The sequence below is a fragment of the Hetaerina americana genome, unplaced genomic scaffold (assembly GCF_022747635.1).
Source record: "Hetaerina americana unplaced genomic scaffold, ioHetAmer1.1.p SCAF_7, whole genome shotgun sequence".
Taxonomy (NCBI): Eukaryota; Metazoa; Arthropoda; class Insecta; order Odonata; family Calopterygidae; genus Hetaerina; species Hetaerina americana.
This window is the reverse complement of record NW_027287316.1, coordinates 72,050,998-72,195,176: the sequence shown is the minus strand read 5'-3', so window position 1 is coordinate 72,195,176 and position 144,179 is coordinate 72,050,998. Positions and strand designations below refer to the sequence as shown.

The window sequence follows — 144,179 nt, the reverse complement described above, 5'->3', positions numbered from 1 at the left end:
GGAGGTTTGGGTGTCTCATGCAAAGCCCATGTATAATAATAATTATACATTTTATTTGTCCAGCGATCAAGCAGTTACAACTGTTGCCCTTGATATAAGACACGTCAGGGGAAAGTGACGAAATACATCCGTGGATACAAGACATATCAGGCATAGTCAAGAAATTCAGCAATTGAATAAAACATTTTTAATTTTAAGAACCTAAGTAGATTGACTTTAAATGCAGCCACACTTTTATGGGCCTTAATATCAGCTGGGAGTTTTTTATAAAGTTGAAGGCCCATAAAATTTGGGCCAGCACCTGTACGTTTATATAAAATGTGCAGCTGCTCATTCTGCCTTGTAGAGTACTTGTGGATATCACAATTTTTCTCATACTCGGATAGATTTATTTTTGTATGTACTGCTACATGAAAAATATAAATACATGGCACTGGCAATGCATCCAATTTTTTTAAACAGGGGACAGCAAGAGGCATTGTGTTTTTCAAAACTCATGAGCTGAATGGCTCTCTTTTGGACCCTGAAAATGGCCAAGGCCTTGGATGATGAACCCCTGTAAAGGATACTATAGGCTTTGTGAGAATAAAATTCTCCTAAGTATAGTGCACAGAGAACAGCCACTGAAACTGTGGATCTAATGGACCTTATTAAGAAGCAGGCAGAGCTTAACTTACTGGTTAAAGTATGGGTGTGTTCATCCCAAGAGATTTGAGAATTGATGTGGAAACCCAAAAATTTGGTATTTTGTACCTGTGGCATCACCTTCCCATCAATTTCAATAGAAAGTACTTTGCTTGCTTTATTTTTATTTGCAAAATGTATTAGCTGAGACTTTTCTATATTCAAATTTAGGAAATTATTATGACACCAAGAGAGTAAGATGTGACTAACCTGTTTGCACTTAGCTATCAATTCATCAAAAGTAGGCGATACAAGAATAATGTTGGTGTCATCAGCATATAGCAATAGGCTAGCACCGTTTATATGTTGAAAATTATCAACAAGGTTATTTATATAGGAAAGAAACAAGACAGGCTCAAGAACAGCCTTGAGGAACACCTCGATTAAGGACCTTACTTGGGGAAACAAAAGATGTACCATTTTTAGATACAACCGCGTGTTGTATTTCTATCAAATAGGTAGGATTTAATCCAAGCATTAGGTATGCCACGAATACCCATCCTTTGGAGTTTCCCGAGAAGTAATTGGTGGTCAACACAATCGAAAGCTTTCGAGAAATCGAAAAACATTGCAGCAACTTCCATTTTTTTATCTAAAGCGTTTAAAGTCTGGGTTATTTGCTGATAGTTAGCAGAAGATGTAGATTTATGCTCCCTAAAACAATTCTGAGATGGCAAAAGCAGATTTGGAAGCCTCTAGGTAAGAAATTACCTAACATAGAATGCCTTCTCAAATATTTTGCTGAATTGGTTCAGCAGAGAAATTGGACAGTAGGAGTTAATGTCATGTCTATCGCCCTTGTTTTTATATTGTGGAATTGATGTATGAATCAGGCTATATGATTGGAATGGGCTAGGAGCGAAGGAGTAAGCTAGGGTTTTCCCACATTACCTCGGTTAACTATATACTCAGGGGGCATGGTAGCATAGACAGGAAGTGAAATGACCTAAGGTAGAAACACTCATTTGATAGTTATAAATGTCAAGCTTAAGCCAATCATATAAAGGATTGAATTAAATGAATGACAACAGTCATTGTTGAGGACATGAAAGAATGATATTGATAGGGTTGGGATGAGGATAAATTAAACTATTAATTGGGTTTTTCATATGGCGATTTCTGTGTGTTGCATGAATAATTACTGATTGAGGATTGCCATTAATTTCAATATTATTTTCTGTATTGTAGGAAGAAGAGAAAATTTACTTTCTACTTTTGTGTGTATTGGGTAGGCACAAAATAGAGGGCTAACCATTTTTTTTTGTTTAATTCTAGTAAAAAATGATGACAGTAACTCGAGCAATTAGGAAGCAGTCCATTTCATTGTTGCAGGATTAATAAGCACTAATGGATAATTTCTCTTTGAACGTAAATCTAATTTTCAATATTTAAAAAGTACATTTTAATTAATCGTAGCGGTAACATCACTGCTACTAAATGTGGCATAATTTGTGGAAATGAAACTTTAAAAAAATAATCATGTTGTGATTCTCCAGAGTGGCTTATTGGGTGCTGCACTTTACAATATTAAGGCATCCACATTAAGTGCATTACTCTTACGTGATGTCTAAAAATAATCGTGTACATGATGATGATTTAAGGTCATTGAAATGCATGGTAATGAGTAAATCACAAAAGTTTACTCCTTTGTCATTTTAGTGCCTCTTTGGTGAAATGATAATTTGATTTGCGGATATCAAACTGGTCATATTTTTATTTATTAGTAATCTACTGGTTATGGTAGGTTTTTGATGGACACAACTACCACATAAATATCTTGTTTCTCCTAACAAAATGCACCCCAAAATCCTGCTTTACAACTAGCCCCTCTTCATCTTAATATACTTCCTTCCTCCCTTCATTCCATCCTTCATCCCTATCCTATTCCTGCCCCTTCCTTGCTAGTCTGACATTCTCCAGTCTATCGCAGTCTTCAACATCCCACTACCAATCAATTTGCTTTTCATCCATCTTTCCTATCTCCTTATGATTTCTCCTGACAATCCTCTCCTCACCCCCATGATACCTAGCCCCTCATTTGTTTTCCTTTCTGTCCTCTTCACCTTCTCTATCATTCTCCATGCCCACATTTCAAAAACCTCCAATCTATGCCTATCATCCTGCTTCAATGACCATATTTTCAAGCTTTACATAACCACGCTCCATATCAAAGTTTTAACGAGCTATTTCTGAACATCCTTACTTAATGTCCCCCTCACAAGGAGGAGGGAATTGATGACAGGAGCATTAAGTAAGGATGTTCAAAAAAGGCTTTGTTAAAACTTCAAAATGGAAACTGATATAAAAATCAATATTAAAAAAATAGGTTGTAATGAATGTACTGTAGAAAAATTAATAATTCATACATTATTACATCACATTTTTACAATTGTAACCCCAATTTTTAAAAATCTGTTTTTAAGGAACTTTGAGACCAAATACACCCTGTGGAGAAACTCAGGAATCATGAATGGAAATGGAAAAGGAAGAAGAAAATTGCTGCCAAGTGATACCAGCATGGATGACAGTGTGCGAGAACATAAAAATTCCGAAAAATGGTGGGAAGTTCTTGATGAAGGCAGCTACCCATCATCCTGTGACCCAAGGTATGACCGCAGTGATTCAACTCCAAGGAACTTAGACCCAAAATGTTCAATACGAGGAAGTATGTCATTTATGAGCCAAAGGACATCAAGTAGTGGGTTTTCATGTAGTGATTTTAGTGTGGAGGCCAAGGATGTGTCGAGAATAATGCCTCAAAGAAAAAGAAAGACATTTTTTGTGTCCCCTAGACAGTACAATGTGGCAATACCAAATGAGACCGCTGTTACATTTGAGAGAACATTTCATAGGAGTTCAGATCCAGATGCCAGCTCTTTTAAGATAGACTCATCACTAGAAGATGGTTCCAGGAACGAGCATACAGAAAATATTAATCCTTTGCTTAACCGCAGACCAAACAGAAAAGTTGAGCATTGTGGAAACAACTTTTCTAGGGTGCTATCTGATATGACACAACTTGTGTCACACACTTCCGTTTCAGATACGATCTATGAGCAAGTTGAAAAAAATAATACCGGTGTCATCAGTGACGTTGCCACTTGTGACATTTTCAGAACTGACAACTATGAAGCCCCTGCCACTGCGACATATTGCAGGCAGACTGTAGAGAGAAATGGTGCCACAACGACTTATGTCACCATTTCTGAAGTTAAAGAAAGAGTACAGATACAGAACAGAAGCTGTCGTGTTCCAAGGAAAAATCAAAACTCTTCTTTTGAAATTTCCCAGGCGGTAACGGACTTAAGTTATGGCAGTGACTGTATGATTGTTGAGCACATTAGTTCTCCCAAAAATCGTTCCATTAGTCATTTTCATGGTGGTAGTGGGAAAAAGGAAGGAAAGTTGAAAGATTGCAATGGACTGGATATTCTAATAGAAACGCAGAACTCCATTGAAAGTTTCTCTGGTGCCGAAGTCGAAGATATTGGCGATGTTCTTAATCGTTCAGGACCAATAGAGAAAAGAAAATCTAGACATAAAAGAGAGAAGAGTGGAAGTAAGAGTTCATTAGATGTGTATACCAGAGAGTTCAAGGAAATATTAAGTGAAGAACCCTATTCTTGCAAAAAAACCACTCGCCTATCTCCAGACGAAATCAACCATGACATAAACCAAACAAGTTCTTTTTCTGCATCAGAAAGCTTTGAAAAGTCTGGGAAAAAAAAATCTGGCAGAAAGATAAGAAAGAGGCCTCAAGGCGAAGATTTTGCCAAAGAGCAAAGTGCAGGGACTTATGACAGGAGAGCGAGTGATTCTTTCAATGAAAATTATGAGGTTGATATCCCCGATTACCCATACTTTACAAATAAAAGAAAAAGAGGGCAAATGGAACCAAAAATGTCCATTAACTCTGCCGTATTTGCTGATGCATTTGATCCTGAGTCACACTCTGACAGTCATTGCTCAACTGGTAGAAATAGCAGTGCAAATAGTGGCTCAAGTTATACCACTGAGGCAAATTCAAGTAAGAGGAGTCGAAAAAATTTGAATTTCAACAAAATGAATCCTGGTTGTGGAGTCCAAGCCTCAGGAAGTGATTCAATGAAGTTGAGAGACAAATATTCTGGCCATAGAAGTACCTCTTTCAATAGTGACTCAATTGAAATTCCAGATTCACATGGCTCTCTAACTTTCCTGAGGAAGAGGAAATCGGTACTTCCAATTAGTTCCAATGCTTTTGCTGATGTACTTAAGTGTGAAGTCGTACCAGATCAACCTGGTTTTCATGATGCTGAAGATGCCCAAAACATTTTGGCACAGAGAGACGACTCGATTCAAAGTGAGGCACCTGATATTGTCCCCATTCAATGTCCAGTTAATGCAAAAGAAATGGAGTCCGCTGCTGGCAGGGAAGTTTCACCGAAGAGGGACAATTCACACAGTGCGAGGGAGGATAATAATCAATCTCTTGATGAGGTAGTCTCTCTGGGCGTAGATGAAATTAACAGGCTGACCTCTCGCCGAAAGAAAAAGGTTAAAAAATTTAGTCTCTCAGTTAATTCCAATGAATTTTCTGAGGTATTGGAAAGTGATATAATGTCCGATGCTTCCAATTCTCTTTCACTCAGCACCTCTCACCAGGAAGATGAAAAAGGTAGAAAGATGTCCCAATCAAAGGATAAAGTGCAAGTGAGGGTGAATAAAAAAAAACGAGTGACAATGGATGATGGCCAATCTCTGGATGAGATCAGTCTCCTGTCAGATATTGATACAAGCCACGCAAGTCCATTACTTGGCCTGAAAAGAAAAAAGAAGAGGCATTTGCACACTGATTTAAATATTTTAATAGATGGAGTTAGTGACCATAGTCAATCTATTCATTCAAGTGATGAAAGGTATTCCTCAGAGAAAAATTCATTGGTGTGTATTGGTGAAAATCTAAAACCTTCTGATTGGGATGGGCAAACTGAAACAATGAAGGAGGTTGGCAAAAATGCAGAGATAATGTTTGATGCTGCATATTCTCTTACACTTAGCACCTCCCATAGAGAAGATAACAAGGAAGGCAAAAAGATGGCAGGATCAATGGAAGATAAGATGCCATTGAGGAAGAGTAAAGAAAAACAAGTTAAACATGATGAAAGCCAATCTCTGGATGAGATCAGTATTGTGTCTGATATTGATACAACCAATGTAAGTCCATTACTGGGATTGAAAATTAAAAAGAAAAATCGTTTGGCAAGTTCCAAAGCCAGAATAAATGAAGAAGTGGGAAATAAAGAAAAGTTAGGTGAGGATGTGACCTCAGATTCAAAATCCATCAAATTCAGTTCATCCAAAAGTATTATGAATGTTGAGTCTGAGTCGGTTATTGAAGACAACAGCAGTGTTAAACAGAATGTACCCATTTTTAGAAGAAATAGGGGGAAGAAAACTGTGATACCTGAAAACACAAGTGTGTTTGCTGGTGCTTTAGGGTCTGATTTAGAATCTGACTGCAGCAGTTTAGTGAATTCTCATGAAGCTGTGGAAGGAATGAGAAAAGATTCCGCCTGTGAACTGGTAGAGAAATGCAATGGAACTGCCCCATTGGAAAATAAGTCACATGAAGAGGATATAGTTGCTGTAATTCATAAAGATGATATTAGAAAAAGTGTGGCAAGTCCAACTGTCAGAGATAATGATGCAGTTGGAAAGCAAGAAGAGCTTAGTGAAGATGCATCATCAGATTCTAAATCCATCAAATTGAGTTTTTCCAAGAGCACTGTGAATGTTGAGTCCGTGTCGGTCAGTGGAGACAACAGCAGTGGCCAGCAGAATGGACCCTTTTTGAGAAGGAATAGGGGGAAGAAGACTGTGATGCCCGTCAACACAAGTGTTTTTGCTGGTGCTTTAGGGTCTGATATAGAATCTGACTGCAGCAATGTAGTGAGTTCTCATGAAGCTGTAGAAGGAGTGAGGAAAGATTCGTCCTGTGAGTTGGTAGAGAAAAGCAATGGAACTGCTCCGATGCTGGATAGGATGGCAATGGAAAATGAGCCACTTGAAGGTCATTCAGGAACTCACAGTAATGAAGATGATGATGAAGTTAGAAAGCAAGAAAAGCTTGTTGAGGATTTGACATCAGATTCAAAATCCATGAAGATGAGTTATTCCAAGAGCACTGTGAATGTGGAGTCTCAGTCAGGTAGTGGAGACAACAGCAGTGACCAGCTGAATGCACCCTTTTTGAGAAGGAATAAGGGGAAGAAGTCTGTGATGCCTGTCAACACAAGTGTGTTTGCTGGTGCTTTAGGGTCTGATATAGAATCTGACTGCAGCAATGTAGTGAGTTCTCATGAAGCTGTAGAAGGAGTGAGGAAAGATTTGTCCTGCGAGTTGGTAGAGAAAAGCAATGGAACTGCTCCGATGCTGGATAGGATGGCAATGGAAAATGAGCCACATGAAAGTCGTACAGTATCTAATGTTAATAAAGATAATTGTAGAAAAGGTGGGGTAAGTCCAACTGTCGCAGAAAATGATGAAGTTGGAAAGCAAGGAAAGCTTAGAGAAGATGCATCATCAGATTCTAAATTTATCAAATTGAGTTTTTCCAAGAGCACTGTGAATATTCAGTCTGACTTAGTTAGTGGAGACAACAGCAGTGACCAGCAGAATGGACCGTTTTTCAGAAGGAATAGGGGGAAGAAGTCTGTGATGCCTGTCAACACAAGTGTGTTTGCTGGTGTTTTAGGGTCTGATATAGAATCTGACTGCAGCAATGTAGTGACTTCTCATGAAGCTGTAGGAGTGAGGAAAGATTCATCCCATGAACTGGTAGATAAATGCAATTTATCTAATAATGCTCCATTGCTGGATAGGATGGCAATGGAAAATGAGCCACATGATAGTCGTACACTAACTCACAGTGATAAAGATAATTGCAAAAAAGATGGCATAAGTCCGACTGTCAAAGAAAATGATGAAGTTGGAAAGCAGGAAAAGCTTGTTGAGGATGTGACATCAGATTCTAAATCCATCAAGTTGAGTTTTTCCAAGAGCACTGTGAATGTAGAGTCTGGGTCAGTCAGTGGAGATAACAGCAGTGGCCAGCAGAATGGACCCTTTTTGAGAAGGAATAGGGGGAAGAAGACTGTGATGCCCGTCAACACAAGTGTTTTTGCTGGTGCTTTAGGGTCTGATGTAGAATCTGACTGCAGCAATGTAATGAATTCTCATGAAACTATAGAAGGAGTGAGGAAAGATTCATCCCGTGAACTGGTAGATAAATGCAATGGAAATGCTCCATTGCAGGATAGGATGGCAACAGAAAATGAGCCACATGAAAGTCATACAGTAACTCACAGTAATAAAGACAATTGTAGAAAAGGTGGCGTAAGTCCAACTGTCATAGATAATGATGAAGGTGGAAAGCAAGAAAAGCTTGTTAAGGATTTGACATCAGATTCAAAATCCATCAAGTTGAGTAATTCCAAGAGCACTGTGAATGTGGAGTCTGAGTCAGTCAGTGGAGACAACAGTAGTGGCCAGCAGAATGCACCCTTTTTGAGAAGGAATAGGGGGAAGAAGACTGTGATGCCCGTCAACACAAGTGTTTTTGCTGGTGCTTTAGGGTCTGATGTAGAATCTGACTGCAGCAATGTAATGAATTCTCATGAAACTATAGGAGTGAGGAAAGATTCATCCCGTGAACTGGTAGATAAATGCAATGGAAATGCTCCATTGCAGGATAGGATGGCAACGGAAAATGAGCCACATGAAAGTCATACAGTAACTCACAGTAATAAAGACAATTGTAGAAAAGGTGGCGTAAGTCCAACTGTCATAGATAATGATGAAGGTGGAAAGCAAGAAAAGCTTGTTAAGGATTTGACATCAGATTCAAAATCCATCAAGTTGAGTAATTCCAAGAGCACTGTGAATGTGGAGTCTGAGTCAGTCAGTGGAGACAACAGTAGTGGCCAGCAGAATGCACCCTTTTTGAGAAGGAATAGGGGGAAGAAGACTGTGATGCCCGTCAACACAAGTGTTTTTGCTGGTGCCTTAGGGTCTGATGTAGAATCTGACTGCAGCAATGTAGTGAGTTCTCATGAAGCTGTAGAAGGAATGGGAAAGGATTCATCCCGTGAGCTGGTAGATAAATGCAATGGAAATGCTCCATTGCTGGATAGGATGGCAATGGAAAATGAGCCACATGAAAGTCATACAGTAACTCACAGTAATAAAGACAATTGTAGAAAAGGTGGTGTAAGTCCAACTGTCATAGATAATGATGAAGGTGGAAAGCAAGAAAAGCTTGTTGAGGATTTGACATCAGATTCAAAATCCATGAAGTTGAGTAATTCCAAGAGCACTGTGAATGTGGAGTCTCAGTCAGTCAGTGTAGACAACAGCAGTGGCCAGCAGAATGGACCGTTTTTGAGAAGGAATAGGGGGAAGAAGACTGTGATGCCCGTCAACACAAGTGTTTTTGCTGGTGCCTTAGGGTCTGATGTAGACTCTGACTGCAGCAATGTAGTGAGTTCTCATGAAGCTGTAGAAGGAGTGAGGAAAGATTTGTCCTGTGAGTTGGTAGAGATAAGCAATGGAACTGCTCCGATGCTGGATAGGATGGCAATGGAAAATGAGCCAAATGAACGTCTTACAGTATCTCACAGTAATAAAGATAATTTTAGAAAAGGTGGGGTAATTCCAACTGTTAAAGATAATGATGAAGTTGGAAAGCGAGAAAAACTTAGTGAAGATGCTTCATCAGATTCTAAATCTATCAAATTTAGTTTTTCCAAGAGCACTGTGAATGTTGAGTCCGAGTCAGTTGGTGGAGGCAACAGCAGTGACCAGCAGAATGGACCGTTTTTGAGAAGGAATAGGGGGAAGAAGCCCGTCAACACAAGTGTTTTTGCTGGTGTTTTAGGTTCTATTGTAGAAGCTCATAGCAGTATAAGCACTGATGCTTCTAAAGTTGCGTTGGGGAGTAGTCAGGATGTTGTAAAAAATATTTCCATTGTTCAAACTGCCTTAGAACTGGATGGAATAATGAAAAATGAAGTCTCATCCAAAAGTCATGTGGACAGAGTCAATAGTGCCTCGTTAAGTTGTGCCTTGGGTGGAGTAAAACCAATTCCTACAGAAGTGGAGAAAAATGTGATTTCGCTGCCTGGGGAAAACGGAGCAGCAATAGCTTTAGTGTCAAAAGAAAGAGTTGAAAAAAGTGAGTCCCTAATAGTTGGTGGTAATGATGAGAGCCCGCCAGTTGATGGGAAGGCCTGCACTGAAAATCCAAGTTTACCAATTTTTCAGAGAATTAGGAGAAAGAGATTTCCATTGCCTGCCAATTCTGATGTTTTTGCTGGGGTTTTGGGGACTGACCTGGAATCTGACAGCAGTATTGCAGCTTCTGCTTCAGAATCTGTGGTAGTTGAAAATGAGGATGACTCCTTATTGCCGGAGGGTGTCATTTGTAATTGGAAGTCAGATGATGGCTATTTTGAAAGTACACGAGGTTTTATTGTCACTGATACCAAATCGCCATTCTCAAGAATAAACAAAGACTTTGGGGATTTGAGTTGTATTTTGAAAGAAACTGCCTCTGAGAAAAAGTCTTTGGAAGTAGAAGATGTTGATGGAGGACCTAAGAAAGATAACCAAACCCCTCAGTCTTCACCAATACAATCGAAGGAAGCCAGCATTCTCATTAATAATGAACTACCAGTGGTATCATCTGTCCCAGGCTCTTCGGTCATTCCAGATTCAGTCCCATCTGCATTACTTGAGAAAAATAAGACTGTGGCAACTCCTGTCGTAAGTGTTTTACCAAGCACTCACAAGGAAATTCAATCATCTGAGCAATTGTCCACCTCCGAAGGTGTTAAGTGTGTGAGGGATCCTATTGCAACTTCCACCATTGCACATCTACAGCAGAAAGGTGCAAATTCCAAAGGTGAATTATTACTGCAGGCATCTGAAGTGGTTAATTTACAAAAGCAGGTATCAACTATAAAAAATGTGATGAGTAAGACTAATCAAGCCATTCAACCTACCCCTACCATGCCCAGTCCGCAAAACAAAGTATTGTCTTCAGCTGAACAGCCACCATTACCTCAGACATCTGAAGAAATTCAATCACCCAAGCAGACATTCAGTGAAAATAAAGTGAATATAGCCAGTGAAGCTGTTCAACCATCTTTCACTGTTGTGTCAACCGAAGAAAAGGTAGATTTATCTCCCATTGATGAGCCATTGCCTAAGCCAAATGAGGACATTAATTTACCCAAGTCAGCATCAACTATTGGCAATTCAAGGAGGGATAGTACTGATACTAAAGCTGTTCAACCTTCCCCTGTTGTATCAAGTCCAGAAAAGGAAGTTTTCCCTTGTGAGGAACTGTTACCTAAGCAACCTGAAGTTCATTTACCCAAGGATTCATCCAAAATTAGAAATTTGAGGAGAGGGGGCAAAACTTTTACAGCCATTCCAGTACCCATTGCTTCGAAGAGAGCCAGAAAAGGAAGAGTAATTACTGGTAATGAGATGCCATCCCAGCCTCATGCAAAAGGAACAAAATTGTCATCTGATTCATTATCTCCAGTTAAGATAAAATTATCTGATATTGATTCAAAGGCCAATATTGTTTCAAGTGTCAATCCTGTACTCCCTTCTGAAAGAGAACACCCTATCTCTTTGGAAAGTGACACTACTGTCAAGAAAACTTTGCCAACTTCAAAAAGCCCACCCCTTGTCCAAGGAACTTCTGTGGTTCATGGCTCCCCATCAATAGTATCTGATAATAAATTATCTCCAGATAATTGTGCTGAGGACCATCAATTGCTAGCAGCGCATGATGCGACATTTGTAAAAGCTTCCTCAGTATTTACCAAGGAAAAGAACTGTAGCAACGATGTAATATTTACAATACAAGACTGGGAAAGTGAACCTGAAGTTCCAATTCTGTCATCTGCATGCAGCATCAACAATTTAACATTTATCAAATCAAGTTCGGCATTTGATCACATCACATCAGCAATCTCAGCTTCTGGATGTGGTCCTGTGAACAAATCGGTAGTTCCTCTTGAGGAAATGAAGAGCATCATGTCATCATATGAAGCCATCGAAGATGAACTAGCAGCCTTGAGCTCAATATCTCAGGAAATAGTTGCTGTTCCACAAGTTTTTGACAAGAGTGAAATTACTGACATGGTCTCAGAAAAATTACCAAATGACGATAACTCTCAACCTATTATCTCATCACCTGGAATAGGAACTTCAGTGAAAGATCATTCACTTCTAATGGTTAGCTTAAATTCAATAAAATCAAATTCTTTAAATGAGCAGGTCACTCAAACTTCTCCTTCTCAGTTAAAGATGACATTCCAGGTAGTGTCTCCTGCTTGTCCAGTTTCACAGTCAAATGCACAAGATGTGCCTCCCCATCAAATTATTGACCAAATTCCAGGAGAGTCATTTGTTCAAATAGAAACTGAACAGCAATCAAAAATATCTCATCAAGCTATAGAAGTTTCACAAGTACAGGAGAAGCCAGATGACGTAATTTTTGTGGAAACATTCACAGAAGACAAAGCAGCATCACAAATCTCACAGAAAATGCTTGGGAAATCTATATTAATCATTAATGACATGCCTACAGCAAATGCTGCTGTTGCTGGAGTTCCAAAAGCACCAGACAATGCGTCTCAACCTGAAATAAAAATGTTAGAAGTTAGCCAATCAATAGAAGGTGATGGTGGGACTGATGTGGTATCTATTGCTGATGCTAAAGCTGAATGTTTGCATCCAGTTTTGCAAGAAGAGTCAAATAATTCTGGGTTGAAATGCTCTCCCTTGCAGCATGCTCCCAAAATAATTCAAGAGGCATCCATGCTTGGAAATAATACACTGAGTGAGCAAGAGGCAAAACCTATGGAATCAGAAAGAAATCAGTCAAATGTTGACACCGAAACCCCTGAATATGAGGTGACAAACAATGAGAAACCAGAAGTAATCTTGCCCACTGATAGTTTCCCTTCAGCTGTTACTTCTGCTCATCTAATATCACATCGGGAAATCACATTAAATACCCATTCCCTCGTCAATGATAATGTTGATCAATTGCCTCAAATTGAAATGAATTCGGGTGCTAACTCTCTCATGAAGTACAGCATTGAAAATAAGTCAGAGTATCTCTCCACGAGAATAAAAATAGTTGAAAATGTTTCCAGTGTTGTTGGCAGATTAACTTCAACGAATGATCCCGTTAGACCAAGAAGCTCTCCTTCCAGCAAAGCAAACTTCAAATATTCCAGCCAAACTCTTGATTCAGAGTTGTTAATGCTTAGTCCTCTGAATTTAAAACTCATCTCGTCTGAGTCATCTGGTGTGTTAACGTCCTCTTCAGCAATTATCAGTGGCCAGTTCACAGACACTGAATTTTCTGGGAATCCTGAAGTTCAGACAACCTCCAAATGTGAAGACTCAATGAACTTGCATCGTACCCAAGATTTGACTGCACCACAAAATTCTCTAAATTCAGGGCCAATATCTTGTTCGAAAAATTCAAAAGGATCACCTAGATGTGACAAATCAGCCACTGATTTAAACATTTCTACCAAGGATTTGACCCCTACACTAAATATTCAATCATCTGGGTTAGTTTTCAATGCAGAGTTATCTAGCAAGGACAGTACAGCCTCGCATATTGTGCCACAAGCATGTACATCCAGTATGCGGGAAGCTCTGATAGACTCCATGGAGGCAAACCAATTTTGGATCACTTCACATAGCGAAAAGTCAAGAATGGTGACATCTTGTGGAGAGGGGTCACTGACGCATCCATATGAAAAGCTTATTGCAAATAGCACAGGTTCAACACCTACTCCACAAGTATCAGGGCCAATTCCTAGTGTGGGAGCATCAGGAAAGCCTCGCAGCAGAGAAGAATCCATGCCAGCCACAAGAGGAAGTTCGTTGCTATATTCGGTTGAAAATATATCAGCAAAATCTCATAAAATAGAAAATTTGACTTTAGCTAGAGCAAGAACATTATGGTTCCCCTCTCATGATGAAAAATCAGATCAATCATGCAGTTATCGATCTAAAGAAGAAAGCACTGAGTCAACCCCGAAAGGTATGAGAGAAGCTGATAATTCGAATTCTTCTGCTGCAGAGGACGATGTTGTCAAGATTGTTGACAATGTTCTGAAAAAACTTGATGATGCTTGTGCCAGGCAGACACGGCGAGAATTGGAGCAGGCTGAGTCAACCTTTAAACGGTTTGCCGCTTTGGTAAGTCTTTTTCAATATCTTGAACTTAGAAATAATATTAATTATAATTTAACATCAGAGCAATAATGAGCATTATAATTAATTCAATAATTAGTTATAATGTTCATAATCAAAGGTTACTAGCTAGAGGATTGTTTTGCAGCAGATTTCCAAATTATCCTGTTATCTGCCAATCTCCTCATTCTTTCATAGCTTCTTGCTCTGAAGTCCTTTATTATTCTGGAGTGCCTTTTCCTAGTCTTAGCTGGAAAACAATTTGTCTACTTTTACTGCAAGGTTTTATCTTGTTATTTATCTTGATTAACTTGAGATTGTACTTTTACCTCACCTTATCCATATTGGGTAGTAGTATTGCCAAGTCTTCTCTCTTTGTTTGCAAATCACAGCATACTCAAACCTTGCACTGCATATTCATGCACAGAGAGAGAATAAATGTCTCTCACTTATTGGAGATATGTGTAGATGATTCTGATCAGAAGAAACTCATGTTTTATTGGTGTTTAATATTACAATTAATTGTAATGATTTTAAGTAACTTTCAGGATCTCCCTGATTATTCTGCAGTGAGGGATGATTGAGAACTTGTAATTTTTCATGTACTTACTCATTGGTTATACTTTTATTTGAATCATTGCTAATTGAAATGTTTACTTTAAACTCTGCTTTGATATCTGTATGTATTTTGGTCTTGTAATCAATTGTTTGAAAAATACAAAAGAAACAATTCAAGGTGAAATAAAAATTTGGATTCCACGAGAATGATTTCTTGCAATGCAATAAAATTTCATTTTTTCCCCGAATAGTTGACATCTTCCGGCACAAATTCTTTTTCAAGACGTGGTGGTATTTGGGTAGAACTTAGGCTAGGAAAGGCTAGGGGATCATGATGGTTATTGGGTGTGGGTTCTGGGGAGGAGAGGGTAGGGGAATCAGGGTTGATGGTAAGTGGGTGGGTGGAAGCAAGGAAACATTTTATGGTGGGCTTAGAAGGAGAGTTCAAATTCCTTCATTTGTACCCACAATCCACCCAGAAATCCCCACACAGCAACCCCCTTCAGGTTGCACCGTGCTCATATCCCTTATTTCCACACCTGCACACTTGTCTCCAACCTACCTCCCCTCCCTCTCCCAATCGCCCAACCCTTCCCTTGCCTGAGTTGCATCCCTTGTTCCGTGAAAACGGTATCTGACAGTGTCACTCATGAGATGAAACTGGTTGTATGTAAATGAATTATTTTCATGTAATCCATAACTTTGAGTCCTTGACTGTTGATGAAAGAAATGTATAAAGCAAAGTCACTTTTTATCTCAGCACATCTTGGTGAATGTACTTTGTATCACCAAACCACCTCCTGCATTTAGTATGTACATTGTACATAAGTATGTGTTTTCCAAAAGGATAGCTTTCAAACTTTACATTATGATTATTTATTTTTCATTGTTTCTTCCAACATGAAACTCATTTTTCAATCCATGCAAAACTAGTCTGACTAGTTAAAGTTGTCTCTGCAGTCTAGATGTATATCTAAATTACTTTACTTCAACAATGTACCTGGTAAAATTTTGACCCCTCTAAATTTTATCAATATTATTTTTAAAGTGCGCTTTTACCAATCCTAGCCAGTTCTCAATTGTACTCATTACATTTAATGATGGATTGACTTTAAAAACAAGCAGAATTTAATAGAAGTGCTTGTTCATTTTTCATTAGTATCAATATGGACATAAAAGTTGTAAGTTCCTTCACTTGGCAACTGGACCGGCTGATATACTTTTTGTCAGAGTTGTTGATTAAAACTTTGTTAGGTTATCTATGTTTCATATTGATTTCTTTCCTTTATAAAATTTCAAGATTATGTGGTTGTCGACTCTTCTCCATTCATATAAGAATTTCTCTGGAAATATAAACTGTCTTTGGCTTAACTTTATGCACATAAATAATTTATTAATTAATGAAATTATGAATTACACATAAAATACACGTTCACTCTTGAACTGATTTTAAATGGATACTTACCCCCCAATTCCAATCTTCTGTGCTATTTTCAAGGTGTTCCTAGAGTTTTCTGCAATCTCACATGCACAATAAAGAATAAAAGAAGGTAGGGGTTAGTTGGGAGGATTTGGGATGGAATTTGGGAAAAGGAGATAGGTAGTAGGGAGATGAGGCAGGATAAAAGGTACAATCTGGAGAAGAAAATGGCAAATGACTTCAAGAACTGTGGGGGAAGGAAAGGATTGTCGCCAATTTTTCCTCTCTCCATTCCTCTCATGTGGTAATCATCAACATTGCTACTGTTGGTTCAAGATTGTGTGAATCAATTTATTCTCACTGTAATTATGAATATACTGTGTATAGTCACCGTTCATGTTTATCATTGACAACCAGTCAGTTGAATTGTCCAACTGTAATTCCATCAGGGCACATGACCATCTAAAGGTGGTCTGATACTGATAGCCAATTCTTCTTACTATTATTATCAGTGTTGCCTATGCAATTCCAATTATTTTCAGCATTCTCCCTTGCCCTATAAATTTCATTAACGTATATAATTTTGCTGCCACATGGTAAACAATATTTGCTTGCTTATTGTTCCAGTTGCCTTCAGAAGTCAGCCCAGATAAGAGGAGAAAGCTGAAGAGTTGTGCTCGAGATCAGGTACCCACTTCACGCAAAAGACAAGTCCCTAAAGAGCCAGCAGAGAAACGACGACGGCTTCCAGCATGGTGTTCAAAAACACTGAAGAAGATGCTGGTTGAGGCCATGGAGGAGAGGGAAATGACTTACCTTGCTCAGGAAGAATTTCTCTTTGATTTTGCTGACATAGTGAAACAAGTAATGAAGAGTAAAGATCCTGAAGAGGTTAAAGACGGTGTGATAAGTGTACAGAAACTACTATTTGATTTAAAAATTGTTTGGAATCTATCTGATTTCTTTCAATTTGTTCGAAACTACTTGCCCCGTGAATTTCGTTGTCGCAGCATTCCTTGTTCAGGGTGGGATGATCCCCTCTATGCAACGTGGGTAGATGCTTCTGATTTGAATAAACCTTTGTTTTAGGAGTATTTATTGTTATAATTGGTATTGTCCAGTTTTGAGTACCTGTCAGGATTTCTTAGATTGTTTTGTATTGTGAGACATTTAAGAATTATTTTTTTACAAACCTGCACACTTAAGCTTTTTTGTTTATATCATTGCTGATTGAAATATTGTATTCAGCTTTTATATCTGCATAAGTTAAGGAATTTCAATCAAATAAATGTTTGAATATTATGAAAGAATTGTGTATATTATAAAGTAATGTTTTAAAAGTATTGTTTCAAACCTTTTGTTTCGCTCAAACATACATATTATGTTTGTATTCGATTTTTGTTTTAAAAGATAAAAATGTTCAGTTCTACTGTAATTTTAAGTACTTTTGTTGTTTTTCCTTCCTAGAACTAACTTTACATCTCATGTAAAATTGGTTTGAAGTTTGGAATTCTCTTTTTTCCATACTATTGCTTCTCAAAATTTATTTGCCTTGCCAAAACATTTTTCAAAAATTTGATCCCACTCAATTGTATCAATATTATTGTTAAGTGTGCCCTTTTACCTTTCCCAGCCAGTTTTGAATTGTCTCCAAACATTTAATGATCTGTTAGTTTTTAAAATACGCCTCTTTTAATGGAAGTACATGTGTGTGCTTTTTTTATTGGTACCTGTATGGCAATAGAGATACATTGCCTTGCTTAGCAGCAGGTTAATCTTGTATTTTTTGTCATTTTAGTTTATTAATTATGAATGTTTGTTGAGAGTTGACTTCAGTGTTTCATATTAATTTCTTTTGTAATTTTTGAGTGGATTTTAAGCTCCTCAATTTTCTTGTAATTTCCATGCATATCATATCATGTAACAACCTTGTAAATAAGCCTTCTTGAAGCCATAAATGTGGCCTTATTCTGTGAATATTGTATTGATTACATAAACTTTGTGATGCATTCTTATACATATGATTTTATTTCAGTTGATATCAGCCTAATATCTGCTGGATTACAAACCCTTCCCTAATCTCCAATTAACACATAGGCAATCTTAAAAGAACCATAATTGTGAAATAACTAATCTCTGCGATTAGTTTCCCGGAGAGCAGAGATTATTGAAGAGTTGCAAAACAAAATATAAAGGAGGATGTAAAAGTCACACGAGGTGGTAGTTCTGAATAGGAAAAATGCGGAGGAGAGTAATGAATATAGAGACTACAAGTGATAGCATCTCATTATTAGAGCTTATCAGCTCCCTTTCTCCTTCTCAACTGACTGCCTTCCCGCGACAAAGAACAATCTCCATGGTGCCAGTTGGGTTTACACCACTCGAACACAACACCCTTTCCCTCCCTGACCCTATCTTTCTTCCCAAGTTATTAAAAATACCTTATTCAAACAATGCCCGTCGAAAAAGCACCAGACCTTGAATTTTCCAGGGCACCATAGTGAAGCTAGTGTGGCACCACTGAGATCAGTGGAAGGGGATAGCATAACGTGGATGCTTGAATATTTTTTCCACCTTCAAGTGAGCCAGTCACCGCCTGCTGACCTACGGCATGCTGGAAAATTCAAGGTTGGTTCCATTTTTGACAGGCTTTGCATTTTTAACTTAACACATGATTATGTGGCTGAGTAGTTATGAGGATCATTTTACTGTCAAAAAGAAAAAGTGGAAAATAATGTCAGTCTTTACGAATTCTCTTGAACAATAATTCCATTAAACGAAGAGGGTGTCAACTGCAATGCGACAATTTCAGAGCGTAAAAATCCAGGTAAGGCAAATGATTTTTACACTGAAATTGTTGCATTGTAATGCACATTTAGCAGATGACTCTGTTATGTGTAATTATCATGGCATCTTCCACAGTTTCTTGGAAAAGGTGTTAACTATTGGCTATGAGTTTGTAAGATGACAATCCTATGGCCAATTTTAATTTTTTGTGGACCTCTATACCAAAATATCAGCATTGAGCTCCACAAATAATCAATATTGACTATAGGACTGCCACCTTACAAACTAACTCCATTGGTTTTATCATGATTACAAGATGGTAGTAGATATGAGGGTAATTTGAAAAGTTCTCGAAATGGAACAGAAATAAACTTCAGCGAAACTTTTTTTATTTTTCAATGTAGTCTCCGTATACACTAATGCAGTTGGTCCAGCGATGTTCCAATTTCTTGATCCCATCTGGAAAATTGGAGTCCTTCAGGCCTACAAAATACCCATCTACTTCGGCTGTTAGTCCTTTGTTTGAAGAGAATCTCTGTGCACCGTAGACAATTTTGAGCTTGGGGATGAGATGGAAATTTGATAGACTCAAATGAGGTGGGTGTGGTGACAATTAGTATCTTAGTTCACGTATTTTTGCCAATGCAAGGACACTAGTGTGTGGGCGTTCATGCATGTCTTGATGAAAGATCCTTCCTTACTAAATCTGGCCTTTTTTCGTCTATCTTTTGCTTTTGTTGGTCCAGGAGGTTAGTGTAGTATTTTCCAGTAAATGTTTGACCAGTGGGAAGATAATCTATCAGCAGAATCCCTTTTGCACCCAATAAAACTGAAGCCATCACCTTTCCAGTAGACCATATAGCCGTTGCTTTCTTTGGTGGTGGTGAATCAGCATGTTTCCTCTGTCTTGAACTGTTTTGTCTCAGGGGTAAAGCAGTGGACCCAAGTTCCATCTGTGGTCACAGACCAGTGCAGAAAATCTTGCTGGTTGCTCTTAAAATGGGTCTAACATTATTTGGAAATTTCCATTCTGATACGTTTGTGATCCTGCATTAAGAGTCATGGCACCCATCTAGCAGATAATTTCCTCATATCCGATTCCACTGTCCAAATGTGATATGCCTATTCAGGTGACACCAAAACAGCATTAGCGATTTCTTGCACTTTCATTCAGCAATTATACATAACCATTTTATGCACTTTTGCAATAACTTCTGGGGTAGTGGCACATTTTGGTCTACCAATACACGGATCATCATCTAAGCTGTCCCAACCAAACTTAAAACTCGTTTGTCCACCTGGAAACAGTTGAATATGAAGGAGCAGAGTCCCCTTGAGTATTCTGAAAGTCAGTATGTATTTCCTTTGCTTTTATAACTTTCTTTAAACCATAAACACAGTAGTCAACCCTAAGGTCAGTTTGGTAGGTCACACCCAGTATTAAGCCCAACAGCAAGTGAAATTCACACATTAGGGTAGGGAAGCCAGTTCCTTTCCCTGTACCGGCTAAGGTTTCCCAGGACGATCTGGTACCCGAAAAATCACAACACTTGGGTGTAGCCCGGGCCCGCCAGTAAGTAGTCCAACACTCTACCCCTGGACTACCACGACCCTAATAACTTTCTTCACAAAGTATTAAATCACTGCTCAATTCTTAATTTTTTCCATCTTCACAAATCACTGCACAGGAACAACATAGAGAGGCATCCGCACCACATCTCTGCCAAGAGCACTGACGCATTAAGTGTTTACTCATAAAGGATTTCCTATTATTTTGTGGGCAACTTGCATTAGTGCACACATTTGGTGGTGACTCCAAGAACATTTCAAACTACCCTCATATAAAAGCAGTTCTGCCAAATCTAGTAGCAGTGCAGTTGTACATACTATGAAGTAGTCATAGGAAGATTGAATCCATTAAATGAAGTACATAAGTAAATGCAAGTATTCCTGGAAGAAATTATTGATTAGGGATTGGAGTGCAGTAGCAGGTGAAGGGATAGATGAGAGTGGAGTGTTTTAATATCAGGTTTTGAAACAAGGAATGATAATGCGTAGAAAGGGGTATAACGTTTTGTTTTTATTTTGCCAACTTATTTCAAAAACTAAAAGGAGGAACTGTGGGGCATAACAGCTTACCGAAGACAATAGCAAAAGATAACTGAGAGGAAGGTCAAGGATGAACCATAAGAGTCAGGTACAAAGAGCTATGAGGGATTGCATATTGGCCTACCAATTAAAATAACTTTTTGATAGGCTTAGTGATCTACTTTACCCGTTTAATACTGCCAAACAAGAGACTAAATACCCTAAAACCACATATAGTACACCGATTTTTAATGCCATATACTTTAAACCTTCAGCCACTCCACCCTAATGGCTTGTGGCACAAAGCCCTCTGCAGTGCTTCCAATTGGTGGTCACCAGGGTAAAATACAGAAACCAATATTATGAAAGCAAGAATCAGAACTACCAGTTCAAAAGCGTTTAAAAGAAAATAAATTAATTTTCAACTAGGTAGGCACATTGTTAAGATACCACAAAGGTGTTGTTGATTTTTTTGAAAAGAGATTTTTATAGACAACCCAATACATAGTAAGGGATCAAAATCAAGAAAAATGCTCCTTATTCTGCCTTTTACTAGAAATAGGACACCTAAACAAGCAAGGGGTATTTCTTGGAATAAGACTGTAATTAATGACATACTAAATGAATTCCTCCAAAATTGACAATGATTACAAAAAATGGCCTGCTGGGATCTCATAAGCTGTCCAGAAAAAAATTATTTGGAGATAGTAGAAAATGAATATGGATCATGAAAACTTCTCCTAAGTTTTCCTTGGGGCATTTCAGCCAAATTTCCATTTTCCCCAAAAATGTTTTCTTTATTGTTTCATTTATTTATACAACATGCATCATTAGATTCCCTGATCTATGTACAGAGTGGCAGCTGAAACATCCAAATCACCCTAAACAAAAGGTGAAAACGTCTAAAGTTGTACATCACTTATCACCTAAGAAAGTTATCAACTGGCAGCAGTTAAGCTAGGATTTCCACCAAAGGCAACAGGGATATGATATGCATGATGCTAAAAATATTAAATTTATTACCTTTGATTTAATGCAGTCATTGGACAGTGTCATCCATCAAAATTTGCATTGATCAAGAAAAAAATTAATCGCATATTTATTTATTTAACGACTTTATCGGGGCAAAATTGAGACTCCTCAGTCCCTTCTTCCAACTAACCCCTGTACATTATATTTATGACAATCACAAACACCCAAGCCCTAGGTGAAGGAAAACTCACCTAGGTGGGAATCGAACCTGCGACCTGTAGGCTGGCAGGCGAGGACGTTACCCTGCCGCCACCACGGCCAAGAGGGGATTTCATCCCAATTGGCTGCATCCCCGAGAACAGTTGAAAATTTAAAAAAAGTTCACTAGGTCAACCACCTAATAACAGAAATGCTTACCTTTAATGCTGCAACTGTACTTTGTAGTTACAGAGAAATATTCATGCACTTCTTAACATCAGTTACTGAAAGTGCATTAATTAGATGAATGCCATCTTGGTAACCAGTAAACTTACCATTGAAATGCATCCATCTTCGCCCAGCAGTTTTCCAAACTCAATATTGCTTTAACACTCCATGCTACTTTTCCCAGCAAAATAATTTTTGGGTCTCACACCAAGAGGGGAAGTCATACCACAACTGACTTAAAAAATACATAAGCACACTGCCTGGAAGTAAATATGCATAGTCATGCACCTTATTTAATTTCTACCTGTGCCTAAATCAATTAACCAATGCTTTACAAATATGTAGGTGGGAATGGAAGGCAAAAGCAATCACTACCTATCAAACTTGAGTCATGATGATATCTAAAGTTGACACATTAAACTAATTGGTTTTCCCACCCTCAGTATTATCTTGTTTGATATTTGAGAGAAACAAAAATGTAAGAAAACTTCATTGATTGCAGCCAAGTTATTTGAGAATTTTGATAAATATTTTATGATGCCTGCCAAATTTGCAAACATTTCTTGATTTCCTAGGGCAAATGTTCTCTTATCTATGCTGTATGGTTTGAAAATGTATGTTAGTGCAGTAAAAATTTGTAAAAAAATTCATTAGAAAAAAATTTTACAGCCAAAATATTTCACCAAGTTTGTTCAACATGTTAATTTAAAACAAAGCGTTTAATTAAGAACTAAGTAAATCATGATTATTAATCACATAAATACCACTCGTTTGTACAATGAACACATTAATTACTCAACCTTTTCAAGTTTAATAAATTTCATGACCTCTAGAATTGGCAGACACTTAGAATCAACATTGTGGAACATCTGCATTGTCAGCCTTAAGATTCATAAAATATAATGGGAACCGTTGCACAAAAAATAAGATGAACTAAGATGGAAAAACATACTTCCCCGTCAGGCCTTCATGCCAGGTGAATGGGAAATATTCCACAAAACATGCATTATCAAAGAAGCATCATTAATCAAAGAAGATGATTGGCTTTTCCACATTTAATAGTTTTAATACCTAATAATATTTACTGTTTTAATACTTAATAGTTATAACAGTATTTAAACTATTTTATGAGGAAAAACCAAGTGCATTCTTTCATCATGAAGGATTTCCATGTTACCCCTGAAACTGTGCTATGGATTATTTTCATCCCAAAAACATTCCCCACTTTTGCATGTTGTCATTGCATATGCATGAACAAAACTGGAAGTTTTTTCCTATTGAATACCTGTACGGATGATATTTACCTCAAATATTAAAATCGTGTTGATCATATTCTTTCTCATGGATGGCAATATTTTAATGGTAAAAATAATAACTTCTTCAAGAATTACCAAGTGGATTACCATAATTTTATGCATAATGACATATCTTTTGTATCAAAAGCATTGCATTCTAGGAAAGATTCAGATATTTGATGGCTGAATAATTTTCTACTCAAAAAATACTGCATTTATTATGTACTTTGTTCTGAAAAAATACTTAAATTACTCTAATTGGGACAATTAATAATAACTGACAAGATTCTCTTGAATTACATTCCTTATGACTTAAAATATAAATCCAAACACTAAAATTAAAACTATGCTTCACCAAATTTGTGTTTGAAATAGAAATATTAACATGCAACGTGAGAATTCTCTGACGGGACCATGTACATGGATAAGTATTTATCTATATATTCTTTTCAAAGCTTTATCCCAAGGACACTATACTAAATCCTAAATATTACTTAGCCCCTGGCTCCAGATAAGAAACAAAACTCAAACATAAGGACGCGTAATAAAGAGACTTTTTAACCTGAGACTGAATTCCTGTTAAGCATATGCCATGGGAGATAAAATGGTTTTCCTGAGGTAGGATTTTTTTTAGTGCCTCATTTATGAAGGTAGAGCATCAGTTGATAAGAAGAGGAAGCTAGACTTCTGCAAATGTGTCTTACACTAAATTTATGAATTCATAAGTATTTTATAATTAACTTTTCCAGTGAGGCATTTTAAATATTTTTAATCCACCAAAAGTTATTTACATATGCACAACATGTAAACATTTGGATTAAGTGAATTTTACACAATAGCAACCGCTGAAAAATTAGCTCATATGGCACAACCAGCTCCAGTTGTATCACACATGTAGTCATTGTGTAAACTTCAAGTCTAATCCAAGTTTCAAGCAAATATTTTTCTGCAGCATTTTCTTCAGGCAGTAAAACTTCTTCACATACATAAGTAACATGGTTAATAATAGGAATACTTTCATCACTATCAAACTTAAGCATTTTTTCCTTAGCCTTCAATCGAAATAACATTAGCAGCTCAAAGATACCTGCAAAGCCAATATCATCAAAGATGAAATGAAAATTTTCTCCATTATCAAATTGTTACAAATGAGTGAAGGCACATGGGATGTGAGAAAATTCTCTGATGACGACACAGATAGCACATGTATCACAAAGTTGGAAGTAACTTGTAGAAAGAGGAAGGCTCTAAAAGCACATCCTATTGACTCCAGATGCTCATGAAGGAAATTACTTCGAAGTACGGACTCGAAATCATCAGGGTAAAAGTAAACATGGTTCAATAACAAAGTTATTTTGAACACCCTACATTAGAGCAAAACGATCAACAGATGAACAGTGATTCGCGATTTCAGTAGTGGGGAAAGTTCTTCAAACACTTAGCTGAACCAACAAGCACATGAAAACATAGCCTTAAACAACCATCAAAGGTTAGATATGACATTTCTCCATATATGCACAGAGTATAAAACAATTAACTCAGGAGATTACTTCTTAATTACTCCAGTTGAAAATATAAGCAGCTAAGTAATTTCATCCACTGCTATCATGTTAAACATTTATACATTTCATTACAGAAAGGTTGACACTAGATTTAACTACCACAAACAGAACCCTTTTTTTTCCAAGAGCATTTCCACCATCAGTATACTGAGTAAATAATGTGCTGGTATCAACTCTCTCTTCATTCGCATAATAATAATAGGATGTCTCAATATATATTTATTAAAAAGCAAAATGGTTTTCAATTCCAATTTATCATCATAATTTGAAACAAAAGAAACAACTTTCACATTTGCATACATTTCTGTAATCAGAATGACAAAATAAAGTACATTATGGTATTGTTAAAAAAAAAGGGCACCAACTAGTATGCACGAATTTGTTTGCAAATCAAACAAAGAGCACAAGAGTTCTACAAGAAATATGAAAAAATTAAATTTTCATTTCAATATACATCACACATGTTGGTACTCATACATGATTTAAAATATCACAATCAACGTACAAAATTTATCATTTTTACCACACACACTCACTCTTAATTCTTTCCTTTCGCTCCAGAATCCAATGGAGGGTTGAGCAGAAACCCTCTTATCTCCAGTACCATACACAATGAAAACAAGTATAAATCAAAATATTGGAAGCGACATGCATTTTGTCAAATAGGTATACATTCACAACCTTTGATACCTAACAAAAAGAACTAAACTTCATACGTTTTATTCCATAATAAGACCACTGCACCAATCTTGAAAAAAATCATCAACTGCTTATTTTTTTTGTGAAACAAAGACTCAAAATGTTGCACCTTTCCCATAAAAAGGAAGATGTTGACATGAATGTCAATTTATCCAGGAGAAGCACTCTGAAAATCATTTTTACAGGGCTTCCACCACTAAAAATAGGTTTTCCACACACAAACAATCGAGTGCTTGGAATCACTGAAAATGCAAGATAATCAAATCTCCCTTCAAACCGTCATACTGCACAAGGAACAGACAAATACTTGATTCTGGCCGAATGAGAATGGCCCAATTTCTTTCCTACCCTGACAATCAGTGCTGTGGGCACCGCTGGACTGCAGTGCACATTCCCAATCCCCTTGCTCCGCAAAATGACACCAAGGCCAAGTCAACGCCTATCCCGGTACCTCATCTCCCTTCCACGCTCCCTCCTCTCACTCGTCCTCCACAAGAACTCATCCACCGAGCGGTCGTAAGATCGTTTGTCGGAGGATCGCGAGGAGGAGTGGTATTCGGGCAGAGGAGGCAAGGTGTCGTAGTACCTCACTGGAGGCGGCGGTGGGGGCGGCATGGTGTCGTACGGAGGTGGTGGGGGCGGAGGTGGGGGCCCTCCCTGACCCACGTAAAGGTGCGGCATAGGAGGAGGGGGAGGGAGGTATGGTACTCCCCCAAGATGGTGATGGTGGTGGTGATGAGACCGAGAATGATGGTGGTGAAGACTGCGGACGTAGTCTGCCAAATAAGATGACCCACCTCCTCCACTGTTATAAGGGCGATCCCTGGAGGAACTGGGCGGGGAATTGCCGTCTTCGTACCAAGGAGAATACCTATCCCTACGATGTGGTCTCTTGAACACGCGTCCACGGGCTACAGAATAATGTTTCCCTGAGCGGCTGTCGCCATCGTCCCCACCACGCCAGCGGAAGCGCCAGCTATGATGTCTCTGATGGTGGCGCCCGGATGAAGGAGGGGGGTCGGCTCCATGGCGACGCCTAGGGGCACGGCTCACCTTTGATGCTTCCTTGGACCTCCTGAGAATGGGGGTCATCTCGATTCCGTCATCAGCTGGGAAAAGGCGACATAGCTCCTCCGCAACCCTGGGTTCTATCTCCTGCCCATCTCTCCCAATCTTTACTGGTTTACCCTCGTTCCAAGGGTTGTAGAGGTGTAGTGTGGTTGCAAAGGGTAACTCCTTCCTCGAGACCCAATCTACTCGAAAGACACCGCCAAGAGCTTTTGCAGATAGTCCCGGAGGGAGCACCCACGAAATGGGAGGTACATCCCTCCGAGACTCACTACCGAGTCTGGCAAACCCCGCGAATTTTCCACTCTCTTTGACTGAAAATACTAGCATAACATTACGGGATTCACGATATGCTTGATTTAGCTTAGCTTCGTTCTGTGGGGGTGTCGACCACACCCCCTTTGCTTTGGACAATGTGACATTTTCCGCATTGTTGCTCTTAATAACAAAGAATCGAGCGTCGCGGAAAAGATAGTTAAGCTTAGTCGCGTAATCATAGGACTTACTCTTCTCACGAGAAGACTCACTGCGTTTGGGCGGCGGGGGCGTTGGAGCTACCGGAGACGGAGGCGATGGACTTTTACGCACCTCACCTCTTACAGACCTTGTCCGCCTGTGCTTGACGTCTTCTCTGCTGTCCTTGTCGTCATCCGAAGAATCCGAACTGGCGGAACTAATGCTAGGTTGGCTGGACTCACTGTCAGATTTTGCGGATGAAGATGACGTTACCTCACTACATGTCTCATATTCAACCATGTCTTCAATCTTCAACTCGTCTCCAAGCTCATCTCCAAAACTGAGGTTCAAATTATCAGCTTCTGCACTTACTTCAACGTCCCCGTCTTCCATGTTGAATATTTTATCGCTTGCTTTAGGGATGTAATAGCTTACACCAAGCCTTGAACTGCACTTTTAAAAGAAAAAAATAAAAATGTAAGCAAATAAGTCTACTTCTACGACTCTCATAAGAGCTACAACTTTTTAGATTGACCAAAATATCGCCAACCAACACTAAAAACTAAAGCAAAAAAACATACTCTATTAGTTTCCCTTATCTTACGCGGAAGTCCATATAATAATAATTGAGTCATAACCTGACTTCCAATCGCTGCAAACGACAGTTACATTTTGTTTCACAATAAAAGCTCCACCGCTAACACAAGAACTAAAGACGATATTGCCTTTCGTTTATTGAGAAACTTACCGATTAAAAGTTTCTATCCCCTTTACTGAAAACCATCTTTGTGGTTATTTATATGAAGAATGATAGTTTTCAAGGTTTAATTCGGTAAAATAACTAAGAAACAATATTTCCTCGTCACAAACCAAAAACAATTCCTTGTAGCGTGACAGCATTCATCTGTTTAGTTCCAATTTCTACCCATTGAGCCCATATTAGCGTTGCTGTCGCAGATATGTGCATTTTTAATTCCCGCGAATTTCGACAATTTTATTTTGGAAGCTCACGAAGAAAATTATGCCGAAGCCTCGGAAGAAAATATCCATTGTTGCAACGAATTAAACAGTTATATTTTTTAACTCAAGATATTTTATCAGCAAAATATTTATTTCAAGAGATTTTGCCTACACATTGTGACCAACTTTTAATTCATTTGATGTAGTTAATTTTTATCTTGGACGCTTTTTTCTTTCTTGAATCTTTCTGAGGAATTAAAAAATTATTATGCGATTATAATATTTATAGATATGACATTTATATAGAAATTTTCAATAGGTTATTACCCCGATTTAAAAATGAAGTTTTATTTCAAATTTCTAGCTAAATGAGTGAAAAGTATGCTTTTTTAAATTTTAATCCACTGGGTGAACCGAATGATTTTAATCTTGATCAGCCCCTAGCGTGAATCCTTTATACAAAAAAATATTTTAATGTAATACACTTTTATTTTTTATTATTTTCTGGATCAAGAGCGACTGCGAACATTCTGGAACATTTTTAAATAGAGTAATTGGAATACGAAAATACGAAGCTTATGCTTGAAAAGTAATTCAACTCGAACATTCTAGGACATCAAGTGATAAAACTGCAATGAGGTGAACGTTCAACGGGAAATAAACAGGAACATTTTCACGTAGCATTGTAAGTTAATTACTCATAATATCCCTTTTTAACTCGATTTCAGGATTCAACTATGGCAAACGATTAGCGCACATTTAATCAGTAACTAAGCTATTTGTGCCAGTATGTAGCGATAAAAAATATTCTAATTTTTAGGAAGTTATTTGTGATATATTCTCATTTACATAAAAGTGAAATATATTTATTGTAGTGATGGAAATGCTTGTTTTGGGAAGTATTATTAGTTGGATGAAGTGAGTTCAGTACACCAAGATTTCGGACGCTTTGCCTGGACAAAAAATCCTTCAGAATGGTTGCGATAAGTTTATGTTTTAGCTCTCAATTTGATGCCAAATTACCGTTCTGCGATGAGTCGTTACTGAAGAGTCGAGTTAAACAAAGTGCTTCCATACTTTGAATCATGCAAATTTATCCCTTTAATCGCTACATTTATTAATTAGTAATGAAGCAAATAGCGTTAAAACATTTAATGGCGATACATTTCATTCAAGTTAATGGTTGCGCATGACCATTGTCATGTGGCTTCTTAGCGTAAAGTTAGTCACAATGTATCGTTCAACTCGATTGTTGCAATATTTCGAGTGCATATCCTATAACAGATATTTTAACTATTGATTTATAGGAGTAAGCTCTTTACAATAGGAAGCAATTTATGCTGGCCAACCAATGCCGAGTCCGTGTAATCAGGTTCGCTTCCCTCAAGAGGAGGTGATCGGTGAGGAGTGTGGCGAATGACTTCAGCTGATAATTTAATATGGACTGAAATCCTTCAGCTTTTTATGTCTAGTCTATCAAAGACGAGAATGATTCAATATCGGTTATTTTTTCTTTAAAGTGCATTCTTAGGCGGTTGGGCTAGTCAGGCAATGTGCTTGCCAGCTAACCCAATGGTTCTAGTCCTAACTTGAGAATGGGTGTTACGTCAGTTCTGATATTTCGCCCCTGGTAAACCTGATGACATGCCAAAGGCTTAACTCAAGTGGCGCATGGCTGCTAGAGGCGTCCGTATTGCAAAATAAATTGGCTTCCTACCCTATTTTCCCTTCACCCCAAGCCGATCAACTGCGTAATTCACCTTTTATTGATATAAATTCTACTCGTCTATAAAACTAGACCAACTGAAGTTTAACCGCTTATGCGTTGAGATTTAACCGTCCTAACGACTTTGTGGGAGGGACCGAATGGAGCTATGCCTCTTTGCCCCTCGGTTCTATTGGACGGCCTGGTACGAAGCAACTCTGACAGTTACAAAACATAGTGAAATAAAATCATGGCTGAATATGGCAGCATTTAATGTAATTTAGACTGAAATCCTTGACTAGCTGGCACTTAGTTCATCAAAAGGAGAGGGGTTCAACCTCGGTAAATTTTTATTTCTTTAAAGTGTAAATATATTTTCTACGTCTGCTCAATACTTGACTAGCTGACACTTCGTTTATCAAAAGGAGAAGGGTTCAACCTCAGTTAATTTTTATTTCTTCAAAGTGTGCATGTATTTCCTACGTCTGCACATTGCTACTTCAATGTTGTTCCAAGTCATAGTTGAAAAATGAGTGAAATTTTTGCAACGAAGTCATGTCGCCTCCAGCGCTGCACCTACGCAAAATTTTAGTATTGATTTTCTGGGAATATCAAATCTCAAGGAGCAGCTACAATTCTCCGATGTTACCTAGGAAATATCATGAACCACGCCGAAAGGAGCAAGAAAACTTTTTGATTCGCGAGCATTTAAAAAAAGCAGGCTTTTGCGCAGTGCAGGCTCTAGATTTATTGAAAAAGCAATTCGGAAGTGGCGATGCTTACATGAGTGACCGTCGAAGATAGGAAACAAGGCGGAAGAGCTTCCTTATCACGACCCCGACTAACACCCACTCTTCCGACGAAGCTTACTATCTCATTTGTTACTAAGTTCCATCGCCGATCTGCTAGTTCGAAAGACATTTCACAGCATGCCTCCTCCAGGGGAAGCTTTCTCTAAGAGACTAAATAGGATTCTAGGAATCTACAATGAAACATATCAGGCTTACTACCAAATATCTTTCTCTATTATTCCTAGTACTCATATTATTAGGAACAGCTTTGTTTCCGATTGGCCTCGAAGGGGGTTACTTTTCTCTCATGTATCATTCCACTTCGGACCTTAATGCCGGTGATGATCCCGGCTTTTATTACTCAGCTGCTTCTCTTTCATACAATTCCATATTCACAGAACCAGTAACCCCTGTGACTATTCACTTTGGGTGTCAACAGACTCCTTTAAGGGAGGAAAGTGTTTACGATCATCTCAGAGTGAAGGTAAGTAAAGTTTAATTTCAATGGCGTACGCGCGGAATTCGTAAATAGCGCAGCGCAGCGGTTGCCTATTTTCAAACCTACATCCCTCAATCGCCATAATGGACGGCCCCCGGACCATACAATATGGTAACCCGATCCTTCCGCTACGAATAATTTGCAAACTATCCTTGCCTCAAGTTTGATGTTTGGAATCCTCTCGATCCCCCTTAGCATAAGATAAGCATGGAAGAATAAAACATAAATTTTACAAAAGCCTCGCAGAATACTGTTCTTTTTACAAAGCAAAGTCAATTCCAGGGACAGTTAATAGGATGGGAGAGCCAGTGATATATGTCGTATTATCTTGCCTACCGTGATTTCACGCTGGGTCAATCTCTTCCACTCCCTTCTCCCCCACAAATGCGTGGAATCATTCATGTTTAGCGCTCTGTATCATCGTTTGCAGGCTGCGTCTTTCTGTGCCCGTGTCTCATGAGAGACCCCATGAATGTTTATTGATAGCTTGGAGCAGGATTGGCACATGCTAACGATACTTCTTTGAAATAAATAACCATATTATTTTGTAAGATAACTTTAAGTCCATTACAAGAATCAATGTCGGCTAGGTTTGACAATTTTCTTTATGGATCTATTCAATGTGTTTCTAAGTATAATTTCAGTGCCCTACTCCCTTCAGATCATCCGCAATTCTAGAATTTTTATTTCAAACCATTTTAATCCTTTTATCTTACCCTCACTCCATTTTCCCTTCTCTTCCAAACACATTACAGAAAGTGTGGTCATGGCTTAATATCATGGGGTATGCACAATTGAACACACTATCTTGAGTATGTCTCAGGATCATTCAATTATATGAAGGTTCCATTGTAAAAACTGATTAAGCCACGTTTTGTTTCCTTTAGTCCTTTTATGAGGATTTGCAAAGGGAAATTAATGCCCACCGGTAGATAAATTTGTTACAAAAACAGAAAAAAATTTTTTTAAATCCATATGCTATAGTACATTTCACCTATCAAAAACTGCCTAACTTGATTTCTCTTACCTCTTCTTGGGAACTATTCGTCACTAATGCCATTGCCTTCCTTTATAATGACAGATGTTAGTTGTCACAACATGGAAGGCTTTCTCTCTCAATTATATTTAATGCACAATGGTCACCAAACAGGAAGGGAAATGGATCACTGCCTTTTAGGGTCGAACAGACCCTAAAAATAAAAGTGAACCACCATATAAACAAAAGTGAAAAAAGTTTGAGTTTGATGAAATGGTCCTTCAGACATAGGACTGGAGTACAGGGTGTACAATGCTCTTGAGAATTGTCAATTCCAATTTTTCCAAGTTGAATATAAAGATTAAAAAATAAAGATTCAAAGTTTAAAAACAAAACTAATTTTGCCAAATAAACCCATTTTTCCATACATAAGGAAGAACAATTGAGACGGAGGAAGCATCTCAGAGAGGTCTGTACCTCAGAGCCTGGGAGCTCAAGAATTGTGGAAATAAACAGAAAACACTTCCTCGTTGATCGCAACAGACACATCCTCTACTGTTGGATTCACAAGGTGGCATCCACGTCTTGGATCTCATTCTTTGCTCAATTGAGAGGACTGAGAGTGAGGACTAAGCGGATATACCGAGAGATTGGTCGCCTGTCAGCTTCTTCTCAGGATGAGGTAAAATCAGCGGGAGTGGACTACCGTATTCGCTTCCTCGTGGTTAGGCACCCCTTCCGTAGGCTGATCTCTGCATACAGGGACCGAATCTGGGCAGCCAAGCACAAGTATTCAGCCCAGGCTTTGAGTCATGTGCCCCGTATCTTCAGACTCACAAGACCCAATTTGTTCCAGTAAGTAACCTGTAGTTCATGTCATTTAAAAACTGATCAATAACTGAATAACACCTGGGGGTATGATTAGATCGATGAACTGGAGAAGCACCTACCTTAAATGTTTATAGTGACTACATAATCATGCTGCAGAAGTGTAGCTGACAAATATGTTGAAAATTAATATATATTTTTTTAACACACAACTAATAACTACTAAACCGAAGCTACTTGGTTTCAAACACATGCACCGTCTCATGAATTAACCATTTATTCCTTTAAGTAACCCAACTTATGAAATTGGTGCAGTATTCATGTGGGTATAATAATTAACTAGTGACCAGAGGGTCCCAAACTCCTATGTTTATGGATATCCCAAATCCCACAGCTTAAAAAAAAAATAATTCAGGTTGCATAAAAAAAGGGTCACCCAAGCATGACTGGGTGAACTTCACATCTTCTAAGACTAAGTAACAGGTAAGCTCTACCCACATCTATCTAATCCACCTTCACATTGAAGACTAGTTAAGTGGTTCATTTATGAATAAATCAAAATCTTTACGAATTCCACATAAATTTTTTCCTGTTCATTGATGATTTATTTTCAACAACGGAACAAGTAATTGTCTGTAAATAATGCTTTCTCGAGATCATGCCCAGCAATAAATTAAATGATGAGGGGAAATTAGTTTTTTAATTAATTGTGCTCACATTCCAAATTTGAAACACAATGTTGACCACATATTTCCTATTTAGAAAAATTGTGCATGCAATGACAGGTAGTAGTGTTATTTCGAACTAGGTAATTAGAAATTTAAAGGGTTTAACATTATTGTACTAACATTAAAAGTAACTTTTCATCGAGCTTAGTGGAATAATTTGAGTTAATTATTAGCCTCATATAAATACAACAGATGTGATAAAATAAATTGAATATTTACACTCCATTAACAACAGCAGCACTCCTTCAAACACCCTCTCTTCACATTTGTAACATGTTTAATTTTCCATAAACAGGCTGAAGTCATCATTATCCATTATTCATAACAACAGCAGAATACTGGCCATGGTTCCAACTTTTGAAGAATTCGTGCGGTACCTCCTGGCAGCTGCTGATGCAAACTACAGCAATGTAATGATTCATTTTATAGGAATTTTTGCCTATTATATCGAGTTCTCATGTAATACCTATAATTGAATAGATAAACCAAAATTTTAAGTCATTTTTGTATTGCTAAGTCCAATAGCACAACGTTTCTCTCAAAATGGATTAACACTAATGACTCTTGTACGTAACAGGTGCCTCAGGTAAACAGTTAACTCTATTCTTCTACTAAAGTAAACAACAGCTCCCTGCAAACATTAGCCTATAACTGTAGAGTAATGAACTAAAATAAACAATACAATAAAAGATTATACATGAACAGGTAGGTGAATTCTTAGTTGCTAAAATAGGACAATATTACTTAAAGGTTTTTCATGAATATGGAGAAATTAATTTTTTACACTTTTGGATTAGAATTTATTTTTTTTTAAATTAACTCATTATGAAGTTAAAAGAAACTTTCATGAACATACTAAGTTAAAAGTCACCCAAAAAATAAGTTGTCAAGTCTCTGTGTAAGTTGTTAGTCATGATGAGTACACTATGCCATAAGATTATTGGTTTCATCGAATGCTGGATACTTCCTATTTAAGTGGGCTATTCATTTTCAGGAATTTTATCACAACATATCAAGTAAAACAGCTTTCGATGTACACTGGGCACCTTATCACCAACACTGCAGTGTTTGCAGTATTCCATTCAACATAATTATTAAACTGGAGACAATTGAGGATGACAAAAACTACCTGATGGAGGAGATTGGACTTGCACCACACAAAATGACAGATACTCAAAGCATGATGGATACAAACATGGAATTTTCAAAAAAAAATGAAAGAAGAAAGGCAGCAACGTCGAAAAACGATGTAAATATAAATATCCCTTTCAGTAATTTAAGTTTAAAGGAAAGTGATAAAATAACAGAATTATATCAAGCTACTCCACATATGACAATGAACAAGTTAAAATTCAAATATAAATCTAAAAATAAAATTTCAGTGACAGAGGAATCACAAGCAATGAGCACCAACTTAGATCACCTGCAAGTGAGCAGCATAGGCCCATCTTGCCCATGCTATTACTTCTCTCAGCTCACAATTGAACAAATACATGGTCTAACAAAAATATATGAAAGGGATTTAAAGATTTTTGGCTATGACACTGAAGAGTATTACAGTTGTTTAACTCATTAAATTTGAATGTTTTAATGCAATTTTAAATAAATATAAATTATTATGACCAAATGTTGCTCCTTTTCCCAATGATACCAGCAAACAGCTAAATAGTATGGAATTTTTGAATAAGTGAGATTTGAGTAGTAATTACAGCAACTTTTTAAAATAGTACCCTTTGTTTGAACATGATATGAAACTAGTACAATATAACTGAAAGCCAAAAAAAAAAATGAAAGCACATAATTTAGCAATGTATATTTACACAAAATGAATAACCTTATTAACTCTTTTTACATATTAGCTACATTTTTATCTTTTCCTTCAGTTTATTAATGCAAGTAATACCTATGTTTACTGCTTGATTCAAATTTAAAGACAGTGGTGTCTTGAAAATTAACTATTTTATATTGGCTCAAGGTGCATAAGGCAATCCTTTTTATGACACGAATGTTTGCTTCTATAAATGGTACTTCCTTAAATTAGACATTAGGATATGTTCATAATCACAATTTTTCCCATTGAAAGGATAATAATTGTTTTAGAGCATTTATTAATAATGCTGATACAATAAAATAAAACAGAATATTACAATAGATATTAATTTAAGCATAATTTACAATAAAACTGAAATTAAGCTTTAGTAATTTTAGTTATTTCAACATTTGTTCCCAAATGAGCTGCTAAAAAGTCTCACAATATGCAGATTTCTATTATGTTCAGCTATGAAATGCAAACCGAAGAGAAAGTCTAGTGCAAAGACTATGTTTATTATGTGCATGGAAATAGATGAATTCAAATGTGAAACACTATTAAGCCTTTTAGAAAGTATACAGGGTGTAACATAAGTAATTAGCCATTTGGATAAGTATTAAACTAGACCTATATCTTTTAGAATCATATCTACTGATATTTAAATTCAATGGTAGAACAATTCATGCATAATGTACAGAAGACTTTGAAAGAAATTTAGTGAGAATTCAAGCAATTTCGCTGTGCTTCATTGCAGATACAAGCCAAAAGAATTCAACGATTGTGCACATTTGTTCTTTCCTCGATTTTTGCATTTTAACTGATATCCTGGAATGGCTAAAAGTACTTGCCACATCCTATATAACCATCAAATTGTTAAGTGTTGTACAACTAAACAAAAATACATTGTGTGAAATTTCTCTTTTAAAAATAAAGAGTCTTTTACAATTTTCAGAACAGAAAATAGACTTGGATTCAGTCACAAATAATCATCAGTGATAAATATTAAGGAAGACTGGAAGTAGGTTTAGAGATAGTTCCATGACATCATTATCATCACAGAACAAAAAATAATAGCGATGGAACCAGTTAAAATAAAGAACCATTTCATTATAATTTGTTATTTTTATCTTCCATTACATTAAAATTCTATAAATTTCTTAGTATAATAGTAACTAATGGTTGAAAACCAAAATCTCCCAACATACTCTTAGTCTGTCTCATTATTATTATTATATTAATTTCTAAAGCTCAATTCAGTCAACAAAAATTAAATAACAACTACTATTTCACTTTTCTCTTACATGACATTGAAAATATTTCATTTTGAGCAAGTCGGCTTTCTGAGTTATAAAAAGAAGATAGCAGGCAGAGCCAAAGAAAGTTGTAAAAATTGAACAAAAAAAACAAAGGAAAACAGACATACAAAATTTTCATAAGCTATAAAAAATTTCCCCCTATATTTTTCATAAATTTTCACATAGAAGAGGAAGATAGGAATGTAATCAAGACCAATTGCCACGTGGTAAAAAAATCACATCTTTTTTTTTATATGATTGCTTATGTTGGAAGAGCTATGATCCTTTTGTTTTCTTATTATTATGTTCCTTGTCACTTTTCTTTTAAGAAAACTGAAGAACAGGCTTTATTTGCTGCAACGTACAGAACTTGTGATGAATCAGCAGGATCTGGGAACAAACCCCTCTAAGGCAACTTTGTTATTCCATGTATGTAACTAGGATAGTTTTTCTTTTTAATGAGAGAAACATTGATGGGAGAGCAGCAATGAAATTGTGATCAGAAAAAAAGGGAGTGGTAGTATTAGTGGGGTGCAATGTCTTGGGGTAGGTAGGAAGACCTGCATGTTGGAACGCTTGACCCAATATTATTGCATCACCAAAAAAGTGTGATTACATGAATACTTCTTCGCAGGATAAGGGTGCAACAGAATCAATGAAAATTGCCCAATGGAGAAAAAAGGGGTGCAACAACTTCCCAACAATAGTGTTAATGATTTTATCTACAATAAGAATGAAAATAATAATATTCGAACATTAATTTGTAGTACTTAAAATAGTATTAAATGACAAAATAACCAAAATAAATTGTGCATAAATATTTTTATATATAATACCTCAATAAACATTATTTGATTGAAATAATTCAACCATTTTCCGTGAAAAGTAGTTATCTTTTTGGCTTCATGGCAATTACCTCAAGGGATAACTTCAAAATCTTATATAATGCCCTATATGGCTGTTTCTATTAAAATAAATTATGAAAAACTATTTTATTAAAACGATATAAATGTATTCACACAGTATTAACTTGCTGTATCTATACTGTCTATATAAATATTTCCTTTTTTAAGGGGATAACCCTTTGAAACTACATATTTTATCACTCCACTATTCAATTATTCCCATTGCTTAATAAAACAATATCTTATCCCATCGCACGGCACATAAAAAAACTCATGCAAGTAGAAGGAATGATATTTTGCAGAGGAGAAATCATATCAATTCTCCTACTTTCCATAAGATTTTCTCCACTTCACAGTTTAATTCAGAAAAGTCACCACCCTGTTTCCACATTACTGACAAGGCAGAACGAAGATATTTGCCCTGCACGATGTAATCTGCGAATGTATATTCTCTTTGCACAAACGGTACATCACAATGCCCTTGTAGTGCTCAATACACTCATTGGCCAAGGCTATTATCATTATCCGGCATATAAAACTTCAACAAACAGAAACATTGGTAAGCCAAAAAAGATTTTCCTGTGTAGGATACAACTGTTGTGAAGTTATGATGAGATTAAGACAAGTCATAAAAAATAAAAAATGCCAAAAAAATGAAGTCAAAACTAAAAATAATCGGTCGTGATCTCTGCATGATGGATACAAAAGAAAAATGATAAAACATGCAGGCCTTCAGGTGCGCAGTGTTAAGGTGAGTGAACTGTGGGGAGAGGGCAGGAGGGGAAGAACTTGTGTGGCATGAATTGGAGGTGGGGGGAAATTGGCTGGGAAACAGATCATGAAGACTAGGCACATTTTGCCGTGAAGGCACATGATAACTCACTCCAATCGGCAATCCTCACCTTTCTCACGAAACAGATCATCATTCATACAAAGTTCGCATCCAAACCCCAAAAAACTGTCTAGGGTGGATGAGCAGAACAGAGGGAAGAAATCAAGAAAGAGGAAAATTCACAAAAAAAAGCTTATCAAGCTTTCTCAAAGTAATTAATTAAAATGCCAAAATATAAATCAATATAAAGGTTCACTTTCTTCTCTCAAGAGGGAATGATAAACAATAATTTCAAGATAAGGTGATTTGAGCAGCATTATATAGGACTGAATCAGTGCAGACCATTTCACCAAAATAGGCAACAAGAAATATCTGCTAAAAGCTGATTCCTTCTTCTTCTGAAGCCTAAAAATTTTTTCTCATTTAACATTGGGTGAGTTGAGTTAGTTTAAAAACTGTTTCATAAACCACTTTCATTGAAACTATTTTCTTTCTTTATCATCATCAGGCAGTGTGTATATGTGTGTGTGACACAAACTCTACACTTTTGAAGTGTCTCAGCTTTTTTCCGTATCAAATTTCACTTTCATTAAATATAATTGAGTAGCACCGAATACACTACCCACTTACAACCTACCACATAAACACTTCTTCTTGAATGAGTCAATTACGCACTTCCATTTAAAAACAACATCCAAGAGCCTCTTTTAAATATCACTTTTTTAAGTTTTGACAATATACATAATTAAAGATTTTTTTCCTGGCCTACTGCTTATTTCTTCCGATAAAATTTCTACTTCAATCAATATTTCCTTGTGCCCTCTTGGCCAAATCGACACATTTCATAAATAACACGCTATCGCCTCAGTCAAATAATTTACCAGTGGTTAATGGAACATTTCAATAATACTAGGAAAGGTGCCACAGTTAAGGCCAGTTTTGGGAATGAATTTCCATGAATAAGAATCAACGTTTAAAAATGCCAACAAGGCGACAATACTCTTACAACGGAAAAAAGTCTCCTCCGATTCTCCTTCTTAACATTTTTTTTCATATCCTTATTTTATTTCCTTCTCCGAACACACACACCAAAACTGATGCGACAGCTCTGTTCACATCATTAAACTTTCTCAAATTATTCACCCTGCATTCCAATAATCAGTGCATGCACAGATGCTCCTGAGTCCTGAGACATGAAATTAAATTATCTACATTGGTGTTTCCGAAGGAGAGAGAGGAAGATGGGAAGAGGGGGGAAGGGAGACTGACACACACACGCAATCAGTTTGCAATGGTGCATTATCCTTTGGATCCACTTCCTTCCGTGTGTCCATCACGAGTTAAGCCATTTGGTCATTCATTCGCGCATTCACTCAGAGAAGGGGAAGAGATTAGAGCGAGAGAGACAGAGAGATGACTTGGTGCAGTTTAAGGGACATCCTCTGGTCAGGTTGCTGCTTTTACTTGAGGCCTTCCACCTTCTGGGTTGAGAGTTATGTTCTCCACGCTGAATATTGATATCTCTGTAAAAACATAAAACACTTAAAATGAACATTTTCCACTCTACTTAAAGATATTCAGAGAGGTCTACATCTATTTTCAATCAGCGACAACAATTTACAAAAACAAAACCAAAGTTGTGAATTATTTGTTGTCTCAGGCGTAACGTTGTGGAATTCGCATAACATATTGAAATGTAATGAAATAATTGACTTTGTAATTCCACACACTTTATTTAAAAACACTTGATCTTGCCAACGAAATTTTGTATCCCTCCCACTCCCCGACCTACCACTCTTCTAAATCAAAAATGTAATTCTCTTTTCTTCCCAGCTACATTGTAACCTTTTTACCCCTCCAACCTCCCTCTCTGACCAACCCCCCCCTCCTATGATCAGAAGGTATATATAGCCAGCGTGCTTCTATGAGGACCACCTGATGATGACGTTCAACGTCGAAACCTGGGTCGTGTTTTTAAATAAAGTGTGTGGAATTACAAAGTCAATTATTGTGAATTATGTTCACAAAAAGTGGATTCTTAGGAATGCAAACAAATAAAGAAGAAAATTAGAATGCTTGGACACGAAATTATTATGAACATTGATAGTGTATGAGATAAGTCGGAGCATTTCATGTCCATTCCCCCTTGTAGTCAGTTTCTGAGTAGCCAGGGTTAAAATGAACAATGTATAACAATTTATCTGAGGGACCAGGCACTTCATGCATGGAAACTGTGCTTTTCTTGCTGATCCAGTTCCTTGAATACCTTCCCTTCCTTTCAGTAGTGCATGTGACACTTTCTATTTCCTCAAATGTAACACCTCAGAATGGCAAAGAAAAGATTTTCAAGCATAGAGGAAAAACATCATTGCTAGGTGGGGGAAAAAGGAATCCTAGATCTATTACAGAGGACTGGGAAACTTCTGAAATGTCACTCAATTCATTAGGACGAATCAGAATTACGTTTTGAAAAAAATTAAGGGCTTGTGCCAATGATGAAAAAGACAGAACATGTAATATTATAATAAGAAACTAAGGTTTTATGCCAGGCTGCATTTTTCATCATAATGACTGCGAATGAATATTTTGCTGGAGGAAATTGACAAGGCCTCGATGAATTTCAACATATATTATGGACTTATCAACTTTTAAGGTAAGGAAACTATAATATCACTCAATGTTTGATGCAGTGTATGATTTTCACTGAAACTGAGTGACCCTATTAAGTCCTAATATGAGTTAATTGTTCACTAACAAGTCACTGTGTAACTCTTATTATGAGCATCAACCTCGTAACATTTATTTTAATATTGAAGACACGCAAATGATTGCCAAAAAGATAAATTACATATGATAGGCTAGTAAAAGAAAAACTACAATTTCTTTTAACTTATTAAAAATGCCAGATATCCCTGTTATATTTAATATAATTTTAAAGGCTACCACCAATGGTAATCATTATGGATTAATTATAGTTTTTAATCAGTATATCGAGAATACACATCATTACTACTCGATGACAACTGTTATGAATACATTTACAATATTCAATGATTATTTATCCACATTAGCAAACAGTGACAAAATTATCAGTCTATAATCTTTTTGAATAAAAATGAAACTTAGGTCTGCCAAGATAAGCATAAATGCCATTAGTGTGATGGCTACAGAATATTTATTGCAAAACCAGTAGAAATTGAGTGAAAAATTGGAAGAACAGATAATGGAAAAGTATTAAAGAAGGGTTTTACAGTTATGTTCGTTGCTGCGCAATGGTTCCAGCTGAGAGAATGGATGGCAGTCAAACCAACATTATGATATGTAACAGTAAATGGCTAAAGAGGATGAGGTAGACCAAGAGAGCCATGGGGGTAGAAATGCTAAAGATTCTTGAAATTACATAAAATGAGACTTTTATTGACTACCTAATCTGAAAGGGAATGCATGCATGTAATATTACATGTTAAAATATGCCATTTTACAATGGCTGTGGATAAATGCTCAAAAATACATACATTTTCTTGGCAATTTACATTACGATCATACAAAACATAACTTCCTTTTCAAGCCAGGACTTAAAAATAACTTGTTTTTAGAAAATTATATTGGTACTAATGTTAAATAGCTAACTTTTACAATTTTAGAACAAAATTAAAATTTTTAGGAAAAAAATCATGTTTTTTTTCTATATCACAAATTTGTAAAGCTGAATTTGACACATCTTTTCGGAAATGCCTAGGCTGGGGAGGTTACAAATATTTCTGGTTCTTCATGCCCATGTTGGGACAAATTCCAACCTATAGAGAAACATGTTGGCAGAGTACTTGGTGGCACTGATGAGTCCCCTGCTTAAACCTTGACTCAATTTTGAAAAGTATCACTAAGGAATGTTTCTTTTTGTTTTTCTAGTGGAACAGAAAGTTCATATTCCAGAATATGTCCCCTAAAATTTAGTTTTGACTACTTGAATGTTTTCCTAAATGGCATAAATTCCCTACTCAAAGATGCAAGTTATAATGAACTCATTGAGTGGTGAGGTTAGAATTTGAAATGTTTGTTTAACAAAGCTACCTAATAGGAAACCTGGAAACTTTGTTCTTGGGTTTATATTAAAGTGTCCTATTTGTGTAAATAATAATCTGCGAGCATTCTATTTTTGAAAAATAATATCTCAAATCTGCACTGCCACATAAGATGCATGATTAATTTAAAAATTTGATATTTTCTCCAGGGTAATATTAGAAAGACTTGGGTGGATGTCATTTGACGAATACTAACAACTTATTATTTGTAATGTTGCTTAACAACATGGTACTTATGGGTTTATAAATAACGAATAACAAACCATCAGGCAGTTCATACAGCTTCTTTGGAAGGCAGGAGAAGTAGCGATGCTTAAGTGCAGCCTCAGCTCCAATTCTGTCATTAGGATTTAACTGTAAAAGAATAAGTTGTGCATTATAATATACTTCTAATATTGACCCTGGGATTATGAAAAATTATTAACATTTAAAAAAATAACTGGGGCCATTTATTTGGCATGTTGCCTTCATTACTAATTATTATTATTCCTTTTTATTTGCCATTACTTTGAGTTCATAATACAAAAATACCAGGTGGGTGGTGTATGTACATGATATAAGATACTTCAAAAAGGAGTAAAGACACAGGCTCAATTAAAACATAAAAAAATGGTGCTTACAGTTACAAAATATTTTTTACAAACCCATGAACATTGACTGTAACAGGCACATGAAATAACAATTTAGAAAAATCATTGATCATTAATATGAACCAGGCTATGACCATTGTTATAAACTAAGAGTATAGCATATTACGTTGTACTATACATTGTACTATACGTTGTATTATCTTTTCAATTTATGCCTGAATGCAATAGTTCCCATATTATCCTTTTTACTTTTGGTTTTTTATATAATCTGATGCCCAGTTCATTGGGTCCTAATTTCAATGCTTTTGTTTTTACGCTCCCATAATGGATGTTGTGCCTTCCTCTGGTGTAATGATGATGATAGTCAGAGTCAAGAGAAGAGTTGCCAATTTCATTTTTTATATATAGAATTAAAAACATAATGTAGATGCATGGGAGTGGTACCAAATTTAATTCTTGGAAAATAGGCCTTGATGGAGCTTGTGTTGAATGCGTATCCCAAGAAATATTTGCACACAGAGAAATACCTAGAAATTTAAATTCCGTCACATGCTCAATTGATTGGTCATTAATTTTTACCAGCAGATCATCTCACATGTTCTTATTGCGTGTAAAGTATACTATTTTACTTTTATTTACATTTAAGTCTAGAAGATTGTCTGTACACCTTTTGTTAATTGCAAGTGTGAGACTTTGATTTTTCCACAAGGCTGGGATATGTTTGTGTTGATATTATTACATTAGTGTCGTCAGCATACAACACTGGTATTATTTCTTCATAATTCTTTAAGCAGTTAGGTAGGCCATTGATATATATCAGAAAAAGGAGTGGCCCAAGGGTTGAGCCTTGTGGAACGCCTTTGTTAACTTGGTATACTTCAGATGAATACTTTAACCCATCTACTGAACGACATCATTTTCCAAGTGCGATTGAGAACATAGGACTTCATTAAATAAAGAGGAATTCATCTTATTCCTATTCTGTTGTGCTTAATTAGTAGTATATTGTGGCATAAATTATCAAAAGCCTTGGAGAAGACAAAAAATATTCCAAGAATTATGCATTTAGCATCTAATGAATTAAGTATGCTGTTAATTGCCAGACATATGGCAGTTGTGGTAGACCTTTCAGATATAAATCCACGCTGAGAATTGGAAAGTAGGAAATTTTTTTTGAGATAAGACGCTATTTGCATATACATGGCTTTTTCAAATATTTTAGTTAATGTATTTTGGATGCTATTGGCCTGTAGTTGTTTAAATCATTAACAGAGCCACGGTTTTTACATATGGGCACCACTTTCGATTCTTTTGATTGGGATGGGAAAATCCCTTGCATCAAAGATTCATTGATTGAAAATAAAACGGCTGCTTTTATGGCTTCGAAACAATGATAAATAACACTACCAGGAATTTCATCAGGGCCATTACTGGATTTGTTTCTCATTGTGGAGACAATAGAGACCATTCTCCTTCACAGTTTTTTCGGGAGGTTGCAATCTCTCACTTTCCACTGCAATATTGATTGATGTTTTAACGTCACCCAGTATTTCTCTTGATTTCTCATGCGTTTTCAGTGGGCGCGTTTTCAGCATGGCAATTTTCTTAAACTGGTTATTTATTAAATTCAGACAATCCATTAGCTTGACCTGTAGATGTCACTTATCTGAAGAACTTAGTCTTGTTTAAACTCAATTTTTTTAATTGCATCACATGGGACAAACAAACACTTTTCACATCTCTATAGTAATTGTGAGCTGCTAGCAATGTAATTCGCCACTGATTCTGTTAAGCCAACATATCCATAATGGTAAAATGGCTCACAGCCAAATCCACATTCCAAAAATAGCTGTTTTTCAGGAATATTCTTGGAGCAAATATCACAAGTATTACTGGGAGTCGACATCTTCATAATGTTTACACCCATTATTTATCAATTAGTTTACAGAGGACACATTAAAAATAACATCACATGGTTTAATTTAAAAAAAAATCATAAACTTGAGGTATCAAGTTTGCAGCTTTTTATCTCACTCACTAGCAAAGCATCTGATTAAGTTCACCAATGAAATTCCCTCATTTGTTGAAGAGTACCCAGATACAAAAAAGCATTAGGAGGGAGTGAGTGAGAACATCAGGGGAAAAAATGAATGGATGTGGGCAAATGAATACCAGATGGTATGTAAAAGATCAAAAAATGATGGCAGAAGCAAAAGAGTGATTACTCTAGATGCATAAACTGAGCATAGTAAAATAAGCTTGAATGGTGTACCTGCAGAAGCATAGATGCCAAGCTCTCTCCATCTGCAATGTCATAAAGCCTTGGGAAGGACATTCCCAGTTTCTGACACTTGTAGAAGCATAATTTGTGAGGTGTGTAGCCAGGTAGCCTGCTGACTCCTCGCCATGTTTCCTCAGTAGGAGTTCCAAGGATCTACATTTGAAGGGAAAAAATCAGCAATAGTCCACAAGTTAAATTTGGAGGCATTAGTTATTTATGAGGCTAAATATATACGAGTTTGTAACTGGTACCTAAAGAGATGTCTTTTTCACAGTCCTAACTCTGTAATGTATCAAAGTCTACAATATCTACTGAATGCCACCAACCAAAAATTATGGCAAGACAACTGTTAAAAACAAAACATGTAGGCTGCAAAAATTACATTTACTCCGAATTAATATACTAAATGTGATAGGGTGGAAAATGTAATGGTATGGTAATAAGTGAAAATATGCAGAGAATTACGTGGAACAGATAAAACATAATATTCAGAGCAATTAATGATGTTATACCAGTAATTCTCAAATATAATCACCGTACAGAAACTTAACAAATGAAATGCATAATGACTGAGTTACCACCCTAAAATTACAAAGCATAATTAATAAATTTTCTAGATACTACTAACATCTTGGTCTTACAATGTTAAAAATACAGGAGGGGAGCAAGAAAATAAAAGACTTCTGGAAATCTATAAAACCTAACAAATATTTCACTTTAAACTAAGCCAAAGAAGTATCATCTATAATAAAGTCTGTTATAATCAAGAGGAGTTGGCATATGCACCCAAGATAAAATACATGCTAATAACCACATTTAAACACAAAGGAAGAATTTGGAAATATATAAATATTTTTTGAGATTTAAATGCTAATGAATACAAGTGACCACAAGTTTTACCTGAAAAAGTGCATGACCAAGGAAACACATGACATCACTTTCACATCATGACAAAATACATTCTAGTATTTGGGATCAGAGCAGACTCTTTTCAGGTATTCATGACTAATAAAACAGATTCACAATCAAATCTTTAAAACAAAATGAAATAAAAGAGAACATACCTTGAAAATTTTGTCTAACTGGTCATATGTGTTACGGACACCAGGGAATGTGGGCAAGCCGGTTACCATTTCAACAAATATGCATCCCACACCCCACATATCCAAAGAAGTGGAATACTCAGTCGATCCAAGGAGTACATCTGGAGGTCGATACCACAATGTTACTACCTCATGTGAATATGTGTGACTTGGAACTGACTTAGCTCGGGCTAAACCTGTAAACAGACAACATTACCATTTAAGTACATTTGAAGTGGTTTCTTTATTTAAGTTAATCAAAATCAAAAGTAAGAAGTACATTGAATTAATATCATTATTTACAATTAAGTGATCACATGGTAAAAATGTCTAGGAAAACAATCACTCCCGCCAACTATGACATGAGGATATTGGAAAACATTTTTAAATTATAAGTTTTACTTAAATGCTCTGCTCTACTGGACTAATGTGAAGGTCAATCTCATTGCTCATAATGATAGGTGCATCATGAATGCAATTTCTGTTTTCTTAAAATTTTTTCACACAGCAGTCTCAAAAATCACTCTTTCTTAAGACTATTTTTTCCATTAATGGACTTCTGAGTCAGTCAAATAAGGTTACAGCAAGTGCTCAGATGTGACCTGAACTGATATATTTTTTTCTTATTTTCTAGTTAGGTTAACATAGATGAAGCTTTTTTTTCCCTCCCACTATGCACTTATCTCTGCATGCAAATAATAAAAACCATTTGATAACACTGGATGCAAAATTGAGAGCTTTCAAACTTTCTCGGGCCATTAGAAATGTCTGTCATCATAAATCTTTCCATAGTGGCCTTCAGAGCAGCTAGGGGAGTTACACATCTATTACATCGCTCATTCTGAAATAGTTTTAAATGGATTGCGGCATATTGAGATGAGTTAATATAGGAACCATGTGTATAATGGGAACTTTGGGGAAGAAGGGCTGGAAAATGTTGATGGAAGAGTACATAAAGCAGTAATGAACAAAATGGCAACAACGTAAGTTAAAGGGTGGAGTACCTATGTGAAAACTGATGTCGGTGGAGATCTTGACAATGGATATGTCTTGTAGGATTTTGATAAGCCATTGTTAATAATGACACATTATAAATCAAAATATTGTGTAATTGGAATTTCCATTTATTTTCAATTAGGAAAATGGAGTGGAAATATTTTAAAAATATCTTCATTTGAGTTTCCATCTACTGCATTGTACATAGTGGTATCTTAATGAAAAATAATGCAAATTCTAAGTGCAAAACAATTATAGAAATGAAAAAGCATTTCTCTATTAGAACTGAATAATTTTTTTCAGAATATTTTTTGGTCTAAATTAAAGAATAAAGATGTTTCCCATGTATGAAAACTAGCCAAGCCATCTCATCAATGTATTTTGACAAGCAAAGTTAACTTGAATGTATATGAGCATCATGCACACTCTTTTACTACTTCATGAATGAAAGCAGATAACTTATTACTTAAAGAAAAAAAATAAGCAAAACTCAGATTATTTGCATAATGCTGTTCATAGGAAGAGTTACTAAGCATGAAAGAAGAATCAGAAAACCTAATTAAATTATAGATATAGGTGAACGAAGTAAAGAAATAGACCATGAACCACATAATGTGGTACCCTAGGGCAATGCCGTTGGACTCTGTAGGACTCATCTTAACATGATAGAGATGACAACATGGAGCATACCAAAGGAAAACAATAAATGATGCAAGAAGGAGAAAAATTTAGTACTGTGGAGCACTCCACTTCAGTAATCCTGATTCACTCCACAAGGGCTGCCAACTTATTGACTGAGGAAGGTTATGTGAATAATGTACAGTAGAGTAAGGTAAGATTACTAATTCATAGAGTAAGATTTACAAACAGCTGCTGCAGGGAACAATTACAAAATTGCAAATGAAATCTAAAGAAAAGCAATACAAAAGTAGAGAAATGGAGAAATTAGGGCTGAATACCATCCTATCCTGGTATTTACTCAAGGAAACCTGCCATCTTGTGTGCTGGAGATGGTTACTATGAATAAATACTAAGAAACATTATCCAGGGGCCAGCATAGAGCCAAAAAAAATCTGGAAAAATCCTCAGGAAAACAACACCGGAAGTAGAAAGAGGTAAATTTTAGACTGTGCACCATTCCTGTTTCATTAAACATGGCCCACAATCTTGCTCGCAAGGGAGTATAGTGTGCATGCAAGATGAAAAGCTCAAGAGGAGAGACCGGCTGAAAGCATATGGAAACAAGGAAAAAAAGGCTGAAATATAGTTGAAAATGGCAACATATGGATGATAATATTTATTATAAGAACACATACCAGAGAACAATTTATGCTATAACATTTCCATAAATATATCCTTCAGTAGTTCTGGGAAAATAATCACCAATATACTATTGATTACAACAAAGACGAAAACTGTCCCGTTGTCATCCAAGCATTTACCCAAGGTTCAACCATGAGGAAATTTTTTTTATACATTCCTGCAATACAGGGTGCAGCGCTTAAATCCAGACAAATTTCATTTTGAATTACCCACCATATTATAGTTCCACTGGAGGTCGCAATATGATATTGTGGCTAAGTATAATACTTCCGAGAAGTCTGGGGAAGGTTTCTCTAAACCAGCGAGGAAATTTCATTCAAGGAAATGCATGCTTGTCCGGATTTAAGCACCACACCCTGCAGATATTGTAAATTTTAAAAAACTTATGAAATAAAAATTTTAATATGAGAGGCATGTACCAAAATCTGCCAACTTCAGCTCCCCAATTTCACTGATGAGGAGGTTCTGTGGTTTCACATCCCTGTGCAAAACCCTCCTTCTATGACAATAGGCCAAACCCCTCAGAAGCTGAAATAGGAAGAGGCGGACATTTGCGTGTTCCAAACCCCCACCACCACCTCCTCCATGCTTTTCCATGTACTGCGAGAGATCAGTATGCTATAAAGAAATGAACAACAACATACAAGATTTAGGTTAAAAAATTCCATACGAGGGAAACATGAACCACCCATACTTTGCCTTAAATAAGGATTTTTTTCATGATGATGAAAATTCTTTTTTACTAAAACTAAAAAAATTCAGTCTCATTGACAAATAAAGGCTCATCAATCAGAATGGAACAAGGACAACCAAATTATAAAATTGCTTATTTGCACTAACTGTATTAATGTGGTGAATATTAATGCATATAAAAATTTGCATAACACAGACAAGGCAGCCACATTCATCTATTAGGGCACAATTTCTATAGATGTGGACTATAGTCCCGCCTACTAGCGGTGCTAGTCACCTGAGACCCAATGAGCCATCTACGCTGGGCAGATTGTCGAGCTGTGCGTATGGGACCAGTTATGTTAGTTTCCGTTGTCCTTGTTGTTACTGTTAGTCGAAAATGGAAATTGAAAAAATTAAGGAGCAAAGAATCAACATTAAGCTTTTTGGTGAAGTGTGGTATAACTTTTCAAGAAATTACTGAAATGTTGACAGCTGTTTACGGTGATAATGCTCACAAGAAAACATCCGTTTTCAAGTTCGTAGAGTATTTTAAAGATGGCCGACAAGATGCCATTGAAGATTCAAGGCCGGGACGACCTTCAACCACCTGTGTTAACGACAACATTGACCTTGTGAGGTCCCTTCTCCTTACCATACATGCTGGGTTCTACCTTACAGTTCTCAAGCATTGGAGAGATTGCATTTGTTGCATGCGACCAAATTTGACTCAAGGCAATTGATGGATCCTTCACCATGACAATGCACCTGCACATTCAGCATTGATTGTTCGCCAGTTTCTGGCAAACAATTCAATCACCATTCATGATCATACTCCTTATTTGCCAGATCTCAACCCCTGCGACTTTTTCCCACTCCCAAAGTGCAAAAATGTGATGAGGGGACATCACTGGGAAGATGTGGACACAATAAAGCAAGAAACGACAAGAAAACTAAAATGCCTGACTGCCGAGGACTTCCAAGGGTGCTTTATACAGTGGAAAAGAAGATGGAATACGTGCATAGCAACGAACTACTTAGTACGAACGAAGTACTTTGAAGGGGACAAAACTTGCAAAATAAAGTTTTCATGGCCTCAGTTCGCGTATTTATTAGACAGACCTTGGACATTGGAATTTATCATTATCAAACCATAAGGATAGATACGTGAGGTGAGAACTCTAAAATGTCAATTTCTTCGTTATTACATGCAGTAGTCTCATGGTACCCATAAAGTACTAGTAATAAAACAAAGGCTGTGTGTTTAGATCAGTGATACCTTGGACTAAGCGGAAGGATTCTGAAGATAATAGAAATCACAAACACACACAGACCTTTCAGTGACTTATAGAACCCATAGAAAAGAACACTTCAAGCCTATAACCTTGGCAATTTTATGTCTTGTAATTATCCAGGTCCCAATTTTCAAAATTTTTTTAGCTTGAAAGTTAGTTTTTATTTTCACTATCCAGAAATAAAACAAAATACCACCAATTATATGCATTACAGTTTTGTCAATGATTTATATAACTTACCACGAACTCAAAAACAAAGGTAAGAGTTTCTCTTGTGTGAATGATGTCATGAAGAGTCACGATGTTTGCATGCTTCAGTTCTTTAAGAAGGGAGGCCTCTCGAATTGCCGTGAACGGTGCCCCCTCCTCCTCTTGAAGCCTTATCTCTTTCAAGGCCACTACTTGCTTCGTCAAACTGAAATGTAGGGTACATTATTAAGTATATTATAATTCACTGTACTTCTTCAAGGGTATAATTATGCAATGGTGACCACAAAAAACCCCATAGGCTGGAAAGATCAACTTGGAAATGAAATAATGGAGGCAAGGTTATCAAGCATAATAAAGGTGTAGGTAAATGTTTAAAAAATAAATTAATTAATAAGACTGAGGATGAAAACACTGAATTAACCATTCAGTAAAATAATTTTTTAACGTTCAGGGAGAGAGATTTTGTTCAAATTAAGTTCAAAGTATATTAAAAAACATTAATTAAACAACTTATTTATATTAAAACTACAGTATTTCACCATCGATAACACACCTTATAAATAACACGCACCCAGAACTTTTTAGTTATCATGAATTTGTATAGATACCGCATGCCCAGGGCTTCTTCGTTATCTTGAACATGTATAGATGCCGCGCATCTGTATTTACATATATATATATATGTGCATAATAATTATACATAGTGTGTGTAACAATACGTCTGTATCAGATGTGTGTCTGTAAAAATACGTCTATGTTTTGATTTTTTTAATTTTCATTACATAACGCTCATCATCATTTTTTCGATCATCTGAACAATTTTGACAACTTGCCATGCATGTCAAATTTGAGTAGTTTCAGCCAACCTCCAATATTTACTATTACTTAACATTTTTTTAAGTAATACATTTTGAAATGCTCGTGTTACAAGTGATTCCCAGTATTTTCATGGCCAGAAATGAACATTTTTCGCAAACCATTTTGCCTAACAGCAGCAACTTCCTTATGCCACTACTGAACATTTTCCCTACTTCATTCACCTTGCCCCTAAGAGCATGAGTTTAACATGTTTTTCCTTTGGCTTTCAAATATAATATCATTTTTCTCATACTTGGAAAATACTCGACATTTTACAATTTCATCACACTAAATTTGCATACTTTTTCCATATTTTGTATCGAAGATTTACCAGTCTTGTAGTTATCATGCAAGTCACAGAGTTCTTCAATGTCATTTTCATGCAACCATTAAATAAAGTAAAAGATTAAACACCTGAAACGTCAGTTATTGGAGCAACCATAATGGTTAATGACAAAACTATGACCAGAGGGTGCCCATTATGTAGTTATTTATTTACTCCTTTGAATCCATTACTTACACTTACTCCACAATGACAAGAAAAATCTGATTGAAATTGCATCACCCATTTTCATCTGGTGGCAGTTTGAAGTAGCTACCTATAATTATCACCTCTCAACCCAGCTGATGGTAATGCCTGCATTAGGAAGGAGAGATTTTTCTAAAACTTGTATGATTCCTGCTGAGTTTCATCTTTGATGAGAACAGAGGGAATTAAAGAGAAATGGATGCTTAAATGATTTAAAAATTAGCTATACTTTACTTTCGTTTTCTGGGGTAATTCAAATATTAAGACATGGGGAGCTGACTTCTTTTATCATGACCAGATCACTATATAATTCCTTGATTTCTTCCTGGTAGCTGAATGGAGTCACAAGTAATTCTCATTGAATACCCACGAGGTTACAACAAGATTTCAGATGAAAATAATAATAAATAATCCAAAATATTTGCTAATTCAGTTTAAACATACGGTTCAACAAAAACACAACTTACTTGCTATACCCTTTGTACACAGTTGCATAGGATCCTTCGCCAAGTTGTTCCAGCTTCACATAAGACTCAGATTTACCAAATGGTGAGTCACCCTGAAATCAAATCAACATTATTATCAATTGGTGCATAAATTGGCTTAACATTTGAAGATATTTCTCCATAAAATGGCATTAGGATCCCACTAAAAAAAATTCACAAAATAATTTATTACTGATTTACTTCATGATTGAAAACTTGTACAAGATTGCACCCATCCTTTGAAAGCCCTCATACCGCAAGACTGGAATTCTATAGCTACCAGCTATTCAATATTGATTTCTGTTAACAATAATTTTTGAATAATATTGACTTCTGTACTGCTTCTCCTCATGTAATTTGTGTATATTAATATCTATATTGTCATAGGGTTATTCTTAGGTTCCTATGGCATATAGTAACTTGACAGCACAAAAACCACAGCAGACAGGATGATAACAGTCCTTGGAGAATCTCTCCAAGAAGTTTTTATGTGTAACACATGATCTGTTGTATTTGAAGATTTAGTTGGCAAGAGTGATTGAATTGAAAGACTGCATTTACATGAGAAAAGAGAGCTTTCAAATTCACTTGTTGGTTGTTATCAGAGGAATAAATATTCCAGAACAAACACCAAACAGAAACCTACAGACCAAATAATTCTAGTAGACTGGTTGTATGTGCACTTAAAACAAGCAGGCCACCCAGAAGCATTAGAGCACCCAGCTTACCAAAGATACATTTTCCAGGAGCCCAAAGAAGTTAAAAAATCATCCAAGCCAGGGGCTTAACATTCACAGTCACTGGTGTATTCTAGAGAAAGGTATCCAAGTCAAACCTTTCCAGGAGCAGCTGCTGTTGGCACTGTGTCCCTATGACAACAAACTTTGCTTCCAGTTCTGAGAGAATTTCCAAAAGCAGCTCGAGAAATATGAGGTTGCTGAGAATTTTTTTATGAGTGTGATAGGTCATGAAAGATGCATTTGGGGCAAAGAGAATCCTCATGTGACCACATTCGTGATTTCCCTGAAGTGAAAGAGTTTTGCACAGTCCTCGACCAATAATGACAAGTCATTCTTCTTTGTGGGATGAACTCTAACATTACCATGACACTAGATATACTGTATCATTAGCTAATGTCAAGAGCATACGAAGATATCAAGGTCTATACTTTGGACCAAGATGAAACTCCATCACACTTTCATTAAGACAGTTGTAACCACCTAATTTCTTACTGGTAATGAAAGTAAATAAGCTCATGATTATTATCATTTAAAGTGGCCAGCAGATCCACCAGACCTAACCCATGAGATTTTTTCTTATACAATTACATCAAAGATCAGGGGTTTATGGCTCCTATGCCATGATTTAGCGCAACTGCAACAAAAACTCATAGAGTCGCCATCATCAGCCATGAGAATTTGGAATGGTCCTGATTGGTACTTGGAAACAGGACTTCTGTTTTCTACATCATCAGTGGTGGGCAAATGGAGCACCTGTAGGGTAAGACAAAATCTGACCACCACTAGTCACAGATACTGGCCTTTAAGCTGTTTCCTGATTTTTGCACTATCAATCTATAGTAATACAGAGAGACATAAATGACCTTGTATTAAGCACTAAGATATTTATTAATCAGCACCCGAGGCCTGCATCTTAAAGCTATAATTGAAATGTGAAATTTCAATGCCTCCAGAAATAGTGGCAAATGTAAAACATGTTTCTAAATCACATACTGTGTTATAGAGCCTGGATATTAGCAATGAAACAAATTTATTTCCATTAAAAATCATCATCATTTTAAATGCTTTATTTATACTTCCCCAGAGAATGAGGACATTGAGGTGTTTTCAAGATGTTTTCAAGTTGTGCTCAAATATTCCTTACATGCCGGTGATATGAAGTATCTGGGGCAGTTAATGCCACAACATGCTTATGCCTATATTGAGATGGATGGTATTTAGAAAACTTTTTCAAAACAAACAACGCATGATGATAAATATAGCATACAAATAAATGTTTCAAATCAATACAGGTATCTTGTCAGCAATATGTATCTTAGTTTATTTGCTTTTAATGGGGAGTCTTTAATGCCAATTTTTGCCTAAAATATTGCCAAAATGATTTATTTTACCTAACCTTATTTATGCTCTCCTAGTTTGAAGTCTAAAATAACCTTCATATTTCTTGAGAATCTAATTACCCACATTTTCTAAAAATTTTTCTTTATCGAATGACACCTATGATGTTGTGGTATATACAGTAATAGCTGGAAAAAATATCAATAATTTCACTATGGGCAATGTTAAATCCAATTAAATAAATATTTCTGTCTGGAGTTATGGGTCATTAGGCATTTTGGTGATACAAACCAAAGTCTGGATGTTTGTGGGTAAACTCTTAGCTTGAACTTGGCAACAAAAAACAATAACTGTGAAATTCACGACTGCAACAGTAAGTCAAAAACTATGCCTGAATGAACATATCTCATTTCCTGCCTCATTTAAAAACCACTGGAGAAATTTTCACGAGCGAGAATGAACACCAACTGACCCCAAATGCTGAGTATCGCTTTGTCCTTCGAGCTCCATGCCTGTGGTGTCGGTGGTGGTGGCCAGCCATGCAGTTTCTTGCGCCACCCCCAGCGCACGCTTCACCTCCCTCTGCTTCCCCCTCACCCTCCTCCTCAGCACCGCTACCTCCCCTGTCCAGCAGGAAAGCTTCTGATTTGGGTCGCGGGGGTTTCCGTGGCCTCATCACTACCCTAGCTGTCTCCTCTCGAACCTCGTCATCCAGTAACTTGGAGTCACTGGACACCGAAAGCTGCCGCTGAACAATACGCTCCATACCACCGGCATCCTGATGCTGATGGAACTGATGACTAGACACCCATTCTGAAAGGAAGGACGCTTATAATGCCAATACAAGAATGAGAAGACAAGGACAGTCACTGATGAATAGACTCAATTTATTTGTACAACTCCTACGTGGCCACAAAAAAAGCACATTAAAATGGAAAAAATTAACAGCTGCTCCCCTCCCCTGGCTTTGCATCTGTGAACAATTTGACAGCATTCCAAAAGGGTCACGCTGAGGTTATTGACTGCCATCCTAGGGAGGCTCCATGTTTGTATTGGGCTCAGCTTAACTGTATCGCACACTCAACTCTCCAAAAAGGACATTACCTTGCAGTTTACCCTCAGCTGAGACCATTTGCATCATTAGGATTAGGTGGGTAATTTGGCAAATGTTGATTTCAGCAAATGAGGGAAAGTTGGAAAAAACCCAGCATCGGAATCAGCCTACTCTTAACAAGACACTAGAGGTCGCAATATTTAATGTCCACTTTGAGAGATGGTGTACTTCACTTGAAATGCTCTCCACGTAGTACCCAAAGAATGGATCTAGATACCACTGAAGAATCCAACCAACACCACTGGGAATCAAACCCGGGTCCTCAGAGTGAAAAGCCAATGCACTAGCCACTATACCAATTGGATCTCCAGGCCTTGTTTGCGCCAAATGTTATCATTATACATTGCAATTCTGATACATTCAGCTTTGAAATGTTCAGTCTTATGAAGATTTTATATTGGACAGGTTTCACTACACGTGGACAGAGATAGATCATCATGACCAGCATTACACTAGAACAATGAATCCTTTGAATCTAAGCAATATGCAAATTGAACAAAGGAGATAAAATTCCTTTGTCATTTTAATTAGAATAATACTAATACGTCAAGCATCCAGGCACTTAATACATATTATTTCTCTTATTTTGAAGGATTGGAGTCCTTAGTTTAAATTTTAAAAATTCCATGAATTTTTTTTTCAATCTTACACAGTCAAATGTCCTGACAATCAACATTACTGGGCATCTTATTTCTTCAACAGGCCATTGCACCCTTAGATTGACTTTAAGTCAAACAAATAAAATTTCAGATTGACCTTGTATTTCCATGATAATAGCCTTAAGTGGAACAAGATCACTGCCATTATGTGGAATACTTTTGTTTTGTAAATCACACCCTAAGAACTGACACTTACTTAAGAAAAAGGTTGTTAAAGGCACAAACACTGATATTTAGTAATTTTATAGTATTGGTTACATAAACTAGTGAACTATCCACACTTTGAACCATGAATCAAAAAAAGCCTTTGAACTGAAAGAAATGAGGCAATATAGAGCAGGTTAACCTACCTCTACCGCATTCTCCATAACGTATATCCTTGTCAACAGGAATGTTGCCATTTGGCTCCAGACGGTCAAGAAACTCGTCTGAATACCCATTGTATGGCACTTTATAGACACGGGTGGCTGAGGTCTCATCACTCTCTTCCTTGGAAATGGCTGAGAAAGAAATGACATAACTTGGATAAAGGAGCACATAAATGTTTTCATTAGTCTTCCCTTCAACTTTGTTCAAGTGAACTGTTAATAAACTATAACTATTAAATAACTACTAAATTAATAAAGAAGATGCCAAGAAACAATTGATGATAATCATAGAATACAAATGGACTGGTAATACTGTCATATCAAATTACTTTCCAAACATCTTTCATTAAATAATTCGGCAATTACTATATATTGGAAAGGATTAACTTAATATAAATGCTAAAGACATCATAAATTCCTCTCGGAGGAATTTATGATGTCTTTAGCATGACCAAGAGGAATTGACCAAGAGGAATTGACCAAGAGGAATTGACCCAAGAGGAATTTACGCAGCTGATACGCCAGGAAAACACCAAATCTTTTAAAGACATCATGCTTATATTATTATTTCATTTTAGAATTTAAATAATGACTACATTTCATGGTTAATTTATGCAAAAAGATTTTAGAACATATGGATATAATTAGTCTCATAGCATTTGGAAAACTTACCCAATCGTCCAAAACTATGACTCAGTCTTTTCTTGAGCTTTTGCACACGGCTTAGTGCACCCCCTTTCTTCTCTCGCATTGCAACAACACCTAAAGATAATAACAAAATTAGAAAATTACATGCACATTAAAGTTGCATAAATATTAAGATGATGCAAGCACATGATGATTTAAGGATTAACAATTGATGGTAAGGATTAACTAATGACACCTATGTACCCTATGGCATCATTCGTCCTTGTAAGAAGATGTAGGGTATTACATATGACCACCTTATAACGAAAAGTTTATAAGTTCTCACTTTATGATAGCTATCTAAATGAAACCAAGGTTTCCGACTATTCATTTCTCTCTCAAGAGTACATTCACGATAAGTATGTACCTTAAGAAGACCATAGTCAGCTGTGTCATTAGATAAATTGGTTCAATTTGTCACCTGAGTTTCCTCAAACACAATTGTTATAGTTCTATGTTCAAAAAGGATGAATTGCACAGCTTTGTAAAACTTTCATAACAGGGTTTTTAATATTTATAGACAAATCGTGATGTTTTTATAATAAAAATATACATGAAATTTTTTTCTGACTGTGACTTATCACCCCTCCCTGGCAGTTGATTTATTTTAATTAGCAGAGACAAAAGGCCAGAAAAGAACTCAAAATATCCCAGCTCCCAAGTTATGAGAGTCCAATATGAAGAGAGCAACTCAATTTCTGTGCCTACAAAACTAACTGAGAGTATGTTGAAATGATGGCTGCCCTCATAAAAAGAATAAAACAATGATGAATCTGATGATGAGCCTATTGCTTCTAACAAATCAAATGACTGCCAGTAAACACAGGATTTCTGACTAAAAGACAATCTTATTATGGTTTTCAAGGAACTTGACTGATAATGTAACATTTAGTACATGAATAGAACATTTCAGCTAGTCGTATTCATGAGAACATTACGCTATGGAACAAGCAAGCCATAGCAATACTGCAGTCCATGTATTTACATAGTGTTTAATTAACATGGCAATTATTTTTCCAGTTCATAGAGCTATGAAATTTGTTGTCTCCAGCGTAAGTTTATAGAATTGACATAACTTATTTCATTTCAATATCATAGAGCTATATTTCACGAATGCTGAAAACACATAACCTTACTACATATTTTGAATTAGGTACACGGTTAAGCATTAAAGAACCCCACAATTTATACTTCCTCCTAATCAGAACACCAGAATTATTGTGAATTGAAAATTAAATATAATTAAGGTTATGATGGATGGGCTTTTTATTTTTGATAATTTTAAGGGCTATTGATTTTTGATAATTTTAAGCAAGGAATACTTTAATGCGTGAAATATTAGGGAATTACTAATGGGGTAATAACTTCATTCATGGACACTCTACTACAAAAGGTATGTTTTGATTAGCCCCTAACAGCTATTACACATTTATGCAATGTCTACTTCCTCTAGTTTTCCCAAGATTATCTCCTTTCCTTCAACCTGATCTTTGTCTAGGTAGATGTTCAAACCACTGAACTTACGGCCTCAAGATGTATGAAGTTCTCAAGTAATGGGATTCTCAAGAAGAAGGAGGGTTCTGCTAACGTTTAAAACATGAAGAAAAAACTATAGAAGTTCATGTACTTGAATAGTATATTGGATGGGAAGGGGCAGAGTAATATGGATATCAGAAGAAGTATATCATTTGTCAGATGAAGAGAATTAATGACCATCACACTAAGAAAAGCCATGACGAAAATAAGAGTAAAGACTTTAACAAGTAGCATATACCTGTACAGATCTGTCTACGAGGCAAGAGGATGAGCATAAATTAGAAGTTTTTGAGATATGTATAGGAGTGAAATCGACGAAGTAAGTTGGACAGAGAGAACGCCTAGCAACAAATTTTAAAGGTCGGGGAGAACCGGGTAAGTTACTGGTTGATATCTGTAGATAGCTAAAAAAGTAGGAGGAGGAATATTGAGAGGTGGTGAGATGAAGGCTTTGATAAGAGGGTAGAATGTTAGGTATTAGGAGTAGGGAAAGGAAGAGAGGCTTCCATAAGGCATGAAGGCAGGTAGAATGTCTGAAGCATTGAAGGATATAACATAAGGCAATCAAGAGCAAGTCTAATAATTATACTGAAGTGTAGTCTCCCAGTGAAAGTAATGGTGTTTGATGGATTCACTTCCAAAGCTCTCTAACATTTCTAAGGCCCACCTAACATGACACTAAATAAATACTCTAACAATAAACCACTCCTAAACTCCACATACTTCCTGTCTCTCTTCATTCTGTTCAACATGCCTATTCTCTTTCTGTCTCTTCCTCATTTACCTTACTGTCTCTGTCTCTCCTCTACCAGACTTCATTATTTCACTGTCAATTAAATGTTATGAATACATTTTTCCTGCCTTCTTTGAATGACTCCCAAAAACAATCTCTCCTTCCCTACCAAGGCTTGTACTTCTCAGTTTGTTTTTCTCTCCACCCAATTCCCTTTTTACATCCACCAAAGCTGCATCTCAAATGCCTCTAATCAATGTTTCTCATCTCATCTACCAAGCTAGACAATAATATGCTCCAAAGTAAAATGTTCACCAGCATTTTCTTTATAATAATACAAATGCATAACAACAGTAGTAAGGAACAATCCAAAACCAATCTTGAGTACGTACATTACATTTCAATGAATATCACTGTGATCCTCCAATTCCATCACTTTTTGTGATGGGATGACAATATACCGAATGATGTCTTCTGTCCAAACCCTTCCTCATAAATTCCACATTAAGTCCATAAAATTTCTTCCTTCCATTTTACTTTAGTCTTCACTAATTCTGCGAGTATATCATTTATCCCTAATGCCGTTTTCTCCTTCATTTCTCAGAGTACTTTTTATACCTTACGTCTATTTTATCTTTACCACATTCCATTCCCTTTCCACTGCTACCTCACCTAATCTCTCTGACGAATGTTCTTCTACAGACTCGTTACACCTTTGAATTTCCTCTGATTAACCACTTTCCTCCATTAACAACTTTTATTAAACTGTGTTTTTTCTTTGCACTATCCTTACAATTCTTTAAAGAGTAACATCTTATACAGCATTTCTACTCTTCTGTACCTCTGTATTGTCTTCATATTCTCACACTACTTCCTCTGAATACATTATTTTAAAAAACATCTTACTACAACAAAATGGGAATGAAACCTCAAATCTCATTTAAAATAAGCATTGCTGAAACAAGGGCTAAGTAAGTTCACACTGTGATTCTTTCTCCGCATTCCCACTTATTTTTCAAGATGAAAGGGAACTTGGGAGCTAGATACAAATTGCAATGGAATAATTAAACAAGAAGCTCTCCTGTACATGTGTGCACAAGGCACTGAAGGAGTTCCACCACAACTGTGTGCTCAGGGCACTTTTGGTGATACGCAGAGGAAGATAAGATAAGGCAAGATAAAAGAAGGCCTTCACATGAGCATTTCTCTTTAGTGACTGCCACAGTCTGAAATGAAAAACTATGCATGTATGACAACATCATTCATAAGTGGCTACAGGCATTACTTCAGAGGGGAGAGCCTAACAAAATGATGGGACGATGACTCGTGCAGAAATCGGCCATACTAACTGAATTATTGCAAAAAATATTACTTATTTTTTATATATATGTGTGTGTGTATATATACGTATATATACTCACACACATTTAAACATGAAAACCCGTCATATGGCAAACAAATATTCATTCACACATGAAGGATAAACATAAGAGAAGTGGGGAAGGGGCAATTGAGCAGATCACAAGTGTAAAAATATTTCCTTGACCAGGACTTGAACCAAGGATCTTTCGACTTGCCAGGCCGATGCTCTCTCTCAATAAAGATAGAGGTATACTTCAGGACTATATTTGATACACATAACTAACAAAAACCTATAGGTTTGGAAGGGTAGAAAATTGCTTCTGTATAATTTGCTAAAGGTTATTGGCTCCTAACTTTCTTACATCTAACATTAAATAATTTTACTTTTTCTTTACTACATAAATCATACATTTTGAACTGAAACTTTGCCTCAGATATTTGATCATAAAAGTTCTGCTATCTTCCTTGCCTAATAAATAAATAGCACTTTCATAATACATAGATAGCATCTCAAAAAAATATGCACTGACAAGGATGATATAGCAGATATATAGATGGAGCTTTGAGATATATGGCATGTTCGACTGGGATGTGTTCCAAGAGACTAAGACTAAGCAAATAAAAATGCTAGAATTTGAGGGAAGAAATTGTGGGGGGACTGCGAAAATCATAGGAAATTGATTCTTGCATATGTATCTTGAAATTCCGTGTTAAGGTGAGACGACATATCATTGGGAAGAGAATAAAGACATACAGCACTGGATGAGTAGGAAGCATTACAATATGAAGTCCCTACTGGAGATTTCACAAAATATCAACTTAATCATAAAAAATTCAGAATATATATGAACACCAAAACCAACATTGCTGATTCAAAACCTTCAGCAACCCTAAATTTGGCTTCATAGGACTGTCAGTTTAAGTTTAAAGAACAGAAAAAGTGATGAAGATGAGCTTGAAGTTGGAAAAACCATTAGAAACAGGTGACTCCATAAAGGTACAAGACGATAATTTGAAAAACTCCAGCATTAAGAGATCAGTTGGAGAAGGTTGAAAAATTAGATATTGAAACACTTAAACAGCAACAGAGAAAGCCAGGAAAGAAGAAAACACATGAATGATTAACCAAAGAAGAGCATTAGAGAATAAGAGATTGAGGAATACAATGTCATAAATCAGTAAAATATAAGGAAGAATGTCCGAGAGGCTATGAGGGGACAATAACCACTCATACAGAATAGTTGAATCATCCTAAAGAGCTATAGGAAGTCACTTCAAAAGTCCAACTCTTGAGGAATATAAAAGACAGAAATTCTCAAAGACAAAACTGTGAAGAAAGGGAAAGAAAGAACCTACAGAAACTTGACAATGGGAAAAAATTAAACAGTTATTATACTGGAGGATGAAGATATTCAATTTAGATATCAGAATTTGAAAGACTTAACAGGACGGAAAATACCCAGAATTGATTAAATACTCTGCATGATGAGGGTAAAAAGAAATTAACACTTCCACAACAAAGATTTATTATTTCACGACCTTGGTTTCGATGCTGAGCATCATCATCAAGTAACTTACATCAAACATGGTCATGAAATATTAAATCTTTATTGTGAGAAGTGTTAAGTTTCTTTTTACCCTCATAATGAAGGAATTCCACGAAGTTAAACCTGAAACTGTTATGTTTATCAAATACTCTGTAACCTCATTGAGACAAACATGGAAGAAAGAAGAGGTGACAAAAATTACATAGGAAATCTCCAATGGAATACTTCAACCAAATAATACAATATGATATTGTCAGAAATTATGTAAGAATCGAAAGGCTGGCTAAGAAATGAGGAAGGGGTGGAGAGCTTCAGTAAACCAATCATGGTTTATGACTGCTGATGATGATGTCACTTCGCATACTATAATAGCAGAGATGCACTAGACATTAATTCTGCAAACATTTTAAAAATAACAAAAATAATATTCTTGGAGTCGTAATTACCAAAATACATTAGGATCACATGTGTAGAATTCTTCCTCAAATTCACAAATAAAGTCACTGCAATGACTACCATTTTAACTTGACAAACTGACAAAAATGGTTACACACATCTTCCAAATAGTGAAGCCTGTGACCATCAAGTTTAGTGGCAGAGGGATTATTGCTAACACAAGGAAACTACAAAAAGTACCAGTGCTGAGCAGACTATTAACTGCTATGGTTTCAATTTTCTTTAACAACAAATGCATATTTAAAACATTAGTCAGGATCAAACACCAACAAGAACATTTAAAAATCTGCTAATAATCCTACACTTATAACATATTTAAACATCTCTGAACCCCAACAATCCATTCATCCAACAATGATTCCTCTTTGCTTCACAATTTTGTTCTATTTCATTAATTAACATAGCATAATTATACCAATGCAAGCAACATGTATACATCTAATGTCAGCAATGTATGTGATTGGTTTTATAATTTGCAAAAATATATCATGCCAAAGTTAAACCAAAACTCTTTTCCCTTGATGCCTTGCAAACAGGCATGGAAAAATGTCTTTTAAAGTACAACAGAAACCCAAAGAGATATAAAATAAAGCTAGATGGCAGAAAGCTACTTGTTAACACTGTTATACCAACTGAACTAATAAAATTTTTCTGGGTCAATAAAGATCCCCTACACTTAAAAATTTCCCATGGGTGGATAAATAAATTAGTGAATACAGGTATTTTTTCCCCTGTACTTTTACAGGGGAAATGGAGTCATCCCTATAAATCCATGCAATTACTGCACAAAAATGCACAGAGTCCAAGTTAGGAAATGTCTGGGGACCAACGAAGCAATATTCACAATAAAAATCAATTGAGCCTGCAATTCCACACAACTAAAAATAGATATATACCATGAAAGTATACAATAAGTATTATCACCTTTTGCAATGCTATGCTGCACTGTTCACTGGTTATGAGGCATCTAAATTCATTAGATTGAAATATTTTATGATTTCATCATGAATTCACGCAATTTTCATTATCTTTATTCAAACCTAGCAAAAACAACACATTTCTAGTCCATGTTACAGCCAGGTTTTACCATTTTTTTCAAAAACAATCCTGCCTTTTTTAGCTTTAATATGACAAATTACACAGCATGCTCCTGCTGGATAAGGTATGCACACATAGAGGTATACATGTGTGTATTTACAGTCACATCAATTTATAGATTAAATGTAATTTTTTGAATACATTTAAAAAATCTCCCTAAACCAGTCTCCATAGGTCAACCTTTGTATGGACTGTGCCTCTTTTCCCCTGCAAACTAATATTTCCTCTTCATACGACCTCCTCATACAATTCTGTCTCCCTGTGTGGTACTTTTTTTTGGCTATTCAAGACTCAATCTTCAATATTCCTTACCAGTCACCTTCAGGTACAAATCATCTTGGTGCATGAGTCTTTATATCACACTACACTGAAACCATGTCAAATTCGTTTTTATTTTAAACATGACCTCTACACTTCTATCAAAATTGACTCAACATTTCTCTTTCCTAAATTATAATTTTGTTTTGATACATTATTCATTACATATTATTTTTCAACCTTGAAAAACAAAACTCAGAACCTTAAACATTAAAGTTCACTGGAAAATCCGTAAAAAGATTTCTACATATAAACATTTTCACTGGAGACCTAATTCTTTCGACGAGTGTGTTTCTAATGTGAAGCAATGCTTAATATAGATCTGAACCATTGAGTTGACTTTTTTTGCATGTTAACTGTCATAATGACATAATCGGTCGTCTATTTGATTATGTGTAGTTGGGGCTGGATGCTAAGTGCATTAACTCAAACTTCTTACTAAAATCTTTAAATAACCCTGAATGCAAATACAATGAGCCTTTTATTCATTTTAGGTCTTTACTGGGCAGAGATTGCGACTATTTACTCCCTTCTTCCACCTAACCTCTAAGAATAACATTTTGGACAGTTACAACAATCCAGATAGGCGGGAAACGAACCCTGGATCTCTGGGTTGGCAGACAAGAACGTAACTCCGCCACCTACGGCAATCAGTACTTCCTGATGGATGGAGAACTTAATGTAACGTAATTAATGATAAACAATACAATTTTTTAAGTGGCAGTGGTAAATTGATGGCAAGTAAAACACATTGAACTGTTGAATGTCATAATTGATACCTTTGATGGGAAACACTTGTTCGAATTGCTATTAACATTATGACGTAATAATCTTTGTCACATATAACTGCGATGTGATTACTCTTGGTTTATCTAAACTAGAGCATACTGACACACGGTAAAACCCGGTGCATTAATGAATTTGCGCAAGTGTCAGGGCAATATTCAATCGCGGAAAATATATGTACAGCGTAACCGCTGCACCCTTCGTAAAATGTCATCCCAGACATAAGTAAAATCATTCAATAACGTACTTCAGATGGTGGAGTTAACATTTCGAACCGTCCAACTGAACGCATACATGCCACCGTCATTGGTCATCCGACTGTTAAACAGATACAGTAACCACTAGCCACTTTATTCTATGCAAGTGTGTGGATACACAAACTAATTTTCACATAACCATGGAGAGAAGCAACATTATACAAAATTCTCCCAAACTCCGGCAATAAGTTCACAAGGTTTGCACAAATAGCACAAGTACATGACCCCATGAATGAGAATTTGGAAAATATTTCTCTAGCAATTTTACTTATGAACAGTAATAGAGATGCATGACAAAATTATGAAAGCACCTCCATGCATATAGAAAATGAAGAAATTGCTTCAAGATCTACTAAAATAACACGATTAACGATTACTGACTCATGGATATACTTCAGGATGATTTAATTTACTTTGTCAAATCAATCGTTTAAGTCGGACGTTAACCTAAAACAATGACGATTGACAAAATAAACAAAACAATAAGTTATATTTAAGGTTTTGAATTTGAAACTTCTGAAAATTAAAATGAAAAAAGTGCCCTAGTTCTCAGTACTTTTTTAGTTAATTGGTTTCGCTCGCTACTATATTGACGTATGATATTAATTGAGAAGGATCCTACAACTCGAAGCATATTCGCATCAGAAGGTTATAAATATGAGTAAACATAAAAACACGCACCGCGTATATGTTAAAGAAGGGCAACAAATAAACGGAAAACTAAGTTCTCATCAAGCAGTGAAAAACGTGACATGCGAGCATAAGCATTATCAAGTTTCTCTGCTAATAACACAACGGGAAATTGATTTTGTGAACATTATACGAATGTACGAAAGGATGTCACAGTCGTAAATAATCTCACAGGACTGTAATGATCAAATAACAAAAATATTTTCGAAAATTTTGTCTACGGTGCTTACGTTAGTGAAATTGTCACGATACAAATATAAAGTATGCTATAGGGCGAAAAATTAAAACACGAAAAAGGTGAAATTTTATTGTAACTAGCTATTTCAAAAAATACCATTTTCCTTTCACGATAACTTTTTAATTACTTTTAAACCGTGGGAATAAAGCTGTCAAATATAATGAAGACAAATATTTTTCCACTAAGCGGAATACACGAAGGCCATTTGAGACAAAGCACACTTCATATCTCAGATCTACTGATTATTTATTTAAAAGGAACCGAAAAATATTGTAATGCAAACTCAAAAAAGAAGGTATACCCATTCGCGAACCAGAAACTGTTTCTTGTGATCAAACGTTAGAGCTACTGTTGTTAATGCTAATATTGTTCTAAACACGTTACAAAAAAATGACAAGTGGTGATGAATACGAATGCGAGTGAATAACTCGATGAAAACTTTAAATGCCTACATTTTCAAGGTTAACTTATAATAGTAGAGTCCATTAGCCATTTCTGATAACCATTACGCATTAAACAGAGCGAAAATTAAAACCGCGATGTATTAATGTTTGGTATGTCAAAGAAAACAAACACAAGACCCAGGGTGGAACAGGTAAACCATAGGGCCGAAGTTAAAAATACAAAAATAAATTGTTTTAATGCATAAAATTGTTCAAGACACAACGTATTTTAGGCTATGAAAATCAAAATAAATCATATAATCAATGGAATCACCTACCGTCTTTACCTTTCGAAGTAGAATTGCTGGAATTCTTGTCGACTTGAAAGTACATAATTCACAGAATCTACCTAATAATAAAGGAATATATCACCTTCACTCTTATAAAGAATCATAGTATCACAATTAAAAAAACACCTAGGAAAACCTCAACATTTCGATATGTCCACACACTACACAATTAACATAAAAATTACGAAAGCTTACAGAATTGGCTACTAGAGTGCGTCACTATATCAAGAGGTGGTCAGGAAACAGTAAAAGCATGAAAAACAATATTCGTAACGTTGAAGGGAGTAAATAGTAGATATTCTGTCAAAAATTGTAATGTCTTGGCACAACAGCCAAACGCGAATCGGTGTGAAAATTCCTGTATGTTTTCGCGACCTGCCATCGTAAAGAAATAGCCCCGGAAGTAGTTGATACTTATCGATCTTGTTATATAAATAATTCTAATACATTTCGCTCGCAAAGTGACTTTTTAAGTTACTGCAGTGCTGGTTAAAACTCACAAATTTTACAAAGAAATTACAAAAATCTTGCAAAAAATTCAATTTTTTCTGGTAAATACACGAATATTGTATGTTTTACTAGCCTTAGTTTCAAATCTCCTGGACTAGTCAGTGCAAAGGATAGGGTGCGCAGGATCCTTTTCGTCCTCCCGTATAATTGCCATGGAACCATATATGTTCTCATTGACCAGTGTGAACCCTTTATTATTTTTTTGATCCGATTTTTTTCCATTAACCATCTTTAGGCTGTCAGATAGAGCGTATACCCAGAATTATGAAGAAGGTCGTATCATGAGATATATAATAACTGAGGCGAGGTAATTGCAAAGCAAAATAACTGTTGGAAGGTTCAGTTTGAGTATATGGAGAGTTTAGAAAGAAAGAGAGAAATGGCTGCGGAATACAGGAAGACGAAAGCAATATCAGGAAGAAAGAAGGGAAAAACCTTGCCCATTATTTGAAATACAGCAGGAAAATTATAAATCGAACCAAGAGAGATGGAAAGAACACACCGAGGATCTGTACGGTTAAGATGTTAGGCCAGCAAGTTTAGATATAGAAAGAGAACATTACATAGATTAGGATAGATCAAATCTTGACATACTTGAATGCAAAATAGGAGCATAAAGGGAATTAGAATCAAATAAGGCCATGGGGATAGATGACATCCCTGCATAATTGATAAGGGTTTAGAATAAAGTGGAAGGAAGAGTTTTTATGAGCTATTTTGTAGCAATAATACAATCGACATGAATTTGTTTGCGTAATAACTCTGACAAGGCATTTAAATTGGGTAGAATTAATGTAGAAGTAGATAGGAGACATCTGGAACCTGTTAGGAAGGGATTAAGACGGGGATACCCATTGTTGCTTGTGCTGTTCAATGTGTGTGTGGAGGGAATGTTAAAAGAAGCATGAGGACGACCTAGATGTATGAATATAAGTCAGTGAGGAATTGAATAAAATCATTTAGGTTTGCAGATAATAAAGCTATAGGTAGCTAGTCAGCCAAGGGGTTAACGTCATTGATGTGCACATTGTGTTATAGGTTAGGAATGAAGATCACTGTAAACAAGAGAAAATGTTATGAGGTTCCCTCTGGAAGAATTTACCAGTCTTTGAAGTATTTAGGACCAATATGGTCCAAGAAATAGAGACATCGGAAGAAGAATTGCAGCATGTGCTTTGCAAAATATAATTGCATCATGAAGCTTTTACAATGAGGGAATTGATGACAGGCACATTGAGTAAGGATGTTAAGTAAATATTAGTGAAAACTTACATATGAAGCGTAGTTTTGTATGGAGCAGAATCATGGTCATTGAAGCAGGATGATAGGTGTAAATTGTAGAATTTTGAAATTGGGTGTGGAGAAGGTGAAGTGGACTGAAAGGAAGCGAGGGGCTGTGTATAATGAAGCAATATAGTTGTCGAAGAAAGATGATACAGTTACAAGGGAGGCTTTTGAGTGGAAAATGAATGGAAAGGAGAACAAATGAAGTACTATGCATTTTGGGGAAGGAGAGAGGATTTTTAGAAGAAATCCAAAGGAGGCAGGAAAGGTGAATGCAGAGCATTTTGATAGGTGATGGTATGTTGAAGAGTGGTAGGTGAAGTGGATAATATGAAGCAAAAGGACAGTCACTTTGGATGGAATAATGGGAGGTAGAATGTACCATACAGAATTGATGAGCTATTTGAGCAGTAGTTTGAGATTCAAGGTTGTCTTGTTAGACAAGGCTAGGAGTAGTAACTGTTCAGTCTGTGCCCATCCATAAAACCTACCTTAAATGGCAAACTATAAAATAATTCTATGGTTAACTTCATGTTAATCGGAAAACTAAAAATGACATCCATATGCAATGGCACCACATTCGAAAGAGTTAACGCCATTAAAGGCCTTGGGGTTCCTTAGCATCCTACTCAACAAATACTATATTCTTTGTCTAGATAATTTCAAGTGCTGGGATACATGCAGAGAACTTGCATAAATATTTCTCCCTTGCTATTTAAGGCTATGCTAGTGATCCCAATGTTACATTACTAGTGTGTGACATGGAATCCCTGGAACAAAGAAAACATGCTTCAAGAAATGTAATTATGAAAAATTTCATGAACGGGTTCTACCAAAAAAATGGTTCCCCATTTGCCTCTGTCAGTTATCAAATATCTCCCATTAGCTGTCTCTCTTTCCCTACTATGTGTAGATCTTATTTTCTGGTTATAAATTCCTCCCATTTAATTTCCTCTATTTGTCTCCACGCACATCTTGAAATCCTTCCAGCTATGCTTATCCTCTTTTCTCAATGACCCAATATCAATTACTCATAAAATACTACACTCCATATTAAAGTTTTCACATGCCTTATCTTTGTATATTTACTTGTGTGGCTATCATCAAATCTAACCTCTATATAAATGCTTCTTTAGCTAACATTCTACTTTTTATGCCCTTTCTCTTTTTTCCACCCTCCTCCGAGCACTTCCTATGTAGGCAAAATGTTCAATGTATTTTAGTTTATGTCTTTAAACTTCAGTCATGATTTTAGCCTTTCTGTATCTTCAGAATATCATTACCTTCATTTTCTGATTAATATTTATTCCATACCTATCATACTTATTCTTCAGTGCTAAGTAATTACTGTTACTATTTAGCTGACTGGATAATTAATGCGTGAGCATCAGCAAATCTAACTGATCTGAAGTTGCTCACCTAATGTCAGTGCAGCCCTTTCCATGCCTCGGCTACCGTTTCCTCCTCATTTATCATGACTACAACATTTTGGGCGACTTGACTGCAAGCAACATGGACAATCACAATGACATTGTTTCTACAGCATTCATTCCTTAAAAGCTCTAGGAAATTCCAGGGTAGGAGGATGCTTTATTAGATTATCAACCAGCCTTAGCACTCTGCCAGAAATTGAGGGATCTGGGTTTGAACCCCAGTTGTAGTGTATTATTTTTACATTGAAATGCTTGTATTTCAACAGACATTTGTTTTATTGACTGGAAATGACACTTGATCCAAGAGGACTGGAGTACACTGCTTAAGGTTTTGAAGTACATAGGTATAGAAAGATAGGCAGATGCACACAGCTGGCGACTGCAGCCAATGCTGCAGCTGAAAGCAGGATAGAGTGTGGAAGAGGATGGAACAGAATAGATGAGCATTAGGAAGATGGGTGCATGTGATTTTAAATGTATGTTACATTGAAAAGGTGACTAAGGAGGCTCTGTGGGAAGGCAAGAAACATTCAATTGGTGGAAAATGATTGAAACCATCAACCGTACTAATAATCAGACAAAGAGTATGTAAAGTCAGAAGAACTAAGGTTATGACCAATAGTGTTACAGAAACTGGGGAAGAATTTGGAATGAAGGTAAACACTAGCAAGACAGATGTGAGGGAAGCTGAAAAGGAAGATGACTCTCATAAAATATTGCTGGAGCAAAAAAGCTGAATCAATTGAGGTCATTAATATATTTGGCAAGTCTGGTAACTAGGAACTGCGATTAAGAAATAAAGAAAAGTAGGATATCAAAGGAAAAGGGAAGTTTTGGAAGGATGAAGAATATGTAAATAGAGTTCTGAAGACAGGTGCATCTATGGATTAAAAATTGGAGTTGGAATTTCCTATACCAAGATTGTGTAGGAAATTCAGATCTGGCTAGAGCCTTCAATCAATGTTTCCTCGGGATGTTTAAAAATTGGCAGAAAGTAATATCTTTAAAAAAATACTAAAAAATGTAATAATTCTACCTGATTACTAAAAACTGATGTTTTTTATTGTTTATTGGAATAGTAAGTCTCTGCCAATTCTTAAGCACACCCAAAAGAAGCACTCTGGCCAAATTTGAATCTCCTGCAGTGTTAAGTTAAAAACTTATTTAGTACTCATAGCAAAGCCGAAAAATTGTTCAAAAAACCTTAAGAAACATTCCCGAGTGGAAAAGGACAGTTACTTTGTATTCTTAATTTCATTAAACATTCCTGAGGTTCGTTTGTCCAGATAAACACCAAATTGCTGAGTATCAGATAGAAATTTCTTAATTACAGGAAAAAGCTCATCTTTTTGAGGCACCCTACTCTAACGTTATTGACATAGCTACTGGCTCCCACCATCTCTGTGATTTTTCATTCTCCAGAATTATTCAAAATAACCTTTTGCAATATTAAAATTATACAAAAAAAACCTAGTCAAGCCAATTTTCTCTGGAATTTATTCAGGATTATCACTGGAGAAAAAAGCAGGACTGATTGCTGGAACCATTTACCTGATGAAGTCGCTGACCTCAAACCCTTGAATCTTTTAGGAGTAAATGTGTAACATTCCTTAGACAGATGAAATTAATTTTTCTAGTGCCTCATCCATGTATGACATTAAAATTTATTTCATTAATGGGTACTATTTCATTTTTTTGCCTACCAATGATCTTTTTTCTTGTCATTGCCACCCAGCTTTTGCCAAATCGCACTGTAAATTGTCAAATAAATAAGCCAAGGTGATATAGAGATGTTACTTTATTCTGGTAATCTATAACCAACTATAACTCTTGTACTCTTTTCTTATCCTGAATAACTATCCTTTGACACTTCTCCTCCATGAACACTTTCTAAAAATAACTAATAATATAAGTAAAGGTAATTGCAGATTTGTAGTTTATGTAATGTCTAAGGATAACACTGCTGGTTATGCACATTGAAATAAGCATTTTTCAATGACTTACTGATACCAATCAAGTCTCAAAGAGTTTATTATATTCTTACATAGTAATCAATATGTTTCTTCAGTTCATACCTAAGGGGATAGCATAAATTTTACGGAATAATGGTCATAAGTTTCTTGAGACAAAATGATTGATACAAAAAATATGTCTTGTACCTAATTCTGACCACTCCAGACTGAGGTCTCCTTGGAATTCATTATCTGATAATGACAAAATTATCTCAAGGAAAACACAAGTGTGTCAACATTTATTTCCAAATTTTACATACCATGCCATCAGTTTACAGCAATTAAGTTTTATACACAATTTTTATACAGTCCAAGATCCAAGGGAACTCAAACTGTTTAACAAATGTTCACTAACATTTATTCATTTGATATGAACAGGAAATTACAAGTGAAAGCATAACTTAAATATACAAAATTCAAATAATTCAATCCTTCAAAAAATGTCAGCCCCAGAAGAAAACAACAATTTAAATACAGCAACAAGTTGCTCAGTCTTATGTTATACAATACCTATTGATATTACTTAGGAAAAACACTATCATTCCTAATAACCTTTGCGTAATCAATCTACCAAATCGGCTGACTTTTTATAAGAAAATAAAACTGTCTATATTTATCTTGTAAATATTTTAAAAAATAAAAATGTCATCAAAAATTAAAAATCTGCAATTTGTATGGAACTTTTAGCCTTTCAATACAGTAAAATATCACACAAGGTAGTAGATGTGTTTACTTATAAATACTGCCATCATTTCATCTGCCCACGATGTCCTACTGTGCTAATCAGTTACAGGTTAACTAACCAGAAAACAAACCTGCATAGCTGGTGGGTTCGAAGATCTCCCTTCCATACATACAAATATTCAGTGTCCAGTATGAATGGTAAAGAATGGCCACAAAACATCACCATAAGTAAGAGCCTATGATATTTTCAAACAACATGCAACAGGACCCACTTTGAGTGTTGACCGCAACTAGCATAACTTCATTGAGGAATAAATCTGTTTATGAATTTAATTATGAATTATTAAGGTCTCCTCAAAAACTGTACAAATATTTTCCTCTGTTAAACAAAATAACAATCTCCTTTAGATCAATATTCATTTGGTTGCATCATATTCCAGGAATATGACATATTTAGAAGTATGCAAGTTGTTTTATATTTTGAAGACATGTCAAAATAATTAAAAAATTGAGTTTCCAGTACTCCAAATGCCATCAGTGTGTTCTTAAGCATTAAAATATAGACAAATCAGTCACAAGTTATAAAAATGGTTGCGATTTATAAAGTTCTCGTTCCATGAGTAATAATCTTTCAAGATTCACTCAAAGGAGTCAAGTCTGTGGGTACAATAATAATCTCCATAACCGCATACATGTACAATTTACATGGATGATTCTTTTTATCCAGTCACAGTAATATCTGTAGCAGTAAATGAGATAATCCTTCCAGGGTAATCATTGTTTTCTCATCAATTATTGTTAACATATTAATAAATCCTTAAACCAATATTGCATGACTTTCAGCTACACACAGTGGAATCCTCACGTTCCATTCTTGCCTGTGGTGCTTCCCGTCTTCAGTGATGCTACAAAATCATTTTAATTAAGATCAAGTTGAATCTCTTGCCCAAAATAATCAATCTTATTCTAAAAATATACCGAATAGTAAAATTGGATGCAACCAAATCACTAGGCAATCCATCCTAATACAATTACATCTTATGCAAAAACATATGCATGAATTCTGCTTCCATGAATGCCATCAAAAGCAACATTAAATTAAAAAATAACCTCAATAACAATTTTCAGAATTTATTTTGCAGTTTGAGAATTTATTGTCCAGTGGTCCTGCATTTTTCAAACACTTGGTAGCAAAATGATGTAGACTTAATCTCCTATGACAATACACCTAGGATATCATACAGTTGACACAATTTTCAGGTGAATTGCATTTGAAATTAGGATTATAGATATCACTAAATATAGATGGCGCAAATATTAATGATTTACACCACTTTCAATATGAGAAAATAATCACTTCTAAGGAATGAAAATCACAGGCTGACTAACTTTTTACATATATTCTCTATCTCTGGCTAAAAAATTGCAAGAACAAATTAGAAAAAGATATATCCATAATGATGCACTGAAATACAAATTTTTATTTATGTTTCAACACAATAGAAAAAATTTACATCAGAATTGATGAAAACAATTTTTTATGCTAGGGAGAAGAAACTACATACACATTTAAGAAGAAAGCGACTAATATGCTTGAAGTGAAAAATTCTTGTACACGGTATTTTTGAGGTAACCAGGTGAAGCACTTGTTATTACCTTCACCAAGATTTTAAGGCAATCACAAGAATATGGTTATAACTGTTCCATGCATCAATCACAAAAACACATTTTTGTGGATTGATCTAATTGTTAACATTATGTATCGTATGCCATTAGTTTATGATTTATGATTAAGTTGTGGCCAAAGTTATTTGTATCATCCTGCCAACATTAGCATCAAACAAGAGAGTCATACATATACTAATTTAACCATTAACAGATGACAACCTTACAAGTTGTCAATCAAATGCCAACCATAGTATGCAATTCATACCATGTCAATATGAAGCCATCTTTATCAATATTTCATTAGAGGCTAACATATATCTCTTCATTCACTAAGTAAGCATGAATATATGATATATGCTTCCTCTGAATGTTAAGAATTAAAAGAGAATTTATGGCAAATATGAATCAAGCTAGATAGCAGTGGATTACATTTTCAACTGAGTAACTGGATGCATTGCTTCTAATTTAAAGGGTATTATATAAGTTTGTAATCACGTTAATGTTTGGATACACACTTAAAGCTGCCACAATTTTGCCCCATGTGTCACTTCATCAACTGAACCAAACCAAAGGCTGTATGAAATGATGCAAGTATCAAGTGCTTCAAAGTGAACATGAAGAAAAAATGGCAACTTCAAGTCATTGGGACTTAATGCTAGCTCCAATTGTACAAGTAATCACAGGGTCAGCATTATACCAAATATTTTGGTTGTGAATAAAGACTTGCATAAATGCTCTAAAACTAGAACAGCATATTGGATTTCGCATATTAAGTACTTCACGTCTTAACCCTTTTACTTTAAAAAAAATTCAACATGGTCGATGAACTTACATACTTTATAGTCAAATAATAATTAAAGAACTCTACAACAATACCACATTATTTTCAAGCTGTCACTTGATTCAAGTGCCTTGAAAGTTCACCTTACATTCACACATAAATAGAAGTTCATCAAGAAACAATCGGATAGTGTTTATGATAGGTTTTTACAATAAATTACAACTTTTTGAAAGCCAATCAATCACTTCAGAAACAATTGATATTTCTATCTACAGTTTTAGACTGATGTTACAAAATTTAAAAAAATTGAACAGAAACAATGTGACTGGCTGCATGTTTCAAGCACAGGACATTTAAAAGTGAAAGAATTCAAGTTCAATCTCTGGATAATCTAATTATTTGTATTATATACAGAAAAATATTCACAACATCAATATAAATATTCAGGGCTGCAAATATATACTCCTCAGGTGAAAGGGAATACTTATACTTACCTCCCATCATCAGCTGTGTATCATAGACCAAATAAAATGAGAACAGAATGACACCAATGGAGGCATACACCAACAGGATAATTTTTCCTGGCACAAATATACAAATGAAACCAAAGAGAGTAAACACAACCAGGCATACCATGAGAGTACCAGAGAGAAGCGTGAAATCCCACTTGGTTTGGAAAGCAAACACACTTAATGCAAAACAAACAGCCGTTGTTAATCCAATGGCCATAAGTACTACATCAGTGTCATATGTGGCGGCAGTGGTTCCAGTCATGTAACTCATTGCCAAAGTGACAATTAGTAAACAGATATAATTTAAGGGAGACTTGCGGCGGACATGTTCACAGCATGCCATTGCCACAAGAATCCCAAATGAAAAGCCTATAGCTAATATGAACAGGGCGGGGTGCTGCATAACGAACATCTTTGACGGCATGTGAAAAGTGAACAACATGACGAATCCCATAGTTATCATCAGCTGACACATGAGGATGCCGTAAACTTTCCTGCAATAAAATATATTGGCCATTAAAATTTATTCTAAAAATTGAATCTGTATTAAATCTATTTTAGAACTTATACAAACCCAATGAGGATTTGTCAGTAGTATAATAGATTACCAATGGAGCATTTCATTACAAATTTTATTGCCATTGAAATTCATATTACATAACAACACATATCTTAACTCATCCTGGATCATCATATGTATTTCACCTAAAAGAATTTATCTGGAGAAAATAGGTCGTGTTATCGAAGCTTTTCTAGTGACATTGTCTGCTATGTCCATGAATCAATGAATAAAACGTAAAGATGGTCCATGAAACATTATTACTCATGTTGTGTCCTTATGATTCATTTCTCTATCCATTGTAAAACTTAGTGTCAATATGAGAGGACGACAGAAAAAATGATGGAAAATTTTTCATCAATGCTGAAAGCATACATCACGGATTTGGATAGATGTTAAATAGTTAAGTTTGGTGGGCATAAGAAAAGAAATGTCAACTGCAGCATTCCAATATGAAGAATAGATTAGGTTTTATACAATGGTGCTAATTATTGATCATTACAATAGTTTATTAATGTTCAAAGTTATTTTATAATTAATTTTATTTACAAGAAAGACAAACATTTTACAAAATAAATCAATAAATGTTAAAAATAAAACAGTAGAGAGCAAAAAGAACACAAATTGGGACAAAAAACATTCAGGAAAATAAGGCTGAATACAGAAAAAAAGACAACATTGAGTACAAAAAGGTCACACAAAGATCTTTTGAAGGAGTCAAGGTAGACCTCTTGGAATAATGCAGATAATAGGAAAATGTAAAAGGAAACAAACAAGTATAATAGTATACAGACCATAGTAAAGAGTGCAAATAAATTAAGAGGAAAATGGGCTTGGGGCAACTATAGAGATACCGAGGAAATTATATCTAAGTCCTGATCCCTACTTGAGGTGCTTTGTGGAAAGCACACTGCAAAAGCTCACTCCCTCACCTGAAGGATATTCATAAGGAGAAAAAACCTTAGAGAAAGAAAATTGTAGGAGTAATAATTCGTGAAGAGGAATTTGCATTGGGATGGAACGGATTGTATAAGGAAGAAGTATATACCTAAGAATTGTGTGCAGGAATTGTATAGAGGACAAATATGAAATGATATCCCGGAAAAAGAGCAGACAGTTCCAGATAAAGAAATTAGACAAATCATAAGCATAACAGAATTTGATCAAGCACTTGGAGAGTAAACTTAAAGGACCAGGGCCAGATCTAAAACAGATTGGACCTAAGAGGCGTTTCATATCAAAAGCAACTGTCAACATGTGAAGGAATCAACAAAGGCACAAAACAGTTTAAGTAAACCTGTTCATAGATTGCGGAAATATACGGGGTGGAAAGCTGGGCCCATCCTAAGAAAAGACAAAGCGAAAATTTGCACGTTTCTTTTGTGCTTGGGCCTATGTTGACAATACTCTGAACAAACAAGCATTGACGAAGTTCTGGACAGAGTGAGACAAAAGTACCCATTGACAGAAGCAACAAAAAACAGAATAAACAGGCCAGTAGGGCACCCGATAAGACATTTAATTTGAAAAATTTCACATAAGTCTACATGCTAATTGTAGTATTGTACATATAGGGTTTAAGGCTCGGCCATCCTCCAAAAAGAAAGGAAATTTGAATGCTCTTAATTATGGTTATGATACTCTGGATGAACAAGCAATAAAGAATTTCTAACCAGAGGGAGGGAAAAGTACAAGTTGACTAAAGTAGAAGCAACCGACTAGAAGGACATCTGATAAGGCATTGAGTTTGCATGTAAATCTTATTGGGAAAGATTAGAAGCACTAAAGAAAAAAGAAAGACCTTGAATGGAATTTATGTATGGCAAAAACAAATAGAGTTGTGCTTAAATGTGAAAGAAATGAACTCCTTACAAAAAGATCATGCACTCCACCCACAAACTCTACTGGCCAATAAAAAAGTCCAGTTGAGTATATACTGTGAGTCTTAACGTGGTAGTAATTTCTGCCTTCATCATAGGGACTGATATATTTAAATGTTAAACTCAACTTAGGCAAGGCTTTCACATTTTCCATCTTCAATATTTTGAACTTATTTCTATGGTAACTTTCCATAACTAAGTCATAATACATAAAGTTAAAGGAGATGTTTTCATGTACAGTATATGTTCTTTAATCATATTCATTTGAGTCTTCAGCTCATTTAACATCATCATCATGTTTTGTGAGAATGCACATTTTATTTTATGTGAGCCTGTTTTCCTAGTTGTTTCCCAAATCAGTATACAAGTGAAACAAAATAATATCCATAACATTTACCCATATCAAATTATTTACTTTGTATATCTAATAGCACACTTTATGTAACCTGTAACAAAGCTTATCAAAACAATGCTTGGTATTTCATATAAAGAGAATTGCCCTTGGTTTATATTACATAAGGTAGTACCTAGGAAAATGAATATTAATAAATCGGTGAACACAAGGGCTTCGATAGGTTTGTACAGTAATTGCCTCCATGAGATCACAATAAACCTCTTTTTCATTTTCAACAAGATACTATAACACCATTTTCTTGAATTTCTTTGCTAATTAATTCAAATATTTGATGATTTAAAAGAATGTTAAAGCAATAGATTAGGCACAACAGAACAGTGTTACAAAGAATAATTAATGAGGGTATCCTACAAAGTTAAGCCTGAAACTTTTATGTTTTAAAGAATAATTACCTAAGAAATCGCATATCGGAACACGTAAGTATCTCACAAATTCTACATTGCCATATTTAATACAGAAAAACGGATGCTATCTATTCATAATAGCATAAACATGAAAATATAATAATTAGAAAAGCTCTGGATAGTCAATTAAGTTCGACAAAGACTGTCAAAAGAATAGATGAGATTTGGCAACTCATGATTGTGTGCACACGAGTAATTACCTAACAAAGCACATACAGGAACACAATGTTTCACAAATTCATTACTTATTTCAAATTGGTTACTTACATCCTGCATTAATAAGTATGTCCTTTAGTGGATTCATTCTAAACATAAAAATTTTGTTTCATGCATCACTTCACTAATTTTGCTCAAACGACGAATGCAAATGAAAGTTAGGTATTCACAATAAAAAATCAAAGAGCTCAGCGTTGAAATAAACTAATCATATGCCGCTTATAACATTGGTATTGCCAAGCAAAATAAATAATTACATTTTGTTGAAAAAAAGAGATGGAGAAGTTCAGTGTTGTTCTTACGAGATACTTTTTTGAAGAACCAATATTGCTAATTTCACTTCACTTATTTTTACTCTACGATTTTGGTTTTTTTCAATGCAAAATAATAGTGTTTAACTTACTCCTATGCTCAAATTTAGAGATCTTAACAAGCCAGGGGAAGATCATGGGTGTAAACAAACTGCTGCCATATTGAAAATATTACAAGGTGGAGTTTCAAAGGCAAGGTACCCGGCGGGGGTGTGTAACTTCAACCCTGGTGGTATCACTCCGTCCAAAACTCTTTCATTTTTGACAGTGAGACTCACTTCCGGCAGGGTAACACCAGCCAGCAGAGTCACTCTGCCTTTTGGAGTGTATTCCATCTGGGTGAAACCCTCCGGGCGGTGCGACTCATTTACAACGGTTATGTGGCTCGTAATAGCCCTCCCAGAGTATTTGCCAGTTTTTTCTCAACTTTCCCCAATGACTGCTTCACATTACTCATGTATCCATTATCAATGAAAATATACTTTAAATATTCAATTAGGTTTCCTCAGGAAATCTGCACACAAAGTTGCAAAATCTGTAAAAATAATTCCCACATCCTCTCTATTAATATAGGTTACGTGGGATAGTACTGGCCAATTATTCCATACAGTCATTCCACAACATACAATCTCATATAGATGATTCAACCTACAACTCATGGCAGTGTAATCACTAATATCCTACATGACATTAGACAGGAAGGTAGTTTAAAAGTCCATACAAAGTCTCACGGAGAGTACAACTAGAGCTTATTGAAATTATTTTCATTCAATAACAGAAGGAAAAAGTAGGGAGAGGATGTTTCACCAAGACAATAGGTTATATGATCAGCATGGTTGAGGCTACCAGTTCCCCTCTCCTTTCTTTGATGAAGAAGCCCTCTATTAAGTGCTAGAGATAAGGAAGGAAGACTGATGGGATTATAATCAAAGAATACGTAAACACTAATAAAAGATAGAGTAATATTAGGTTAAGGCATCCATTTGTATTATATTAAATATTATTATACAGGTATTTTGACCCTGTGGGTGGGATGCCAGTACATTAGCCACCGCCAAATCTTGATCTCCCCCCCCCAAATTTTTAAACTATATCTTTAACTTTGCATAACAATCAATCCTGGGCCCTCCAGTCAGTAGCCCAATGCTCCACCCTCTACACTACCAAGCCTGGCAGTTTTCTTACACAGAATATAACATACTTCTTAGTTTCCAGTAAAAATTTGATATTAATCATGCCTTTTCTTATTTTTAAGTGCATTAATAAGGCATTGAACGTTTTTTTACTATTTATTTTGTCCTTGATTTCAAGCAAATGGTTCTCACACTTATTTTTAATTTTAATATTTTTGATTTTCTTCAGAAATGGCCTTGATAATCAAGATATAGTGGAATGGTACATAGTTTATACACAAGTAGCTTCAGACATTATATATGGAAGGGAATTGGGGGCAATTTTGAATTGCTTTAAATGTAAAAGAAACAAAAAATGCTAACGCTAGAGAGGCTTACTCCTGGTAAGTGGATTTTGGTCAAATTGTTATCAATTCATTCTAGGGACAAACTCTGAGAGATTTCCCGTAGTTCATTCAAAGTTCCTTTGGTTTCACTTGGTTGATAACACTAGGCCAAAAACTAGAAGAGATAAATGATGGCTTTTACTTTTGGGATGACGCTTAGACTCATAAGTACAGAAAAAACATCATCTACAATCGTTACTGTAAATCTTATTTTTGAAATACCTTGCATATTTCATGTAGCATGGCACCTTGAATTAAATGTCTTCAGTTGGAGCTTCAATGGCATCCATGCACAACTGCAAACCTAACTTTGAAATAACATCTCTACTTGACAACACTCTGCCCACCTACCTTTGGTGCATTAGCTTTTTAATCAATGCATTGACGTATATACATTGACAAACCGACTTCAGAGCACACACAAAAAATGGGTGATGGTGTTAGGATGGCAGAGAGAGAGAGGTACATACATGAAACCTTTGGCAAAAATAATAACATATTAACAACCTAAGTATTTTATACCAACCTGATAAATGCATGTCGAATAGTTTGAGAGTTGAATCCAAAATTATCCCCACCTATCAGAGTGTCTTCATTATACGAGGTGCCATATGTGGATGAGGGGTGCATTGATGGTGCCATCCCATAGGTAGGCTGTCCGGGAATCATTATCCCACCTGGACCAGATTCTCCATAATTAGGTTGAGGTATGTAGCCACCAGGTTGTGTCGGGGGGCCAGGTTGTGCCACGTAGCCAGGTTGTGCCGGATAACCAGGTTGTGCTGGGTAACCAGTTTGTGGAGGGTAATCCGGTTGTGAAGTATAGTATCCCTGGTCACCTTTAAAAAAAAAGAATAAAGGTGGATCAGGTGCGGCAAAAGATAGCTCCAGTCACTATTTTTCCACTCGCTAACAATTTCCTTAGAATGTGTTGGCCATATCATTTTTCCTCCATACAAACTCTAAATTGAGGGCTTCCTTTGCTATCTAGGGTGCATAGGAATAGGAGATGGGAGGCTAATGAGTATTTTTGGTGGGCGACAGTGTGTAAGTGTAAGTAAATCTCTATACATATTTTAAAATTTTGGCAAGTTTAATGTCCAGGTTTGAAAAAGCATATGTATTGGTTGGCATAGAAAATAGGTAGTACTTGGAAGTTGGAGAGATCAATTACAACTAACATCCAAGAATGGTATGTTTTCGTATAGTAAGCATATACCATCAGAATTTCAGAAAGTAGTATGAATGCAGATATTTTATTGGCTATCATCCAAAAGTGAAACATTTTTTACAGGTGGAGATCTTATAATGCTTGTAGTGCATATATTTAGATGGGTTTCAATCATTAAGCTGAGAATATGAATTCCATTAGATCATGATGTCAACAGCTATCAGTATGATGAATTATTCCTACAGCAAGAAAAGCTGATCCTATGCTAATTTCAGGTAGGCAAGTTTGTATCATCATCAACCTGTGTTTACATTGATGAATGGAAAATGAATTGAAATATCCATGTCAACAAAATATAAGTAAGTCATAGGTTAAGAAAAAGTCAGATTTTTATAGCACAGTTATATAACTGAGAAAATGAGTATGGTATAAATAACTGAGAAAGACCACCAAATATTTCGGCGGGAAAGATTGAGTTGCTCCACTAAGTATTTCACTGGTGCTTATTACTATTAATTGCTGAGAGCAATTGAAAAATATTTGCAACTTAAAAAAAGCTTTGTTGTGTAAATAGGTGCAACTGCAATCGGGAGCCACATTTGGCTCGGTGGTGAATTGACCATGGTTTCACACATCAGTTTGGATTTCATTGCAATCTGTTAATGCATACACTCTTAAGTAACTTGATCACATGATGAATCCATAACTTTCACTGAATAAATAAACTTCAAATTTTTCCACAAAAACTTGATTACAAAACTACCGGTTCCGACGCACATGCGACAGTATGTAAGTCACCTATGCGCCGCAACTGGATGTAGTGTAAGAAAGTTGTCCTGAAACATTACAAAAGTTTACTTCTTCATTGAACATGAATTGTCAATAAGTGGAGGCTAAAACCATCGCATGAACTTTGATTATGTTCGGATGATGGCTGACGAAATCTTTAGATTGCCCGAGATCTTTAGATCTCGGACAATTTAAAGACTTCGTATTAGTCTAGTATTTAAAAACTTCGAAATAAATAACAACGTTGTCCAGGTCAAAAATTTTAATTTTTGGCTTTGAAAACCTTTGTTTTGAAGATGCTTTGTTTCCCTTCCAAGAGACTTAAAGTTCTTTTCCTCATACTCTTTCCATTCCAAGTTGAATATTTCATGGTACACACATCTTACATAATATGACTGATCATCTTCGCAGAAATTTTCGCCCCATATTTTCTTGGCTGCTGCATTATTTCGAAAGACCATTTCCGGCCACAGACCTAAAAGTAGTATATGGTGGGGCCCTAATGAGCTAACGATATTTTTCACAACACATTCACCTGGGCCCTTTACTTACAACCGCCACTTCCTGAATATGAAAATATTTTAACATGTTTATTATATAACAACGATCATAGGTGAAGGTATAACCACATGTCACTAAAATTACCTTGAGGATGATATCCAGCGGGCGGTTGCTGCCTAGTTCCCATTGTGCTGCCAAGTTACCGCAAACTAGAGAAAAAGGATAAATAAAAGATTCATTAGGCTACAAGCCGATACTAATGTTACACACATTTGGCTTCATAACAGTCTACCACATTGCAACCAATCTTCTTATTACCTAGAACCGACCAATTAACGTCAAGTATTTCCAGAAAAATCATCCCTAAATATATGAGTAATATTTGACGTCCGGTCACTCATTTTCTGCTGGTCCAAAGTTTGGAATTCTAACAAGTATGTACCTTTTAATGCGTATTCATGGCTTTAACTAAATTTGTATAACCAACAAAAAGTTAGAAAAATTTCACATGTAATTTGAGCGTTTAACAATTTTGTGTAATTTACTCACCTTTTTTCAAACACAACTCACTATCACGGGACTACAGTCAGTAAACGCAGAATACTCAATGACGTAAAAACGATTGGCGACACCAATGCCAAACCTACCGAACTAATGTTAAAACAGTGCAGTGAATTTATACTGGTATTCTGCATATCTTACAGGATAATAGGAGGAACTTGCGAGAAACAGAAATTTCTATTTATAACTTGGATAAACAAATCGGCATAGTGATCTGAGGAGTTACTTCTAAGTATTAGAACATATTTAGCAGGAAATAAGAGTTATCATCAAAAGGTATGTTCTTGTTTATGGCTGAATTCTTGATAAAAACAAAGGAACGGGAAAATCGAAAATGTGACAATGCAATGTGTGGGAAAAGTATTTTACATAAATTATCATTTAAGATTTTTTTATTTAAAGAAGAAATGGCATATTCATAGCGCCATTCTATTTTGATTAGGGTTCTTGGGTTTGACCATAGCCGACTGAGGACCAAAAAATATTTAATTCATGTCAACTGTATGTCACATTGGAACTGCTGCCGTTACTTTAAATGCCATTTAATCTTTCTACCGCCTCTATTTAATGATTTACCAGGTGAATCGAAAAGTATTACTCGAAAATGCAGTACGCGGAATCCACTGAAAATCAAATATTAATTGACGAAGGTTTGATAAGTATTGTAAGTGATTAAAGTAATGGTGTCAAAGAATTAAATTTATTAATATTAAAAGTATGACTATAGTGCTATTTTCGGCAGTTTGCCTTGTTTGTGATTACCTCTTGACGAATGCATGCAAATTTATTTTGGCTATGGATAAAATAAGCTACCACTACGCACTAACCAGGGTCGCAAGTTAAATCAAAAAAGTAAAACGCAGGAATCGACCAATAAATCTATCCTGTGTAACAACTTCAGAGTGTAAAAATCATTCGCCTTGACTGGGATCCCATTCAAGGCGAATGATTTTTACACTCTGAAGTTGTTGCATTGAATTGCACATAAGCGGATGACTCCGTTAAAAGTTACTGTTGCGGCATCCCCCGCAGTTTCTTTGGAATCTATCCTGTGTGTTAAGCTACAAGTTTTGAAACTGTTTCACGTGACACCCACTTTGGGGCCATCTTCACGAACTTCTAATCTTCATACGCGTGAAATACGTCATTAGTTTTTGTGTTATCGTATATTCAAGGTGCTCTGCATTCCAATTGTCCAAGGTATTTGGGAAAATAATTGAGTTTAACACGTAATCAGGTTTTCGAAACATTTTTCGTTTACTGTAACCTTAATTTGGTAATGTTTCCATTCCCAATACTAGTACTGTCGCTCGTTGCATTGCATTTGAAGTGTTATCACAACTTGTCACGCGAGAAATATATGCATATGTCACTTTTTCTGAGTAACTGATGGGATTGTAAATTAATATTTTTTACTTGCATGTTGAACTGGAAATTGGTTAACAACTTGGAATTTAATTTTGCGTTAAATCATTCTTCCTTCTGCAACTTTCGATGTTATAAATGGCTGCTCATTTCTGTTACATTTCTGGTTTATGGTGTTGAACCTTATCAGTGATATTAACATGATGTTCAGCAGTATATCTATGAATGTTAACCTAAATGTGATTTTCTTCTAGATCCCAATAACACAATAAAATGACGACTTGGCAGCAGCAACCGCCAACCATGGGATTTTACCCACCTCCACAAGGTAAATACTTAATTTCATTAGGGCAAAGGAGGCAGTAATCAGTACCATATGCAGTATTAAATTGGACACGTCGTTGGGAATCGTAGAATTTGTTATTGCAGAAAAATGATGTTATTAAGAAATGATCAAACTTTATACCTGAGCGATCTTTACCCATAAAAAAGCATTTTATTTTACTCGCAGTTTATCATGTTATTGCATGTAATGTAAATATTAGTAGTATTAGTTTAATCCAATAGAATTTTAAATATTGCCAATTCGTCAATGAAAACGAGCAGCAAAGCGCAAACTACATATACAAATAACAAAAACTATAAGTACAAGATATATAAATGATAATCGTTTTTTTTCATTGTGCACACTTTATAAAACTACATAATAATTAAATTAAGTGAATTAATTCTAGCATTAATGCTATTATCCATCCAAAATATGTATCTACATTTGGCAATATCTACAACTAGGTAAGCTTGAGGTCTCCAAATTTGAATTTAGGAACATAAATCATATTTGGGACTAGCACTTCCTGTAAAGTGGGAGTTCCGAACCCAAATAACGGGGGTTTGCAGATTTTTAATAGCTGGGAGTTAACGACCGATACCTTAACAAGTATCTAATTCATTTAGCGTTGGATATACCTGCCCATTAGTGATTGCGGGTTTATCATAATCGGATATGCTCATGAAATAGGTCGAATTCTTCAACTGCATTGTTTTAATAGATTCCTCGGAAATATGTATTTACCAATGAATTGACTATCTCATTAACATCCTTACACCATATGTTAACCAAATGCATTACATTAGAGAAGCTAGTATCCTTCCTAAAAGTATCTACGTAATTTCAAAATGATTTTATTTTAACGCACTTAGCATGTTCAGTATTTTGTATGTACAATTAATAGCACTAATGAAGACGTTCTTTTTACTTAGTAAAAAAACTCTCATCTGTGCTCTCATGTTCTGGAAAAGGAGAAGTAATCATAATGTAATCCACTGACTTCATACCTGTTTAGGTACTCACGTTCTGGTGTAAACCACTTGGGATGTGTATCAGAATAATAATTAGGGACATAGGTGTCTTTTTCATGATTGTTAACATCCAAGAAGTGTTGAAGTGTAAAATCTAACATGCCTTCTGAATTATCTCTCAATCTATGTCTGATAATCTGATATAACTTAACGTATAATTCCCCTTCTTATAATTGTAAAAGTAAAGGGAAGGAACAGGATAGGGATGTTGGACAGGATGAAGGGAGGAAGAAAGTACTCGAAGATGAAGAGGGATCTGATGTAGAGTAGGATGCTGGATTTAGTGTTTTGTTAGGAGTTACAATATATTTATTTAGTAGCTGTGTCCATCCAAAAACCTATCTTAAACGGTAGATTACCTAATAATAATAATTTAAAATATACCCATTTGGTACTCCATCCATGAAAACGTTTTGATCGATATAACCATCAAACTGTTTTACAGGATAACAGGCAGGGTAGGAATCACATCTGACATCTTACGAAGGAATTGCCGGCCTTATAAGTCACTCTCCTATTGCTACTAAAATCTAGGTCAAGAATGTTTTCAATCATAACACACATAAAATTCAATTGAATTATATAATAAATATCAATCATAATCCAAAGAAACTGCGGGAGATGCCGCAACACAAACTTTTAACGGAGTCATCCGCTAATGTGCATTTCAATGCAACAATTTCAGAGTGTAAAAATCATTTGCCTTGACCAAGGTGAATGATTTTTACACTCTGAAATTGTTGTATTGATCATTCATATTCTTTCCATTGTTGGGTTAGTGCGATGGTGGAGTGGCTAGTGTACTGGCTTCCCACCCAGAGGGTCTGGGCTTGAATCCTGGAGTTGACAGGATTTTCAGTGGTATCCTGATCCCTACTTGGGGTGCTATGTAACTTGTATGCAAATTTCAATGGGCATGCAGAATATCTGTTGTGGCATAATACAATTTTGATGAACAATTATTTTATTAGTAACCTCTAGCAGTCATAAAGAATTAGTGAATGTCGTTATTTTTGGATGGCTTTGGACCCCAGATTTCAATTTTTAAGAATTCTCCATGATTTAGAAAATCAGCTTCCCTTCATAATGACACAATATTTTCTGTGTATGTGTATAGGCAGTTACCATTCACTAACGTTCATCACTAAGCAGACCAAATTTTGGCTGCTTGAATATGGTTAATAAAATAAGAATTTTTGTGCCATTTACGTGTATATGTATGCATGGTATGGTGTCAGTCGAATTGGTGCTCTAGCATACAAATGCTGCAGTTCTTAAAATTTACAATTTGTTGCAAGTATTATTATTATTCATATTTCCATAATGTGAAATAATCTTCAGATAAAACTCTCAGAATATCTTTTCTGTGTAAAATCTTATTTGATGTACAAAGAATTTGTGACGGACCTCTATCTTGTCCTGTGTCTGTTAATTGACTTCAGCACAACAGAAAAAAAGGTAGAAATGTTTTGTGCTTCCATTAACATGACTTTCATACCAGGTTGAAGACTAGCCAATATTGGACATTGCTTCTATATCAGGGATTTTACTTTCTGCCCTGTATTGCTTTTTTTAATACCCAATATGCAATAGCAATATGCAAATAAAATGCTCCAATTTCAAAGTGTAAAAATCTGTTTGACAAGGATTCTCAAATAGGCAAATGATTTTTACACTTTGAAATTGGTGCATTTTTTTTGCATATGGAAAATGGGGTGACATGGAAATATTCATCTAATGGGCAGCAATTCAAAATTCTTTTCCTGTTTTCAAATGTATTTTCCTAGGGAGATGGAAAATTAACAAAATTCTGGGTCAAGAACCATTTGTTAACATCCAAATGCACAAAAAATACTAACTGCACAGACATTAGTTCACCCTAACCTTTTTTGTAACAATTGGATATGAGGAAAGAAAAAAATTTAAAGCAGAGGAACTGTTTGTGTGCCACTTTGTAAAAAACCACTTACACCAGTAAAGTGACATCAGAACCATTTCATAGCTCCAATATAGCTCAAATTTTTTACTGAGGAAAGGCAGAAAAATTAAGTGGTAAGGGATTCTATAATAGCAAATTTTGTTATGAAATATGGTGAAGTATAGTCGTAACTTAATTTGTGTAAGTGAATATACTGATCATCATAAGTGCCATAAAGTGTTACCAGTATTAGTTCAGTTACTTGATAAAATTCTGGCATTCAAATTAAGTTACGTTGTTTTAAAAAATTCAATATTGAAATCACCCAAGTGTACTGTTTTCATAAGTTATTTATTAAGTAATAAAAGAGGCTATATTATTTACAGCAAATTCTTTGTAGAGCAAAATTGTTTCATGATCCCAAATAGTGTTTTATACGAAGGTTTGACTGTATTTCTAGATATTGTTGCAACCCAATTAACAATGAAAATATTTTGCCACAACTTAGGTTGATTTGGAATACACTTTTTTAGGACATGGTTGAGGAAATGGAAATTATAAATAATTAGAAACGTAACATTATAAAAGGAGTAGTAGTAGTGTTTAGGGTAGGTGACCGACAGCTGAGGTCATTTGTGCCATTAGGGATGGACAGGAAAGGATGAAGGGTGGAGGGAAACCCTGTGTCGGCATTGGCCTGCTCATTACGAAAGGTGCCAAGGGGTCCGCAGCTTAATGTCCCATCCGACGGACGGCGTACTCGCTCAAAATGCCCACCACAAAGCACCTCAAGTAGGGATCAAGATACCGCTGAAAAATATTCAAGATCACCAGGATATGAACCCTCCACTATACTATATAAAAAAGGATACCCCCTGGGTAGAAAGCCAGTACGATAGCCACCTCACCATCTCGATGAGTTGGAGAGAGGAAATGTAGATATGTTAGGATTGTGAAGTGGGGTGAAAGGATAGCAGGGATTGTTGGAGTGACAATAATAATGTGCAACAGAGGGGAAGATGCCTAACAAGGGGTGGCAGTAGTATTGAACAAAAGGCAGGAAGAAGCATTGTAAACATTGAGCTGGTGAGTGGTGGAATATTATTATTAGGGGTAAAAGCTAGACCAACAAATTTAGCCATTGTTGAGATCTACATGAAAGCAAGTAAGACTGGAGGGAGGTAGTATAAAAAGGGAATATGATGTTCATAGAGATAGGGTATGGACCAGAAATACTTGACTGTAGGGTAGGAAAGGCATTAAAGGAAATGAAATCAAAAAAGGCTATGGGAATAAAAAACATATTTGTGGAACTAGTCAATAATTTCGAAAAATGAATACAGAGTATTTGTTGACCCTTTCATAACATTTATGAGAATGGAAGGTGGCCTGAAGACCTTAGATCAGTTTTGATACCCATATTAAAAAAGGGAAGCGCAGCAGAATGCAAGGACTCTTGTTGTATGAGTTTTGACTTCACATGCAGCAGGGGTATAACTTCGGATCATCAGCAAGAGGATGAAGAAGAGAACATATGATTTCTTGGGTGAAGATAATTTTGAGTTTTGAAAGGGGTGGGGTACACAAGATGCCATAGCAGTAATGAGGTAGCTGGTATAGGGTGCGGCAACATAACTTCCTTTTTGAAAGAATTTCGCTTTTGAAAAAAGTAGGTTATGTTTCTGCCCCTGTAGAAATAAACATACTGTATAATTTGTTGATATTTAGAAGGCATTCAGCAGGGTAAACAGAGCACAATCAGTGAATATTTTTGAGAAGATAGGAGTGCACTGGAGTAATAGACAACTTTTCTGTAACATTTACTTGTCTCAGACTGCAAAGGTGCAGATAGCGATCATCGGAGCGTTGGGGTGGGTAGTGCAAGGCAGGGTTGGGGATGTCCATCATCACCTTTTCTTTTAATTGTACAGAAGAGTAGTTGTAGGGGAGGCGACCAATAGCTTAGGTCATTTGTGCCATATGGCTGGATGGGAAAGGAGGAAGGGTGGAGAGAAACCCAACTCTCGGTCGGTATTGCCATACTCTTAACGAAAGGCAACAAAGGGCCCGCAGGTTAACGTCCCATCCAACGGGCAGTATACTCACTTAAAGTGCTCTCCACGAAGCACCTCAAGTAGGGATCAGGATACCATTGAAAAATATCTGCCATCTCCAGGATTCAAACCCAGGCCCTCTTGGTGGGAAGCCAGTATATTAGCTACCGCACTATCCTGATCCCCTTTTCATACATATATTGAAAGAAAGCAGTTAGTGAGCCATAGGAAGGATTGGAGGCTGAGGTGAAAATAGGCAGGGAACTCTTCAAATCAGTTTGATTTCCAAATAGTCATGGGTTAGCCAGTCAGCCAAAGGGTTACAATGATTACATAATGCATTGCAGAATAAGTGTGATGGGTATAAGATGAGATTTCATAAAAAATGAAGGCAATGAGATTTTCAAAAAATAGGAAGGCCAAGATAAAGGTTGAAGTTGGGAGACATACATGACAGATAATAAATGACACAGTTTCAGGCGTAACATGGTGGAAATTCTTCATGATGAAAGAAGACACTTTGCTTTTCCACATTGAATTTTTTTATTACAACCTAGGTTTCGTTTCGGGGTAACATCTTCAGGTAAATTGGAAATTTCTGAACTCACATATGCATATATATACCGAAATGCTGTGAAAGAGGGGAGGAGGAGAGAACAACCAAAGTATAATTGGAGGAGAGGGAGGGGAGGGAAGGAAAAGGTTAAGGAGCGAAGGGAGGAAGGCTCAAAGAATGTCATAGGATGGTCTAACAGTTAATGGCATGGTGATCAGAGGGTGGACTATGGCCATTAATGGCCTGATTTAGGGTGGATTGGTGATGGACTGGTTGGCCGATGGGTGGAGGGGTGGGGTTTCAAGGACTGGTCATTGGGAAATTTAACCAAGGGGAGCAAGAGGGACATAAAAATTCGTTGGCTAAAATATCTTTTCCGAAATTTGCATGGTGTAGGTTCTCTAGCTGTTCCAGAGCATCCAGGAGGCATCTCTTCCTCTCTGCATGTAGAATGACTGGACAATTTTCTCCTATGAAGTCTGTCAATTAAACCTTCGCTATAGCCTTTATAACTGTCAATCAGTGTTATAGTGCTTAGTTCCTTCAATTTGTTATCTTCAGACATTGGGATGGAAATTAGCATATGCAGCATAGAGAGAAAGGCTGATAGCTTTTGGGAGAGCTTTTTTGTCTTGAGCTATTGGGAATTACCAAGTCTGAGTAGCACTTTTCTTGAACATAGAAAAATGAAACTTATCCTTCACTACCGAGATGATTAAATCTAAAAAATTAAGTGATCTACTTGATTCTATTTCTCTAATAAATTTGAAATGCTTATCCCAGGAATTTAGAACTTTAAGAAAACTGTCCAACTGCCTGGCTGTTCCCATCCAAACACAGAAAACATCAATTGTTCCCGGCTCAACTTTGAGGAAGTTCATGTCCATTAAATGAAGAACACAATGTATATTTCCGCTGGTTTTTATTTACGCACATCTAGTTTCAACGCATAGGCATCATCATCAGGTACTGATGTACTAGTTGTACATAAATAAAGAACAGTGGAAGCATAAATTTTGTTCTCCATTTAATGAACAGAAAACATCGTTTACATATCTGTGCCATGGAGAATATTCTGTGCGAGGGGTGGTTAGAAACAAAAATGAGATGTTCAAAATTGTCCATATAAATATCTGCCAGTAGCGGAGAAAGTGGGCAGCCCATGGCTAAGCCATCTTGTTGGTGGTATATAATATCTTTGAAAACAAACTTGTTTTGTTCCAAACATGCCTTTAAGGAGGAGAACATTTCTCTTATAACTGAGGCTGGAACTTCAGCTTTTAACTTCGGTAATTTGGGCTAAATTTAAAGCTTCTGATGTGGGGATACTGGAAAATAAATTAGTGACATCAAATGATTGGGGGTGGTAACATTATGCACTTGGGGGTGGTAACACTTTTCCTGAGAGTATCTTCACTAGTTCTTATGAGTTTTTTATTCCATACTTCGGGGAAAACTTCGAATTCTGTCTGAATAAGGTGTTAAACTTTCTAACCCGATGGTGGTTAGGGGCTGAAATATTAGATACCACTGCCTAATTGGAACACTTTCTTTTTGGATTTTAAGACCCAACTTTGAGTTTCAGAAAAAGTTTAAATCCTCCATCAATTCACGTGCAGTGTTAATAGATCCCTGGGAAGGTAGAACTTTGCTAGTAATACATATTTTTAATTTCATTTGTGAAAGCAATCGTTATTATGCAGAAAGTTGTTCGTTTTGATTAGCCATTTAAATAAAAGTCAAATGTTCATATTTTCAAAATCATGTCTAATGTTAAAAAATATGAAATATTTTGCAATGGAGTCTTAAATGAATCTTTTATTCAAGGAAATTATTTCTCTTGGATATTCAATAGGAAACCAAGGATACTACCCTCCAAATGCTGGTGGGTATCCTCCAAATGCCGGTGGATATCCTCCAAATGCCAGCGGATATCCCCAAAATGCTGGTGGGTATCCCCAGCCAGGGATTTATCCGGGCCAGTCGTACCCTGGTGGTGTACCTGCTGGAATGATGGGACCTGGTCAGGCACCATATGCTGCTCCAATGCCTGCGCATCCAGCTCCTGAATATGATGAGGATTACAAAAATGAGACACCCCTGGGAAATAGTGATTTCCAGTTCAGTTCAAAAACAATTCGTCATGCATTCATCAGGTTGGTAGCTGTCAAATCTTGAAACTATTGGGCCATCTAGTTTTTTATATTTCAAAATGTGTTTGTCAAAAAAGTGCTTGTACCACCCTAGAAAATTTTGAGACCAGTATTGTTTTCAGCAAACTTCTTCATTCTTTTCCTCCTGCTATGAATAGGATTAAGAATTAAATGTAAATGACATTCACAAATATTAAAATTTAAAAAAGCTAACTTAAGCATAAAAATGGAAAATGGTCTTAAAACAGTGTTGCACTGAAAAGCAATTTCATGGTTAGCATATGTATATTTCTGCTATAAATATGCAGTATTATTAAGACCTCATGTGATCTGATATTCATTGAAAGCTCCAGCAGTTAATATTTTTACTTCATTTATGTATATAACTAATGATATAAGTTGGGTTAATGAATGGTCAATTTTGGGTGTGTTCCAATTTGAATTCATGGTCAGTTGGGAGAAATCTCAAAGAAAACATAGAACAATTCAACATCTTGCAAAACTCAGATAAACATTTGAGTTTTTGGAAACATTCTATAGTATGAGATTCAAATTAGGAACTATGATAAACATAATGCTCATTTTAGTCATGAGACCAGGTTGTTTTTGGTGTAGGCCATCATGCTTGAAGATCATGACAAAAACCAAGGTAATAAGAGGGCCAACTTCAGTATTAACAGTGGCATGCAGAATATTGATTCATTTCTGTATATATTATTTATATACATATACAAAAATACATATTTCTATATATATATATATGTATATATATATATATATATATATATATATATATATATATATATATATACATGGGTCGCAGTAGTCCAGGGGGTAGTTTTGGACTGCTGCCCGAAGGGGCCCGGGTTCGATTCCCAGGCAAAGCACTCTGGGCACCTGAAGCTCCACCCAAGCAATGGGTATTTTAAATTTTTGGGTATGGTGAGAAGAATGTGTGCAACAGTCGCAAAGTCTCCAACATTGTACAATTTTATTACATCCTTTTATTGTAAAATTTTGCGGTGTCTATTGGCAGTAAGTCAATGTTGTTCATTTCTCTTGTTTAAATAACGTGATGAAGTTCATTTCACACAAATAAATATTTAAACTAAATTTCACCCATACCGCCATGTTAGAGGGATGTATGTAAACGTGTAGAAACCATGCCGGGGAGAATAGGAAACTAGATAGCAGGATCACAGCCAACTAAAATGGCCACGAGAGCAAGCCTGATCACCTATTCCTCCCTTGATAGCTGTACTTTCATCAAGTGACGTGTTACTGACAGGAGACAGACACCACCCACTGCCCCATATGCTTAAACGCCTTGAGTGATGCAAAGAAACAACATTAAGTTACAATGTTTATTCAGTCATCCTCAAGGAGGGAAAATCTCTTTAAAAATTATTTCTGTCAGGCTAACCATTCTGTTCTGTTAGGATTCATTCTGTTCTAAGGATGCATTTTGCATTTTGATTAGAGAAGTTGGAGCTCACCTAATACTTAAACACTGAAGGATATTACTGGAATAGGAATGAAAATTACTTTTCTAAGTAGGGAGCCTAGTTCATTTGTCTGTCCCACTTTCAGTTGGCCATAAATTACATTTTAAAAAATAAATAACCTAATTTGGATTTCAACTGTCATTAGGGTAGTATAAAGTATAACTCAGATCTCCATGTCTGTGAATATCAGAGAGATTAAAACATAATTGGAATATTTTTTTATGTATTTTAGGAAAGTTTATTGCATCCTTATGTGCCAGCTACTGGTGACAGTTGGGTTCATTCTGCTGTTTATGTTTCACATGCCCACCAAGATGTATGTGCGACAGCATCCGTCCATGATGTATGTAGCCTATGGTGTATTTTTGGTTGTTCTAATTGCCCTGAGCTGCTGCGAAAGTGTTCGCCGCAAGTACCCTACAAATTTCATATGTTTGGTAATCTTAACATTCGCAATGAGTTACATGATGGGAACAATGGCTGCTTTCTATGACACACAGGCAGTGCTGATGGCTGCTGGCATAACAGCCATTGTCTGCTTTTCACTAAGCGTATTTGCTTTCCAGACCAAGTGGGATTTCACAATTATGTCTGGAGCATTGCTAGCGGCCATGGTGGTGTTCTTAATTTTTGGAATCATTTGCATATTTATTCCTGGGAAAGCTATGCTCTTGGTCTACTGCTCCATTGGAGTCCTTCTCATGTCAGTCTACCTTGTTTATGACACTCAGCTCATGATGGGAGGGAATCACAAGTTTTCAATTTCACCAGAGGATTACATATTTGCAGCAGTCAGCCTTTATCTTGACATTGTTTACATTTTCATGTACATTCTGCAAATCATTGGGTTATCAAGGGATTGAAGCATTTTCCTTTGCTTTTTAAAAAGGCTTGCGTTTACTGCATGAATTGAACGAAGATTGATGTATTAATTGTTAATACTGAATTAATAGGCATATGCTTAAGGGAAGTGAATGAATGTGGAATTTCCTGCAATTTTACATTTCCAGTTTCAAATTATAGCTAATACTATCCCATTGCAAGATAAATCTTTTGGATTTTTCATTATTTTAAAAACTCATCAAATATTAATTATTCCTTGAATTTGAAATTGGCATATGCATATTGGAATCTATTACAAGTTCCTCTTACTTGTCTGTAGGCGTATTATTCAATCTTGTCACTGCATTCATGTTTTCACGGAAGAGCCATCTAGTAGATACCTGTAATTGTTGGCATTTTTAATTCACAATCTGAATGGTTTCGGAATTGATGTAATCATTCAAATTGTATAGCTGAATCTGCACTTGTTTATAGTTTTGTGACAACTCCTGTACAGGATAAAGTACATCTTAATATAAGGTTGGAAAAAGTGCATCTTAATATAATGTGTCTACATTACCGAAAGATTTCATTAATTTTGAAGGCTAATAAGTCTGTAAAGACTGTGGTATATACTCCTTCCAAGTGCTTTTTGTCTAGCTAAATAATACAGTATTTACTTGAATTACTAATTTTGTGTTGTGAAATATTTTTTTTTCATCTTATCTGTGAATGTATTCCAAATTTTATTCGGTGCGGAAGTTACCGTCATGAAATAGGTACGTATTGCTATAAAAAATTTGTAAGATGAAATTTATAAAGTGGAATTATATATTGAGATGCTAAAATGTTCATACTTAAATGTTTTATTTGTAAAAAAATTGTATATTTATGGATCTATTTTTAATGATGAAGTATAGTTAAGGCAAATTTTTCTCTCTCACTATCTGAGCATGATGCATAATTTAAAGTCAGCTTTAAAGTAAAATCTCATGCATTTCAGAAGAGAATGTGGTTGTAAATTAAATTGTAATCATATGTATGTTGTAACACAAGAGCTGGTGGAAATTTATGTGTCTATGTTATTGGTTCCTAATGTGCCTCCTAGTTCTTCAGAACACGAAGAAAAATTAGAAATATTCACAGTATAATTCACGAGTGAAATCTAAATTGGCTGTTGTCTTGTATTAAATGTGTGCCATTATTTGACATTTTCTGCACACTGACATGATCACATAACCCTGCACGAGGTAATGATTTTCGATTTAATTATGTACAGTTTTGTTTTCTTATTTTAAAATGTATTAATTAGGCTAAAATTGTCTGTAATATCTGGAAATATATATTGATTATCACATCTTAACCTTTTTTATTTAATGAAAAAAGTCATTGTGTCTGTGCCCTTTATTTAAATTGAAATATATCGAAGAAAATACTTTTAAATATTTAGTGATTGATGAACTGATGATTTAATAAAAATGTGAATGCCCTTTGTATTTTTTACTGATGATGTTGTGAATACTTGTTTAAATGATTGTCCCTGCTTTTTAGGTGCATTGGGTAAATGATTATCTGTTGCCCCCAGGATTTTATGTTAGCTTAAGGTAGTTTTTTTATTAGGTTTCTTTGAGACCTCAACCATGTAATTGTGCAACACTCTATCTCAAGGTCTGCTAACTGCATGACCTTAAGGTTAACAAACTGGTGTGTTTTCCACCAGACATCCAGATGGCTCTTGGATCTGTATACATGGTTTGTATGAAAAGAATCAGGAAAAGTTTTGAAAAATAGCTTTATTTCAGATATCACTACAATGCCTCAAAATTCTTCAAAGTACATCCCTTGAGGGTCGAAACACTTTTGCCAGCGGCTTTTCCATTACTCGAAGGCTCTCTGGTAGGTGGTTTCTGGGAGGTCCATAAGGGTACACATGCAAGCTTCTTTAACGGCACTTAGGGTCTCATGGTGTGGTGTCCCTTGAAGGAGGATTTCACTTTTGGGAATAGGAAATAGTCTGCTGGAGCCAAATGAGGTCTTCACAAGCAGACATTTGACTGCTCTTGGTCGTCCGTGAAGTCCTTTGGGGCAAATGCAGCACGGATCTTCTGCATCGCCAAATTTTCAGTGATAATGGTGTGCACTGTCATCTTGTCAAGGCAATACAATCTGCAATCATGCGCACACTTAACTGAGTCTGAATTCAGTCCTTCATGTACACATCAGGAAAAACTTGTTGCCAATACTTTTTATATAAACATTGTAGATGCACGGCTATGCTCGAGTTTCAGTATCTATGGAAGTCTTTGGTTGTAATGATCACTTTTAGTTATTTTCAGTTTCATGGTTTTGGTGGGGGGTTAGTCCAGGGGGTTGAGCAATAGACTATGGATTGGAGGGCCTGGGTTTGATTCTCAGGTATGCCTCTGGGCGCTCCTTAACTTCACCAAAGTACAGTAATTTATTGGGTGCCAGATCTTCCTAAGAAACCACAATAGACAACAGAGGGAAAGGAAATGGCCCTCCTACCCTGATGTATGAATTTCACTCGCTGTTTGGCTTACTACTAGGTGTGCTCTATCCTCGCCTATCAAAAGGACCTTTTAATATTTATCCCAGTTTGAAGAAGGATGTGATATTATTGATGATTTGATTTGTTTGTAAAATTTCCAAGGTATGCCTACCAAGTTATAGCAACTTAAGGTTTTCATTGCTTCCATCTGAGGGCATGGGTTTGGATCCTGGAGAATGCGGGTTATTTTTGTGATATCCCAGTCCCTACTTAGGGTTGTTATGTGGAGGGCTCCTCGAGTGGAGTATTCACTTTTTAGGGTGGAACGTTTAACTGTTGACCCTTTGTTTAGAGTAAGTTAACTCTGATGGTAGGTCTCTCTCCACTCTTTCCCCATTCCCTGACAATCCTGCCTCTAACAAATTATCCACCTATTCCTAGTGGTGCGAATGAATATAGCTGTCAGTCACTTCCCCTAGCACTACAAACTATTTCTAGTTGTCATTTTGTAATTTGACGGATTAGTTTTTAATTTGTCATTATGCCAAAAGAAGGTAGGTCACTAAATGAATACTGAAGGTGCTTATGAATTGATGGGGGGTAAATTAACAGTTAGCAAGGTATGCCCGTAATGCAATTCTGGAATCCTATTATCCCATTATTAGAAGAATAAGGTACTGCTAAATAATTATTAAAACTCATTGCAAGTCAGTAAGAATGGCATGGATTTTATCAATAATAAAAAATCTAAATTGTCTCAGTAGGTCCCATATTGATGAGACAAGTGGGCGGGAAGTGATAAACAAACTGGTGCTCCATAGGAGTAGGCAAGAACAGGACAGGCTGTAAATAAATACATTTATTTATCATAGGTGGTTACAAAACAACAATATTTCTGGTTAATCAAAAATATTAGAAACAATACGGAAGAGAGCTGTCCATTTAGGAGTGATCATGCATTTTTTATTAGCATAATTTATTGTACATAAATTGAATTTCATCATAATGTTAGCTTCTCTCCCCATGGATTAAAATCTTTGTGGTGGAAGGGCTTGTACCTTCTGATGATCCCTAAGAGTTTTGCTGGTAAGAGCAAAGATATTTGCTTCTGTTTGGGTCACCCATGTCAGATAGTTTGAAGGTTAGAGCCAGATGAAAAGTTGTCTGGGCAGCATCTGTTGTATAATTATAATAATATTTTTATTCATCCATGAGAGACAGTGCACAGTAATAATACTGGCAACTGTGAAGGACATTTCTAGTACTAAGTTTACGAAAACAGAAAATATTATAAATTTGGTCTCTAGAATTTTTTGACACTATAAATACCCTTATCAATGAGATATTCTCGGAACTTTTTCTAAACAATTAGTATACGCTCTTCTTTTTTAATACATCCTGGAAGGTTATTGCCCAGCCCTGCCCAGGATTAATTGGTTGACTTAACATGTAAGTTGTTACCTTGTCTGGTATAATACAAGTGGATGCTATTTTTCATTTCAACGTTAGCACGACATTGTTTCACAAGTAATACAGATTGATTAATATTTACTCAAGGAGTGGATAACAACTATTATTTTATCAAAAGAGGTCGACAGTGGGCATAATAATTGTGATTACACATTACTCTAGCCATCTTTTTCTGCATCTTCAATACACTGATAAGGTGAGAGGACAGACCCCACAATACTATGCCATGCCTAAATCTTGAATAAAATAATCCAACCCAATATTACCCAAATTACACTTTAAAGAGAAATTCTTCTCTAGGAAATCACCTTGCTTTTGCTATATGATTCCAAAATGAGACTCAGGAGAATGTTTATGGATTAGATACCTATGAAGAAGGTTTTAAGGAATTTAACACTAAATTCTCTATCATTTTAACGTTTTTTTCCTACAATGCAGAGATTACAAAGGTTGAAAAAAAACCAGGTGACTGACGAAATCAGATGACAATCAAGAAGTCTCAAAGAACTGGTTGCAAAAACCAAATGTTATCATGAGCCAGCCTTATTGAAGGAATATTAAGCTTGCAAATAGAAATATAAAAATTTATTGGCCATAGCTAAGCATACCTTCAATAATAATAGAATCGTAAATGTTGAGAACAAATTAAAATCTTGGAGGACAATAAATAGCTTCAGACGACCCTTGCATGTCACTTCAATTAAATGATCCACAAGGAAATGTAGTAACCAATCATCATTACTTCACAATTATTTTAACAGTAAACAAATCAGCTGTAATGCCTAAAATAATAGCATCCCAAGTGGCGATAAGTCTCTCTTATATCCAAATCTGGAAAAAGAATTAGGTACTCCAGGAAATCAACTGCATGCAAACTAGTCCTAGAGAGGATGGTGTCCCAGGACCTGTGATTAAATTCTGCTATCCTTTCATGAAAGAGCACCTACCTTATTGAATTAATACATCTCTCTCTTAAGGTATTTTCCCAACACCTCTCAAGACTGAAAGTTATTCCTATTTATAAAAATAAAGAAAGCAGGAAAAGCCCTAATAATTACTGAAAAATTGTTATAATGTCACTTTGCTAAAATATTTCTAAATAGACTTAACGTAACACTTCAGTAAAAATGATTTATTATCAAGCCATCAACAAGGGTTCATGAAAAACAGTCCATCATTTCAGCCACATTTGAGGCCATAAACTTCATTTTGACCTCTCTTGATAATACGAAGTAGGTAACTGGCCTTTTCTTAGATTTAATCAAAGCCTTTGACTAAAAAGATCAGAGAATTCTTGCTAAAATATTGCAGTGTTATGGAATAAGAGGGGTACCTAGGCAGTGGATCATGTCAAATTTATAAGATTGAGATGGAGAGAAAGATAGTCTCAATAAGCCAGTGGTTTTGAATAAATTTCCAAAGTCAAATTCATTGGAGTGCCTCAGGGCTCTTTCTTAGTCCAGTACTTTTCTTAATTTATATAAATGATCTAACTCCAGTTTTAACGAGAGTAAGTAGGATTAAAACATATATTAGTTTCTGCAACCTCCATTAATAAATTTTATATTTCCTCATTCAACATGCTTGAACCAATAAAAAAACAAATAACAATAAAAAGTCAATGAGAGACTTTCAAACCCTTTTTTACTGCATGATGTACAAGCATGTACATACGTTTCAAGCATATCACAAACAATTTGGCTAACTTACCTTTTCCTAAGACCTAATGCATGGTAAAAATGCAAGTCTGTTAGGTAACAATTTTTGAGCTGCTATTATATTCAAACTGTACATTGAAAACATGGGTTTTGTTAAATAAAGGAGTAAAAATACATATATAGTAGTTTCTGTGATATTAAAAATACTGCCAAAAGAACTCGAGTGAATTAGATTTTGAATAAGATCTTGGAGTATTGCCAAGGTGAGCAAGGTTGTGTCACCAATGATTGGCGGCCAATTCTTGGTAAATAACCTACGGTGGTAATTATTAGGGGAGGCAACAGACAAACTATTAGTACAGTCAGGGATAGGTTGAACATTAGTAGAGGTGGGATATTCATGGCATGGGAAAAGGGTGTAGAGAAACCTGGCATTAGCCCTTGACAAAAGGCACTAAGGTGTCCAAAATTTAATGTCACCTCTGATGGCCTAGTCCACTTAACAGCCCAGTGAAGCATAGCAATAATCTCAGCAGATGTTGTGATTCTACAGATCTTCCACACTGATTACTTAGATATTCATATGAGCAACAGCCTGGTTTTTCTCAGTTCATATAAATAACAATGTTGTTCAGAGAGCTGGGACTATCTTACAAGAAAACCTGACACGGAACAGAATAAAATTCATTTGCAAGGCAAGATTAAACTTGGCAACTCTCACATTAACCAGAAGCCATATTTCGTCCACACTACCTGAGCTGTTTATTGGCAAATGGAAGTGAATGTGATGGCCATGACCTGAACAATTAAGAGTAAACCTCGGTGAGTACCTCTTCTTTTTCTGAATCAAAAACTATCTACATGATGAAAAAAATGAACATATCAGTCATGGACTTGATTGAAACTAACAAACAGGTTTGAACTTCAAAGATTCAGACATGGTCACTCAGTCAACATAGCCCTTCCTAATGACCCCCTTCTTTTTTTCTACAGCTAAAAAAATTATAGCAAACCTAAGTTAAAAAATTAGTTCAAATCTATGAATAAGTATGCAATTACCTCACTTGAGGAGTCAGCCAAACACCCAAGGCCAAGTGTGATGCATGATAGTACATCATAAAATAAAAGTATTAGTGTAGGAATGGTAATGTAAATTGTGAAACACCATTACTGGAAATGAATTCATTTTCGAGCAGAGTAAAATTTCCATTTGTCATTCTAGGTACTGCAGAATTCCTAGTAAATCTTGTATGACTGGTAATTGTGAAGATAGTTTTACCAACTGCTTTTTTGAGTCATAAGATATGCTTCACAAATTTTATTAAGCCGAAAACAAATTTTATTAAGCTGAAAACAAACTTTATTAAGCCAACAATACATTTTATCAAGTTCAATGGAACCCAACTCAAGAGCTATTCCTTCCACTGTTTATATCCATGTATTTTATAAGCAACGATTAATTATGAAGTAGGAGGAGCTAAAAATAATAAAAAAATGCAAAAATGATAGAAATATTTGTAGCAATCTTTCCCAATGTTTTTCTACATTACTCAAAGAATGAAAACTGTAACCATCAAGACCCTAGATATAGTTTTCATAGTAATAATCCATTACAAGTAAATAAATGTACTTATAATTTATATGCAATCCAAGTGCATAATCATAGTTATGCATTACAAAAATTATAGCTTTTCTCATCTCAATATGTCTCATTATTACACAGTAATGGCACTTTTAATGGTTTTATTCCATCTCTTTTAGATAAATATATATCTACTCTTGAAACCTCTCTCAATCATGTATTCCCCTATCTACAACTACACTTTTCACCTGTAAGTAATAAAGTATATAGTCCACCATTCTTGACTTAAACAACTCAAAAGACTTAAATAAGTCACACCTATGCCTTCAAAAAATTTCTCAAATTGGCAAGATAAAAACTTAGCTATTAATTGTAAAACTATACATGTGGGGATGTGGCAGTCCAGTAGGTAGGGTGCTGGGCTACTGCCTGGGGGGCTCAGGTTTGACCCCCAGGGATGCCTCAGCTTCATCCGAGATTAATGATATCTCTGATACCAGATCTTTCTGGGAAACCACAGGTGACACAGAGAAAGGAACAGATACCTACACTCTGATGTGTGGATTTCAATGCCTTTGGGCCTATTGATAGATGATCTCTATCCTAACCTATCAAGTAAACCTTTGGGTTGATTGTTGTGGTTATCTACTGTAGTAGCAATGGTGGCATTTCAAAAATACTCCTGAGGAAGGCGATGGGGAGCCACATTGGTTATATATCCCATGACCTCATGATGGACACAAATATGAATGAGTTCTGGTAAGCCCACTAGGCGCATATTGTGCCTGGCAGTAGGAAAGGCCAGGCACAATATGCGCCTAGTGGGCTTCCATAGTCATCAGCGAACTAAATCCATTCAAAGCAGAGACATAAATGGACCAAAACAGTTAAGATAGGGATTTAGGTGGGACCTTGTTGAGGACAGGGAAATTAAAAAATTTTAAGTGGGAGATGGAGAGAAGGAATATTGGCATTTTTTAATCTATTTAATGACTTCAGTGAGACGAGATACAGACTTACTTGTTCCATTTTCCACGTAACGCCTAAATAGTACATTTAAGAAAATTACAAAAACCCAAGCCTTAGGTGAAGGCACCCCTACCTAAGCGTGAATCGAACCAAGGTCTGCTTTTTTAAAACCTAGTAAATTTTATTTTCCTTTCATTGGTTACAATCCCATTCCTATCACACTGTTTTTGATGCATTCAGCAAAGATTTCAACCTCTAGGATAATTGGCTAACAAAAACTTGATAATCTGCGAACATAATTGTTTTCATTGACTCCCCACCAAGTTTCATTCCAATCTTGTTCCTTCCATGGCATTTTAACCATTTCATCTACATATAGGTTGAAAAGCATGGGTGATAATGAACACCCCTGCCTTACTTCTTATCCTAACACTGTCTACCTGCCACTTGTACCAGAGTAATTTGCCACATATTCAACTAATAAACAACCTATCACTAATGTCACCTATCCCTACAATCTACTTCTATTTTATGTAATATACTCATTAATTCTACTCAATTAACTTTGCCAAATACCTTCTCAATATATCTGAAATAAACAAACATATTCTGATTTTTAATGATTCCAAGTACCACTTTAACTGCGTGTGAAATCAAACTTCTCGTTCGATAATCCTCACATATCTTTCCAAATTCCTCCCTCATAAATGCTACGAACTGGTCTAATAAAACTCTTCTATCCTTGTTTTCCTAAACCCTGAAGTGGTCCCGGAGGAATGCCATTATCACCATGGCCTTATTTCACGTCAATCACTTTAATGCCCTTTCTATCTCATATTGAAGGAGACACGGTCTACGCAAGGGCAATTTCTTCAACAGTCAATATCCATGCCTGTAATATGCAAATATTTTACTTATGAAGCATGAGAAACTAAGAATAATAAACAGAATGCAATAATGACAGCAATATTTGGTAACAATCTTTAACAATGTTTTTTCATATTTACGAAATTCAAAAGGAGATTGCCCATTGATTTATTCATCATTGTAGTTTCAGTGGTTTGTGAAAGATGGGGGTAGAGGACATGGTCCTTCCCTACGGTTTTGTTTGTGTCAACGTTCGGTAGGGTAAATAAACGGTAAAGTCAGGTTAAATGAATGTATCCCTAGAGATTTTCGAGTCTATCAATCCATGTTATGCCGATGAATATCAACTTCCATTGGATAAATGATAAAACAAAATGGCAAACAAGTTGTGTTCATTTGAAACCATGAGAAGTGATTTTATGGTAAGTTAACGTATGCCGGTTGAAATTACTTAAAGTATTAAGCTTTTGAACTCGTGTCTGCATTTATTGATATTAAGTTGTTGTTTATTCCATGTATCTAGTCAATATGGTTTGTTTTAATTCCGATTCCTCATTTGCATGTTCTCATGAATTCACAGGCAAGTGTAAAACAATGCTTTTCGTTGGGTAACGTCGAGCCTTTACAGATTAAATATGCCTCCATAAATGCCAAGTAAGAATCTTAGTGTCTATTATTGATTTAATTCTTTTGAACAAGGGAAAATAAATCTAAGAAGCTATAATTTTATCCTCAGTGAGGCCGACAAAAGAAGTACTTTGGATCAAGTGATGCGAGATTATTTGATACAGCTTCTTTCCGACCCCAAGCATGATGTTTCAACGTGGGAAGGTTTTGTGCAGTTCTGTATTAAAGCCTGCAGAAGTGAAATGTGTACTGCATCTATTCCATTTTCCCTCCTGGGAGATATATTTGACGCCTTAACTTTAGAACACTGTGAGAAGCTATTTGCGTTTGTGGAAAACGGTGTGAACATATGGAGGGAAGAACTATTTTTTAGTGCCTGTAAAAATAATCTTCTACGAATGTGTAATGGTGTGTAGGCATTAATTCGTTAATCTATATACATTTTACTAGTTGACTATATTTAAAAGATTCTCGTCTGGTTAAAATTAATTGTGGTTTTCTTTCCAGATTTGTTGAGAAGACTTTCTCGTTCCCAAAATACTGTCTTTTGTGGGAGGATTCTATTATTTTTGGCCAAATTCTTCCCGTTTTCAGAACGGTCTGGTAAGTTGTTATGTTAAGGCAAACCAGGAAACTTAGTTCAGGCTTTCCCTATAAATTGGGGATTGTGTCAGATTTAATGTATTTCATGAAATCTGATTTTTTCCATTTCAAATTTCATGATTTACATGATTTCATGTCCTTACTATTGATATCGTTTGATATCTAACCAAACCTATCAGTTATCTATTCATCATTGGGTATATATACACATATACACTCAGTAGTAAGCCCTATATGGTGTGTGAAATTCACTCATCAAGGTAAGGGGGCCAGTTCTTTCCCTGTTCCGGTTATGGTTTCCGAGGAAGATCTGGTACCCGAAAAATAACAAAGCTTATGTACAGCTGAGGGTACCCTGAGAGGCTTGCCTGGGTCTCGAACTGGGACCCTCTGGTCAGTAGCCAAACGCTCTACCCTTCCAAGCTACGTAAACTGTTCTACCTGCTCTAGTTTTTGCCCTCCTATTTTAATATCGAGCTTAGCCTTTCTCTTTCTGGAAAATTGCATTACCTTGGTTTTATTAATATTGATTCTCGTTCCGTTTGTGTTGCACTGAATTTCCAATTCAAACATCAATGCAACCCCTTGGCTGACTGACAAACTATAGCTTGGTCATCAGCATATCTAACTGATTTTATGGATTCCCCGCTGTGTTTTATTCCTACTTCCAGTTCTTCCCATGCCTCATTAATCATTTCCTCCACATATAAGTTGAACAGCACCGTGATAATGGACAACACTGCATTACACCTCTTCTTAACACTGCCCATCTGGACCTCCATTCGCACCAGAGCAGTCTGAGACATGAACAGGTTGCGGATTAGCCTCCTATCCCTCCAATCTATTCCTATTTTCTGCTATGTACTCATTAGTTTTTCCCAATAAACTATATCAAATGCCTTTTTGAAAGGCTATTGTGGGATAAGATGGTAAAATCTGCACTCAGCTGGATTCTTATTTTGGATTGGGCACTTTAAAGTAAATATTTAGAAACCCCTTTAGCCAAATTTTTAGCTTCCTAGGTGGCCCCAGGTGTCTCCTATTGCAAAAAAGGTGTTTTTTCAAAAAAACAATTTTCCTGAGTGATCCTTTGCTTTAAAAAATCTGAAAAAATTCATGAATATACGTTTGTATGCCCAAAAATATTCAGATTTTTTTCAGATTTTTCAGATCAAAATTGAGCTCGGGAAAAATATTTGAATTTTTCAAAGAATTTTTAGGTTATGTAGGTAATTTTTGGCAAAATTCTAAAGAATTATTATTGGTTTATTTTTTCCGTTCTTTTGAATGGCGAGGTTAGATTTGCCATTTTCTCTCCGGAACATCCTCAAAATTCAAAAAGCCAATTTTTATTTTGGTGTTTACCCCCATGTTTTTAGCACTTATACTCAACTGCATGTCAGTTCAGCTCACACACAGTAATGACATAGTAGTAGTAGTATTTGGGGAGGCACCCGACGACCAAGGTCATGTGCGCCATAGGGGATGGACAGGTAAGGATGAAGGGTGGAGAGAAACCCAGCGTCAGCATTAGCCTACTCTTAATGAAAGGCACCAAGGGGTCCTCAGCTTAACGTCCCATCCGACGGACGGTGTACTCACTCAAAGTGCCCTACACAAAGCACCTCAAGTAGTGATCCAGATACCACTGAAAAATATTCAACGCTGCCGGGATTTGTACCCGGGTCCTCATGGTGGGAAGCCAGTGCGATAGCCTCCGCACCATCTCGATCCCCCCCTCTCCCCTTCCTGAACCCAAGCTGATCATCCATGAGAGCTGGGCAAATGATTAAGTAATCATTTGCCCTGCTCTCATTCTTTTGTTGATGGTCCTGAGAACCTTTTTAGCTGTGTGAGAAATAAAACTTATTGATCTGTAGGCCTCCTATCATGTGTAGCCTTAACCTTTTCCGGAAAGGAACTAACCCTGATCTCATAAAGTAATGTGGCCAGATTCCTTCCTCATAGATCCTACAGATCAGTCCATGTAGACTCTTTCTCCTACATTTTCCTTAGCCCTTGATTAGTTTGACAGGAATGTTTTCTACCCCCACAGCCTTATTTAGTTTCATCTTCCTTAATACCTTTCTATCTCATAGTCAAGTATGCCTGGACCTAAGCTATCTTCAGCTATATCATATTCTCTTTTTATGTCTTAGCTTACTGGCCTAAGTTCTTTATCATGCAGTCTTCCTATATATTCCTTCCATCTCTCTTGTATCTTTGCTGTTTCAACTATTATCTCACCCGACTTATCTCCTGTAAGCACAGATCTTCCCTTCTTACTTCCCGATAGTGATTTAACCTTGGGGTATAGTGCACCAATTACACTTTTCTTCTGCAATTTTTCCATATCCTCGCTCTGCGTCTTCCACCATGCTTCTTTTGCTTTATTTATTGCCCATCTCAATTTATTGTTTAACTCTTAGTATTCCTTTTGCCTAACTCTGTTTACATTCTTCCATTTTCTTCTCTCCTCTATCTTTCTAATCATCTCATCCGTAATCCATAGTTTCCTCGTCCTTATCCAGTTTACGGTTCCTATAGTTTCATTATACCTGCTGATACTCCTTCCTTGTCAATCCATTAATAACTCTACATTTTATTTCCTAACCCACCACCCAAGCTTTATCTTTTCAAAACAGATGTCACACATCATAACAACTAAATTGTGATCAGAGTCCACTACTGGGAAGCTTTGCGAATTGATCACACTGTTCCTAAACCTGTGCCTAATCATAACTTAATCTAACTGATATCTTTCTGTGTCACCTGACATTTTCCATCTATACTTCTATCTTTTGTGGTGTCTCAAACCAAGTGTTGGCGATGGCTAACCCCTGTCTCTTGCAAAATTCAATTGCTTTCTCCCCTCGGTCATTCCTCGTACCTAAACCATAGTCCCCCGCCTTTTGACCATCTCTTCCTTCAGTTCGCTTTGTATTCCAATCCCCCATCACTATCAAATGTTTCCCCGTGGGAACATATGCGTTATGTCCTCTAACTGATCTCATACCCTATCAACTTCTTCCTCCTTATGAATGTTTGGTGGGTGTATTGCTGAACAATCACCAAGTTCATCTGCTTTTTCTTTACTAGTAGTATTCTATCCGTTGCTCGCTCTATGGTGACTACGTTTCTTCCTACCTTTTTATTAAATATTATGGCAATCCCTTGTTAGCTCTCGTCCCCTCCTCTGTATATTACTCTAAAATTATCACTCCAGTTATCCCCATTATGCTTCCATCTCACCTCACATAGGACTAAAATGTCTTTATTTCCTCTTTCCTTCTCTCGCTTTTCCTGTTGCCTTTCTCAGTAGTGTTTTTAACATGACACCATCACTCAATGGCTACCCCAATGGGGTCAGATGTCTTTTCAGCCACATGGCTGAGGAACAGATGCTGTGTGGGCTACCTTTCGCCTGGTTCCTAACCTCTGACCTGTCTGGCATGGGTGACTCTAATCATTGCTACCTTCAGCACAGCTTAAGGAGTCATCAGATCAATGTTGTAGTCCGGAGGGAGGGATAAAATGAATAGTTTTATTTTAGAATGTTCCTGATAGTGGGGGTGTATTTGTTAATTTGTAATGTTAGCACAGAATCTAATGTGATGGATCAATACAGCAAAGGGTACTTGTAATATGGTTCTCCTTACACAAAGATGAGGTAGTACTTGGAAACTAATTTTCTCCTCTAAGACATTTAATGCATCTCCAAATACTGGGTAGTAGGCAATACCCAGTGGGAATAGGTTCTGTCTCGGATGAGTGTAGGGTTTCCTGCTCAGGAAAGGGAAAATTCTTGCTTAGTCTTTTTCCTATAAACTTGAGTTCACATGTATGTACAATGTTTTTGGAGACACTTAGTGCAGGTCGACTTGGATTTTTCCATCCATTTTTCTAGGCTGTAAATTCATAGTTACTTGGTACTTTTGTTCCACTGTTTAATTTTTTAAAATTAATTAATGGATTAAATTAATTATTGTTTACTTTTGGGTTAATATTGTTGATGAGAAATATATTTGCAGTTTTCACTTATCATATATTTTAATTCAACTAAGACTAATGTTTTTTCGTAGCTTTTGGAGCATCCAAGTCTACTGTAAAATAGCTCAGGTTATATATCAGGACTATTTGTTAGACAAGCAAATCATTGAATGGAAAATAGCAAGTATGTTTCTTATCATTATATGTTAGGTCTACCACAGCAGACCTATTACTCTGAAATGTGTGGGCTAAGCGTAAAAGATGGTATTAGTCAGCTACGTTGAGCGGTCATTTTTTTAAAGATGTGTATAGTTCCAATCCCATAAGTTTTAAATAATCCAGCAAATACATAAATCGAAGAATTAGCATAAGCATATAATGAAAGAGTTAACAGGAAGAAACTATGAAAGAATGAAAAGGAATATTTATATTTTACTGATCTCTTGAGTATTTCCAAATTTTTTTAAAAGTATGAATGTGCTGATAAAATTGATTTAATTGGATTTTGGTTTGTAAATATTGGCAGCTTATAGGTTAGCTTGGAAAGCTGTTGCATACCAATTCTATGATTGATGATAATTGATGCAATAAGTAATTGGAGTAATTTGGAATTTATAGTGTGATGAATTATTTTTTGCAAAAATTTAGTAGTGGTTAATTATTGAGGAGCATTCCAAATTTTTAGGAAATTGGCTATAGAAAACAATGAAATTTGTTGCTTCTCTTCATGGTTTTGAGTTTCTTGGGTTTAATTTTACGGTTCAATACATTCACTGTGTTACACATGTATGTGCTGCATTTAATGTTTACATTTTTCAGGACTAAATGTTGTCAGTGAATTTAATTTGGACAATATCACGGAGTTCGGAGCTGAGGATGAGGCAGATCTCAAAGATATTCTATCAGAAAAGGATGACGCAATGGAAGATGTAGATGATAAAAATGAGCCCAAGTATGTTTTACTTTTGTGTGAATAATTTTGTGTATAAATAAATGTAAAAATTGGTGGCACTGTGGCCGAGTGGGTAGACTCATTGTCTGTTGAATATAATATTCCAGATCAAATAAAAATGGTTTGCTTATCTGGTTAGAACTTTGTAGAAGCCACTGGTGCCACTGGGAAAGGAATTGGCCTCCTACATTGATTGTAAATTTCTTAAACCTTAAGGATATACTCCGGGGGCATTTTAGTTCAGTGGGGAGAGTACTGGGTTACTGACTGGAGGGCCCAGGTCAAAAACTTGATTGGTCTCTACATTCTCTTTTAAGTTCTCCTCCCTCTGCTTCTATTTCTAATTTAATGTATTTCTACTATTAGATGTTTAATGCAATCAGATTTAAAGCATTGGCGTATGCCTGATTCTGACATTCTGTTAAATATTATTTTCTGTTATGTTATTTCCTCTAGGGTTGATTTCTTTTTGTCTTACAGCTGTTTCCATGGCTATATTAAAATAATTTGACAGTTGACAAAACATCAACTTTCTGTTAGCCTTTCATTTTAGAACTCTTTATACTTCAGATCAGTTCATTAAATAGTAAGGTCATGGCTTTAAAATTTGAAAAACCATAGATGTTTCTCAAAATAAAGCAAACATTCAATTTTAAGAAGAAACAATTGATGATTTATATATTTAATACCTTTCATTGTTTGAAATTGAATATTCACTCTACAATATGTATACAATAAGTTGAATGAAACCATTTCTTCTCACCCTAATATAAAACTGTGTATCTCAATTGCTTTCATTTTTTGCCTTTTAGGTTGAAGATCGATTACAATCTTTATAGGAAGTTTTGGGCATTACAGGATGTTTTTCGGAATCCAAATCAGTGCTACAATAAAGTGCAGTGGAAAGCATTTTCATTGGTATGTGTGACATAAGTATTCTTAACCAAAAATCTCTCCTTTGATTTGAAAATTTTGGCTACAGTATGCAGTTGCATTAAATGCTCTTCTTATGTAGTTATTTAATGGTGAATATCTAAAATGTTTTTGTGGGGAATCATCTTTTTTCACTACCCTGATTTACATTAGGAAAATATCATGTATGGTGATGATAACATAGGGATGAAATCTTACCAGGTGCTAGGAGAATATATATTGGAGAGGTTTATTGATAAATCGTAGAAGAAATTATTGTAAAGACTTCTACCAAGTGGTTTTGTTGAAATGGGTGTACTTATTCATGTTTAATTTGTCATACATATTCCTATTATTTGGACAAGTAATTTACTGTAATGTTCCCGTTAGCTTCTTTAGTTGTGGAGCAACATTTTGCTGCAATAGGTTTTTTTCCTTACTGTTGGCCCATTCATATCTATATTTTAGTTCTGGATAGTGTAAACCAAAGTCCTTGTTTTCAACAAGACATTTTCAGTTGCTGAGTGGTAAATGAAACATCTGTTACTTGAATTTTGGCGGTGCTCAGGTATGGGTCAACAGATAGTTGGTCATCATAATCATACTCTAGCTCATCAACATAATTACATTCTTCGTGCTCTTTTATGGGATTATGTTTGCATTTCTTCCAGCATGCGTCCAATGTGTTGTCAGCGTTCAGCAGTTTCAAACTGGAGGATTTGCAGGGAAAAAGAAAGAGGCCTCAGGCAAATGCAAGAGACATAGATGCTCAGTCACAGCAGTATTTTGCAAAGTTCCTTACCAATCAAAAACTTCTAGACCTTCAGCTCAGTGATTCAAACTTCAGGCGATATGTTTTGCTACAATTCCTGATTCTTTTCCAGTACCTCAACTCAAGTGTGAAATTTCGACCGTGAGTACTCATTTATTTACTGTTTGTTATGGAAAATTTTTTCAGTAGTCCTAATGCCCAAATGGATTTTAAGTACTGTAACACTAATTGTCATTTGTAAAAACTATGTTTATACTTCAACCATGGGCTACTCACTTCATGGTATCATTTCATTTTTAATTTTTTTATCAATGTTGATAGTTAATTGATTAGAGATATCTTCCTGGAATTCTAGGTACCCCTACTCCTGCAAGCCTGAACTTGTTTACTTGGCATTATTTCCTTTTAGAGTTCTTCATACTTTTCACCAGCCTCTTTGCCACCCAAATCATCTGTTCTCTTCCTTCCTCTTCCATGTTTAGTAAACATTCTCTTTTCTGCAATGGCCTTCATCATTCTACTACCTTTCTATCTCTCTTTTGTCCACTTTTCAGGGCTTCTTTGAATTTCACCAAGCAACTTCCTCTTTCACCCTACCATGCTTGTAACTACTTGCGTGTGTAGTTGACTTCCTCTCTATCCAATTTATTTTTTTTAAATTTCTTTTCTATGAACACTTCTCAAAAACTGTATGTTCAGCATCTTACATTATTCTGAGCATTACAGCACTCTGCTCTGTATTAATGGCTTTTCGAATTCATTTTTGACAACTTTCATATACCTACCATGAATGCCCTCCTATTTGCAAATATTTTTTTCCCATAATATTTCTTCTCCACTAATCTATAGCATGAAATCTAGTTTTCCTCATAGTACTGCCCAAATATGTGAACTGCTCCACTTGCTATGTTCTAAATACATGGATAAATAAGATTTAGAAAATGTTCTTATTGACATTAACATTCCTAAAAATGGGGGAAAAATAAAAATTGTACAAGATATATTTCTTAGCTAGGCTTAGATAGGACTTTATGAAGCTTTTATGGAAATCACTTATGAAAGGTTAAATATCATTGTTTTTTTGCTGTTAAAGCTTCAGAAAACAATATCTAATGAAATCCAAATACTATTTCTAGGGGCATGAATAATTTTGCAGCATGCAAAAGTTTGTGATTGAAAATGCATATTTTACCAAGAAAAAGAAAAAAAATGCTTATTTTATTATAGCTTATGTGTAAAATTTTGTGAAATTTAAAAAATTTCAAACTGTAGTATCCATTTTAAATTATTTGCACCTAAAAATTTTAACTGTAGTTTCATCAGTTAGGATGCATTCTAACTGTTGTACAAAAACTGGCAAAGTGCTTTATTGCCCCTCGGGTTCTGTTGTTAACATCCCTCTTTTCTGTCTCTGGAGGGATCATACATCCTTGCTTCCATTGCATGAAGTTGTCCTGTGAAAGCTGTGGATGTGCACCTTAATCACTTGAGGGCAGTGATTTATGGTGCTTCAAATAGCATAATGCTAGAATCAGAAACAGTTTTTACCAAGTGAACCATTGACACACATAACCAACGTCATTAGTTATGTGCCTTGATGAAATAAACCTATCAACTACCACTGGAGTATTCAAATCACATGTGGTTATAAAATCAGCTGTCCATACAAACTAACAAGTCAACCATGAAAAGTAGCAGGCTTGTATTAATAGAATCAAAATTGTATTCTACAGGCGGACTAAGTTGACATTCATACTGTATAGACTCAAGTATAAGGTTACACTAAATAAGGTATTTTGGGTTTTTCAGATGTCATTCTAGTGTTAATACAGCAGAGGATCCTGTTTTCTTCTTTCTCTCTTCCTCATTGGTGTCTCTTCAATATTACTGCACGTGCAATTCCTTCAACTCATTAAACTGATACGAGGTCTGCTCAAAAAGTATCGGGACTTTTGTGCTTTTTTCAAATATTATTTATTTATTCATGAATATTTTTTTATCCCCTTCAAAGGAAGCCCCATTAGATGTTATACACTTGTGCCAACGTTTTTTCCAATCCTCGAAGCACTTCCAAAAATCATTTTTTGTGATCTTGTTCAGCTCTTCCTTCGATGCAGTCTTTATCTCATCAATCGTAGCATAGCGTCGTCCTTTCATGGGCCTCTTCAGTTTCGGGAACAAGGAAAAGTCACTGGGGGCCAGATCTGAGGAATACAGTGGGTGCGGCATCATTAGTGTGTTGTTTTTGGTCAAAAATTTGTGCACAAGTAACGATGTGTGAGTAATGGCGTTGTCATGGTGCAAAAGCCAATTTTTGTTCTTCCACAAATCCGGGCATTTGTGGCGGATTGCTTAGTGCTAATTGCGCATAACTTGCACGTAGTATTCCTTATTCAATGTTCTACCTACTACGTGGCAAGAACTCATGATGCACCCCGCCCCTGTAATCGAAGAAAACTGTAAGTAAAACTTTCACATTCAACCAAACTTGGTGTGCTTTTTTCGGTCTTGGCTCGTGCTGCAGCTTCCATTGCGATGATTGAGCTTTAGTTTCCTCGTCATTACCATAAACCCATGACTCGTCACCAGTTATGACCCTCTGTAGCGAATTTGGGTCGTTGCAGACAGAGTCCAACGTGGGTCCATTAGCAATGTTAATGCGTTGCTGATTTGGTCGAAATTGAGCAATTTTGGTGCGAATTTCGCGGCGACCCATGTCATGCCCAAATCATTGGTAAAAATCGAATGGCACAAGCCAATCAATATGTTTAGGTCCTCAGCAACTTCTCTTATGGTGATTCGCCCATTGGACAATACTGTTTTCTTCACTTCCTCTATGTTTTTGCCTGTTGTTGACGTGCTTGGGCGTCCGGCACACCCTTCATTTTTCACATCTTCTCGGCCCTCTGATAATATTTTGTACCACCGATAAATGTTGCTTCGGTCCAAGGTAGCTTCTTAATATGCCACTGTCAACATTCGGAATCCGTCCATGCACTTAATTTCGTTTTCACACAAAATTTGATACAGATTCTTTGTACCATTTTTTGGAACAGGCAAAAACCGAAGACAAGCCAAAACATATCCAAGCAAAACAGCTGTCAACTATTAACTAAGCATTCAAAATGGCCAAACTTTTTGGCACAAGTGAGAGACATGAGTACCAACAAAGCGCCACAAAAAATCAAATGTACGAGGGTCATCCGGAAAGTAGTACCCGTTCGTGCCGCATGAAGTGCTGACGACGCAAGTAGCCGCTGGACGAGGTCAGATAGCTTCAGTGGCTTGTCTGCCTTCTCTGAGCCAAGTTGCGTGACGCTAGCATTGCCTGTGTTGTTTCTGTGATTGTTTACAATGTTTAAAAAAATTGAGAACGCCGCCAGTTGTGAAGTGAGGGCAGTGATTAAATTCCTCAATGCAAGAAACGTTCGCCCATGTGATATTCATCGCCAATTAAAGGAGGTGTATGGAGACAATGTAATGGACGAGTCGTCTGTTCGGCGGTGGTGTCGCAACTTCAACATGGGGAGGGGGAACACACACGACGATGAGCGTTCGGGGAGACCGTCTGTCATTACAGACCAACTGGTGAGCTCAGTTGACGAATTCGTGAGGAACGATCGGCGCGTCACGATTGATGACATCTGTGAGCATTTTCCCAATGTTTCTCGAACAATTGTTCATGAAATTGTTAAACACCATCTGCATTATGCAAAAATTTGTGCAAGATGGGTCCCTCGCGTATCTCAATGAGCTGGCGGCGAAGGACTATGCAGCAGGAATACAGAAACTTGTCACACGTTATGACAAATGCCTTAATTTGCTTGGAGATTATGTTGAGAAGTAGTTTAAAGTATCCTCTTTCAAATAAAATTTTTTATGTTTGTTAATATTTACTTTTGTGTCTTTATTTCACGAACGGGTACTACTTTCCGGATTACCCTCGTATGTAACCAGCGAAAATTCAAAATTCGGGATATTTTTTGAACAGACCTTGTATGTTTTGTTCTGATCCTAATTTAAGTCACTTCACAAGTGCAGAAATAATTGATTTTGTCAGTTATATTTATGATTAATCTCTAATTGAGATTTGCAGGTTATCAGGTATTTATTGAATACTTTTATTCCGTGTTGTTTATTAGTGGTTTTCTAAATAATACTGGTATCCACAAAGTAGTTTAGTACAAAAAATGGTGTAAACATATTCATATTTGTAATAAAAACATTATGGAAAATTGTTCAATTAGTTCAGATTTTTGTGTCACACCCTATATATTTATTTTATTCATATTTTAATTATATTTTATTTTTTCTCTAAAGTACTGTTGTATTATGCTGTATTTGCCCTTATCTTTTTTTGGAAATAATGGGACAATCATTAGTGTGAGCATCTGCTGTGTATTATCTCTCCGCACTTTCCTTAACTAAATAGTAAAAATGTTATGCTTTCTTTTAAGAGTAATTTTTATGCATTTTCTATGTATTCTTTCAGGGAGATTCATGAAATGAAACCAGAACAATCGGATTGGGTCAAAGAGACGACTGATTTAATCTATAGGCTACTTGCAGAGACTCCACCTGATGGTACTGCTTTTGCTCAGGCAGTGAGACACATTCTTAAGGTCTGTTATGTTAACATTTAACTTATTTTTAGTGAGTTATTAGCAGTAATCCATAAGGGAGGACTATATTCTGTGGTGACTGTCATAATGTGTAACTCGAATGATAACTTGTGATAGTCTGTGAAATTTTAATAAGTTAATATGGCCTTGGTGCATTTATCTTCTGCAGAGCCTTCCTCATCAATTACCATTTTTATTGCATCAATTATTTTCATTGTTTTACATTATGCTATTTTAGTGTTAATCCTTGAATGTGAATTTTGTTAAGTTAAGAAATGGTTTCATTTGCTCATGAATATTTTTCAGGCTTTCAGTTGATTAATGAGAATGATGCATTTTTAATGTCTAAATTGCTGATGCCTTCACCACTGTTAGCATTTTGTATGTCTCAATGTCCACTCGAGTGCTTTAGCCTTAAACTATAGAGGCATCCTCTTAAACTCTGAAATTTTGGGGGCTTTAAAGGAACAAGATGTTGTGACAAAATACCGTGCATACAATGCCACAGGTATTCGTAGTCGTGCGGGGTGTGCTGCAGTCCACAAGATTAAAGCCAAATTTTAAACACTTAGACTGTTTATACTTTGACAAATTCCAAAGAAACTGCGGGAGATGCCACAACAGTAACTTTTAACGTAGTCATCCACTAATATACATTTCAATTCAACAATTTCAGAGTGTAAAAATCTTACCCTTTGAAATTGTTGCATTGAAATGCATATTAGCGGATGACTACGTTAAAAGTTACTGTTGTGGCATCTCCCGCTGTTTCTTTGGAAATTGTTTGGGGATGTAATACACCATGGAAAACTCAGATAATTTCTTGAAATTTGGTAGTGGACAGGTTTGACTAGTATAGCTTACTAGTAGATAAGCTCTTTGAATGCTTACCTAGTTCTCTGACTTGTCATGTATTCTCTCCTATACATTGCAGTGTCCCCAATTGTGTTGTTTTTAATAGTATTTATTCTACAGAAGTGTATGGTATGCGGTATAATGACGTATTTGTACATATACTTTGTAAATACCTGAAACGCTTTTTACATATCACAAGTAATTGTGATTAGATCTTGGGCGAAATAAAAACATATGAGTATTATTTTACTTACTAGAGGGAAGAGCACTGGAATTCCTGGAAGAATGAAGGCTGCCCTGTGTTTCAAAAGCCAAACCAAGCACCAGTGGGATCAGAAGACTCCGGGGGTGATGAGAGCCCTATTGTTTCTGATAAAGAGGCTGCAAAAGATAAGAGGCCTAAGGCTGGTGGACCCATTAGGAATAAATTTTCTCACAAGCATCTTGGTGATCAGATTCGTGAGGCATCTACAATGAGCAGATATCTTATGGGAAAGTATGTTATGCATACCTATTTTTAACCTATGCACTTTAAAACCAATTAACACTATTTATTATGGAAAAATACAAAAAATAGCATAATCGGAGAATTGCTTAATTGAAACACTAAAATGCTGCAGTATGTGTTGCTGGCCATCCATAATATAGGTTGTAATGTTATTTGCAGAGAGATGGGCGTGACAAAAAATTGTTGTCTACCTTATAATCTATAGTGAATGCCAAATATTATGTTGCAGTTTTTAAAAAAATGCAAAATTTAGAGTACAGTTATGCTGATATAAATTGCTTATTTAATTCTGAAATAGTCACTAATTGAAATATAAGGTCCGGCAATCAAAAGCTCAGTACAAAATACACTTCTAAACTGGATTACACCTGAAAAAAGAAAGATAAATTTCTAACACATAAATTAAGCATGAAATATAAATATTAAGGTATTCATTGCAGTTTATTGGCAAACAAGATTGCACTTAATTGAAAATTGTACCAAAAGCTAAGCAAATGGAATATCAATGTAAATTTGTCCAACTATGCTTGAACTGGAGAAAGATGAGTAGAGTATTTATAAGAGAGCAAATAGTTTGCAACCTTGCAATATACTGATCACAATTATTTTAAAAAAATACTATTATGATTGTGGAACAATGACATGTGTTAAGCCATTTAGTAAAATGGCACCCTTAGGGTTAGCTCGGGGTTGGCTGAACTTGAAGAATGCCAGCAACTCTGTTGCTTCAATCTCAATAGAATTTTAATGTCCTTTTAGTCCATTAGCTCTGATTCACACTTGGAAGAATGATTATTAACTGATAAATTGCCCAAAATAGGCAAAATCTTAAGTTGATTTCACAGGTACAGTCTTAAAAACTTAAGATGGCCTAGATAATGATGATAGACCAGATAAATAGATAATAGACCAATAGGGTCTAGATTAGGTAAGAGGTCCACCGAGGAATTATAATGCATTAATTGCTGGTAGATTGATGAACTCAAGCTGAACAGGATTTTGAATTGAGTTGAAAAAATCCAGCATCATTCATTTAAACACATTATTAGTTCCTTCTGAAGTTCCTGGCTCAAGTACAATTCTAAAAATAGAAAATGTGTTCAAAAAATCATTATTACATTTAACTACAGGGGAATCGATGGTGTTTTAATGTAGCACATGGAAAAAAACTATTGTAAAAGAATATTACCCTAAATTAAGTAGTAGAGGTATGTCAGTCTGGAGAATACATTATTCCATTAATTGGAGACATCAGTGAAATCAAACATTATAGCATAAGCCAAGCAAAAGACACACAAAGCCACCGATGAATTAAAACTATTAAAAATGCACTTAAGCTAATTGGAACAATTCTATACCATTGAAGGTATTAAATTATTCAAATCAGTTACCAAAGTGAAATTCAGGTGAAAAAGCAAGAATTATGTCAACTATGTTTGTAGTTGAAGAGCAAAAGATACTAAAGGTGTAAAATATTGGTCCTCTGAACTAGAAGGTAATTGATTCAAATGAGAATAACTGATGAAAGAATTAGTACTTTGAAGGTATTTCTTCATGGGAGTAACTCAAACAAAGGCACAGAACATTATCTTAATTTGCTTAGGCTAGTTAAAGGCATTTCTTACATTACATACCTTCTTTTTCTAGTTTGCTTTCTGATTTGCACATGACATTAGGTTCTGTTTATCGTTTTGCCACAGGACAGAACAAATTATATTTCATTGCAGTTTTATTATCTATATTTCAGTGTTGAACTCACAAGGCTGTGGAATCTTAATCCAAATAACTTGGATGCCTGTAAATCAAAGGAGAGGGACTTTTTGCCTTCCCTGGAGAACTATTTTGAGGAAGCTATAATGCAAAGTGATCCTGCTTCAATGATTGAGAATGAATACAAGTGAGTGGAATAGTAATATATTTGATTGTTACTCAGCATGCATTAATATATGATTGTATATATCCCTAGTTTACTTTTATCTGATAGATAGATTTATTCACCATAGAACAATACATAATTGTACGGGCTTTGTTAAAGATTTAATCAAATTTACATGTGCATTAGATTTACATATAGTATGTACAAATTCATGCAAATATGGATGGATTTGAATTACATAATAACAGGTATTTAAGATGAAAAAAAAACAGATTGCCCTGCATTGGCTCTTTATATGTTTTCTTGGGCACTATAAAAAATATTATTTATAAAGTCTTATAAAATATTTTTAAATTTATTTTTTGGGGAAGTATTTGCTTCAGCTATTCAGGAAGTTGATTAAAGAGCAGTTTTCCTGAAACTTCTGGGGTTTTTGGTAGTACTGCTACTCTGCAATGGCCATTATGAAGATTATCCTTACCCATGGTGTCATACTTGTGAACATCCATATTTCTGACCATTGAAGGGGTTTTGGTGCAGGCATACAGAATCAAGTTATACACTATGTGCAAGGAATATTCATGATTTTGTGACATTTGAAATACTCCTGCTGGAGTTTCTTGCATTTAGTTTAAATATAACCCTTAATGCCCGTTTTTGAAGGGTGAGTATTCTATTGATGTTTCCATGTGCTGAATCCCCCCAGCAGACGATGCCATATCGAGCTATGGACTCAAATATACCATGGTATACCGGGGTTAATACTTCTGTATTACAATAGTTGGCAAGATTTTTTAAAAGGAATTTGGGCTGAGCATAATTTTTTATTACAATTTTCCATTTGGAACCTCCAGCTTAACTTGTATATTTCTAAACCCAATAAATTGGTATGTTCCAACTCAGAAATCAATTGGTTTTCTATTTCTACAGAAATATTTGACTGAAGGTCTTTTATTACTTAATACCAAGTAAATTGTTTTTCTTGCATTTAGTTGTAAATTATTGCCATGCAGCCATTGAGCAACTGAATTCCCTGTAGCATACATAACTATTTCCAATTGAGATGATTTAGTATGACCTACTATTAGACTTATGTCATCTGCATAGAGCACTATGTTATTATTCTCTGAAGAGATTATGGATTTTTCAATGTCGCTCACATACGCCAGGAAAAGTAAAGACCCTAATACGGAACCTTGTGGAACACCATATTTAAGAGTTTTCCGTGTTGATTTGTTGATAGTACCAGTTTTTCCGACAATTTCTATGTAGTTTCCTGTTTACCAAAAAGGATGTAAGCCAGAGATGAGCTACTCCCCTGATATCATAATGTCCTAGTTTAGTCAAAATGCTAGATTTTACAGAATCAAAGGATTTTGATAGATCCATATTTACCCCTATACCATGCTTTTTATTATTTAAAGCTTGGTCAATTTTAGTTACATAATCTGTGTATTCATACTTACATATGTAGTTTTCCTAATTGGATTTAACATCCTGGCTAACTTTCTTAGGTCTGTGATCATTTACTTCAACTTTCTTCTTATATTTCCCTACCAACCTTTCATTCATTATTTTTGCATTGCCTATTTCTTCCCTTTCCTCCTGATCTTAACAATGCACATATGCCTTGGCATTTGGCATGGTTAATATTTTTAGTGCATAATGATGGGCTCAGTTCTTCCTTGTTGTCATGCCCTTAATTACTCTACATTCCTACTTAGTGTATGATCTCATTTCTTTTTTGGTGGGTAAAGAAAGTCTCTGATTCCTCAGTATCATTGCCTGGGTGTTTTTAAGTATTTGGTTGGTGAAAACCCTGATTTTTACCTAATCTTTGCATTTTTGAGGTCTTATAATTGACTCTTGTTCAAGCTCAGCAAGTCAAAAATACCAAAGTTTCAGTACAAGTGCTAGAGCCTGGTTAATCTTTTCTGGCGTAGAACTTTAGTGTGTGTCGTAACCGGGAAACTGGGAATTTGAAAGAAATCATGGGAATGTTTCAACCAATTGGGAATATGTGGAATGGTGGGCATTTGTTATGTGTAAATTAAGTTAGTATTTATGCGTATCATATTCTAAATTTAGGATAATGATAAGCACTAATTTGGTAATTTATCATTCTATTTGTGTACTGAAGTGGGTAGAGAGTTACTTAAGCAATGATGCAATTTGTCCATTATAGTGATAAAAATGTGAAAATAATATTTTCCTTCATTCTAACTTGTTATTTTGCAAGTAATAGATTTCATTGATTTAAAGATGAAAATTAAAATTTTTCATGCATGAAAAAATCATTGGAGTGAAAATAATGTTCTCCATCTTGATGTGTTAAAAAAACGTTGGTTAATTGTTATCACCAAATACTGATACCCAAAGTAGTCCTTAATCATTTTTTTCATAGAATATTGTGGAAAGACTTGTGATTTTACTGATTTTAGTAATGATATTGAATAAAATATTTTTTCCTCTTCCAGGCGAGTCAATGATGGTAATTTTGGTTGGAGGGCGCTTAGGCTGCTTGCAAGGAGAAGTCCACACTTTTTTACTCATAGTAACAACCCAATTAATAAGCTTCCCGAGTACCTGGAAACAATGATCAAGAAGATTGCCAAAGATAGACCGGTAAGTTAATCTAAATGCTATGCAATAAATACATTGAATAGATCTTTTTTTAAGTAAACATTTTAAACTTCATTTCATGGATTGAGTCACAAGATATGGTATGCACTGATTTAATTATGTTTGACTTTATAAGTGAGTCCTATTATCTTTTATTGGAACCAAATAGTTTTAGGCTCAACTTTGTGGAAACTTTCCAAATTGGTGAGACATGATGAGTAACAATTATGATTTCCACTAAACCATTTTTAGTCTCATGACTCGGGTTTCAATACTTTGTGCCATCTTCGGGTGGAAATTACCTGCATGTTGGCAAATATACATATACCCCTGTTGAAAAGAGGAAGGAGGGGGTTTGGGGAGTTCTGCTGGGTGGGAGGTGGAGTCTAATTGGTTAGATGAAAGAGGCAAAGAGGTGGTATTAATGGGCCAAGTGGGGGAGGGTGAGGGACAGGGAATTACTAAATTTGATGGTTTCAGGCTCTATATTGTGAAAATTCGTGACTACTTAAATCCCAGATCACCTCACAAAAACTGTTATCTCACTACCAGTCTTGATGCTTAGGCGACATAACCCATACACCACTCGAGACATCACCCATGCCTGGCGCTCATTATCACCCGACACTGGTGGTTTCGCCCATGCACCAAAACAATGAAAAATAATTCAAAGTCTATCTATTCAAAGCCTTCCACTTATTCTTCTTTAACCCTCTTAGTGCGGCGGGGATTCCAGGGGTACTAGTGAGAAGTGCGAAGGGTAATTTAAGAAAATGTATCACTTCAGGAAAAAAACATTATGAAGTTATTTGTTTATATATCCATATGCAGTTTTTTTATTTTGAAATATAATATTGTAGTTAATAATGATGTAATACATTTACATCATCTGAAAAATAAATGTAATTATTACAGTATCATAAATTTGAAGAATATTTTTTTAGTTATAATATTTTGATTTTTAGACACAAAACTAATATTTTTTTAAAAATATTTTTCGATAAAACTACGACATTTAAATATAATAAAGAATCAAAAAGACATGTAGAAGATATTATAAATAAATAAAGAAAAAACAGTGAATTGCAAATTTTTTTGTCAGCCTCTGCATAGTTCGATGTTGTTGAAAAAGGCTGATCTCACTGAGTCAAAAATTGGGACTTTTCCCCTTTCCTTGAGACTGCGGCAATGTGCTTACAATCTAAAGGCAGAACAAAACCAAGTTCTAACTCACAGAGAACTGCTGACAATGTGTTCCAATACACAGGGTGCAATTGATTAGATAGGATGGACGGCAAGAGAAACCAAAATGATTACAAAGCAGTGCTCTCATTTCCATCGTCTCAACAAAGTCTGAATAAGCAGCTATATATCAACACCACCACACCACAACACATTCAAGAGATTACAGATGAACACAGATTAATTAGTACCCTTTCAGTGGCTTTTCATAATGGAAAGACCACTCAGAAAAAAAACGAGCAAACAATTAGGCTGAGCTTCCCGACATGTACAAAGCTGAACGAAAAATTATAGTAAGAATTATACTCTTTGAAAAGCATTTAAAATTGCTAATAAAAAATTAAAAAAATTAATTACGTAATTCTATGGAAACCGATAGCACAAAAACCATAAATTATTAAAGAAAAAACCACGAGTTACAACAATTTAAACAATAGCCTACGCAAGAGCCGATATATCGGCCCGCCGCACTCTTCGCCAGGGATACGAAAGCCGATATATCGGCCCGCCGCACTAAGAGGGTTAAAGCTTTGCTGCCTTAGAGGGTGGGAGGTGGGTATGGAAAAAGCCAGAGAAGGAATCGGGCTTTGAATCTGGAGGTTCCTCCATTCATTTGCATTGCTTCAATACAGTAGTTAAAACAGTGATTGGCTCCTGAATAATAAAAGGAATGAAAACTTGCTCTATTGCATCAAAACTGCACTGAAACAATAATTGTTTTATTTTCTTTAAAAAAAGTTCAAATTGCACCGCTGTTTTCACTAGTTGAACAGCATGGTAGCTGAGATTCTCATATGTTTTCCTGAGTTACTCAGTAGAGGTAAATTTTATCTTGCTTGGCAATTAAAAGACAAGGCTTCAATAGAAAATTTTTAATGGAGGACAAAATAAAAATTTTGGAACAAATTGATTCTTATGATGGAATCTGTATTGATCTGGCGTTACATCTAAGATTGCAGGACTCAGCACTGAATTACAATAGTGGAAAATCACGATTCAATTCTGAAGCATTCAAACCAATTAATAGTTTCTTTATTGCGGTGTCATTTGTAAGCACACAATTTTGCAGATACTTTAGACAATTAGGCGATTTTATGCGTAGTGCTCTGAATCCATCTCTCCTGCTTCCTTGGTATTTCTCCTGGAAGTCCCCTCTCCTCCCAACTTCCTTGTTTGTTTTTTAGCGGGAACCACAAAAGCTACATCTAAGGTCCTCACTGTCCACCCCACCTTTTTAATCTTTCCCTGCAACCTTATTTGAAAAGCCTCTAATCCACACCTAGCATCTTGATTCAATGACCCTGTTTCCACTCAGTACAAAATAAAATTAGAAATTTAGCAGAAATATATTGTAACTAAAAATTAAGAAAGACTTAATTTTTGGTGTTGCATGCTTAGTGTGTAATCACCATATAAATAAATGTGACGTATGATAATGAATTCCATGCCAAAAATAAATTATGCACAGAGGTTATTCAAAGAAAAACATGCATTGTTTAGGATTGTGAATCATCTTCATCTTTTCTCCTATCCTGGAATGAACCAACCTGGAACTGGAAATGTAAAAATAATAAAGAATCAAAATAATTTGTTTACGAGGATTGTCTGAAAAGTTCTTGGCCTCACCCATAGAAGGGCATTACTATTTGCTTAATTTTTTTCTTCCGTGCTGGGATGATACTGCTGCTTCTCACCAGCTCTCTCCCCTCCACCATATTACTCTATAATTGTTGGTTTATTGCTCAAATCATCCCTACTACCCATCCATTTTACTTCCCATAACCATCAACTTAGATGCTCCAGGTTCAACTCCCGCCTAGGTGGTTTTCCTTCGCCCAGGGCTTGGGTTTTTGTAATCGTCTTAAGTTTAATTTGTAGGCGTTACGTAGAAGAAGGACCTATTAAGTCTCTATCTAACCCTAATGAAGTCATTAAATAGATAAAAAATGTCTATATTCCTTCTCTCCATCTCCCACTTCAAATTTTTTTAATTTCCCTGTCCTCAACAAGGTCACACCTAAATCCCTATCTTAACTGTTTTGGTCCATTTATGTCTCTGCTTCTGCTTTGGATGAATTTAATTTGATGACGACTATGGAAGCCCTACCTTTAATACTGCCAGGCACAATATGCACCTATTGAGCTTGCCAGAACTCATTCCATATTTGTGTCCACCATAAGGTCATGGGATATATAACTGAGGTGGCTCCCCATTGCCTTCCTCAGTAGTGTTTTTGAAATGCCACCATCGCTACTACAGTAGATAATCACAGCAATCAACAGAAAGGCTGTTTTGATACGTTAGGTTAGAGATTATCTAGCAATAAGCCCAAAGGCATTGAAATTGACACATCGAAGTGTAGGTGCCAGTTCCTCTCTCTGTGTCACCTGTGATTTCTCAGGAAGATCTGGTATCTTAAAAATCATTGATCTCGGATGAAGCTGAGGCATCCCTGGGGGTCAAACTTGAGCCCCCCAGGTAGTAGCCCAGCACCCTGCCTACTGGACTGCCACAAAACCCCAATATGTATAGTTTTACAGTTAATAGCCAAGTTTTTATCTTGCCAATTTGAGAAATTTTTTGAAGGCATAGGTGTGACTTATTAAAGTCTTTTGAGTTGTTTAAGTCAAGAATGGTGGACTATATAGTTTATCACGTAATGTCAAAAGTGTACTTGTAGATAGGGGAATACATGATTGAGAAAGGTTTCAAGGATAGAGATATATTTATCTAAAAGAGATGGAAAACACCATTAAAAGTGCCATTAATGTCTAATAATGAGATATACTACCTTGAACAAAAAGTTCCCGGAATAACCACCGTGTGGCGCTCCCATCGTTCCGATTTGAGTTCTGTTTTTTTTGTTAAATTGGTACATCTGTTGTTGATATTCCCTTTAAATCTTAGTGTCATAACTTGACATTTGCAAAAGTTACGTAGCCAAGAGTACATCTATCTCTGTGTGTGTTGGCGATTTTTTACAATTGCAGAAATGGATTTAAATTTGCAACATCGAACTTGTATTAAATTTTGCGTAAAAAACAGATTTAGTGGCGCACGGACGTTGGAAATGTTGGAAAAGTGTTTCGGCAACGATTCTCTAAAAAAAACGGTCGTTTACCAGTGGCACGAGCGGTTCAGAAGTGGTCGTGAGTCAATCGAAGATGATGAACGCAGTGGCAGACCATCGACATCGAAAGTCGGTGAAAAAATTGATAAAGTAAAAGAAATGTTGGTCAATAACCGCAAATTAACCATCAGAGAAATAGCGGAGGACTTGAACATTGCCTATGGATCCGCCCAAGACATTGTGGTTAATGATTTGGGTTTCCGTCGTGTAGCAGCAAAAAGACCTCAATTTCATGCAAAAAAGAGACCGTGTTGACGTCGCAAAAGACATGATTTGCGAGGCTGAATCCGATCCCACATTCATCAAAAGGATCATTACTGGAGACGAGACGTGGGTTTATGAGTACGACACGCAATCCAGACATCAGGCAAGTGAATGGCGTTCACCAAATGAGCCGAGACCAAAAAAACCACGTCGTTTTCAGTCAAAAAAGAAGGCAATGCTGACGGTTTTCATGGATTACAACGGTGTAGTGCATCATGAATTTTTGCCAGAAGGCCAGACAGTAAACAAAGAGTATTATTTGGGCGTTATGAGACGTTTGCGTGAAGCAATTCGCCGAAAGAGACCAGAAATGTGGGCAGAAAACTCGTGGATTTTGCACCATGATAACGCACCGTCGCACAGTGCTATCATTATTCGTAATTTTTTGACGAAAAATGCAACAAATACCATCCAACAGCCACCGAATTCACCTGATTTGGCTCCCTGTGACTTCTTTCTGTTCAATCGAGTTAAAAAACCATTACGGGGAACGCGTTTTAGCAGCCGAGAGGAAGTAATGGAAAAATCGCAGGAAGCACTGATGGACATACCGAAAACCGACCGTAACTTTTGCAAATGTCAAGTTATGACCCTAAGATTTAAAGGGAATATCAACAACAGATGTACCAATTTAACAAAAAAAAACCGAACTCAAATCGGAACGATGGGAGCGCCACACGGTGGTTATTCCGGGAACTTTTTGATCAAGGTAGTATTGAGATGGGAAAAGCTACAATTTTTGTAATGCATAACTATGATTATGCACTTGGATTGCATATAAATTACAAGTACACGTGGAAAATTGTAATGGATTATTATCATGAAAACTATAGCTAGGGTTTTGATGGTTAGTTTTCATTCTTTGAGTAAGGTAAAAAAACATTGTGAAAGATGACTACAAATATTTCCATCATTTTTGCATTTTGTTTGTTATTTTTAGCTCCTCCTGCTTCATAATTAAAATCTTTGCTTATAAAAGACATGGATGTAGACAGCGAAAGGAAATTCTCTTGAATTGTATTCCACTGAACTTAATAAATTTTGCTGTATCCGGTGTAACTTTATGGAATTTGCCTAACATATTGAAATGAAATGAAAGTATTGACTTTGTTATTCCACACACTTTATTTTGAAACACGACCCAGGTTTCGACTTTGAATGTCATCATCAGACCTTTTAAACAGGTCTAAAGTATGCATTTAAGTATTTAAAAATATAATTTTGGTTATTACATTATAATGTAAGTTAGTAAAAGCAAAATTACCTCTTGAGATAACTGTTGGAGAAACCTCCTGAAGACTCGTAATTATTTTTTAAAATTATTTGAAAGCATGCTTAAATAGGAATGGCTAGATGTTGGATACTGTGCAAATATATAATACATATTCACCGTATTTTCACTCATTTTAGTATTTTTTCTCTGGAATTACAATGCATTCACCTACTCATTGTATTTTAAGGGTTACCTACTGATGGCTGGACAAAATGCTTTTTAAATAGCATTTACATTAATAAAATACTATTTTATGTCATTATTGTCTATCAAACCTCATTCTTATCCTCGTTTGTCATTCATTTGCTAGTTAGATTGTGAAATTAAGTATATTAGCTAAAGAATTTCCCTTGGAAAAATCTGTGATTGATTATTGAAGAATGTGCTATTTGAATAATTTTATTGTTTAATGTTAAATGCGTGAATTCTGCTGGAACTATTTTTTTATGTTATAGAGCACCCCTTCAGAATTGTTGTTGAGCATTGTTATTTTTTTAAATGTCAGAGTGCTCAATAACTAAGGTATAAAACATTTTTCAAGGCTCATAGATTTGAAATTTTCTATTGCCAACCAGTTATGGTTAAAATGTTAATTTTGTACTGCTATTTGTGTTTTCCTCAGGCCAAACAAATAAACACTAATGCATATAGTTGGAACAGACTTTAAGAGGATATTGCTAGTTAGTTGGAATCGTATGAATAAACAGTGTACATTTTATGAAAATACACATTAGTTCTGCATTAATAATTCTTGCAATACAATCTAAAATTTAAACTTTTTAAATTCAGGGAGTGTTGAAGTTCTTTATTATTTTCCACAGTATGAATACTGTTTTGAGTTATTGTGCTTAGGTGCAGTGCATTATTGTTACCAATTGTGTTGTGTTGCATTTCAGTGAATAGTGAGCTACGGGAAACCCTCATAAAGCCTTCATTTTGGCCCAAATATGTGCACGTCGGAAATTATTCTTTTTGGAAGACACGCCCGACAACATCGACAGGGTAGCGAAGTACCTCAAGGTCCTGCACATTAACATTCAATGTCTTAGTAACAAGTTGCTGGATCTTGAGGTCCTGATGAGTGAATATAAACCTCATGTCCTTTGTATTAATGAACACTGGTTGAAATTAAGTGATTTGAAATTTTTAAATCTACCTGGATATTCCATCGCCGATGTATTTTGCCGTTCAAAGCATAGAAATGGAGGTGTATTGGTTCTAGTTTCACAGTGTGTGCGCCTTTTCCCGACCTGTTTCTCACAGGATTTTCTCAATGAAGAGTTGTCCTTCGAGTCCTGTGTCGTGGGTCTCAGTGTAAATAATGTCGCATATCATTTATTATCTATCTATCGTTCTCCCTCGAGTGATTTTAGTGTTTTTCTTAACAAACTTGCTAAACTATTAGAGCTAATTCATGATGCTATACCAAAACCTAATTTAATTATAACTGGGGACTTTAATTGTGATTTCGAAAGTAATTCCAAAGCCAAACAGGAATTCTTAGATATCCTCACCTCTTTCAACATTTGTGTTACTAATACCGAACCCACTAGGGTAAACGGCCTTTCCTCTACTATTATAGATAATATCTTAACAAACATTGATTTGGGAAAAGTAAATACTGAAGTAATCAAATCCCACATATCAGATCACTATCCTCTTCTATGCAAGATTTTAATTTCTTCTCCTAGTCACTGCAAAAAAATTTATAAAAGGCAGTTTACAGAGCAAAACTTTATTATCTTCAATTATATGTTGAAGTCCCATGATTGGTCTGATTTATACCAACTCAGATCCTACAATGACTCATTTGAGTATTTTTATTCTTCATATCAATATTACTTTGACATTTGTTTTCCATTGGTCTCCCACAAAACTAGAAACTTGTCCTTAAATACTAGAAACCATTGGGTCACCGATGAAATACGATGCCTCTCGAAAAAAATGAAGGAGTTAGCTATCTCTTATAAAAATAAATGTAACTCGATAGACTGCTTGGAGTATAGAACACTGAAAAAAACGTACCGTCAAAAGTTACAACTGGCTAAAAAAACATTTAACAACTGTAGAATTCTCAATGCCGATAACAAATCTAAAGAAATTTGGAAGATTATAAAGGAAGCTAAGTGTTCTATCAATAATCATCATGATTTCAAATTACAGGACTCCACCGGTAATGTTATTTCTGATTACTCTCAAATGGCATCCAACTTAAATGACTTCTACTTGTCCCACCAGACTACTACAAATACTCCAATTCCTGTTAATTATCCTCTAATCCCAAGCCTGTCTAATTCATTTTACCTGCTTCCTTGTACTGAACTGGAACTGATGAACATCATTAAAAAATTCCCTAACAAAAGTAGTCCTGGTACAGATGGTATCCCAGGGATTGTGATAAAAAAATCAATTAATTCTATCAAGGAACAGATACTCTTCCTAATTAATAAATCCCTACAACTTGGTGTTTTTCCTGATGCCATTAAAATTGCCAAAGTTGTACCACTTTATAAAGGGAAAGGTAGTGAGCAGGATATGAATTCTTACCGTCCAATATCTTTATTAAACCAGATAGGGAAACTATTTGAAAAGGTCTTCCATAATCGACTTACATCATTTCTTGAATCTTTTAATCTCTTGTCTGGCTCACAGAATGGCTTTAAGAAATGCAGATCTACATCTACAGCCACCTATCACCTCGTAAACCTAATACTTTCAAATCTTGATAATAGAATTGAAACCTTGGGACTATTCTTCGATTTTTCCAAGGCTTTTGACCTAGTTAATCATCAGTTACTCTTGTCCAAATTAGGACACTATGGCATCAGAGGTATCCCTTATAACTGGATCAAATCTTACCTCAGCGCAAGGCACCAACAGGTTATTTTGTTAAAGAACGGTACTAATTTTACTTCTCCTAGTAAAGAAGTTACATTAGGTGTACCCCAAGGCTCAGTCTTGGGCCCTATCCTATTTTTACTTTACATTAATGACTTACCAAAAGTTCTGCAGTCAGTTCCAGGAGCCGAGCCAATTTTATATGCTGATGACACTAACGTAATTGTATCAGCACCATCGTTAAACAACTTGACCTTGACAGCAGCTAGAGTTTCCGAACTTCTTTGTGAATGGTGTTCACAAAATTCTCTGAAACTCAACCCTGATAAGTCTGGACTCATATACTTCTCTAATAAAAATAAAGCCCCTGCTTCATTGGCCATTGACCTAGGGGGAACGTGTGTACCCCAAATTTCTAGATCCAAGTTTTTGGGAGTTGTTATAAATAAAAATGTATCATGGGATGAACACATATGCAATCTTCGTAGCAGGTTAAATTCCATTTGCTTTCTTATTAGAAGTATTAGGAAATCTGTAAGCCTTGATATCTTACTTTCAATTTATTACGGAGAATTTTATTCTTTAATTATCTATAGTATTCTGTTCTGGGGTTCTTCCCCTCATTCTGATTCAATTTTTAAAGCTCAAAAATGTTTAATACGATTAATATGCAATGCTCCCTACAATGCACCTTGTCTTTCCTTCTTCAAAAGGTTAAATATTCTGACTGTTCCATGTATTTACATTTATGTCGTATGCATTTTCGCTAAAAGTAATATATCCAATTATATGACAAATGACAACGTTCATTGTCACCAAACCAGAGCCTGCAGAGACCTGCATCAAACTTATTGCAGGACTTTAAATACATCCCTGGGGCCTAAATCAATGGGCCTCCTTGCACTGAACAGGCTCCCTTACGATTTTAAGTACGTAAAGGATCCAGTCCTGTTCAAAAAGAAATTAATATCATTTTTAAGGAAAGAACAGTTTTATTCTGTAATGGAATTCATGGAGAAAAAATAACCATACTGAATATGGAATATATTTTATGCAAAAAATTATTATTGTGTCATGCTTTTCTGAATGTCATCATTGTTTAACATCTATATGTACATATGACGTGTCCTATACACTTATCTGATGTATCTGTTACACTGTGTCAGTGTCTTCTGGGCAAATAAAGATTATTATTATATTATTCATGGATATTTCAGCAAGTTGCCAGCAGTGAAAGTGCGAAGCAGCCCAGTACAGCAGGTGCAGAAACCACTGCAGCAAATGCTGAGCCGGAGTTAGAGGATGATGAGGTGCTGAAGACCGTGGAGAAAGAAGATAATCGCAGCGAAGGTGAATGAAATGGGTGGATGGCCTAATTAGGGCTCTCCTGTATTTATATAAGCCTTAGGAAGTCAATGTTTACTTTCAGTGCAAGACTTTGAAGATGGGGAAGTTGTGAGGAAAGAGTCTGAGAAAATATCAAATGCTCAAATTGCTGCTGTGGCTGAGAAGGTGGCTGGTCAGTGGAGGAAGCTAGCAACCAAGCTAGGATTTCAGCCACATGAGGTAACTGTAGAAGCAGTTTTCAGATATTTATGTATTTTACAAAAAAAATGCATTGCAATCCAGTCAGCTGTATGAGCTGGAGAGGGCTGGGATTGAAAGTTGGGATGGTTTCTTTTATTTTACCTGCTAATATTTTTCATGATAGTTTCACTTTTATTATTTTTATTGTGCCTTGCGACTCCTTCCTTTGGAATCACTTGCTTTTGTGTTGCAGGAGAATACATAACCAAGTCATTTCTCTAGACTAGTGCTCTATCCATAGATATAGTTATATTAAGTGATGATGATGCTAATTTTTCTTGATTATCAGTACAGAGTGCAATATGAAATATTCTCAATACCACACAATAACAGCTGTTATGCATTCATTTTAAACTTTTATGAAAATTTTGTCAGTGTTCACGCAAACAATATCTCCAGAATTTTAAGATTGGAATCATACCATGAATAGTTTTACTTTCATTTTGTTTAACAGAATATGACTGTGTCATTACATGCTCAAAAGTAATTCCCTTTAGAACCATTGCACTTTTGAAACTTGTTGTTTACCTTAGTATTAGGCATCAAATTCAAGTATGTATATTCTATCCTATAACTTATAGGTATGTGAACTCATAGACAATATATTAATGCATTAATTTATGAGACATCAAGCTACTAGGATTGCACGATTTTGTGTCCAACCCAAAGCTCAATCGAATAATATTCAGTAGCAGAGAAAGTCAACAGTTTGCAATCTTAAAACAGTCAAAAATATTTTCTAATTTGTGCCTTTAAAACATGAAAACTTACGCTGAATGGATTTTGATGAGTCTCACAAATAGGAACAACACATGCTCCATATTGTATTCAAACTTTAATTGCAATGAGTTGTGTTTTCAGCAATATTTGCAATCAATGTGATGTACTTAAAAAACTTAATGGAGCCCATTAAGGTCCTAAACATGTCTTTCAGTAACCTATAAACATCATTATCATGTTGAAGTGTCTACATGATGAAAGGTTTTATTTCAAATAGGGTGATATTATAAACCATTTATGTTTCATAAAATCAGCATCATGAGCATGCTGAGACCTTGCATGGCTTTAGATAATTAGTGAAACTCTTGAATGTGGCCAAGGCAGTGCCATTGGGCTGACTTGTCTACATAGGAGAGTGTTTTGGGATAATATGAGTCTTTGACAAGTGTTATTCCTGGTTCTGAAGGGCCTCTATCCCAGAGTCACACAATCAAAAGGCAATAATATAGTGCTAATATCACGCTCCCTACCACTATAGCATTGGTTTAATCTGTTAAAGAAAGGCCTATGTAGTTAAATTTATAATGGAAATATTATTTATAAAATTTGGTATTGCAGAGGTTGATAAATTTTTAGTAATCATGTCCACAAAATTCTAGTTTTATGCATAGTGAACTGAAATAACAAGGAAAATATGTAAAAAAACATCTTCCACTCCTGAGAAAACTTATTCAGTGTAGACTTGGTAAATTTATGCATAGTACATCTTTTTAGCTCAAGGCTGTGCTTGTAAAACTATATTTAATTATCTCGTAAAAGTTGGATACATCAAGTTGCTCTAATGAGGGATATTGCACTTATTGCATATTTTTGCATTCATCTGTCATTAGGATGTTGTGCACTACTTGGAATCTGTCTGCTTTGTTGTGGAAATTTTAATCTAAGTCACAGACTAGAATCGAGCAGTGATGTAATGCTTAATGTCATGGCTACATTGGTATTTTTCTCATTTTGACTTTGCCAGCAGTTTCTATGTATGCCTCAGTGGAAATAAATAATGTTGTGAATTAATTGATAAATAATAAAAAAACTAGTTTTTATTTATTAGTGTATGATTTTAGTATATGTGCATTGATTTTAATCATTAGAAAATCCCTTTTTTCTGAGAATTTCAGGAGTTAGAGAGCATACAGTATTTTTAAAAAATAATTCATTAAGTTAGTAACTACAGTTTACTCTGTTGATAATCGTACCCAGTATTACCCGTAGAATTATGGAAGCACATGCAGGCTTCAAGAATAAAAAAATGTAACATTTTTAAATGTATGCAATTAAAAATATATCCTATAATTAGGTATGTAGTATGTTACTTAAAGAAACACCAATGTCACCATTTGCAATATTTGATATTTTTTGTTAATATTTTGTATTTATTTGGAAAAATGAAATTGAATTTTGCATTACGTTACTGAAAAATTACCTTAAAAGTGTATGATTTTTTTTCTTTCAGATGGTTTAGTGTTGTAATCCATTAATTGTGTAACATTGGGATATTATTTTGAAAATGTACGAATTACTGTTAATGTGAAGGGGTCCGTTGATTCTGCTTCTTAAATACTTAAGAAATATTTTGTTCGTATGGTCTTTTTGTTGATTATTCCTAAATCATTATTTTGAATCCTTACTCCATGTAAAGGCATATTCTTTTGTCTTCGGAAATGAAATGGTAGTTGCCACATTTTACCTGCCTTTGTCAAGGAGGCAATTTAGGGCAAAGGGAAGTATATCCTTCTGTAATATCATGTTTTGGATGTTTTATTACAATTTATTTTTAATAATATTAATGCATTTTTTTGCGAAGGATTTCACATGCCAACAAGCTTGCCCTTGACTGTTTTGAAACACTGTAAAGTAGGAATGTATTGCTTATTTCAAAGAAAAACTGAAAAAAGTTTCACTTGATCTGAATAAAAGTAGGCATATTACCCAAATAGTATGTTCACTACTATAGCAGAAACACATTAATCTGGACCAGTGGTGGGAAGAGGTAATCTGAATGAAACAGTGCTCCAGATTGTTAGTCTGAGATATGTGAAAATTTTACTATGAACCAACAATTGACTAAACTTTTAGTGATTAATTTTATTTTTGTATTCTTATGTGTTCATTAGCTTACAAACAATGGGTGAGGTTGCTCTTTATCATGACTGGCAGTTTTATTGTTACTCACTGCATATGTGCTGACTGTTAGGATGCTGTTTGAAATTTCATTTACCATAATTCAATTTTCAACTTTGAGATGCTCAAAAATTGTTTAATTCTGAGGTATTCACCAGAAAATTGAGCTCTAGTTGTAGTACATCCATTACTTCATTCATTTAGTAAACATTATTCATTTCCTTAACATTCAGCTTTGAGTTTTTAGAAAATTACATTTTTCAGGGAATTACCTCAATTAGCTCTAGTTACTTACTCTCTGATGTGAAGGAGCAAATTGCTGTGTTTTGGCTTTCTAGAGGAGAAATTGTATTTTTGGTTAATCGGTTGCATGAACAAGAATATTACAGAACATTTTCTCTTGCAGATTGAAAATTTGGAATACCTCAATCAATCAGATGTGGCAAATGCTCGAGACGTGTTGGAAATTTGGGCGGATGATGATGAAGATGCAATTTCTGAGAACTTGGCTTACATTTTAGAAGGGCTGGGCATGACTGAGGCAGCAGAAGCCCTTTCGTAATCATCTTGGGAATCCATCTAAGTGTTACATGTGCTTACAACTAAGGACTTATTTTGGTGCATATATCTTGAAAAATACCTGAATATACTGTACTAAGATTTTTGTATGGATTTTGTGTTATAATAATATTGTTTTAAATGGTATTTTGACATCTTTTCTATTGTTAGTAATCGATTTTTATCCATCAAGTTTCTTTAATTGTTTTTTAATAGCTGATTCAACTCATCATTGTCCATGAAGTTTTATAAAATTAGTTTTATTTCAAAGCCTGCTGCATGTAGTGATTGTGCTAGTGGCAATCTCTCTCTAATGAGTGGTCATGTGGCATTAAAGTGCATGGTAGTATTGGATTGGTGAACAGCAGACTATTTTACATAGTTACCAATGTGATAATTTTCTCACTAGTCTCTCTGGATTTTAAATTTATTGGAGACTGTTTAATATTTTATTTGATTACGATATAATTGATATATTAATAGGGCTGTTTTTGTATACTTCAAACCACATTTTTAATTAACAAATATGAACATAAGGAAACGACTCTCACATTCCATAGGTAGGGAGTGTCTTTATAGTTTATTGAGCAATCAAGACATTTGGATGTCCTTAGTATTCACTTGGTAAAAAGAAGCGTATCTTATGACTCAAAAATGCAGTTAGTTAAATTATTTTCACGATTTTAAGTACCAACCAGAGTTCCAGCTGCCCACTCTGAGGGCTCAGGTTCAAAACCCAGCAGTCGGAGGATTTTTCAGAAGCAGTCAAATCCCACCTTAGGCTGTCAAGTGGAGTAAGCCATCAAAAGGGACATTAAATTTTGGACACCTCAGTGCCTTTTGTTAAGCGTAGGCTAATGCCAAGTTTCTTTCCACCCTTTTACCATGTCGTATCCTACCTCTACCAATGTCCAACCTATCCCTAATTGTACTTATGGCCACATCTGTCAGTTGTCTCCCCTAATAATTACCACACCTACAGATTATTACCAGGAATTGGCTACCAATCATTGGTGACACAACCTTACTCACCTTGGCAATACATCCAAGATCTTGTTCAAAATCTAATTCATGTTGCAGCATTTCTAATTTCACAAAAACCACTACATGTATTATTACTCCTTTATTTAACAAAACCCGTATTTTCAATGTAACTTTGGCAATATTAACAACTTGCAAATTGCTACCTAACAGACTTGCATTTTACAATACTTTAGGTCTTAACAAAAGGTAAGTTAGCCAAATCTTATGTGATCTGTGGGAAAAGTAGGTACATGCACGTAAATTATGCAGCAAAAAGGGGTTTGAATGTCTTTCATTGACTTCTTTTGACTATGTCAGGCAATGATTCATTCTGAAGTGTGAAACATCACCTGCAGGTAGGTGAACATAGCCGAAATTGCAAACGATCTCCTCGCACTGGGTGCCTTTTCCAGAACCCAGTGGGCCCAAAATGAATAACACTTTTTTCGCTTTGTCGAAAGAATGATATGAAGTTTTTAATGAATCGACTTCTGAAATTAAGAGGTGAATCTTTTATGTCATTGATAAAAATAATCCATTTAAATCAATCCACAAATTAGATTAATTATGATTAATAAGAAATATGGATTGAGGTATTGTGTTAATGGTGGGATTACCTGCATTAACCTTGTTCATGTAACTTTTAAGAGAATATTCAACAAAGTAACTTCCTTCTCTTTGTTTTTATTTAATATCTATGCTCCAACCCACCATAACAGAAATAAGGTGACTTTTTCGCACGAAACCATGTTAAAACCTCGGCCCCCAGCTCTTAGATAAGCCAGAATACATACCACCCATTCTAAGATGTGTATTTACAACAACAATAAGAATGTTGGATGCTTGTGTTTTTAGCTACGTACCATTAACGGTTGCGATGGTAAATAAAAAAATTCGAAACTGAAACAAAACTGCAGGCACTGAAATATTTCAATAAACATACGTACCCCTTTAATGCACTTCGAATTCAGATATTTTAAAACCATAATAATATTCTAAAAGGCAATACTCTTAAGCTGTAGCACTTCAGGAAGTTGAAAATATTTAGGTACCAATAACAGGCACTAAATAATTCATAGAAAAAAAGAAGCTAACGAAAAATAACATTTTAGGAAGCCAGGTGGCCATCCATCACGCAACACTTATGTAGTAGGGGTTAAAAATGGAGAAGTCCCGAATAGTGTTGAAAGCACAACCCCCAAACTTCTCCCCAACAAAATTCCATATCTAATTACCAGAATCGCGTCTATGTTATCCGCTTAGTGAGAATTAACGTCGATTCTCATTATTTGACGAATAATCACCACTGAGCATTGGCAAACATTAACTAGCGGAAATATACGCCCAAAAATTATCGTACTTATTTTGAAGCAGTTTATGTATGAATAATATTTACACAATAATACCGGAGTGAAATATTCCTAGTGCATACACCACAACGAAATAAAAACATTGCCGTCTCGAAGTTCGTAGCCTACTTAAAATAGTTGCCCACGAGCAAAGAATTTCGTTTCAACATTTTTCTATGACTCTTTTGATGACTACTGTACGCGCAGTATTGGTCTTCAATAGGCTATGACATCAGTTTAATTTCAACTATTTCTGACATTACTCAAAATCCTGTTTTGGCCGGGATTACGCCAATATATATCGTATTTAATTTGTCCCCCTTTGTTCGGCCCGTTCCCGAATTTAGTCGAGGAAATTGTCGCTGAAATCACTAACCCACAAAAGGACGTCAAGGCCATTTCCGCCAACACAATAAGACTAGTTTCGTCCCTGATTATTAATTTTTGGGAGAAGCAACTCTATTATTACTGTAGGGTGGCTGCGCCTACTTCATATAGTGCCGTATTTGATTACGGGCCTGTGTTTAGTGGACAATGCTTATGCTCATGGATAAGAGTAAAAGCATAACTCAGAGAGGATGAAATCACGGTATGGATAATTCCGAAATTATTTAAATTGTGAAAAGAGAAAAAAAGGTGGGTAAAACAACATTTAGAAGTAGTAATACTTTCATGTTCGTGCTCGGTGGAATTAATGATTTAATGTAGTTAAGGATTATAGAGATTCAGATAATAGCATCAAGTTCACCTTAACTGGTAGAGCTAAAGCAGATGCACTTTTTCCAAGCATGTAGGAGTCCGTCCTATTGAGAACCGTTCGTCTCCGCGACCACAGCCAGGAAGCGAGAGTGGTGGACCTAGGTACAATACTGCAACACCTCTCTTAAGTTTTTAGATATGAAGCATGATGAAAGGCAAACTTCACAAGAACAAATGCTCTGGCGTAATCTCAGTGTTTGGTGTAGTACTTGCCTGCAGTCCCAAGCTCAAAAAACAAAAGCAAATACTTCGATATAAACAATCGCTTACGTTCAGATTCAATGCCTCAAATACGACGGTAGAAGTTTTTTGTAGAAGGTAAGAAGTCGACGTAATTGTCGATATCGGTAATAGTCCAAATAATTATACCACCAAGCGGCCAGTTTAACTTTTTAATTATTTTCAATTTTCTTATTTATAATATGCGTAGAAACCGGCCAATAAATTGGAACTAAAGAAATAAAACAATATGCTGCAAACAGGGAGGTAGCATAAGGGCTTATTTGTAAAGAAAAATACTTTAAAATCTCCTCGGAAAAGTGCGTGTTGGAGCTTCTCAAGAGTAGTCAGTTGTTTTCCTTATTAGGGACATGTATACGGCCGTGATTAGGGATGTTAGGCAAGGGAGAAATAAAAATAAAGTGAGCAGCAGAAAGTTTACAACTCGGCGATATAGTTCGGTATAACACCCTTGACACCACACTCAACAAGAGTACGGACGGTCACCGTGATCACCAATTCGAAAAGGGCGGCAGGTTGTTGTGGCGCTGTTGGAATTTCTCTTATCGCAATATTTTTCATAGTTCTTCTATTATCATTTAATCGATGTAAGTTGGCTTGGAGATATTCAACCCTAATGCTTGATTTGTACTTTTTAATCTTGTAAATTGAAATAGGATTTGAGAAAAAATGTACTTAGAGGTATATTACTTAATCAGCTTTAACTATGGGTGTATATAGTTTGAATACAACGGGCTGACCTACTTTTGGTCACAACTCATTTTTGTGTCATGGTTCTATGGATAAAAAGAGAAAAATTCCTATTCATTGTGGACAAGGAAGAGGTTTTAATTCCACTCGGTTAAGTTCAAGTAATTTCTTCGGGTCAAAAACTCAGTTTGGCAACAAGCAAAACACATTGACGTGTCCCGGAAGATCGCGGTTCAGCCTGTGGCTCAGTTATCGATTATCGTAACTCTTTAAAGTGGGCTGGCTCTTATAGATTTTACGTCAGTGCCTTGAGCCACGCTAACGTTAGGTTTCATACAGGTAAATTGAATTCGGTGGGACTGATTGGTTCGTCGAAATAAAATTACGCTCAAAGATTTTATTTTACTTCGTTTCAGAAACACGGCATCCTGATTCGTACTTTTGCTTTTTTAAGCAGGGTTTTCCCTTCCCTCGCTGAAATGAAGAAAGTAGTGTTCGTTTTGGGCGGACCTGGTTCCGGTAAAGGCACACAATGCGAGAAAATTGTTCAGAATTTCGGATATGTTCACCTGTCAGCGGGAGATCTATTGAGAGAAGAGAGAGCAAATCCTAACTCGAAACATGGTGAACTCATAGAAGATTACATTAGGAATGGCAAAATAGTTCCTGTGGAAATTACTTGCAGTCTCCTGAAAGATGCAATGGAAAAGTCTAATTCTCAGCATTTCCTGATTGATGGTTTCCCGAGAAGTGAGGAAAACCTTAACGGTTGGAACAAGGAAATGTCAAATGAAGTTCATCTTCAATTTGTTCTCTACTTCGATTGCCCTCAAGAAGTTTGCTTAGAGAGGTGTTTGAAGCGGGGTTCTGCTGGAAGCGGAAGATCAGATGATAATGTTGATAGTTTGAAAAAAAGGTTTAACACGTACGTAAATGATACAATGCCTATCATTGAGCATTACAATGGTCTTAATTTACTTAGAAAGGTGTGTGCCAATAAAGATGCCGATGCTGTTTTCGCCGACGTAAAAAGTATTTTTGAAAAGGAAAATTAGTGCGGACAAACTGTTACCAGTGAATCACTCCAATTTTTATTATGTTGTAACTATAACGCATGTATTTATTTTAGCAGTGTAAAACTATTTCACTTCAATTATGTCTGCAAAGCGGGTTATTGTTTGTTCAGTGTGATCAAATACCTTTTATGTGACGGTGCAGTATTTTCATTTCCCTTTTAAGTGTTTTATTGGTTTATCAAGATTGCCTAGGCTGTGGTGTATGATCAAGCTTTTATGTTTTTGTTCCAGCGTGTAATGCGTGAATCTGATTTTTCTGTTATGCTGTTGGTATAAATTGCTGCAGTTCGTCAGTGAATTTGTTAACGATGAAATTTGACTAGTGACAAGTATGGTCTATTGATTAGTAAATAGTAGTTAGAAAATCGCAAGTTGTATAGTCCGCATCATTATGCGTTGTATTTATCGCAGAGACGTCTTAATGAATTAAGTTTAACATTTTATTAAATAACCCTCTTGTAAACATTTTTAGCAGGTAGCAATTGGCAGGCAATCATGTTTCGGACGCAGTTATTTCAAGAAAGATGTGACAAATTAGGGTACATCATGTGGCCTATGAATTTTTTATAATTTTTCTTTTAATGGTGAATTTAATTATGTTGAATTTGTGTTTATTTTGCATGATTTCTCTTGAGAATTTGCAAGAGTGATGTCCTGCGGTGCAATATTTTAAATCCTCACAGAAGCTTCGAATATCATAGTGGTTGTTAATTCAAATTAGACAATCTTGAAACTGACGTCTGGTTCTGTGAAACAAAAAAAATGTAGGTACTTTTTTCTCATGGCAGCACAAATGATATGTTATTTTGATGCTTTATCAATAAATCACTACGTGAGTACTTAATTTTGCCCATTATTTATTTGAAAACTGATTTTTTTTGTGCCATTCAACTCGCAAGGTTTATAATAAACTTTTAATGTCTAGACGATGAAATAAAATAATCTATATCCAATGTTAACTATGGTATTCAGGTGTGCACGTGCTGAACTTTGAAAATATTGTTTTAGCAAGGAGTTAAACCTTGAATTCTTGTTGCCCTTCAAATTCCTTTATGACTTTGTGATAAACATTTTATCGTAAATAATGTGAAGGTAAACCACTGAATTTTTAACCATACATATTTTCTATGCTTATTGATTGTTACATCCATGCCCAAATGGAATTAATATTTTTTTATGGAAAACAACTACCTAAATGGGTGGTCTACATTTGCCACTCGTAATATTAAAATA

The 144,179-nt window shown here is 35.8% G+C and overlaps 6 protein-coding genes across 14 annotated transcripts; 3 read left to right on the top strand and 3 right to left on the bottom strand.

Annotated features, from left to right (window-relative positions):
• Positions 1-24,258: 24,258 nt before the first annotated feature.
• Positions 24,259-28,159, bottom strand: LOC139696690 (YTH domain-containing protein 1-like). 2 transcript variants are annotated; one of them, XM_071595523.1, is made up of 2 exons: positions 28,039-28,159; positions 24,259-27,743 (listed from the first exon to the last, which is right to left on the bottom strand). In XM_071595523.1, the coding sequence occupies exon 2, from the start codon at positions 27,681-27,683 to the stop codon at positions 26,199-26,201; it is 1,485 nt and encodes a 494-aa protein (XP_071451624.1). In that variant the 5' UTR covers positions 27,684-27,743; positions 28,039-28,159; the 3' UTR covers positions 24,259-26,198. The 2 variants fall into 2 exon arrangements, with proteins under 2 accessions (XP_071451624.1, XP_071451625.1); XM_071595524.1 differs by having other exon boundaries at positions 24,259-27,738.
• Positions 28,160-33,955: 5,796 nt separating this feature from the next.
• On the bottom strand, positions 33,956-67,862 carry Eip63E (cyclin dependent kinase Eip63E). Of its 2 annotated transcripts, none has more exons than XM_071595825.1 (11): positions 67,671-67,862; positions 57,914-58,003; positions 57,224-57,373; positions 55,573-55,913; positions 53,005-53,096; positions 51,181-51,355; positions 49,393-49,591; positions 46,637-46,851; positions 45,564-45,725; positions 42,965-43,055; positions 33,956-40,142 (listed from the first exon to the last, which is right to left on the bottom strand). In XM_071595825.1, the coding sequence occupies exons 1-11, from the start codon at positions 67,723-67,725 to the stop codon at positions 40,066-40,068; spliced, it is 1,647 nt and encodes a 548-aa protein (XP_071451926.1). In that variant the 5' UTR covers positions 67,726-67,862; the 3' UTR covers positions 33,956-40,065. The 2 variants fall into 2 exon arrangements, with proteins under 2 accessions (XP_071451926.1, XP_071451927.1); XM_071595826.1 differs by having other exon boundaries at positions 67,680-67,862.
• Positions 67,863-72,922: 5,060 nt separating this feature from the next.
• Positions 72,923-84,922, bottom strand: LOC139696266 (protein lifeguard 1-like). Its single transcript, XM_071594957.1, has 4 exons — positions 84,881-84,922; positions 84,476-84,540; positions 82,397-82,709; positions 72,923-77,060 (listed from the first exon to the last, which is right to left on the bottom strand). Exons 2-4 carry the CDS (start codon positions 84,516-84,518, stop codon positions 76,430-76,432), a joined length of 987 nt encoding a protein of 328 aa, XP_071451058.1. The 5' UTR covers positions 84,519-84,540; positions 84,881-84,922; the 3' UTR covers positions 72,923-76,429.
• Positions 84,923-85,970: 1,048 nt separating this feature from the next.
• On the top strand, positions 85,971-97,983 carry LOC139696312 (protein lifeguard 1-like). The gene is made up of 4 exons (XM_071595022.1): positions 85,971-86,092; positions 86,512-86,585; positions 94,000-94,300; positions 96,035-97,983. The coding sequence occupies exons 2-4, from the start codon at positions 86,531-86,533 to the stop codon at positions 96,663-96,665; spliced, it is 987 nt and encodes a 328-aa protein (XP_071451123.1). The 5' UTR covers positions 85,971-86,092; positions 86,512-86,530; the 3' UTR covers positions 96,666-97,983.
• Positions 97,984-105,911: 7,928 nt separating this feature from the next.
• On the top strand, positions 105,912-137,956 carry Hpr1 (THO complex 1-like protein Hpr1). 3 transcript variants are annotated; one of them, XM_071595573.1, is made up of 14 exons: positions 105,912-106,101; positions 106,260-106,333; positions 106,416-106,714; positions 106,814-106,909; positions 111,719-111,851; positions 112,664-112,769; positions 113,435-113,676; positions 118,028-118,157; positions 119,270-119,508; positions 121,268-121,417; positions 123,874-124,021; positions 133,984-134,116; positions 134,196-134,332; positions 137,658-137,956. In XM_071595573.1, exons 1-14 carry the CDS (start codon positions 106,054-106,056, stop codon positions 137,811-137,813), a joined length of 2,091 nt encoding a protein of 696 aa, XP_071451674.1. In that variant the 5' UTR covers positions 105,912-106,053; the 3' UTR covers positions 137,814-137,956. The 3 variants fall into 3 exon arrangements, with proteins under 3 accessions (XP_071451674.1, XP_071451673.1, XP_071451675.1); XM_071595572.1 differs by having other exon boundaries at positions 134,175-134,332; XM_071595574.1 differs by lacking the exon at positions 134,196-134,332 and having other exon boundaries at positions 137,658-137,766.
• Positions 137,957-140,607: 2,651 nt separating this feature from the next.
• On the top strand, positions 140,608-143,790 carry Cmpk (cytidine/uridine monophosphate kinase Dak1). 5 transcript variants are annotated; one of them, XM_071595451.1, is made up of 2 exons: positions 140,608-140,770; positions 142,328-143,790. In XM_071595451.1, exons 1-2 carry the CDS (start codon positions 140,760-140,762, stop codon positions 142,923-142,925), a joined length of 609 nt encoding a protein of 202 aa, XP_071451552.1. In that variant the 5' UTR covers positions 140,608-140,759; the 3' UTR covers positions 142,926-143,790. The 5 variants fall into 5 exon arrangements, with proteins under 5 accessions (XP_071451552.1, XP_071451556.1, XP_071451553.1 ...); XM_071595455.1 differs by lacking the exon at positions 140,608-140,770 and adding an exon at positions 141,020-141,042; XM_071595452.1 differs by lacking the exon at positions 140,608-140,770 and adding an exon at positions 141,727-141,767.
• The last annotated feature ends 389 nt before the right edge of the window (positions 143,791-144,179 follow it).

Bases quoted from the DNA above. Each gene is read 5' to 3' on its own strand.
- Eip63E (XM_071595825.1), bottom strand. From the start codon at position 67,725: ATGTACTTTCAAGTCGACAAGAATTCCAGCAATTCTACTTCGAAAGGT. The intron at 58,004-67,670 runs GTAGGTGATTCC...TATTATCTTTAG, and splicing joins TACTTCGAAAGGTAAAGACG to GTGTTGTTGCAATGCGAGAG. The intron at 43,056-45,563 runs GTACACCATTCA...ATTCTTTTACAG, and splicing joins TGGCATCTATGCTTCTGCAG to TTAAATCCTAATGACAGAAT.
- LOC139696266 (XM_071594957.1), bottom strand. From the start codon at position 84,518: ATGGGAACTAGGCAGCAACCGCCCGCTGGATATCATCCTCAAG. The intron at 82,710-84,475 runs GTAATTTTAGTG...TTTTTTTTAAAG, and splicing joins CGCTGGATATCATCCTCAAG to GTGACCAGGGATACTATACT. The intron at 77,061-82,396 runs GTTGGTATAAAA...ATTTTATTGCAG, and splicing joins ATTCGACATGCATTTATCAG to GAAAGTTTACGGCATCCTCA.
- LOC139696690 (XM_071595523.1), bottom strand. From the start codon at position 27,683: ATGGAAGACGGGGACGTTGAAGTAAGTGCAGAAGCTGATAATTTGAAC.
- LOC139696312 (XM_071595022.1), top strand. From the start codon at position 86,531: ATGACGACTTGGCAGCAGCAACCGCCAACCATGGGATTTTACCCACCT. The intron at 86,586-93,999 runs GTAAATACTTAA...GATATTCAATAG, and splicing joins ATTTTACCCACCTCCACAAG to GAAACCAAGGATACTACCCT. The intron at 94,301-96,034 runs GTTGGTAGCTGT...TATGTATTTTAG, and splicing joins ATTCGTCATGCATTCATCAG to GAAAGTTTATTGCATCCTTA.
- Hpr1 (XM_071595572.1), top strand. From the start codon at position 106,054: ATGGCAAACAAGTTGTGTTCATTTGAAACCATGAGAAGTGATTTTATG. The intron at 106,715-106,813 runs GTGTGTAGGCAT...TTTTCTTTCCAG, and splicing joins TCTTCTACGAATGTGTAATG to ATTTGTTGAGAAGACTTTCT. The intron at 111,852-112,663 runs GTATGTTTTACT...TTTGCCTTTTAG, and splicing joins GATGATAAAAATGAGCCCAA to GTTGAAGATCGATTACAATC.